General features: G+C 42.9%; 4 protein-coding genes across 4 annotated transcripts; 1 reads left to right on the forward strand and 3 right to left on the reverse strand.

Moving 5' to 3' along the window:
* Positions 1-644: 644 nt before the first annotated feature.
* Positions 645-15,405, reverse strand: CMTM3 (CKLF like MARVEL transmembrane domain containing 3; the record flags this gene model as incomplete). Its single annotated transcript, XM_082489165.1, has 5 exons — positions 645-953; positions 2,636-2,753; positions 3,966-4,061; positions 5,879-6,034; positions 15,301-15,405. The coding sequence occupies 5 exons, from the start codon at positions 15,403-15,405 to the stop codon at positions 925-927; spliced, it is 504 nt and encodes a 167-aa protein (XP_082345291.1). The 3' UTR covers positions 645-924.
* A 475-nt stretch (positions 15,406-15,880) lies between these two features.
* CKLF (chemokine like factor) lies at positions 15,881-19,267 on the reverse strand. Its single transcript, XM_082489166.1, has 4 exons — positions 19,156-19,267; positions 18,914-19,072; positions 18,332-18,427; positions 15,881-16,245 (listed from the first exon to the last, which is right to left on the reverse strand). The coding sequence occupies exons 1-4, from the start codon at positions 19,216-19,218 to the stop codon at positions 16,141-16,143; spliced, it is 423 nt and encodes a 140-aa protein (XP_082345292.1). The 5' UTR covers positions 19,219-19,267; the 3' UTR covers positions 15,881-16,140.
* TK2 (thymidine kinase 2) lies at positions 17,967-34,380 on the forward strand. The gene is made up of 10 exons (XM_082489164.1): positions 17,967-18,260; positions 20,238-20,275; positions 21,151-21,225; positions 22,626-22,679; positions 24,241-24,330; positions 25,848-25,921; positions 29,729-29,817; positions 30,125-30,204; positions 31,526-31,606; positions 31,998-34,380. Exons 1-10 carry the CDS (start codon positions 18,245-18,247, stop codon positions 32,094-32,096), a joined length of 696 nt encoding a protein of 231 aa, XP_082345290.1. The 5' UTR covers positions 17,967-18,244; the 3' UTR covers positions 32,097-34,380.
* A 17,377-nt stretch (positions 34,381-51,757) lies between these two features.
* Positions 51,758-112,220, reverse strand: BEAN1 (brain expressed associated with NEDD4 1; the record flags this gene model as incomplete). Its single annotated transcript, XM_082489319.1, has 6 exons — positions 51,758-52,109; positions 66,464-66,605; positions 69,252-69,461; positions 99,375-99,509; positions 111,155-111,229; positions 112,190-112,220. The coding sequence occupies 6 exons, from the start codon at positions 112,218-112,220 to the stop codon at positions 51,758-51,760; spliced, it is 945 nt and encodes a 314-aa protein (XP_082345445.1).
* Between the last annotated feature and the right edge of the window lie 23,523 nt (positions 112,221-135,743).

Below are 135,743 nucleotides of genomic sequence, written 5' to 3' on the forward strand. Positions count from 1 at the left end.
CGCTGCTTCTCATGGGAGGACCAGCGTTTGCAACACAGAGCAGGAGAACACACTGTGATCTCTTGCGCACAGCTACTTGCAGGCTTCGCTCTTGGATGGTGTTTGCCGTGCCTTACCCATGCGTGCAACCGCGTACGAGGGCTTCGCGCACATGGTAGGAAGGGGGCTGGTCAGACGATGCCTCATCTGTTCTACCTCAGAGCTGTGGTGGAATCGCAGAAGATGGGATGTGACCCCATCCGAGCAGCTCAACAAAGCGGTGCGGAATGTCTGATGAGCCAACGACCCTGCGGCACAATTATACTTTGAGGTTTGTTCTTGCTGCAGATTTCCAGTTGCCACTTCTTCTTGTCGCAGATAGGCAGTAGATATAAACGTGTTGAAACCAACATCTTAACTGTAATCTATGCCTTCAGTGCTTGAGATAGTGGAATATTCAGACTTCAGATAAAGAAATACTGTTAGTTAATCAAGAAAAATACAAATAAAGTAGAGGCCTACTCTGAGCCTCTCTTCTTTGGCACAGCAAGAAGTATAAAAGCTATAAGTATTAAAGATTTGGAGTTAAGCATATTAAAAGCTCCGCTTACACGTTTGAAATACTATGTTCCCGGTTACTCAGTACATTGTATTGCTGAGTAAGGAGGCGCGACGGAGAATTGAGATGTGCTGGTTGGATGCAGACCTCTCTGGCAGGTTGAACTACTGTAAAATCCGTAGTTCTGAAGGAGCGTCTAATGGCATTGGGAACAGTCTCCTTTTCCACATCCCTGCCCTGTCTATGCTTTGGTGATTCCATAAATGGTGAGGTGGGAAGAGGCTACCGAGGCTGAAATAAGGGAGCATACTTCAATTGGCAGTGCTTGCAGCAAAGAGGAAAGTGCTTGATCGTCTTCCCTTCATGCTTGGTTGGTGTTCGGCTTTTCAGTCCGAGTCGGAATCTGAGTCCTCATCTGGAATTTAAAAGAAGGAAGAATAGTGAAAATGAAAACTGGCAATCTCCACACCAGCTTTAGCTCTTGCTGGGAGAGAGCCGCTGCTCTTCGGTGGGGGTCTGCTTCAAAGGATGCGGCGTAGTTAGCAAAAGGCTTGTAAAATGACAGTTCTTGCTAATGTGACGGAGCTCTACATGGTGTTTCAAAGGACTTGAGAAACGCTGCCGGGAGGCACTTAGACCACTACAAGGTAGATAACAGTTCAGAGGAAAGAAGTTGCAGGTATTATGGTTAGCATGACCACCAAGGGGAAGTCTGCTGCAGACAGGCTTCCTGAACTAGAACGTTGCCGCTTGCTGTGGGACACTGTTACACACTGCCCGTTCAACGTATCGGAAAGGCAGAAGCTTTAAGGCTTTCAGACGTTAAGAAATGCCGATAGGCCTATAGAGGTATGTCTTGCCCAAGCTCGAGACGCGGCTTGCAGGGAAGCAAGGGATTTCTGGCCCCGGCAGTCGAGAGCTACAGCACCACTGCGAGTTTGGTGCTGGAGGAACAGGACCGCAGGGCAGAGCCCTTCTGGCATGGTCAAATCATCAACACAGAGCTGCGTGGCTGCATATTTGTAAATTTATATCTTTCTCTCTCCATCTCCAGGGAAACGGGATCTAATCTTTAGCCTGATTTTGTACCCGTGTGACTTGGTCTTCTTCTGAGGTCAGTTCAGTTTGTGGGGACAGTTTTCAGTCTAACAGTCTGTTTCCTACGATCTGTTCCTTTGATTCTTCTTTTCCTTGTGTCTCTTTCTGGCCTAAACCTTGCAAAACAGTCTACCAAAATACCTAGAAAAGACTGTTAGCGTTACTATATACCTTCTAGGATTCTGTATGCGTGTCCTGGGTGTTTGTTTTTGAGGGTTTTTGTGGGTTTGGGGTTTGTGTGGGGTGTATTTTGGGGTTTGTGGATTTTTTGTTTGTTTGTTTATAGGTGTGGAGCAGTCTTTCTCATCTGTGTGGGTGCCACGAGTAGTATCCCAGGGGCACGATGCCTGATTTGGGGTACTGCAAAAGAGCTACCTGTGTCCTGACTTGACTTGAAATGGGTTTGGACCCCCAGCAGCGGGTCCCTCTCTTTATCTTTGCCTGCGTGGATCTGTCTGATTTGAGGTAGACTGTACCTCCTGTATGAGAAAGAGATTTGATAGCAATCGTTAATTTTATGCTGTGTGGCCCTTGGATTTCAAGGCCGTTTGCCCACAGATGCTCAAAGCTTGACCCTGAATAAGAGGCAATCATGATAAAGAGATGATAAAGAGAAAAGCACTACTGGACATAAAAGACTGTGGACTAAAGGATGTTAATTATTAAGTTATCAGAAGAAAATCAGATGGTTATGATGGGAGGAAGAAAGTCTGTGATGCACAATAATTTCTGTAATTGGATTCGGGGCCTTTCAAAAGTTAGATGGTGCAAAACTCAGAAACTTCACGTTCCTGGCTTGCTACTTATCTTTAGAAATCACTTGTTGTATTTTAAGACTAAGCAGCTTCATAATTCAGCATAGTTGTGTCATACAAAACCAAGGTAGCCGAGAATAGAAGCTATTACTAAGTGAGTGTATTGCTTCCCTGTGAAGGGTGAAATGGAGAAGAAAATCTCACGTTACACGCTCGTTTAATCAAAACAGGGAGTTCTACCTACCTTCTGACTTGCGCTCTTCAGGGGCATCAGAACTGCCTTGCTTGAGAAAAGTAACCAGGTCATTAAAGGTGATGTAGAAATCAATGGCATACACTATTGTGGCTACAAATCCAAACACCTAAAATGGCAAAATAATACTCTCTTTGACAACAGTTCACGTCCGTCAATGACAAACCAAAATAAGCCTCAGTGACACCAAACAAATTCTTAACGAAAACTTGGGCTTGATTTTTTGTCTTTTTTTTTGGCCTGTGCCGTTCTAAAAAGCCAGGGGAGGGAAATGTCTTGTGACCCATCGGCAGTCGCTCTGTCAGATGTGCCCTCAGCCCTTGCCCAGGCTACATCCCCCTCTGGCTCTGGGCTCGTTCGGAGCTCGTCCTGCACCTCCAGCAGCCCAGGCATCTCTTTGCCGCCAAGAAATCACCTCCATTTCTCTGGAAGTAATTTTTGTACTGGTTTGCAAGGAGCCATGCCTATTGCAGAGTGAACTAGATCGAAATAAAATGATTCTGGCGTTACCTATTTAGTGTCAAAGCAGCCGCAGCGTGGCGAGACCAGGCTGGTTTTCAGGCTGAGAAGCTTGGCTAAATGCTATGTTGCATTGCTCCACGTCTAAACCAAGCGAGGAAGTTTAAAACAAGATCTTTCTTTGGAAATTGTGCGTGACTTGGGATGGTTTGGTAAGGGTTGCTGGCTAACACTACTGGGGGTTGTTCTTCCCAATCTTTTAAAAATTATTATGCAAATTTTATTTATGTTGCATACATTATTGATGCTTAGAGTCAAGTGGCAGATGGAGAGGCTGTATTTTATTTCTGAACACAAAATGCTGATGACGAAGGCTCTCTCCTGGGCAGTCCCTATACTGGAGGGTAAAATGACACTGCTCTTGTTTCAGCTCATCCGAGTAAAATTAAGCAGGAGAGGCAGGAGGTTGAAATTACTTAATTTAGACTGTCCTTAGTAGTTACAGGTTTGATAACTTTATTATTATTATTCCTTCCATTCAAGGATCTTGATGTTCTTTGCAGGAACAGAGAAGGTTCTTCCCTGTACAGCTGGTGAAATTGCAAAGCAGAACAGATGCCTTCCCTAGGTAGTACAGTTAACACTGAGCAGCGCTGTTAGGATGAAAAAACTATTCATTGATTCAAAACCTGTTTTTCTAAATAACCGACCATTTCTTCCTGGCTTTGGGCAAATCTAATTCTCAGTTAGTTAACTGAAGAAGCTTCTCCTACTTGCAATGGCGTCAAAATTGAATTGTTTCTAAACTACGTCCGTAGGCGGTTCACCAAAATGCCAAAGTGGAAAGCTCATGTCTACTTACTCCTCCTGCTTTCGATGCGCCGTCGTTATATCTTGAGACAGCAGCAATTGAAATGGCAAAGTAAATAATGGCAGCAGTGACGCACCGTAAGAAATCCTGTAATATAAGCAATGTTGCGTTCTCAGATTAGTCATGTAATTGCAACATAAAAAATTCTCTAAACAACGGTTAAAACCCTCTGTTGTTGCGTCAGCGGACTCGCCTGATGCTGGAGTGTGACTCTGGCCTGGTATTTGGTAGCGGATGTTCATCTGGGAAGTATTTTTAAATCAGAGATGACCAGAGTCTCGGCATTAGCTTCTGCTCTCACAGGTGTGGGTATAAATCTGACTTTTAACATGCTGGTGTTGGGCAGACCTGTCTGCAGGCTGAGGAGGGCCATCTTTCTGTGGCATTTAGCCTGGAGCGCAGCAAGGGCTCTAATAGAAGGGTCATTGGAACGGCCTTAGAAAGTCTCATCTCTAAGCAGAACTCCTGTGGTACCAAAGGCTCCGGAGGAGCGTACCAGTTCCCGTGGGGAACCGGCGTGTGCTCGTTTCTATATAAGAGTGGGGCTGTCTTTAGGAACTCCTCACTTAGGAACTAAACACTTTGTTTAGTGTTCAAAACTGTGATTTGTACTTAGTATGTACACCTGTAACTCCCAACAGCAACCCTCACGCGACCATACCCCTTGCTGTCATGGGAATATGTGCTTCCGCGGCTGAGACGGCAGCGCTGCAGCGCAGGGGCCGTGCCCTACAGCCCCAGCAGCGAGGGGCTGGAGCGAGAGCGTCCCTGAACTGTGTGTTAAATAAAGAGCCGTGATCCCCCGGGCACGTGTAAATCATGTGAGCTGCACTAAGGGTATCTTCACCTCTGCTCACAATTAAGTCTTCTGCCTTTTCAGAACAGATGGATGAATGAGATACTGTCTCAAAACACAAACCCTACAAGAAAATGGACTCTCCTGAAGTCAGGACGAGGCCAATGATCTACGTTCTGTGGCTGGAGTGTATTATGGTGATGGACATACTAAACATACAAGTACTTTTGTTGGTCTTAGTTCTAGAATCAGATGCATGTAGAAAATGGGAAAAGGACGGAACTGAGATTGCCATCTGAAACCCACGCACACTGCCATAGAGTCACTGCTGTAGTTTCATCCACCAGTGGCCTTGCTAATGTTATTTTCATACATTGAGAGCTCTAATTCAAGTCTCGCTATGATGAACTGTCGCTAGACTGTACCAAAAGAGAATCCAAATCCAGTAGATTGGCTTTTTTTTAAGAAAAAGTATTAGAACTGTGAGAGAAACGCTCCCTTTGCCATGTATGGCTGAAGCGAGAGAGACCTCCAGTGGCCACTGTGCAGCGATCACCTGCGGCCACGGCCCTGAGCACCCCCAGCGCCCAGCCAGGGGTCTCCGTGCTGCCCGGGAGCATCGGCCGCCAGGAGCCGCAGGGCTCCCCCGCAACAAAAGCAGCTGCCAGTTTGGCGGCGCGTGAGTACGACTCTGCATCTCAACAGCACTTACCTGAGAATTCCAAAACATTTCAGTATATGCATCGCTGTACAGCATGCCTCAGTTTCCCCATTTGTAAGGGCGGTGATACTAAGGAGACCCCAGCAGTGGTCAGAGCTGATGTTGCCCGCTCCTGAAGATCCAGCCCCAAGGCATTTGCCAGGAATCGGGCAGAAATTCTGTGCTTTAATAAAACCAGGCTTTGTGTCGGCACCAAGAAAGCGACAGTGCGTAGTACAGCACAGTTTAAGGAGCGCTTTGGGACCTTTTGAATGAGAGGCAAGACGGACGAGTTTCTAGTGAGGAGGTGGAGTTGTTAACAGTCAGCCTAAACTCCCGTACAGTCCCTTTTACTCGTATTATACTGTACAATGAAATCTGTGGTTTTATATTGCGCATTTCACTTACCGTCAAAGGCCAGTAGAGCCCTTTAAACTTCTCATTAAGTTTGGAGGCGTAGGCAAAAAAAAGAAACAGTGCCAGCAGAAACTCGAGGAGTGGGGCCATCATGAAAGGGGCAGCTAGCGATGCAATATAGCAGATAAAGATGATAAATGACAGCACCTAGAATAAAGGGAAAACCCGAGTTATTCGCATGGCATAGCAGAGCCTCAGGCAGCTCAGCAGCTTTATTCTCCCTGCGCGTTCCTGTCGGTGCTGCTGGGGATGGCATATCTTGCTTCCTACTCTTTTTTTTTTTCCTTGGGCTAAATGAATTTTCTTGTTTAGCATGGAATAAATCTAAAGTAATGGCATTTATTTCAATGCGTGTGAAATCGACTTTCCAGAGAGCTCGGTGGATTTGCTGCTCTCCGAGTCAGTAATTTGCTCTGGATTGTAAACAGTTCTGACAACATAATTCTGAGAGTAGAGTGAGGCATTGCCGAGCGAGCAGAGCTTTAAGCTTTCAACCGTGACAGCTCTCATTTGAAATCCAAATCATCGCTCAGATAGCCCAAAGTAACTCGGCATTTGTAATCTTCTTAGAGTTGAAAGAAAAACGTCTGCTCTCGATGGATAGAAAAGAGCTGAGAATGAATCCTGTGATTTCTGGAAGTCTCTGGTTCTACTTTCCCAGTGTAGACAGCTGTTTCGAAGAGCAATAGGATCGATAACTCCCACAGGTTTGTTCTATCTCCATGATGTTTCCTAACTCTACAAAACAAGAAAAATGGCATTTGGTTTCCCATTCAATTAAAGTACCTTTGGAATATAGTTTATGGCTCAAAATAGAAAGTTTCATAATGGGAAAATAGCTAAAGAACATGCATTTTCACCTAAACTGGACAGTACCAAAGTGCTGTGCTACACTTCTGGACGTCCGGCTGCTGTATTTGCATGTGAAAGGGGGAGAAACCCTGGAGAAACTTCGTAAAATTGTCAAATGCCGTACTGGGAGTTGGTCACCTCCGAGAAGAGGCTCCAGCCCTACTGCTCTACTGCCTCACCGGTAACTGGTTGCCATTTTCTTCAAATTAGCTTAAAATCAAAAAAGCAGCTAGCATACTGAATAAAACCTGTTCTGCAAGTGTGAGTATTATGCGCTCGCTCACGCGGAGCTGCTCCGCTCAGCCTCTCCTGGGGACAAATCTCTGCCTTCGCAGTGCTCAGCGATGCTCCTGCTCAGCGCAGCGGTAGCCGCTGTTTGAGCAGCAGATTACAAGGATTTTTCAAACTTCTAAATTGGGACAGTGACGTTCTCACTCATATAAATACAGAAAATAGCTGTATTATCTTCCCCCAGATGGCACGTCTGAAGGCAGATGTGGCTTCTTGAAAAGCGTTAAAGTTTTTGACTGCGGTGATCAATGCATTGGCCTCATTAAATTTCAGATCTATGGCTTTCTCTGCTTGCTGCTACCGTGTGTTCCTGGGAACCACCTGTACCTCAAAAAAAAAAAAAATCATTATTATACTTGAAAGATAAGGCTCCTGTAATTAATTATTAATTAATAATTGCTCCTCCTAGAGGTCAGTCAACCCTCAAATACGCATATCAAGTGAACCCATTTAGGGGGCAACTAAGCAGTTCAATCCTGCTGAAATAACGTCTTAATTGAATTAATTAAAACCTTATTCTAAGCCTGGTTTCAGGGGGAAAGCAGTCAGTTCTTGACCAGGACGCTAATAACTGGAGTGTATTGTTTTCATCCATTAGGACTTGGCGGTAACGTTTGAGAGGATGTGACATTTTTAGTAAGATACTATATTTATCTTAAAATGCCTATGCATTGTTCGTGTTTCATCGGGTTGTAAGAAACTGATCTGGTACAATAAGAGTTCACTACTGTGTTGAGGCCTGTTACCTGTTAATACTCACCCTATTTGCTGTTATTTACCCTCTTATTATTTGCCTATTGCTTACATGGCCTCTTTGCGGGTTTTTCTAGAGTTTTCATATAGTGGAGGGAACTCATTCAATGTATCTTATCCTTAATGGGGTATTTTGTTTCTGTGAATGAAGAGTGATACGCACTGTTTGACGAGAGGCGGATATAACAGTGCTTAAAACTGCCGAGAAGAGAGAGGACTGTTTCCTCCTTCCTCTTGCACTGCCTGTTCCCTTCCCACCCCCACGGAATAGGAACAGAAAGGAGTGGACTTCAGCTTTGTGAATCTGCTTCACTCGCATTTCTGGAACATAATTTAGACGTCATTTCATGTTTTCTTGGTTTAAACAGAAATCACTGTCACCAGGACGTTTTTCCTTACTTGTTCTGGGGTTAAAAAAAATAAAAATCTCTTCCTTTTAGTGGCTAAAGGGATGTGTGTGACAGCTGAGCTGTAGAGACAGCCAAGTCCACGGGGACGAGCAGCGGCAGGGAGGGGACGTGTTCAGGATGGGTCCCACCAACCAGCAGCAGAACATTAGACCTGAACTAAACTCGGTAGATCTCTTCTGAAAGAATTAAACGCGGTGTTAAATAATGCATCGTACTACAGCAGCGAGGGGAGGTAGAGAGGCAAATTCCAGGCACAGCAGAGATCACTTTGATCTCAATTCTGTTCGATGCGGTCACTGCCTCTATACAGAGAAAAAGCTTTTTTCTGTCAGAAGCGCCAACTGTTGGGTGAAACGAAGAGCCTTTGTGTTCTCTTGAGCTCAGCCTTATGGTGATTTGTGTAACTCGGGGTTCCCGCTGTCTGCCCCGATGGCCCTGGGCAGGTCCGTGTGGTGGACCTGCCGGTCTAACGGCTCCGCACCCAAACAGAAGCGTGTTTTGGGGCAGGAGCAGCCGAGGAGCTCTGCTGAGTGTGCCGGCGGGATTGTGGCCGGGGCGCAGGGTATGCACCGAACAGGCAAAAAAGGATCAGTCTGAGCATTTCAGGTTTCCAATGCGCTCCGACCCGGAGAAGCTGGCATTGGGGAAATACTAGTTGTCCGTGTTTAACTCTAGCGAACAGGCCAGGTACCCGCTCCAAGCAGCCCCTCGGATATTGGTGGGGCGGCAGCAGTCCCTGCTGCCTGTTCCCCAGCCCTGGTGGACTGTCGTTGTGCGTTGGCCGTCCCCACCGTGAGCGGTGGGCTCATGCCTGGCCCAGCGCCCCGCTCCTGACCCTCCTCGGCAGCACCCGTTGTGCAGCAAAAGAGCACGTCGAGGCCACGTTAAGAAAAAAAGAAACAACACCAAAACACCTTTGATTTGCAAGAAGTGCCTTGATTTCAATGGATTATTGATGATAATAGTAACAGGGAAAGAATCCGGAGTGTGAGAATTGCTCTCCAATTAAGCATCGTTCCTCATTTTGGAGACATTCGGAGCCTGAAATGGCCCGAGGAATGTTTTATGTGAAATACGCATCTAAAAAATAGCGGACCAGATTTTGAGAATGAAGGCTTGAAACACGGTATTTTTAGATGCTCTGGTCTTCACTGAGGCAAGGCTGGAAGGTGCTGGAAGGGCGGTCAGGCAGGTTTTGGAAAGAACAAGAGAAACAAAAGGCAGGAGGAGCCTGAAGGCTCCGTTGGGCGACAGCTACGGTGCTACAGCTTGTTCTTCGCGTTTCTATTTTTGTCTGCGAGTGGCTGCATCACAGCCTTATCAGTAACTTGGGGGTAGCCCTGTGTCATACAGGAGCCCACAAAGCTGTCGGCATTTCTCTTCCTTTAGAGCTCATTTCTCCTTCTGACAGGTGGAGCGCGTGGACTCCCTGAGCAATACTGGATATTATCGCTTACTATCTCTTCTGAATTATAAAAGTGAGTAGGTTTCCTGTTACCTTGTCTGACCACTTAATTGCAGGGCTACTAACTGAAGCATTTGATGTCATCTAAATATTTGGTAATTTTAAAAATATACCTCTCCCCCCACAACACAGACTGATGTGCCAGTCTGTACCCAGAAACAATGAACACCGACCTACTCACTTTTCCAGACTTCAAGTCTTTGGGACAAGCATGTGGCAAACTGAACGTTGCTCTAAAAATGACAGACTCAAAGTCAACCTTCAGCTTATGGCCTGACCCCTCTGTAGACCATCAAGCGAACCACTGTACATCACACTTGTTCCATGCCTTTTATCCTGAAGCTGTGTGTTTAAAAGCGATTTCAGAGAAAGGTCCAGCAATGGGATATCATCATTTTTCTAACAGCTCCATGTCTATGCTGAAAAAAAACCCCAAACCCCAAACCACCAGCTAGAGAGGAAGTTCGTGAGGCTTATTTGCTGCGAGTTCATTATTTCCAGCATGTTCAGACTCAGAAAGCACTGCTGCTTCTGGGAGGGGGGGAAAAAACTAGTAGTGTTTTATCAGTTTTGCCCATTTGTATTTACAGAGGGGGTTTCTGTCTCCTTTGGGATTACGTCCTCGGCACTGAGAGCAGCTTAGGCGTCCGAGTAGCCCCTGCGCTGCTGCTGAACGGTCGGTGTGATTGCTGCCAGCTTCACTCAGGGGGGATATTTGGATGCAGAAAGCTCTAGTGCAGCAAAGAGCAGAGCAGCCTCCTTTCATAGTCTGGCAGTGGTAACATTTTAAACAATCCTGGCAAAAAAAGAGGCGCGATTCTTCATTCAGCACCTTTTTTTTTTTTTTTTTTTGTGGGAATGGGCACGTATGTAACAGAGAAAACTATTACATATTACTTTTTTTTTTAAAGGAACTTCTTTGGTATTGTGTTTCAAAAAGTAATTGTCTCCTATGTAATTATTACTTAATATTGTGTTCCTGGGCTTTTTAAACTGGCCAGGCATGATGGAGTTAGATTTTATCATATAACCAGCTCGCAATAAGCTATAAGCCGCAGAAAAGGTTTGCTTCAACAGGTTTACAAGCGGCTCGCGGTGATCTCTTTTGGGCAAGGGTGCATTTTGTTATTGTTTATTGGCAGAGAGAGAAAGTAGATCACTTAGTGGTCTCTGCCAGTCAGTTACATCTTCTCCATCGTTACTTGCCATGAAGTTCTTGGTTCCCCCAGAATTAGCTGTAAGGGTCACCGTCTGCTACAGACCCAGAGGAAGGCACAGGGCTTGTCCTGGAAGGAGCCTTTACACAGAGCAGCTGGAAGTTCCAGTTATGAAGGTCAGTTCAGAGAAGACTGAAAAGAGAGAAGAAAGACAGGAAAAGCAGAGAAAACCAGCCACAGTGATTTCTTTGCCCTTTGTGTCACCACAAAGGTGACAACCTTGTACAGGACAACCTTACATATTCATAGGTAAAACATTCTATGATTCTATGACACAGTATAGAATAATAGAATGGCTTGGGTTGGAAGGGACCTTGAAGACCATCTGGTTCCAAACCCCCTGCCCTGGGCAGGGACACCTCCCCCCCGCCCAGGTTGCTCCCAGCCCCGTCCAACCTGGCCTTGAACACGTCCGGGGATGGGGCAGCCACAGCTTCTCGGGGCACCCTGCGCCAGGGGCTCACCACCCACACAGGAGAGAATTTCTTCCTAATATCTCATGTAAATCTCCCCTCTTCAGGTTTGAAGCCATTCCCCCTTGTCCCATGGCTCCCCTCCCTGATCAAGAGTCTCTTCCCAGCTCTCCTGGAGCCCCTTTAGGGACTGGAAGGGGCTCTAAGGTCTCTGTGGACCCTTCTCTTCTCCAGGCTGAACCCCCCCAACTCCCTCAGCCTGTCCTCCCAGCAGAGGGGCTCCAGCCCTATTTTTTATTAAAAAAAAAATAAAAATGTAGTGCCACTGCATACTGGCTTCAGGGGACTAAGGAAATGCCAATTAAAGTAGACACCAGAAGAAACACAAAAGCTTGACTGAAATAGCCAGGGTGAGCGGCAGAATGTGTAGATGTGGAACTTGCCCGGACACGCTCTGGTGGCAGGTATGAGCGTAGCTGTGAAATGGTTCCGACACAGCACAGACAGAACTGAAAAATGCATCTCTTAAGGGGGAAAAGAGTGTGGATGGGATACTGACCTTCAAGACAGAAACTTGAGTATTTAGGAAAAATTAGTAGCTTAAGAGGAGTGTTAAAATATATAGGAGAAATAATGTTATGGGGAGAAAATAGATTGGAAAAAAGAAAGAAAACCAAAATTAACTTGGCAGGTAAAGAATGGTGATTGGGAAGTGGAGGAGCAAGACAGAATACTTGGGATCAAGAGAGACCGCAAAGCTTATGCATGTACGCGTGTTACTGCTTCTTGGTGGCTGCGTAGCTATCCCAGGTGGAATGAAAAATTAATATGGCAGAAAGATCAAAAGGAAAAGGAGTGTGTGTGGGGGGGAAACTTCCTTCTCTGAAAAAAAAAATTGAGATTCTAATTAAGCTTCTAGCAGTAATCAGCTTCATCACCAGCCTAACTGGTTCCGGAGGCAGCACCGGAATGGCCAGACCTGCTCGCCCACGGAGCAGTTTACATCCCGCCATGAAAATTACACCTGAGCATTGCAAAGACCCAGAGTCGGTACGTGTGAAAACGTGTGTAAACGGTGGTTTTACAAAGTGGGTACAGCAGTTCCCTTCAACCTGAAGAAAGCGCTCCCCACCGGCAGCGCTGCGCGCCCTTCCCTGGGACAGAGCCACAGTGTTCCCAGTCACCCCCGGCAGCACGGGAGAGGGGAAGGGGCCGGCGCGAGCGTGGCACTTGTCCTCATTTACACAGTCGGAGTCGGTCCGCCATAATTTATGACAGCTGAACTGACTGTTTGCCACCCACTTCTGCTGGGCGAAACGAGACTTTTTAACGAGGTTACTTCCACCGAGTACACAACCCACGGGGTCACTGGGCTGCGGGGAGCTGCTGACGCCAACTCCCGTTCCCTTTCTGCCACAGACCCAAAAGGAGAAGTACCACCATCTACCCCAGGCAGGGCAGGTTTGCACAGTGCTGCTTTGCTTCGTTGGCGATACATTTTTCAGTATGTGGCGGTTTGCTTTGCGAATGTTGAAGAAACTGCCTTGGCGTCTCCTGCGGCTGAACGGGGAACCTCTGATCCGCCTGCAGAGATGCCGGGATCAGCATGACGTTAAGGACGGGGAAATAAAGTGCATTTCTCGCAACTTGCCAAGCTGCCCAATAATAAGGTGACAGAGATATTGGCAAAAATAATGAGAACCCCATTTTGTTTCTGAACGAAAGACACCATTCAAAATCTGTCCCGACCCCACCCCGCACTAGGGCTGTGTCAAAGAGGGAAAATCAAACATTCAAGACAAGAAATACAAAGCTAAAGATGAAACACGGCTTTAAGCTATGGTAGATTCAGCTGGGACTCATCCTCAATTATTTGGCACCGCGCTTCTCTGATGTATACAGACTGGATTTATTCTGGGGCCTGTGTTGTCCGCGAGGATTTCTGATGGTAAAGCCGAGAGAATGGGAGAGAAACTACTGCTGCCTCCCCTCTGCCAGCAATGGACAGCCTGAGCCCGCGGGCGGCCGCCGCGGGGCACGCAGAAAGCTTCGGCCGAGGGGATTTCAGCGCTGCTTTCTGCCAGCCGAGCCCGGAGCGGCCTTACGAAGGATAAATCCCTGTTTTGTCAAGACAGTGCAGTTTTTATTACTCCAAGGAGGCATAATCAGTACTTCTCTATGACAACAGAAGGGTGAGTCTGATCCCGTGACCGAAACAGTATTCCTCAAATATGTCATCGGTCAGAGATGTTAAAAAGCCAGGCGCTCCGACAGCCAGCGCTCGCGGGCTGTATGCTTGTATGGGAAATTCCAGTGTGTGTGATAGTACATAACAAAAACACGGGCCAAAGGAGCAAAGGTAGTTGACCTTTGGCATCTTCTAAATGTGTTTTTTTGTCCTCTCCAGATGCTGTATGAGTGGTGGTGGGTACCTGGGATTTTTACAGCATTTCTGGTGGAGCTAAGGCAGTCCAAGCCCCGTGCTCTCCACCACTGAAGTTGTCCTCATCTTCCTCTCAGAGCCAGCCTGGCCACCCCCATGGCCGTCCCCATTGCCCCCTGCTGGCACTGCCGGCTTCTGCCCGTTCCTTCCCTCTCTCCTGCTGGAATGTCCCCATTTCCCTCTCTGAGCTGGCACGGGGGACAGCCAGAGACGCCATACACATCTCAACAGTGCTCCATGTACGTGACTACTAGTTTGGGCCGTCCCGGTGTTTGACTACCTGCTGTCAAAACTCCAGCTAAAATTACAGAGAACTTGTGTTAAAATTTCTCATTATTTCTAGTAAAAATGATGTTGAAAGTCTAATTTCAATCATGTAACTTCCTCTTAAAATGTAACTTTTGAGGGTCAAATACCCCTGGGGTAAATTTTCTTGTTCCCTGCCAGGTAGGTGCTGGTTCAGCCAACAGGCTTTAAGCCTTCGCAAGTGAAATACCAGAAAGCATTACACCAAAAATCAAACCCCTGTAATTACCACCAGTCCGGGTCTCAGAACTGGGACCTGAAGGGAAAACCAGTGTGTATTTCTGGGGGAGCGGTGCTTCCCTGGCCAGACTGAGCCTGTTCCTAATGATGATTACCTGATGCTGGCTGATGGGCTCTATCGCAGCGAGGAAGTATGCCCCTCCGTGAGGTCACAGAATCATAGAACGGTTTAGGTTGGAAGGGACCTTGAAGACCATCCAGTTCCACCCCCCTGCCCTGGGCAGGGACACCTCCCCCCAGCCCACGTTGCCCCAAGCCCCGTCCAACCCGGCCTTGAACACCCCCAGGGATGGGGCAGCCACAGCTTCTCGGGGCACCCTGCGCCGGGGGCTCACCGCCCCCACAGGAGAGAATTTCTTCTCAATATCTAATCTAAATCTCCCCTCTTCCAGTTTGAAGCCATTCCCCCTGGGCCTATCACTCCATGCCCTTGTAAAAAGTCCCTCCCCAGCTCTCCTGGAGCCCCTTTAGGCACTGGAAGGGGCTCTGAGGTCTCCCCGGAGACCTCTCTTCTCCAGGCTGAACCCCCCAACTCCCTCAGCCTGTCCTCCCAGCAGAGGGGCTCCAGCCCTATTTTTTATTAAAAAAAAAAATAATGTAGTGCCACTGCATCGTCAGGGACAAACCCAGCTTTGGGAGCGCTGGGGACAACGGCTGAGCGATCGTCACCCCCTGTATGATGCCGCACATGGTAAATTAATGAGTTACATCTTTCCCGAGGCGCTCGGGACGAGGGGACATGGCCGAGCTGCTGCGCGGTGGCCGCGGGGCTCACGCCGCGAAGGGGGTAAATGGCAATCACAGCCGGTTTAAGGGAAAAGATGTTCCTGCGGAAGGGGGGGACAACACACACATTTGGGGCACTGGAAGCTCAACGAGACGAGTACCGCGGTCCGGGCCCGTGTCGGTGGGCTCTGCCCCCGCCCCCCCCCCGCTCCCATCCCGCCCGGCACCGCGGGGGAAGGGGGGGGGGGATGCTCGGAGCCCCCCCCAAAGCCCTGCGAGCCCCCCCCCGGCCCTTACCGACTCGGCGGCGAGGAGCTGGCCCTTGCGGGAGCGGAGGAAGTCCCGGGGGGGCAGGAGGGAGCGCGGCCCGGGCGGCGGCGCGGCGGCCCCCGGCTCCTCCATGGCGGCGGGATGGCGGGGAGGGAGGGAGGGAGGGAGGGAGGGAGGCGGGGGGGGGGAAGGGGGAGTCGTTCTTTTTTTTTCTTTTTTGAAGGAGGGAAGCGGAAATCGTGACACTGCGGAAACGTGAAAAAAAAAAAAGTTTCAGCATCCCCAAATCCGGGGGGACGGACACCGCCCTCCCAGGCACCGATGGGGCTTACAGTACTCCTTTATCTGCCCGCTGTGCCGCCCCGGGGGTGGGGTTATTTTCGTATATTCTGAACATGAAAATAAAATAAATAATAAAAAAAACCACCCGAACCGAAAATTCAGAGATCAAACTGCCTCGGCAGTAAATCCCGGAGGCCACTCTATGGCACCGGGAACGCGCCAAAGGGGGAAAAAATCTGTTCCCAAAAGGTGGTCACTGCTACATTACGTTTTTACTTTAAGTACACTTAATAAATAGCGTTAAATAATGCACTTAGGCTCATTTTTATTTTCTTTTTATTACAGAAACTTGAAGCTAATTTTGATACAGGTAAAAAATGGAATTCAGTTTAGAAAACCGGGACAATCCTCTGAGAAGCAACGCTGAAACTACAGTTGTAGAGAAAACTGAGGAATGACACTTGCAAAAATATACATAGATGCACGGGAAATTCAAAGGTGAACACATGAAAATAGAAATTCTTTAAAAGAGAACAGTAAAACAGCCATCAACAGAGAAATCGTTCTCTTCCTAAAATTGTAATCTTATTTTGCAGGAGTAGTCCTTCCTCTTGGTCCACCAAGGCTAATCTTCCGACAAAGAAGAACCGCGTCAACAACACAGAGAACAAGCAACACAAGACCAAACACCTATGAAAATAACGATAATGTTAGCTTCCCCGCAGAATCTCTTTTACTGCAGTGACCCATCTACCATTTCTCAAAGCAGCAGTAAATGCATCTTCCTAACTTGCTCCTGGCCTTCTAAATATATGTGTGATGTGAGACAGCCGATTAATTAAATAACATGCACATTTAAATCCCATCAGCCTTTCAGACAGCAGTCTATGCCCTGGCTTTGTTTGATGTTTGTGTGAAGCCTTGGAGCTGATGTGTTCTCCTTGAAATCTAAGCTAATGCTGCATTATGCCAGACAATGCTTTTATCCTAAATGACAACCCTTCTGTCTCCTTGTTAAGGACTGCCTAATTAATGGGATTGGCCCGGAGAAAAGTCAACATTTGTAGAAACAAGCCTATCAGGGAAAAAAAATAGCACTCCTCTCCTCTGAAGCTCTGAACGGGAAACATATTCCAAAATGAAGAAAATGTATGTAAGTATTTAAAAAATATACAACTTCAGTCAGGCAACTGGAAAAATGTGTTTGCCAAATGGCCACTGAGGGGATTTGCTCAGCTCCTGCCCCTCAGCCCGATCCCACATGCACGTAATTTTTTTGATGCGTGTTTTAAAATGGAATGATCTGATCAGTGGGAGCAATGTTTGGGCAAGCTCTTTCGGGAGCGCAGAGTTCCAGGCAGTTTGTGCCCCAGGAGCTCGGGCCTCACAGCAATTCTCTTTCTCCCCCCCACTGAAGATGTCATATGTTCTGCCCAAACTTGTTTTTCCAAGCTACCCGCTTAGCCTCCTGCATCTAACCTAACTTTAATTTCTGTTAACTTCACAGCTGAGAATATAAATTACACTCTACCATAGCCAGTCACTATCAGAAAGTCTCCTTTTAGCTCAGGATGTCACTGCCAGCAAAGACGTCAGCTTTCCACCTCCTCGTCGCTTAACCTGATCTTGAAAAACTCATGTGGCAAGTTCTGGGTTTCTTTTGGTTGCTTGTCACATTTTAGCTTGTCTTGTATTTCAGGAGACTTAAAACACTTTCAAAACTGAGGTTTTTTTCCCCCCCTTGCTGTTCATTAATGTTAATTAGTTTTCATATGAATTAAAAATACCAGTTGCTTAAACTGTTAAACTGGTTTGATCTTAAGTACACAAAAATCTTACAATCACAGTATGAAAGAACCTCTTCAACTACCATAATTTCTCAGTTTGTCTCAGAAAAAATAACATACGCATTAGGAGGGAGGTACCAGCATGTCCGTTATAGTTTCAACTCTTTTTAGCAGGATTGCAGGCATTTCTTCTGAAATAGTGTAACCAAACTGGATAGTCCTAGAAGAGCTACGGATTCTCCCACCTAGAATTTCAAGCTCTGGAAGCAAATGCAGGTTACTCAAATTAATTAAACTCTAGGAGTTTTCAGTGTTAGCACGAAGATGCTGGGAGGGCTGGAGCACCTCTGCTGGGAGGACAGGCTGAGGGAGTTGGGGGCATTCAGCCCGGAGAAGAGAAGGCTCCGGGGAGACCTCAGAGCCCCTTCCAGTCCCTGAAGGGGCTCCAGGAGAGCTGGGGAGGGACTCTGGATCAGGGAAGGGAGCCATGGGACAAGGGGGAATGGTTTTAAACTGGAAGAGGGGAGATTAAGACTAGATATTAGGAAGAAATTTTTCCCTGTGAGGGCGATGAGCCCCTGGTGCAGGTTGCCCCGAGAAGCTGTGGCTGCCCCATCCCTGGGGGTGCTCAAGGCCAGGTTGGACGGGGCTGGGAGCAACCTGGGCTGGTGGGAGGTGTCCCTGCCCAGGGCAGGGGGGTGGCACTGGATGGTCTTCAAGGTCCCTTCCAACCCAAACCATTCTGTGATTTGACTTCTCTGTAGTAATCCCTAAGCCTAGTAATATCTTTCAATTATTTGTCATTTGAGGATTATTTTTTTTTTTTAGTGAGATAAAAGTGAATACATATTCACTTTTGTTTGCAACTTCTGTGTACGTTCTTCCACGATGGAGTTATTTTCATGGTCTTACCACAATGTAAGTACACCACGAGGCTCACGTCATGTCTACCGTAAGAACTGAAATTGGTTCACCACCTTCCTACTTACTCCTCCGGCCAGTGTCCCGTTGTTGGTCTTGACTATTACCGCAAACAGGCACACGACGAGGAGGAACAACGCCGCCACCACCGAGTTGAAAACATCCTGGAAGAGGCCGCGGAAGCAGAGTGTTTATTCTGAAATACGCGCCCGACGAAGAACGTGAATAGCTCCCAATGTTGTATGAATCGCTAAAAAGCTGCTGCTTTGCTATCACAGTAGAAATACAGTAATATCTATGCGAGGTCGATAGTGACACCCAGCGGTGCCACGTTAAAAAGAGCGTCTGTGATACAACTTCCTCATTTACAGTTAAATTTATGCAACTTGGCCACTAAAGCAGCAAAGAAATTTAAAAAAAAAAAGGGAGGTGGGAGGAGAACTCGTTAACATCTTGGTGCAAGCGCACGTTTAATTGATGTTAAAGACGAGAAGCGCAGTATTCCCAAGTTAAGCAGACGGAGGGGCCGTTAACGGACGTCACCGAGAAAGCGGTGCAAAAGAAGGTCTCCGTGAGGAAGAAACTGGCGCAAACGCGGCGTTTCCCGTTAACGGCCCCGACGGGAGAGGCCGCGGGGCGGCCGTACTCACCGCCAAGGGCCAGAACAGCCCGCTCAGCCGCTGGTCCAGCCGCAGCAGGTACAGCAGGAAGAAGAGGGCGGTGATGGCCGCCTCCATGACGGCCAGGGCGGTGTAGGCCCCGGGGGCGCGGGAAGCGGCGAAGCAGAGGAAGGCGACGCCCGCCACCAGCTGAGGGGACAAAGGGGTATGGGGGGTGTCAGCGGAGGGACCCGCGGGGGGGCCCCGTCCCGCCGCGCTCCCCTCAGGCCTACCCCGCGGGCCAGCTTCACGGCGCCCCGCGGCGAGCGCGGGAACCCGCTGTCCACCGCCACCATGGCTGCGCCGCGGGACGGGAGCCGGACCGGTGCCGGGGCTCCGCCGGCGGCGGAAGGGAGGGAGCAGCGGCCGGAAGCGGGCGGTGCCGGCGGTGTCCTGCGGCGGCGGGGATGGGCGATGTGGCGGCTGGGCGCGGCCTGGGCGCGGCCCGCCGCGCTGCGAGGGGCCCGGGGTCGGTGGGACCCCGGGAGCGGAGCGGCGGGGGCGGCCGGGGCGGCCTGGGCGGGCGGAGCGGCGGCGGGTTCCTCGGCGGGCGGCCTGGCACTGCGCTGCCGGCCCGGCCCCGGCGGCGCTGGCGGCTGTGAGTCGGCGGGGGGCGGCGGCGGTGGTGGTGCCGGGGGGAGGGAAGGGAGTGAGGGATGGAGGAAGGAGCCTTGCTCGGTTCTCGTTTAAATTCTGCCCCGGGGGCTCCACCGGGGTGAGGCGGCACCGAGCCCCACGGCCCCTCTGTCTGTGCAAACCTGCCGCGCCCTCATGGGCCGGGCCGGGCCAGGTACCCAAACGGCCTTTTTTAAGGTGTTTTGTTAAGGGTCTGGCGATCCTGGCGTTGCTTGGAGAAGCTTTGCGTCGGTGGTTTTGAGATGTAAAGCATCTAAATCGCTTGTCCTGGAGGTGTCCAAAACTCTCCATCCTTGCCCAGCTCTGGCTGGGCCTGGGGTCGGTGGGCGGCGCACCCGGACTGGCCTTTCCAAAATTCAGCTTTTTGCCCTATGGAAACTCGCTGAGGAGCAGTAAGGGCGACAGAAACCTGCTGAAGGAGCATAGGTACCATTGGGCTCTTGGTAGTGTCAAGGACAGTGGAGAATTTGAGCTAAAACTGTGTCAGTGTGTGCTAAAATGTGCCTGTCACGTGACCCAGTAATTAGCGAAAACCTGGAAGATTGGTAATTTGGCAAATACTAGTATTAAGCAATGGAGAACCAAAAAACTTAATGGAAGGGCTCACGTTAAGAGGCTCAGTATAACTGTAGGTTACAAAAACCTTCTTGGTTGTAACTCCTGTTCATTTCCATTCTAGATAAACATCTGATAAAAGAAGAGGATAGGAAGACAGTTGTAAGTATTTGCATTTTGTTCAGAAATCTGGGTAAAACGTGCAACCTCTTACTTTAGTACAATCTGAGCGTGTGTGTATTGGCGACCATCGGACGTGGCCGTTTTACTGAGCGGTGTCCAGGTGGTGGGTCTGTCACTGGGTCTTACTGGGTGCAAACCTACGCTTATCTGTGAATTCTGTTCTGTAAATTGCAATAAAGTCGTGAGGGATTTGTGCAAACGCATGGTACTGTGTAGGGACAGGTGTCACTCGGGTCAGTGTGTAGCATTGCAGTTGCCCTATACAACCCCGCCTGGGAGGTTTTTTTTTTTTGTATTTGGCATCTCATTCATTTAAGCTATAAATTATTTTAAGACAGCCGAAACAAAATTCTCTTATTTTATTTTAATTGTGCAACTTTCTGAAAAGAAAAATTTAATGCATCTGAAGGTTTAAGCTATCTATTTAATGGCTACTGAAATTGTTACTTCAGTTGGTGTTTATTTTAAGTTGGAAGTGAAGCTGAAGTCTGGGAGGTGAGCTGGGGGGGAGCAGTGGCCCAGCAGTGACCCTCTGCCACTCTTGGGACGGTGGGAAGGGGACGGGGTGTGGAAGCAGGGGCAGGCAGCTGGCTCTGCCGGGGCACCGGAGACCGAGGCTGCCCCTCGCCTGCGAAAGACACAAGTTGGTGCAGGTATGTCAGGGAGAGAAAGAGCAGTGCTCTGCAGGGAGGCGCAATGTCCAAACTTCATCCAAACCCAATGTCTTCCTATAAAATAATCTATTTACATAACAAGGAAATAGTGTGCTTGATATGGAAAGGGTTTATTTTTACATATGGTGTTTAATACTATGTGATAGCACGTTTTTTAAAGGTGATACTGTTTTTCATCAGATATGTATCGAGGGGAACATTGCAAGTGGAAAAACAACGTGTCTGGATTATTTTGCCCAAACTACCAGCATTGAGGTACTGGATGTACATTTCTTTGTCTTTATTTACATCATTAAGCAGTCGCTTGTCTCAACAGAATTGACAGTTAACTTAGAAGTGTTATCCTTTCTTAGGCTGATGAGGAAGGAGCAGCAGGTTGTGAGCCACTGCACTTATTGGGTCACCTCCCCCAACTACCTACAGTCAAACTGTAGAAGAGAACTTGAGGTCATAGGTAATATAGTACCGGATGCCAAAATATCAGTAAAACCTGTGGATTAGAGTTATAGCTCTGTAAAGTAAGAGCAACCCACACGGGCTGGGCATGTTCGGGCATGCTCATTTGCTGTTTCCTGTCACATTTTAGATGTATCTTCTAACAAGTAAAGGCAAAGAAGTGACGATGTAAAAATACTGATGTCATATAACTGAGATCCCAGTAAATGGAGGGCTTTTAAAAAAAAAAAATATCTGTTAGAATTATTTCTGGGGGTTTCTTAAGACTGTTGTGGTATTTGATTTCTTATCGCTTAGAACAAGATTAGGGGAAGGGCCGGCTTACTGTATTTTAAACAACATTGAGATCAAACCTCTGTGAGGAATTGCTTTTGTGTACATCAGATATTAATACTTTTCCTGACAGACCTGGGAGCACGTTTGGTAATAAGTCTTAGAATTCCTCATAGAAATGCTGGGCTGCCAGATGTTACTTGGTGATTCAACAGGAATGATCCTTATGGAATAAATAATTACTAACCCAAAGGATAGCAGACTTTAATTTGCATATAGTGCAACAGTTTTTAACAAAGCTAGTTAACTTCTCAGGCTTAATCAGATTCTCTTAGGCCTGGCTCTACAGTATCCTTGGAGTTTTAGACCCTGTTTGAACCAGATAAGTCTCTTGTTATTTACCTATTCGGGTTAGAAGCTTTTCTGATTAATTTCGTAGAACTTATGTATACATTTTTTTTGTTAGATCACAAAAATAAAATGAAAAGTAATGTGATAACATTCTGATCCTCTCTTCCTTTGCTGACAAGTGTGACTCTGAGAAATTAATTTGTGAGGGAATGAGCAGTTCAGTGACATGCAATTGGTACTTGGCTAAGCCATAGCGTACTGATTTTGACTCAAAAAAGGGAAATTATATCGAGGCTCGCTAGGTAATCAATCCAGTGTTTTATTTTGGTGGTTTAAAAATGCTATAAAGATGTTGTATAGTGATATTTCCCTATTTTTTAGCAGTGTTCATTATTACCGTTTGTATTGCAGGATTCAGTGCTGTTTTTTGAAGAGGGAGAAGCTTTCCAATATGAGTCCTGAATACTCTGACTTACTGAATGAGTGCTCATCAAAAATAGTTGTAGACTTGTAGGGTCAAATTACGCATTTAGAATCTAAAACCTGTTTAATGCTGAGTAATTCTTTTTCCCAAGGTTTTGACAGAACCGGTGACTAAGTGGAGGAATGTTCGTGGTCATAATATCCTGGTAAGTGGCAGAAATTAATTTTGCAATTAGAATTACTGTTCTTTTAGAAAGACGTGCATGAGGACTTCTTGCCGATCAGCAAAACTGTTACGAAAGGTGTGGTCATGATCTCATGCAGTAAAAAATAAAGCTCTGTGGTGCCAAAGATCTTTTAATATGATTAAGACACGCATGTAAAAGAAACATTGCGTATAAAATGTGGTTTTGGCAAGGACTGGGTATGAGCTAAAGAAACTCACAGAAAGGTAAGCCCTGAGTGTGACAGTTGTTTCTAAATCTACTTATGCCTATTTCAAAGCAGGGAAGAATGTCTTTGCTATTAAATTACCTCAGAAAGCGAGAGGTGGATCTGATCGGTTAGTATTGTTTGATGGCTGAAGGTAAGGAAAAGGAAAGTTCAGTCTTGTGAGGTGTGGAGAGTTGTCTGTTGTCCTTTGGGTAGTCGTCGCTTCCTGGAACCATTCCCCATAAGGATGTCCCTTTGTCACAGCTGTGCTCGGAGACAGCAGTCGGGGCTCTGGCTGCATCTGCAGATACGCTTTTGCTGGGATGGTGGAAGTGGTTTCTGACATCAGTCTTCCCTGCTCGTATGATCACCTCCATTGCAAAAATCTCATTGCTGGCTGAGATGGGTATCTATGCTCAAGCTCATGTGGAATTTGCTGTCAACACAGCAGTGTGGATGCACTCCAAACCACATGTGCCCAAACGTGTATTTGATGCAATTACTGCTAGCATAGGTCATCTGGAAAAGTAAATTCTCCCAACTAGGAGTCGCTGATGCTTTACTTTCTTATTATTAGTAAAGGGATAGGGCATGCTTGGCTCTGTCGCACATCATCGCAGCAATCTGTGCACTTCAGAATGCTTTTGTATTCTGATCTTGGGCAAGGAGAAAAGAAAGAGGTCAGATCTATGCTGCTGACTTAAAGCTTGTCACCTCAGCAAATAGACACTGGATGGGGTCTTATTTTGAGGCAGATCTTTTCTCTGCTTTACAGGTTAGACTGTTGCTTGTAAGTGTGTGTGTGTGGAATTGCAGCAATCAGAGGGAGTGGAAGGTCTGAGAACTGCTTGGAGGATCCTTTGGGAAAAACAATTGTCTGTGTTAAAAGGCACCTTTTCTGGGGCTTGGACCATGCTTACTGGAACCATGTTTGCATTCCTGGAGGGACTGAGTATACCGAGAGTCTGTCAGTGCACAAAAATAAGAGTAGCAGATATGTTTTTTTTTAATTACTAAACATATTTGAACTGTCTCATGAGCAATGCCTGGTCCTGACTGTTCCACGTGCAGAGTAACTAATTCCTGTTGACTTCAGTGAACATTCCAAGTGTCCCAGTTAGTGTCTCTAAGGACCAGGACTGTAATTCTTCCATCTGCCTTGCAGAGAGCCAACGATCACTTAATTTTTGTCAAACCTGGTGTTAGCTGGTTTAGTGCACTCCTTTTAGCAATTCTGTTGTAATGCAAAAGCTTATGAAATACACGACTTCTCTTTTTTTTGCTGTTTGGCCAAACCAAAATGTCTCTCTGTCTCGCTTCCATCTCTAACCCCAGGGCTTAATGTACCAGGATGCATCAAGATGGGGGATAACATTACAGACTTACATACAGCTTACAATGTTGGAGCAGCATACCAGACCAATGGTAAATAAACATACTTTTCTTTTGATTTTAAAAAAAGAGTTAGATGTGGTTATGAGTAATACATATTTTTAACCTTGTATCCAAAAGTTAAGATGCTGTCTGCCTTCTTCCTTTGGTCCTGAAGTGAGTATGAATTTTTATGGTGCAAAGACATTGTTGATATGCTCAACACCTGCTCCAGGGGCAAAACATCTCCCTCCTACCTGCTCAGAACTTTTACTTTCCCAAACTAATGCTGCTTTTTTTGCACCACCCTTATGTGCTAGAATTGCACAGGTCTCTTCATCATCGCTTGTCAGTGACTTGTCTGTAATTGGTCTCTATATAAATTTAGCTATTTCAAATCTTTGGCAAACATTAGGCAATTTTGAAGATAGTGTTAGTATTCGTTTTGCTGCTTCATGCTGTCTAGGACAAATTTGTCCTTTGCTTCTTGTGTTTATCCAAAATACTTCCACTAAAATTTTCTATTGCTTTTTTCAGATGGCTTGCATCCCTTTTTCTTGTAATTTTTCTGTATCAATTCACACGCTCTACTTTTTTTATCAAGATCTGTTCATTTCTCTTTCCTTCAAACACGTTTTATTACATTCTGCTCTAAGTCTTCCATTCCCTGATTACAAGGTCCGTTCTTATGTGGCACACTTATATCTTAATGATTGTTCTTAGATTATGTTTTCTGAGTTTGTGTCAGGGCAAACTTTCAGAAGTACCACGTGTAATAGTGATACTGCATGTGTAATCAATCATTAGCTTTTTGGAAGAGGTGTTTTTTTCAAGATAATAGAATTCTCATTCTGTTGCAGAAGACATTCATTCAAAAATTCCTGAGGATCGCCCTGCATTGTAATCTGTGCTTTGCTGTCGTTTGCCATTTGAGCCTTGCTGGAGCTATTGTTGCTTCCGTGGTCATTGACGTGCGGAATACTTGGTTGGAAGGAGTTCTGCCAGGGTTGCCTTCCTCCGCAGGGGCCTCAGAGAGCCTCGGAGAATCCCTCCTCTCCAAAATGAAGTGCTGTTGGAACACGTGCATGACTGGATAAGGCAGCAGTACTTTGTCAGTTGTAGTTACTTCTTGGAAAAGTTCTGTTTTCTTACAGTTTTTCTGAGGTTAGGCCTGTGCTGTTGGCCCAGTAACACACCTGAAGGTGGCAGCAATTCAGGTAGCAATTGTTGCTGTTGCTCTTCAAATCCTGAGTGGAGTGCTGCTTTTTTGTCCCCATAGTTCACTTCAGCTGCTCAGTTTAACACTTCTGCAATTACCTTTGAAACTTGCGTATGAATAAAAGATTAGCTATGTAGGTGTTTAATAATGCAGTGACCATAATTAAGATTAAGAATACTTGTTTTTTGTGGTTCCCACCCTCCCAATATTTTTTTTATTGCAAGATCTGGAAGAGCTGAAAATGTTATGTATTTCATAATGTAAAGGACGTGATGTTCAATATAAGCTTGGAAAGAAACAAACATGCTGAAAAATGTAAACAGGTCAGTGACTGTCAAGTTTTATTTTGTAGATTTCCCCCATACGAATGATGGAGCGATCGATTCACAGCGCAAAATACATTTTTGTAGAAAATTTGTATCGAAGGTATGGTGTATGGTTTTCTACTTTACTCTCTTGGCTTAGATTAAAAAAATAAATATAATCGCCTGATAATTTCTCTGGTAATTTGCAGCTAAGTGGTCTGTGGAATCTGTCAGTTCTTTGTTGGTGTGGCAGTGTGTTTTGTACAGGACGTGGTGCCCACTGGTAGAATAAAACCTGTGGGACATGGGCCAGATGAGAGTCTTTCTCAGAAGTGCTCTCCTGTATTTAGAGCATCTTATTATTTAGAACACCATTTATTGAAGTTATCTGCTCTCCAGCTGAATACAAAAGTCTTGCTTAAGTCAAAGCAAACGCATACTGAACAGATCAAAACCCATGAGGATGTCAAGAATAACGCTGTAGGAGGGAGAGAGCTAGGTAGCATTATCCAACCTAGAGCCCAGGATTGGTATTTCTTCCAAGCAGGAACTCGAGTGACAAGCATTCCAGTCCTCACGTGCTATTGCTTGGAATCAGGGGTCATAGGATCAAAAATAGCCTGAAAACCTCGGCAGGCTAGTGAGTAAGGAAAGAGCAAGACCTGTTTGTCTCTAAATGTCACTTTCTGAATCGGGTTCCTACCCCAAGGTGTCCTTGGGCCAGAGGTAGAAGCAATCGGGCTGAACCTGGGTTATTATGTTCTGAGGGATAAGATTGTGGCCTGAGATAGAAAAAGCATTTATTACCAGGCCGGTGTATAACTCATCCATCCCGTGCTCACTAAAGTAGTGCAGTAATCAGCACTGACTTTTTGTTTTGTTCAGAATGCCGACTTTCTATTGCCAAGTGTATGTGACAGATTGTTGTTTTAATGGATTTTTCAGTGGTCTTCAGGGACAAAACCAGTTTCTTGCCCCTGTCTGCAAGGAGAGCGGCTGCATGCCACCAGATGGCATCCATGCTACATAAGCGCCTACTCTGATAGTGGGACTGCTTTGAAAGTTGAGAGACACGCAGCAAGATGTGAGGCAAACAGAAACAGACGTTATTTATCCCAGTCTGTATGCAGTGGAAATGTACTGGAATGCCTTCCTCGTTTTTAATTACTGACTTTTTTTTTTTTTCCATTTTTGACAAGGTCCTTTTGTCCCAAAGACTGAGAACTTTGTTGCTGTGAGGCTAGGTCTGCTTGTGTCAACTCTATATATTAATTTTGTAATATTTTTAAGGGCATTAAGATGTTTCATGGCTTCAGCACTGTTTAATGCTGGCCAGAAGGCACTTGCGTTGTTTTGTTACAGCAAGCTAGAAGCCAGCTGATGCTATCAATAGGAAACCAAAATACGATATAAGGGTGTGTAAAAGGATTGTAAATTAAAACAAGGAAAAATTTGGGCTACATGAAAGTAGCCATTTTGAGTCACATGAAAAAAATCACTAAATCTGCCCTCCCTCATCCTTTCTCCAGTGGTGGCCAGAAGTACTTGAAAAGAGTGTAAGAACAGGGTCAGCGTTTATGATAATTTCTGAGTCTATCCAGTAACCTACAATTTAGGGACTTCCTTATTCTGCAGTGTATTTAGTGACAGACAGGGAATTTCTTTTCCATGAACGTATGCAGTTTCCTCCTAAGCTCGTGTAAACCTTTAGTTTCCAGAACGTCCTGTGGTGAGCAGCTCTGTAGCTTTACTCCATGTTGTTTGCTCGCTGCCCTATCCTTATGTGTCGTAGTTCTTTAAAGGTCATCTAGACTCATCTCAAAAACTGCGTTACTTACAGGAATCTCCTGTCTCTGTAGGGGAGTGACTAATTCTTGTGTAGGTTAGTTGACATGCAAAAACCATGCAGATAACACAGGAGAGGTTGCCCATTGTAGAAATTGAATTATGCCTGTCTGATGGAAGGTCTGGAAAACAAAACTGACCTGACATATCTTTAAATTTTCCTGAAAATATTATCAAAAAACCCCTCAGGCTCAAGCTGTTCCAAGAGGTGCCTTTAGCAAAGGGATTGTTAAATGGCTGTATGGAAGGCATTTTCCCATTAAAAGTACGTAAAAATGAAATAGAACTTTTTTATTCAAGATAAAACTCAGACTGAATGGGGCAAGCTTGCTGCAAAAAGCAGAGGTTATTTTCTGCTTTCTTTTCTGTAAGAGAAGGTATCGTTTAGGGTCCCAGTCTAAAAGATGGAGGAAAATCCCTTGTTATCTCCAGTCTACACAAACTCTTCTCCTTTAGGAGAATAATTAGTTTAAGCAAGGGATGAGGAGCTGTGGAATATCAGGAACACCAGGTCTTCTTTGGTCCCATGTCACTCAGCCTTTGTGTTTTGGCTTTGCAGGCTTTTTCCCAGAGAGAGAAATAGAATAAGATTTATGACGATGATGGAAGGTTTATATTGTGAGCAATTGCTGTGAGCTTCTCCGGCATGCACAGCTATGCAGTGAGCGTCCCAGTTGTTACCGCGATTGCACAGCTGAGTTCAGCACTGAAAGACACACTCGCGTTAGGTGTAAAACTGTAGAAGAATTTTAGATGTGTGCACGTAAGTATGCGGGGTACGTTACAGGGTAAGCACTAGCAATTCCCATTTGAATTCAGAGTAGGTTACGCTATAAAGCTTGTTCCATTTGCGCTTAACTTCACTTGGTAGGAGTCAAATGTCAGCAAACTTTGGAGATGAAAACACCCTTTAGTGCCTTTTACAGCACATCTACTGGTTGATACGTTAGAAGAACAGCAGTGAGTTATGTCATCCCATTTCTTGGGTGTTTTGTGAGGCAAGATATTCAGCTGGATGGCAGATAAAGAAGGGAGGTGGTATGAATACTGTTTTCACTTTCTTGCCTACTTAAGTGGAAATGTCTTTCTGGATTATCTTCGTTCAGTTTTGCCAGTGATCAAAGCGTTTTGCCAGGAGAATGGTTGAGAAATCTGTGGAATCGTTTTCTTCAGCACTATTTAAAATGTTGCAGCTGGTCTTAATGATTCAGCTGGAGAGGACAGGAGTCTCTTAACCCCATCTCTTTTTTATATTGGTATTGCAGAGGCATTTAGGAAAGAGTGTGCAGTATGTGTTACTGTCGCCAGTTTTGAAGACAGAATAATGTAGAACTAGTAATATTTGACTGCTTAGGAATATAGTAATAAGTGAAAATTCCGATACTAGTAAAAACAAAATACGTGATTCTTATATATCATCTGTAGACTCCCTTTTACATGAGTTCTTTGATATTTTGTTATTCTTACTGAGATAACTTTGGGACAGTTGTCTCCAATATTGTCTATAATCTCTGAATACAGAGTTCAAATTGAGCATGTTGAATATTTCAGTACTCTTTCCATAAATATTTTTTACAGTAGTAGTAAATTTTATTTACATGCTGTCATTGTTTTTTCCACCGCTTCTGTACTATGGCTTCTGTAATGAATTGTCAGTGCTGATTAGTAAATCAAGCCTTTCTGGTGACATGCACTGCAGTATATATTTGAAATGATCCTTAAGCAATAAATACCATTGACACTAATTTGTTGTTATTGTATAAATGTCAATGTGGTAATGTTTTTCTTCTTAGTCACTAAGTAATTATTTCTTAACTGTATTGGGGAAAATAATTAATGTTTGTAACTTAATAATAGAAACTTTGTGTTAGTACTTTTTTAAAAAAAAGATAATTTGGTCTTTCTGTTGTATAAACAGTGCTTTATGAAGACTTGAACTTGGGTGGGCATATTATTAGTCTTGTTTTCATTTCACATGTGCTGAAGTAAATTGGGAGTAATTCTAGTCAAGTGAAAAAAAATATGAGTTTAGAATTGATCTGTGCACGCTGTTCAGTGAGTGATGACTTTTATGTTTATTCAGTGGAAAAATGCCAGAGGTGGATTATGTTGTCCTAAGTGAATGGTTTGACTGGATCCAGAACAACACTGATGTTTCGGTTGATTTGATAGGTAAAATTTTGATGGGATCTGGAGGGGTATGTTTGTGTGGGGGTTTCCTTACGGGGAGAAAAAATAATGCTTGTTTCTTGGGTCATAAATAGTCACACTATTTAATATGATAGTGGTTGCAATGTGTAACATCAGACAGCATGAATTCACACCTGGTTTGTGGATTGATTAACCGTAACGCCCAAGGGGAGGTTCAGTGGTGGTACCCGAGTCAGGATTCTTTCCTTCTACACTTTGTGAAGTAAGTTTCTGCTTTGCTTTTAAAGCTTATCCTTGAACTTAACTGTTACAATTTTTGTTATGGCAGTTTATCTGCAGACTTCTCCTGAAGTTTGCTATGAGAGATTAAAGAGAAGATGCAGAGAAGAGGAAAAGATCATTCCTCTGGTAAGGACTTCCTTCAATATATGTGGTTACAATGAGCTTTAAAAACGTGATGATTCCAATTCAACTACTAAAATCAGATCCTGAGTCTGTTGCCAAAATGTGGTGCAGCTGTTTCCATTGCAAACTAAAACTTCAGTATTTAATTTTGATTTATTTTATAAAAGTCATCTATCATGCACACTGACTTTCCCAAGTGTTATGTTTTGGTAATCAGTGTACTATAGCTGACTATTTAGGTGAAGTATTAATTAGCTGTTAATCTTCTTCAAGATGTAAAAAGGCAATTGCTTTTGTATCATTAAATGGCATAAAGGCACCCAGTTGAAGCACAAATACCTGTGCATGCAGGTGCTGAAGATTTATGTGGGCACTTTCTGTTGTCTGCTGTTACCAGGATGTTTGTGCATGGAAAGTGTCTCTGCTTGTGTCTGAGAACAAGCAACTATTTGAAAATTGTTAGCATGGGAATCTGCTTAAAAATAAACCGTCGTAATTGACTGATCACTTTCTGTGTCACAGTTTACAGAATGGCCCTTCATTAAATAAATTTTCTCCTAAAGAAAGCCTAACTAGAAATAAATGCAGTTACAGAAGATATACTGTATGCTACAAAGGTGTACACTCTATAGTGTTATATATATAGTATATACCCAGATAGCGTTGGGTAGTTCGGTAGGAGCAATTGTCAGTTGAAGATATGTGCAAAGAGCTATATATTGGGCCATGTGAAATTTTGCCTTGGAGAATAAATCCTCGCTATAATGGTTTTGGAGAGACATTGTGTTACTTCGCAGCTCTACTGAAGGGTGGGGGCAGCAATTATGAATGAAAAATGGTAAGTGGGCTCCATGAAAAAAACCCTTCATAGTTGTTGATAGGCAGAAGTGCGTTTAGAGGAAATTGAGTCACAGTTAGGAGAAAGTGAACTGCGAATTTTGGGAAAAATGCTGACGCAGAAAGTGCCTTCAATATGTATTCTTTGCAGTCTTGCCCTTTTTGTCCTTACTTCTCTTTGTTGTATTTTTCTCTGCAAAATCTTGAGCCACATTATACCTGTGGGAGAGAAACATGGTTCTTGATCTTAAAAGGAGCTGAGAGTCCTGTGCTCCCGTAAGCTGTGTCTTTGAGGTTCTTCGTGGAGTAAAACTTTATACTGGGAGTTACTTTTTCCCAGAAACCTTCTGATGCTTTTTATTTTTGTTAGTGGAAATGCTCAGTGCTGGCTTTTATATGTAGTTCCTAACTACTTATCAAGTATATAAAAATTGCAATGTGTGTTTCATCCCTGGGCATATGTTTTATTTGAACACCTGTTTTCTAGGAATATTTAGAAGCTATTCATCAGCTCTACGAAGAATGGCTCGTTAAACATACACTGTTTAAAGTTTCCTGCCCAGTGCTTGTGAGTATTATTTTAGTTATAATCAATTAAGCATATGGAGGATTGTATTCTTCAAATATGAGGAGTGTTATTTAGTGGGAAAAGTAAATAAATCTGGTTTTCTGATATGCTTTGGAGAAGGAAAACCTCAGAAAAATGTTTACAGCTATCCATAGCGTATCGCATAAGAGGCTAGTCTTCCATCAGTTTGGTGGAATTTGAGGGTCTGTTCACTGTGATTGCAGGATCAGACATTGAGCTTTTCACTGAATGCCAAATTCTGAACAGAAAGCTGATTGGACAGATCTCTAGGAGTATGTCAGTTTGGCTTCGGTGCTAGTCCTGTTTTGCTCAAAAGCAACCGTGTTTTATGGTGTCAATTATTTCTAATGTTCATGTTCTTTTTTTCAAGGTTATTGGAGCTGACCACGACATGCAGAAAATGATAGAAAAATATGAAGAAAACCGGGACCAAATACTAAATCCGTATAACATGCAACACCATTTATAGAAGTCTGCAGTTGCTGTATTTTAAAAAACATGTTTATGAAGTCTGATTTGGCGGCAATTTTGAGTATTTTTAATATTTCTACATAGAATGTTTTTTTTTTGCTTTTGAGTTATGCTTTGTAGAATGTTGTGCTATGAAACGTTCAGATACAAGTCATAAACAGAATATAAGCCAATTCCCTTTCATGTTTTTAGGTTCTCCATCAGCTTTACCGTGTCAGCTCTATTCAGCTAAAATACGGGTATTTCTCCCATTTCCCACTTCACTGCTGCCTCCTATAAGTAATGCAATTTTCTTCCTTTTTTCCCCCCAAAGACAACCCTGTTATTCTAATTTGAAAGAAATAGTTCCATACAAGAGGTGGGATGTCCTTTTTTATTATTAGAGGCAACAAATGAAGTGCATCAAGTTAAAGTAGCTTCATTAAATAGGTCTTATCAGGTTGAAATAGGGGGTCTTACTCTAACCCTACCTACACTGGTGCAGTTTCATTGAATTCAGTGTCTCCTGCTTTACATGAAATCACGATATAGCTGTAGTTCTGAAGATAACTATGCACTAGTATAGTCCCATTGGAATTCAGCGGCAAAAAGAGAGGAACAGTTTCCGTAAGTGATGGCAGAATAGCTCCGAGGCTATTTTTTAAGCTAGGTTTTTAAAAGGACTTATTCCTCTAGTGTTCATGAAATCACCAGCCCTGCTGTGGCTGAGTTGAGGACTGGTGAAAATACAGGGTACACAGAACTGTATTTGTTGTTCCTTTCAAATGGTTGTAAAAAACCCTAGAATTAATTGTTTTAACTACTTTTGATTCTTCAATTGTACTTTTTTTTTTTTATAAAGAAAAATATAGATGGTTCTTTGGGTTTATATTTTGATCAGTTTATTGTGACTTATAGGTACTTGGAGAGTAGAGAAAAATAGCGGGGGTTTTGTTCTTGCACTTCTTAGCTAACCTGTTGAGTTGCCCTTAATTTCTGATTTACCTCTGAGTGTTGTCCTCAAGATAATCCTTTTAATACAGCAGTTCTGACAGTTTTCACATTACTTTTTCTGTTTAATTTGAGGGGGATAATTCCTGAGGTACTTTATTTATATTTTTTTTTTTCTGTAATAGTTTTGGTTGGTTTAACTGGAGCAAACAAGGCTAACAGTGCTTTAAAACACACTTGTATTAATATAGTTGAGCATCTGTCACAGCTTTGTAGTGAATGCTGCTAAAAACGGCTGATGTCCAAGACTTGTTAGTACTCTGATCACTTAATACAGACATTTTTCTGTAACTTGTTGGAGGATATAATTTTTTCAGTTACTTGGCTTTTCCATGTTCCGCCTGATTTTGAACAATATCTGACGGTATTACTTTTGGAGATCACTTCACTGCTTTTCTTTTGTAGTTTTGTAGTAGCTGTTTTTGTGGTATGCTTAAAAATCATTGTACTGAAATGACCGTGCTGTTTTCCAGGTCAGGAAATGCAGTTTATTTCTTGTTATTTCCATCTGGTGGGATATTTTTTTTTCCCCAAATCATTACAACTGAATAATGATCAGGGTACTGAGAGAGCATTTCCTCATGAAGTACTAAATTAGTATGCTAGAGCTTGTGAACCCAGTATTGCCATTCTATTGTTCTGTTGTAAAGCTGTAGAATTCTAGCTTAAAAATAAGATTTTGCATGTTAAGTAATTGTCTTACTTATGGAAGCTTATTTGTAGGTGGATAGTAGTGATTTGAAGCCTTCCGTTAAACTTTCAAAATTTTTTCTTCTGTAAGAGACCAGACGAACTACTTCTTTGGAAATAGTTCTATACATTTGAAGTTCAGTCATCTGCAGTTTGTTCTTAATTATAATTTCATTGTGGGTTGTAGAAGCCAAGGATGTATATTTTGCACACAGTCCAGAAAATATCACTCAATTGTTTTGTACAGAGAATCTTACAGTACAAAGAATCTCACTGTTATCTTTCAGCTTTTGAAAGACTTTATGCTTTTTGGTCAGATTTCCCCTCCCCTATATTATATCAAAACAGTAGTTTGGATGGAGGTTACATATATTCATCATTATAATGGAATACAAAGAAATAATTTATATAAATTATTTATTAAAAGTTACAGATGTGATGTTTATTTTACGTTTTGCTATCTATTCATTTTCATGTATAGATTTTTCATATACAGGAAGGTTGGGTATTTAATGAAAACTGGGAACAAACCCAAACAGGTTGCTTGTTATGTGTCATAAATGTAAAATGTTTGCAGCCTGCTGTAGATGTGTAGATAAAAATACTGCAGTAATCATAAATAGCTGTTTTTAAGCCTTGAATTTATTTGCTTGTTTCTTGAGATCTGTCAGTTGATGAGGAGAGGGGAAAAAAGGGCAGTCAACATTACTCTCATACATCTTTTGTTTCCTTTATGCCTGTGTAAGAAGCAGTGATTGCGTAGCGAGTTGCAGAATGCCATAGAAAGTACTGTGTTTCTGCCCGCAGGCTGAACTTCGGCACCAGCAGCACTCGCAATAGAAACAAGCTGCCGCTTCTGTTGGCTTTTAAGGCTTGGCCCATAAGTTGGATGTAGCCTATACTTGTAGACTGGACCATACATAACTGTTCTTGCATACATTTTGGCTATTCTGCAATATATTGTAGGAATACACGAGATGAGTAAAACTTGTGGGGTTTAATTACTTCTTTCACAATGAGTTCCACCTGTAAACTGCAGAATGTGTGAAAAGGGATTACCTCCTCCTGTACTGCCTTTTCTTTACTACATACGTAGTCTGCACAAATGATGTCTTCTTCAGACTTTGCTATTTGCTTTGTCCTGGTCAAGGTGTCTTAGCAAACCAGTAACATCTGGGAGCAGCATATAAATTAATTTGAAGTAAGATAGAGACACTGGCAAAAACGAAATCATTTTACAGTTGCCTTCCCTTAGCCTGGCCTTTCTTGGAGCATGGGAAGTGTGTTCAGGAGATCTTCCTTGTGTACTTCACTCCAGTCCTTCCTGTTGTGTGTGGAGGTTTAAGTAAATATTGTGCATTTCTGAAGCACTATAAAGTCAGGTGAGAATTGATGGTGGTGGCTTTTTTCCACCCAAGTGTTTTAGGGGCTGACAGAAAGTTGCGAGCTTTTTTTGAAAAGTTTAGTTTCAGAACAAAAACTAGCAGTTGGTAGATTAATGCCTGCATAAGAGAAATGTAGTCTTCTGTATAGTTCAGATCAATTCTTTTAATTGCTCATTTGCCATTTTTTTAAGAGGCGAGTATGTAAGAATTATTTATGCTGTATCAGGATTGGGCACAATTTTGCTAAGTGTTGTGTGGACACGCACCTACAAGAGTGATCTCTGCCTGAACAGATACAGAGCTTCGCTAAGGAGAGTGACACAATAGAGGAGCTGTGTTACCTGTGTATTGCACGCTTACTACTTGGTTTTACTTACTTTTATGCCAGAAGGCTTTGAGTTGCCTCTGCTCCACCCTAGAGCCCTCTGCCTGGTACCAGGGATAGATTCCTCCCTTGCGTACACCGCAGTAAGTATGGAGCTGTTGGGACATCCACTGCAACTGTGCTGCTCTGCAGATGTCACTATATTCCATCCCAATCCTAATTTCAGTTTTTTCTTATTTAAGGCTGTGAAAAGCAGCCTTTGGGACTCAGTCGTCTGTCTCGCTTAGAGAGCTGTGCTGGTTCATTTCCAGTGGGTGGGACCTCTAGCTGTGGTGGTGTGTTACTGGTGGTTATTCTCCCAGTGTTTAGGTACAAGTGAAGTAAAAAATGATAAAGCAGTGTTTCAGAAATTGTCTTTTTGCAGTGAGACAGCTCTAAATGATGTTTATCTTCATCAGTGCTTTGCAAGCCCAAGCCAGTCCCTCTCAGGTATGCTTTGTGTCTCAGGGAATTGTTTTTAAGACAATTCTGAAGCAAATTGTAATTTTTAAAATTCATTTAGTGTTTGCATGCTTTCCAGTTGTGTGGTGTTTGGTTGGGTTTTTTTGTTTTAACACTGAAATTTGGTTTTCATTCTTGGCTTTAAAAACAACAGAGTTTGTTCTAAACCCAAGCTGTGCTTCTTGAGCACCTAAACTCCAGACAGGGCAAGGGCGTATGTGTGCTACAGATGTTAAGGGGGGAACGGACTGTTGCAGGAGCCCCAGCGGGGAGAGGGTGTGCGAGTGAGTATCACCTGGTGACCAGCTCTGCCGCCCGAGCTCCGTGTCTGTGCTCATCAAAGGAGAATTTCTCCAGTCCAAGGCTTGGGAGAGCTGAGCCGTTCAGAGCGGTTGTGCGTAGCATACCAATTTGGGAACAGAATTGGCCTTCTGTCTTTCTGACAGAAAGACAGCCAATCGCTCAGTAAATCCCCATTCAGTTCACAGACAATCAGGACCAGCTGTAGCACAATTAAAGTTGACGGCTCACCAGAGGGTAGGCACACATTTTACAAACACAAATCACCTTCCTTTAGAAAGGGGTCCAGGCAGCCCTCTTGCTGGCTAGCAGCGCTGCTTGAGTGGGTGCTCTTACTTAAGTTAATTAGCCGAAGAGAGGTGCAGTAGTTACAACCAATGGGGCAGGAGAGCACTGGCAGATGGGGTCAGAAGTCTTATGGTCCCTTTTGTCTGTCCCTCTTCTCAGGTCTTGACTGTATTTACAACCAGGATTTTAAATCCAGTTCTGCCTTACTCATGTGCAAGCAGCTGCACAAAGGACTGCTGCCTATTAAATATGACTTACCTTTTATTTCAGCTGTTTCTCAAACCATGTCTCTTCACAAGCATCTTGTGAAGCACTGTAAAGCAGTTGTCTCTTGAGACCCCAGAAATTTGCAAATACAAAAGTAGTTTCTAGCACAAGACCTCAATCCCCTACAATTTATACAGGAAGAGACGTTAAAGATGTTCTTGCAGCAGTAAGAAACTCAGAGAAAAATATCCAGAAGACTTTGAGTGCATAGTAGCTCTGCCTGCAAAGACGGAGCACTTACCAGTCCTGGCCCATCTGCTGTGAAGAGGAGATTCTTCCTCAATCCAGGTACTCAAACATTAACAAAAAGTAGATTGTCAGAACATGGCCATTTTATATTTAATAGTTTTTATGCAGTTTAACTGTTTGTTTGGTGGGCATTGTTCATCATTACGATCTCCACCAGCATTCCTGTGACTTGGTGAAGCTGTGGGGCAGTTAGCAAGGCAGGGCTATGCTTCTTCTCTTCCCAAAGACCCTCTGTATGTTTTGTTTTCCCCGTTTTCCCCATGCGAGGTTGTTCGTAAACTCCTGGACATGGATGATGCTGGTCCAAAACTCTGCTCGCTACGGGGCAAAGTGAAGATCTATGTCTCCTGTGTGCCAGGTACCATGAAGACAAACAATTGTGCCTAGGCCCATCACGGGATGTTTAGTAAAGACAGAAGAGCGTTTCACACAGTAGATGATAAGGAAACAAGTTTAATGAAGGCCAGCAGTATGGATTTAGGTGCCCAAGATGGTGTCTTTTCAAGTGGTAAGTCTTTAGTTTGTTGTTTAATACTTTTCCTTGTATGGCTACAGTAAAGATAAAAATGGGATATTAGGCATATGAATCCTGTATTACTAGTGGTCATCTGAATACTTGGGAGACATCTTAATTTGTGATGAGAAGGGGTTTTCACGGTTTTAAACTAAGAATTAATGAATAACTGACACAATGCAAGATTTAAAACACATCATTTTAATAACCCCCACAGGGGGAAAATATAGCTTATAAAACCCAAAATGGTTAGGAAGGCCAGCTGGGTACTTGAAAGAAGAGCAGGGAGGTTGTGGTGGGTCGACTCAGGCTGCAGGTAGGCACCGACACGGCTGCTCGCTCCCCCTTCCCCAGCAGGACAGGGGAGAAGAGCAAGAGCAAAATCAAGAGAGCTTTTAGGTTGAGATAGAGGTTTAATAAGGGAAGGAAAGAGGCAGGGAAGAAACCCCAAGTGATGCAATGACAGTGACTCATCACCACAAGCAGACCCAGCCAGTCTCTGAGCAATGGCCACCTTGGTAGAACCTCCCCCCTTCCTTCTGCTACCCCAGATTTATTGCCAAGTGTGATGTTACCTGGTACGGAATATCCCTTTGCCCAGTTCAGGCCAGCTGTGTCCTCTCCCAGTTACTCATTGAGGGGTAGTTAGAAAAAGAGAAAGCTGTGACACTGTGCAAGCACTGCTCAGCAATAGGCGAAACACTGGTGTATTATCAACAATTTTAGCCACGCAGCCCAAACACACCACCCCCGGGGCTGCTATTAAGAAAGTTCTCTCAGTCCTAGCCAGACCCAGTACGGAAGTATTAATTTGTGTGCATGTTTACAGTATCTGTTTCTCCACCCCCACCCAAAGCTGAGGGCAGTGCTGTCACTTGATGTTCGCTTGATCAAAGTTTTATTCCTCCTGCCCTGCTGGGATCAGGATGTGACAGGACTTCAACAAATACTTGTTCACAAAACGGATCTTTACATTTTAGCTTCTGAGGTTTTTCTAGTGTAATCCATGCACCCCTCTTGGAATTTTGGGGGGATGAAAGTCAATTATAAACAATTTATATTAAATTAATGTCAGCTAATATTTTAACTATACGTGAAACAACAAAAAATTCTCAGCATTGAAGTGCTACTGGAGAAGTTACTTGAAGCAGTATTAAAGTAAACTGTCCTTTTAGGTAACAAGTGTATAGAGAAGCATTGAAGACTGTGCTGGAATACAGTACCAGTGACTGTGTGCTTTTCTAAATGCCATTCAGTGTTGCGTATGACAGGTTCTCACCACTGGGACTCCACCTTGCAGCTGAGCTGAGCTAAGCTAACAATCCTGCTCCTTCTTCTCAGCACAAAGCTTGTCACACAGCGCTCCCACCTGTAGGACAGCCCTTAACCTGGCTCTGACGCTCACCGGGACCCTCCTCTGATCTGCCCCTAAAATGGCAGCGAACGGCAGTTTTGTCCCTTCATGGCAGCGCGATGCACTGGCTGACAGAAAAGTCCAGTGAACTCCAGAGCTGGTGCAGAGTCAAGTGGCAGAACAGGGGCAAGGGAAATGGCAGCACTAGCTGGATCTCCCTCTTCTGGTCGCAGTGAATGATTACAATGCTCACTGCTTCGCTTGAAACTTGTGGTGGTAGCCACAAAAAATTTTGGTAACAAGTGGAGACAGGTATAAAACCTGTAATACAGGTTATTGCCTCTATAAGATATAAACTGTTACTCCTAATACAAAAATAGAACTAAAAGTGTTCACAGGGCTGTTTCCTTCTTTAAACCTAAAGGAAGGTTATCAAACTTTCTAAACTTATTTTCAACTGAAAGCAAGAGCGAGATTAGTTCAGAGCAGAGCTTCATAGGAATGCAACGAGTTAACAGAAGTACACTCCAGTATAGCATTTGGATAAAGCTATCAAGTTGGGTCTTCCAGCTGAGAAACACTGACCTGTTTCTATTATTGTACAGCACGCTATACTCGAAGAATACTCCATGAATAGGTCTGTAGAGGAAAAAAAAAAAGGGAAAAAAGAGGAAAAAAGTAGAAGTATGCTTAACTGAATAAACCTGTCTGGCATTAAGTAGAGCCAGAAGGAATCTGGCTAATTAATTAAATGTATTTAAATTTATAGAAGTTTTCTGTGCTTTAGAAAGGTGATCACTCTGGTTTCAGTGCCAAAGGTTCCAGATGAGAAGCGGCCATTAAGAATTTTCTCAACTACTCCCCTTTTTCACTGTCCAAAAGCAGTGGTGTTTTTTCTTTTTTTCTTTTCAAACTGTTTTGACAAAGCTAATAATCTTGAAAAGGTGATCAAGGCCACAAGTGAGAGGAAAAAACCCAGGCAGATTACAAATAAAGCACCGGTGGAATCAAGTGTGATGGCATAACATTCCTTGGTCGGTTTTGTCAATAATGACATAAGGCTCCTGGATTTCATTTACTTTTGAATTATAGTTCTCCATCTTTACTTCACTGGATTCAGGAGAGTCACGTTCAGGCTGCAAGAGGTTCCTTCTGCCTCGCGCGCTGGTCCTTCTCACATGTGAAGACCGAATGTCAATACTTTGTGGTGGGATGTAGGTGAGGTTAGGGGGCTCCCTGATGTGCCTGAAGCACTCAGGACCTGTATGTGCATTTGGAGTATCCATTAACAGTCTCCTGCTGTCAGAACCAGCAGTGGAATCCTCCGTGTTCCCAGCAGTGCAGCACAGATCTGAAGATGGCTCAACGTGTGCAGCTGCTCTGTTCTGCGTCTGAGCATTAGTCAGATATGTATGTTTTATTTTGGAGTGATTAAACTCTCTTGCATGCCTGTCACTTGTACTCGCATATGATACTGACTCGGGTTGGCCAGTTTCCTCTACTGGATACATAAGGTCTTCCTCAGCGTCCTTGATTTGTAGTTTTGTGAAGGTTAAAGACAGCTCACAAACTTCCTCTTCCCTAGGGACGCCGCAGTTTTGGACAGATGCAGTGTCCTCGTACGGCAGAGACTTCAGCTCAGTGGGTTCATCCGCAGGGTCCGGGTCTATGCAATTCATGGCATCGTTAATTTCTGCTTCAATTGATTCTTCGGGGACTTCTTGAGCTTTGTACTCCAAAGCGGTTGTGCTGTCACAAGAGCTGTCAGCAAATATTGCAAAGGCTGGCGGGCCGCTCGCTCCTGGTGAGAGTGGCACAGGCCTGATCTCATTTGCAGTTGACTCTGCAGTAACTGCCAAAACACATTCTTCACTGAGACTGGCTCTTGGCTTTCTTTCAAAAGCTTTTGGAGAAGGATTTTCACTGAAAATAGGTGTTTGTCTTATGACAATGTCACTATATTTGATCAAGAAGTCCTCGCTGTCTGAGCGTTTGCCTGGGCAATGTGCAGTGTTAATGACTTGCCTTTGGTGTTCCTGAAGCCTGTTAGTGGATGGAGTAACTGCTAACTGAGGCACGTCATCTTTGATCTTCAGATTCCCACCAGCTTCAAAGGCTGTATCGCTATTAGTTGAAGACTTCTGTTGAGTAGCAAGGCACAAAGATGTCTCACTGCTTTCTTTATTTTCTAGATTTTCAGCGTCTTCTCTCTGGGGCGTCTGATCCTCTTTGTCCTTATTTCCATGGTGCTGGTGCATTTGTGTTCTCTTCTGTAGGGTCTTCTCCAAATTGCCATGTTTTTCTTCATTTGTCATTTCGAGGATGGTTTCACACTCAATTCTTGCCAGGAATATTTCAAATGCAGTCTGCTTTGTTTCCTCATTGTTTCTCTTTTTGACAAGTGAAAACTCTGTTGCTGTTGTTGCAATGTAACCTATTTTCTCCAGTACTGTTTTTACAATGTCATCTGGGAGCACAGATTGAATATAGTAGACAAAATTACCGGTGAATGTCTGAAACAGAATGCAACATTGAAAAACAGATGAACACTTGGGGGGGTGGGGGAGTGGAGGGGAGCGTCAAAGACTGCCTAAAAATCAAAAGTACTTAAAAAATTACTTAAATCTTTAAAAAAACCCTATGTTCCTAAAAGTCTTAATTTTGAATCGGAGTGAGGCTTTTCTATCAGCATTATTTTGTCAGCCTCTTCAGCATTATAACTTTGCTATAGCACATTGATTTCAGTGAAGTTATGCCAGTTTAAGCCTGCTGAGATACTGGCTAACAGCATAAATATTCAAAAAGGAAGAGAGAAAGAAAATAATTTTAGTCCAACTAGAGAAACTCAGCAATAAGTCTTATGTGTTCTACTGAAGAACGGAAGCTTTTTAAACAAACGATAGTTCATAGAATAAAACGCTGAGGTCTAATCTTTTCCTAAAGTAACAGACATTACGTGCTCACCGTTAATTGTATTTAACTGGTGACAAGACTGTAACATTTTCTTTTTCCACAGTTCAGACTCCTGCTGTAACTCTACTACCCCCAAATTAAGTTGCCATTTCTTTGAAAGCACCTTTTTGAAGGGAGGCTATTCTAGCAGAAATATTGCCAAAACACGCTGTCTTTGCACAAGCTGTCTGCAAAACGTGACTTCAATAAAATGCTGCTGTGGAACAACTAAAAAAATTGTTCAACATTTGCTGGGTTTTGGAGCTACCCCAGGCATGAGGGTTAGTTTGTAAACTGGAACTGGGTTTTGGTTTTGCCTGAAATGCTGTGGTAGGAGAGACTGTGCTGACCTAACCACGACCAACTCCAGGCAAGTCAGAACAGAAGGGAGGTAGGAACGCAAAGTCAAGACTTCCAGAACGGGAGTACCTTATTTTCAGGCTGCCCAGCTTGAGACTGACTTGCCTACTTCCAATGGCTGAGACCGAAGCATTGGTCTCACAAGCACAAACGTGGGGGACAACAGAACTGACCCCAAAAAGGCCATTAACCTAAAAGGCCATAGTATAATGTAGGACTGCACCTCAGCCTGTTCTCAGATAAAGCTGTCAACAGCACCTTTTGCTCCCCAGCTTCTGTTCCCTCTAGAGGGGAAGGAAGGGGGGGACATCAGAGCGGGTGAGAGGCAGGAAATATGTCAAGTGGTATTCCACATGTGACCAGTAACGTTTTAGGAAACCTGTATGTACACAAGATACTGGTTGTTCTCCAACTTGTGCCTTGTAGTGGAATTGTTCCAGGCAGCGTCTGATTGTCTTGCACTTAAGGTTACCCATGGTGGTCTTCAAAGTTTGATTTTACTGAAGCCTAGGATTCTTGTGTTACGAAAAGCTGAGCCCACTAGCTGTAGACCTGACTATCTTATGTTTTGCCCTGTTTTAGGGAGATGAATGAGGAGAATAGGAATCTACAGCTGTTTGAGAATCCACAAATGAGACCTAAGGGCAGGCAGAAGGAAAGAAATGGCCTTTCCTCAGCAGCACCTGCTGCTGTGGGATGGGAAGTAAGTTTGCATTTTGGGCATTCAGGGAATTTGTTTAAATAACAGTAGATTTTGCATGTGTTGAAGACTGCTGTCTCTTCTGGGTGATGAGAGGTGTTCAGTGTGCTAGGGACAATGGGTAACCTTGACCACCTTGCTGCGAAAAGTGACAGTGTTTCCTCCTCCAAACGGGGTTTTCCTGCCCGCTGCAGGTGGAGAAATCACTGGACCAGGCAGACAGCGGCCCACCCGGCCCGTGGCATCCACCTTCAGCTAAAGCAGCAACTAATGCTAAAGAGCATCCTCTCCTTAAAGGCAAATTGTGGTTAAAACTCAGAGTAATGACAGTCTAAGCCTTTTGCTGTACCTTTTTACTTCTCTACTGCCTCACAATAACGGAGGGCTCTGTTCCCGAATCCGCACAGCGCTCCTGGAGTGGCCCTGAAGGCCTGGCCAAGGCCGAGGAGCACCTGGCACGGCCCGGGGCACCTCTAACCCGCTCCACACGGGCTCCTAAACGCTGCACCTGCCTCCCCGGGCCTCCTGCGCCCCATAGGCCCGGGAAAGAGGCCTGGAAGCCCCGCGGCCACCAGGCCCCCGACCCCCTCCTCCCCACTTCCTCCCTCCCCTCCCTCCCCCCCCCCCCCCCCCCGGGCTACCCGGGCCCCCCGCTGCCTCCCTACCTTCAGCGACCTGATCTCCTTCCGCCACGGGGAGAGGAGCAGATTGACGCAGAGCAGCTCCAGCACCTCCAACGCCTTAAGCAGGTCGGGGAGGACGCTGCCGCCCCGCTCGCCCCGGGCCCGCCGGCACCGCTCCGCCACGCTGCGCACGTCCAGGGCGCCGCGCCGCCGCGGGCCCAGCAGCCGTCGCGCCCTCGCCTTCAGGGACGCCTCGTCGCACGCTGCCAACTCCCCCTCCGCCCCTCGGGCCGCGTAGTAAGCCAGGTAGTCCCGCAGCACCTCCTCTTCGCCCGCCGGCTCCTTCATGGCGGCGGCGCCGGCTCGCAGGCGCTGTCCCCGCCGGGCCGCAGCGAGGCTCGTCCCGCCATTGGCCGCTGCGCTGGCGCGCCGGGCGGTGAGTGGTGCCCCTTCGTGTCAATCAGGGTGGGGGGGACGGGCGCCCCGGCGAACTGAAAGCGAAAGGCGGGAGGGCGGAGGGGGCGGTGCTGCGCGTGCGAGTGTGCGCGAGTGTGCGCGGGCGGGCGTCGCCTCGCCTCGCCTCGCCTCACCACGGGCGCGTGGCGGCGTCGCGTGAGGGCGGTGCCGCCATCTTCGCCGCGCTGAGGTGAATCGCTCATTTCCCGCCCCGCGGCTCCGGCAGCGCGGCGTTACCGGCCTCCCCGAGCCCCTGCCTCGCCTCCTGTCTCCGCCGTGGCCCCGGTGCATCCGGGAGGGAGGGAGGTGTGTGCTGTGGGCCCGGGCCTGGGCAGGTGAGGCCTTATGCAGAAGGGCTGGTGTGAGGGTGGGAGCTGCCCTGATGGTAGTTGTGGTGGGGGGTGAAGCGCGACTCTCTGTAACAGAGCAGGCACGAGGAATGCGCTGTGTTATTCTTTTTATTGTACGCTGCCTCAGAGTTCCTGGTCTAGGTTTGGGTAACGATCAGCCGAAAAAGTCTTGTGTTTTCTGCTGTGGGGGCTGAAAAGCTTCACCTGGGATGGGTTTGAAATGGAGGCTGGGTCCACCACCTGGAAGACAAGCCTGTCTTTGATCCATGTAATTTTGCTAATCTGGGTTTTTGGAATCTGAATTTTAGAGTGCCTTCCCGTGGCTGCCATGATGCTGTGCACCTGTGTGACTTCAGAAATTAATGCTGGCATTGGCCTCCCATGGCTTTAATTTTTGTTGTAGACCAGCTGGGCTGGTGTCTTCAGCAGTGTCTCCACTGACTTGACTTGCTGCAAGTGTGAATTTGAGTTGATGGTTTTTTAATGGCTCATCTTATTATAGATCGTCTTTGTTACATGATAGATTTTAAAATGAGTGTCTGTCTCCCTGTTAACCGCTGGGAATGTATGGCTGCTTCTGATTAAGGGAAATCGCAGACTTGCTCTTGACCGCAGTCTTATTTCTTTCTTTACGAAAGTGGCTGTGTAGTGTTGCAAAGAGACTGGTTTTCTGTCTGACTTTCCAGGCGAGAGGGCTTTCCAAAAACATATGCTTTTGATCGTCATTCCAAGTGGAATGTCATTAGGAAATACTTTTGTAGAATTTGTGTATGGATAATTGCTTTATAAAAATTGCTGATCTAGCCAAGAGAGAAGGGGGCACGAGTCCCCATACTACCACCACATGTTAAAATGAGGCCATCTGGCCATCTGCTGCAACGTCTGAGTTTCCTCCCTGACCATATGTGCGTGCACGCATAGACAAGCTTGGCTGTGCCCTTAGTAGGTGCCTGTGGGCAGCTCTGCTCTCTCCCCGCCATATGCAAGACTTTATTGACCCAAATGGGAGGGCTGGATTTCATGTTTCTGCACACCCGCTCCCACGGGGAGGCGATTGGATTCTTTAACCTTTGCTGTTCTCGTTAACATATAGAATAGCTGCATTTTGTTAAAGCCTGGTGCATTTTAGTAGAATGATACAGGGAATCTTGCTTTGTTGCTGGTTCTTTTGAGTGTTATGCTTTTCAGTACGGCATGATATAGTTAACACTGAGTTGTCTCATCAATCTAGCTACTACTGCGTTTTTATTAGTTTCCTAGCACAGCCTGTAAGGATGGGATTTATGTTGTTTTGAAGGTCCCAATACTTCAAAAGCCTGCTCTCCAAAAGGGAAGCTTCATCACTTCCCCAGTGTGTGTGCGGTACCAGTCCCATCACTGCCAACAGGGCAGAGTACTTGCACATGACAGTCCAATCACAGTTCCCTGAGCTGTGAGGTCTCCCATCTTGCTCCTTCTTCTTCAATGGATTCTGAAATGTTTTGCAAAGAAGTTTAGCTCTTTTCTGAATGTATTAGTTTTGTTCATTACTGATTTCTGTCTCTTGCAGAAATATGAAATCTTGCTAGGAGCAAAGCTGTGACAAAATAATTTTTACAGGGTTCTTTCACTGCTTCATTGTCATTTCAATTTAAATAAAATGTCTCTCCTTTGTGAATGTATTAGGTTCATTTGGAGTGTAACAGAAGACAGAATCTATCAAAAAGTGTTTGGCTGGTTTTTTTTGAAGACTACAGGGCTTGCTTGTTTGTTTTTTTAAGACTACAGGAAGGCAAAAGCCTGGTCATTAGTCCTAAGAGAGAAGAAGAATTCCATAGAAAGGCATAGCCACTTCCAGCCGTGCATGCAAACTTGCTATTTCCCTGGAGTTCTAAAGACACAATGCCAGTATCTGGTGAATTGCAGCGGGCTGTGTACCTGATTCTTTTTTTTCATTGCAGTTGGGCTGATTTAGGCAGAGGAGGGTTATTCAAACAATATTGGTAGGAGATGTAGGAGAACAGATAAGAGAATTGAGTCATTGGACCCAAAACATGAATGGACCACCATGGATACTTCTAGGTTCCTTAAAGCTTTAAATTTGTTTGTTCCTTTGCTGGACATGGAAGCTATTTTGCTTGTTACTTTTGCTTGCTTTAACGGAAGTGAGAATATATATCCTATATGGACCTGTCTGAGATCTGAGCTGTGAATATATGGTATGCTTATGAGTTAAGTAGCCAGTATTCAAGTCTACATTACTGTGAGCTGAGGAAAAGGGAAATGAATATGAGCTTTGCTAGTTGAGAGGAAGTTTTAATGCATGAGGTGCTGTTGGGGATTCAGAAAATATGGATTTAGTTTCTGATCTATCTACAATTCCCACTTCACGTGTAGCACATCAGCGGAGTTAGAGCTGGAGGTGCTTCAATATAATTGTGGTGATGAGTATTTTCGCTGAAAGCTTTTTGCTGTGACAACAATATGGTGTTAGAAATCATGTAGTTCTCAGTAGGTAACTAATGTGGTCTGGGCTAAGAGAATCCTCTTTTCCCAGAGGGTATTGGCAGAACGTCTAGGGTTTGGAAAGCTGCTAATACTAAGTGACAAATGTACAAATGCCAATTCCCAGGCTGTGAAGCGGTGTCAGATGCTGTGAGACAGTGATAAAGAGGGGACATGAGAAGTTCCACTAGATGGAGAGGACGGAAACTTGGCTTTTCCATTCCCGGTAACATGTGGAACTTTCTTTCTCTACAGCGTATAAAAGACTAACTCTCCATTTTCCCGCAATTCTGGTATCTCATTTATATATGGCAATGGAGAGCAGCTTTCTATTCTCTGTCATGCAAAACTAAGAAAACGAATAGCCAGGCCTTTTGACTTTCTTCTTCCTTCTCTCTAGACAGCCAGGTTTGTCAGCCTCCTTGACTTGCAGAGCCTCAGCCTGGACTTGGTTTCCCAACAGAGCGGTGGTGAGTGGAGAGCTATTTTGAATTTTTTAAGAATAATAGCACTGTTTGTATTTACAGGCCTTTGTTCACTTTTCTTCTTTTTTTCCTGGTAGTATGACATTATTGGCTCATAGTTAGCCCAGTCTAATTCTCAGACATCGTCCTGCAGTCTAACAGGTCACTCTGTGTTGTGTGTTTGTGAATTTGAGCCTACATTTCTCTAGTGCCAAACTGCATTTGTGTTCACTTAATTGCATCTTGTTCTTTCCAGACTGTTTGTCTGTCCAAATTCTAGTCCAGTTCTCCTACATATTCCTGCCTCTCCTAGTTTAATGCAATTTGCTTGTTTAATAGGTTCATTCTCTCAAAGCTCTGAAATCCAGCAACACTTAGTATTTTCATTAGGACGTAGGTGATCCCACCTGACGCGTCCTTTCAAACGAACACAGAGCAATTGATAAATACTCTTTTGTATGGTGATTATTATTTTAATTTACATAAGTCTGTGGTTATAATTTTGCATAGAGAGTATTTCTGTAGTTTAAGGAGGGGAATGATTTGTCGGACTGAACCATGACCAATTAATTGGTTTGATGTGGTTTCCATTTAGGAAATAGACTGTTACCTTGCTGTGCTGAGAAATTATCTGTTTGACTATTTCTGGGAAGACTGGCCTGTAATTTCCTGGCTTTTCCTCTTTTTCCGTGGTGATATGTTGCCATTTTCCAATCTCCTCACCTTAGTAATTTTCAGAGCTACCTGAATGTGTTTGTGAGGGTTTCTGATGCTTCTTGAAATGCCTGAGAGTATTACATTTTTCACTGCAGTCTCTTCCCTTCCTGCTCTTGCTGAGCTGGGCTGATCCTGGCTGGGCGCACACTGACTTGCACCCCTGAGCAGGAGGGACCTGACTGCTTCGATGGCTGCTTATTCCTGTGATCTCTGACAAACGTAGAATCCAAATGTAAGTGGCTGAAGCACGATGTTGCTTAGTCAACAATTGCTTAGTTGTCTGATTAACAGGAGGCTAAAGGCTGTGGGTAGTCCCAAAGTGATACCGATGCAATAAAAAGCACAGAAACTATATCGAATATGTGTATATTCTTTACTAAAAGTTGTGTGTAAAGATCAGTATACTAAAAATCAAAGCAAAAGAGATGGCTACAGAAACACAGTATTGTTATCACATAGCAAGAAACAGCATGTCCAAACAATTTTCTTTCTGATATTAATCATGTAATAAATGAAGGCCTATGTTAAGCCTGTTTTAGGACTGGCATTAAAATTATGTGAGAGTTTAGGATAAAATCTGGTAGGAGGATATGAATTTCTTAAGAGGAGCATCAGGAGACACTGACAACTTGGCTGAGATTTATCTGGGATCTTAAATATTCTTCAAGAAATGAAAACACGTTCTTATTGCATCATTACAAGAAATTTCAACACTGTTCCAGTAGTAGCAGCGGAAGCTGTTAGAGCAGCTTCAGAGCTATAAACTTCTCTTTTTAGTATTGTCTGTTTGCAGAGGTATATGGGTTGGATTTATAAGCTTTATTCCCCACAGCAGTGTTGGATATCACCTACTTAAAAAGGTTAACAAGAGTAGAAAATTCTAAGCCACTCTTGCAAGTGATTGTGGTAAGGTATCACTGAAGGTAGCATATTCCGCTTTTAATTCACAGTTTGTTTTCTAAAGTTTATAACAAATGACATAACCTATACACTTAGTGGTAACTTAGAAAAACGCTACAGTATGGAAGTGTATGTTTTGGTTGTTTTCTATATCTGTGAGACGGAGAAGCTGGGATGATTTTGATAGTCGAGTCCCTGATTGTGAACTCTGTGTAGCATGATAACTAGATGACTTGACTTTATAAAGTGGTATACCACAAGAGGGAGTAGACAGCTATTTGTAAGTAGTGCTGCTACATACAATCCAGGTCACAATGCTCAGGATGTGTAGCTGTTATCAAATGAAGAAAGACTGATTAGTTTTCTGTGATTTTAGTAAAGCATTTCTATCATGAGGTAAAATAAAAATCTCCCATTTTCATCAGAAATTGAAATTAGTATGTTTTGGTAAACCACAGATAGAAAGTTAGTATAAGGCCATGAAATCCCCGTCGGGTCAAAAGCTGAGCAGGTTGAAAGGATTTCCCCAAATGCACAGGAGCTGTAAGCATCTGTAATAGAGTAGAGGCTTGTCTGCCAGATGTGAAAACCCTTTGTGCTTGCCTTCAGAAGAACTTTCAGGTTTGCCATGTTACAGGTAAGAGTGACTTACTTTCAGGAAAAAAAAAATCACATTTGCCTTCTAATATTTATTACATTTCCCCCTCCACCTCCCCAACAGCAGCCTGAAGTAAGCAGGGTCAGCTCCCAGTGCCCTGCCCTTCTCTAGGCAGGTCTCCCAAGAACTGCAGGAAGACACAGCTATGAAAGCATGTGCTATTCTGCATAAATAAACATCTGTGCTTTCCTTCACTTTTTATTTTCCTGCCAATAAAACTGACTGGTACGTTTCTATATTGGTTTTAATTTCTGGTCCCTAAGAGATGGTGTCGAGTTTTGCTTCTTTTATTGCAGGATAGTTTGCATACCACAAAACTGTTTACATTGGTACTTTAAAGAGGAACAGTTCTGTCTGTTAAAAATACAAATGTGAAATATAGCCTATGTTCTGGCAATGCCTGCCTGCAGTTTTGCAATGAATTTTTGTTGTTTTGGGTATAGTGTACTGAGAATATTGGAAATCTTGCAGAACTGCAAACGAATTCTGTTATTTTAGCGAAATACATGTTTACTCTCATCTACTTAGTAAAAAATGCATACTTACCTTATCTCATCATGTGCATATGACTCAGTAATAGTATAATTTATACAGCAGTAAGAACCATATAATTACTTCCCATCTAAGTATTAATTATAATTGTGTCAATCTTTGGAGTGTTGAATGATGATTACAGTTGAAAATTATTTAGTATTTACAGAAAATCGAAGTGCAATTTTAATAATTTGGATGATGCTTCCTTTTAAACATGATTATATATTTACTACATTCATTTTTACATATCCTTCAGTGGGGGCAGTAAACTGAAGTCCATTTTATCAGTGTAAATTTTTTTTTTTTTTTTCAGTGAAAATACCTCTAAGAGATTTAGTGGTGATGAGCCTCTGATAACTCTGCTAACTAGTACTGGTTGAAGATGTAGCTTAGTCCGTATGTGGAGATAGGGTGCTTGTATACCATGTCAGATTAAACTCTCACATCTGGAGTTTACCTGTGCTGTTCCTGCTAGTGTGCATGTCCAACTTGTATGCTTTTATCTTAGGAATGTGTGAGAAGCCCAGGTCCATGAACAAAGGCTAGATTTGTGGGTAGCAAAATTTCGGTGAAAAGGATCATGCCTAATAGAAGAGGTTTGTTTCTGCACAAAGTGAGGTTCTCTGTTACTGTGCATGCCGAGTCCAGCATCTATTATTTACATCACACTAACGCAGCTACTAGAGGTCAAGGTCCTTTGTAACACTACTGGCTCCTTACTGAAGAAGGAGACCAGTTAGTGCCTGAAAACTCAGTCATGCATGGGAATCGGCATGAAGCATCTTCTGGGATTCTAGACATTGCCCTTCCCTTGGCTCTACCAAGTCCCCGTGAAGGGCGTGCTGCTCCCAGGCCTGCGCACAGCTGTGGTACAGCTTCCGTAGGTAAAGCCAATTGGTGTTTGGGGATGCACTGCCACCTCGCCATCATTTGCCACTGCTTTCTTTTGAGGAAGACTTACAGAAGGCTTTGCAGTGGTCTGGAAAGCCTGGTACTGGCCAGGATTTCCAAAGGAACAAGGCAACTATCAAAATATTATAATATTATCCTAGTGTTTTGTGGTTTTTTTTTTTTTTTTTGTTCTCCTATATGGTACTGATAGTCATGTTTTGCAGGCAGCTGTCTGTCTTTGTCTTTGGAAATACATATTTAGACAAAGAACTATTTAAAAATGCTTTGTTGCCACGACACTGAATGAAATGTACTAGTGACACCTACAAAGACAACAAAACGCTCTTCTTTTTCCTTCTGCTCTAAAACATGCAAAGTATCATAAAATCAACAAGTAGGCTTGACTGGATAACACGTATCTACATTAAGAGTGGCTGATTGCGATGTATTTTGGAATGCTTCAAAAAGGTCAGATGTACTGCTTGTCACTGCTGCTCTTTTATGCTGTGTGACGTCATGGAACACTTTGAAGCACAAAGAGGGAAGTTTAGGTAAACTTTCAAAATTCACTGTAAAAAACAAAATCCCATTGCACCCCTGTTTAAAGATATAAAATAGGTAAAACTTTCAGAGGTTTTATTCATCCATTTAAATGTTTTTGTTGGTCTGAGTTCTTCAGAAGAATTGAAGGAAAGAGCCACTTCTATTCACATGATTCGGTTCAGAAGGGTCTGATAATCAGTGGAAGAATTCTTCAGTACTTCCATTGGAACAAGTGGGATGGGGATATTCTGTTCACACACCACTGTCTCGTACAGGGGTGCAGCCTCCAGAGCAAGAGACGACAGAGAGATGGATGAAATGGGCTGCTGCTGTAAGTCCTGCAGCCTGACTGCGTAATTTGCAGCCTGTCCTGTAGTCCCAGATGCTGCTTCCTCTTCCACGCTAATGTTTATAGATATTTCATTTCTTTGACAAGGGTCCGTAAGAGAATATGGGGGGGGATCATCTGTGGGAATGTATACTTGTGTTGCTCCTGGCCCCACGCATTCATCGTAGCTGAAAGAAAAAAAAGAATTTTCCATTAGATTCCTGTGAAAAATGTCACAGTAGATTATTTTCAGCATAACAGGGGCAGGTAAAGTGAGAAGAAAAGGATTGGCTAGTGTTTTATTCCTCAGTCCACATTCACAGAATCCCAGACTGGTCAGGGTCGGAAGGGCCCTCTGGAGGTCCCCCAGTGCCACCCCCCGCCAGAGCAGGGGCACCTCCAGCAGTGGCACAGGACACGTCCAGGCGGGTTTGGGATGGCTCCAGAGTGGGAGACTCCCCCCCTCTCTGGGCAGCTGTGCCACTGCTCTGCCGCCTGCACAGGGAAGAAGTCCCTCCTCATGCTTAGATGGAATTTCCTATGTTCAAGTGTGTGCCTGTTCCCGCATGTCCTGTCACTGGGCACCACTGGAACAAGACTGTTCCCATCCCCCGGCACCCTCCCTTTAAGGATTTATAAGCATTGATAAGATTCCCCCCTCAGTCTTCTCTTCTCCAGACTAAAAAACCCCAAAGTCCCTCAGCCTCTTCTCATAAGAAAGATGCTCCAGTCCCCTCATCATCTTTGTTCCCCTTTGCTGGGTAGAAAGCGGCAGTTTTCCAGCAGATCCCTGTCTTTCTTGGACCGGGGAGCCCAGAACTGGACACAGTACTCCAAATGTGGCCTCCCCAGGGCAGAGTAGAGGGTGAGGATGACCTCCCTCCACCTGCTGGTCACACTCTTCTTGATGCCCCCCCGGATGCCATTGGCCTTCTTGGCCACCAGGGCACATTGCTGGCTCATGGGCATCTTGTTGTCCACCAGGACTCCCAGGTCCCTTTCCACAGAGCTGCTCTCCAGGAGGTCAGTACTGACCCCTGGGGAACACAACTTGTTACAAACACCCTTGCTTACCCTGCCATGTGAGACACTCAAGGGCATAATACTTATAAAGCGCATCTCCAAATACCTGACGATAATCCCAGTGGTCTGGGTGAAAGTTCAGACCCCGTTCTCCTGCATGAAAGTAAGACCTGTGGCAGCTCCGTTCAGCTGAGGCGCCCGGGGATAAGCCCAGCTCCTTGCAGCCGGTTAGGTGGGAGCGGGAGGACTAATGCTGCTGGCTCGCACAAAGCTGTAGGTGCCAGAGTGAGTTCCTGCTCTCAACTGATGGTGAATAGCTACCTTAGAAAATGGCTGGGGAAAAGGAAGTGGTGTTGCCATTTTATAGTTACAAAATAAAGTATAGAGAACTTTAGATGGAGTCTCAAGTAGTGTATCACATCAAATGGTGCCCTCCCGACTCGCAGGTCTCTGGTGCTCAGCCAGCAGTTGTCTGGGTTGCAGATCTGTGCTGGCAGAGGCAGCAGGATTTCTTGCTGAGGTGCAGAGCCGCGATGAATAATCTTGACAGACTCATGCCGGTCATTCTGAGACTCGGCAGACTCCCTGTCATGTTCCTCCCAAAAAGAAGGAACACAAAACAGACCAATTTGTGGGATTTCTATGAGGAGCCAGCTCAGATCTATCCAGGCTTCACAGTTCTGGCTGTGCCACCAAGCTAGAGCCAGGGGAGACTATTACGTCCTCATTCCACAACTGTGCTCAGCGCTTGCTGTCCTGGTGGGAATGCAGACAGGCACCTTAGATTGGAGCTTGGACTGCACACCTTGGAAAGGCCCTTGGGGGGTAAATAATGAGCCTGGATAGACCAGCGTGTGTTTGTCCTTGTGTTTTCCCCTGTTGCATGTTGCAGGAAGGGGATGGGAACGGACGGTGGATATGAGTAGGCTCCGTGTGTTTGGACCGTGCCGTGCTGGCGCTGCGCAGCCCTCTGAGCCGGGGGCCTCTGCAGAGCTTGCACTGCGGCCCCAAGGAGCCAAGCGGGGGACTGGCAGGCTTGGCGCTGCACCATACTGGGGGAATCTGGTCTGTTAGCTGGGTGGCCTGATGTCTGGCTGTCCTAGTGTCACCGGTTTGTCCACAAACTAAAGCTGGCTCCACTTCTGCTATCAAACCAGCCCAGGTCTAGTGGTCTGAAGGAAGGTCCTGTTTTCCTGGCTCGCTGGATGCAGACAAAAGTGTCATAACATCATGATCTTAAATGTCAGACCTGCTTTGTTTGTGCCTGCCTTGTTTAACTGTCTCAGGATCATTTTTAAATCCAATTCTGAAGGGGGGGAAAGTTTCTTGTAAAAACCTTTGCCTACTCAGTTAACCTGAAAAGCAATTCTGCTGGAGCCAGACAAATTAAGAACCCATTTCCTCAACCACACTAACTGCAGAGCTATTAAGATCTAGGATACTTCCTGAAACTTAGGATATTTAGCATATGTCTTCCCAGTAGACTGCAGGCAGTGATTCTGCCCCCTGTGATTGCATTACTGCCAGGCTAAACCCAAGCTAATAAACCCTGTGTGTAGGTTATAAGCGGTGTGCAGCTGGGCAGCTTGCTTTGGTTAGGGTGAGCTCAAATCTACTGCAATCGACCATGGAGGCCCTGCCTTAGAAAAATACTTGGTTCTGCTGCGCTCGTTCATACCTTTCCTTCAGACTGCTCCTGTGGATTTTGATGGTACTGTTCCTAGTCTAGGTGATGGAAGTGGTTTTTGGGAAAGGGAAAGGTAAGAAAGTGAAATCTTTGTAATAGGTTATTAAATAACTCAAATATCTACAGGTGGTTTTATTTTTACCTCCCTCTTATTTTTATATTCATGAGGACAATGGTTTTAAATTCAGACTAGAAAATTTCAATTTCCTATCAAAGAATGGTATGTTAATCACAACTCTGTTCTGAAAATCTTGTCTAGGGCTGCTAGATACGTCAGAAACAAGTCCCAGCACGTAGGAGGTCAAATTGTTTTTGGATAGCATGTAGAAAAGATTTCACTCCAGCTTCTACTAAGCCCACTGAAGCTTTCAAGCATACCTGATATTATTTTAAAAGGTCTCGGACCTCAGTCAGAGATTGAGGACCTGATGCCCTCAAGTCTTCATGAGCTCAGTGAGAGTAAAGGAAGAGCTACTCTTGGCAGGATTACTTTCTAGGAGCTGCATCTTTACTTTATTTACGTTTTGCTGACCCCAAAGCCCAGTGAATTTATTTAAAATCTTTCTGCAGATTTTGACTGACTTAATCAGGCTAATGAAGAGCACCTAATGGGTCCTGTTACCATAGTAAAAGAATTTCAGTTTTGAAAAGCCCACAGTAATGCTAGTTTCAGGGTGGAAAATTTTGAATCCTTTTGCTGAGACACAAAAGGGAAGAATCTTCTCTGTCTCCTGATTCTGGAACCGGGCCCAGCACAAGGGAAATCTGCCACTGACCTAAAGGAGAAATGGGCACAGTATGAACCTTCTACTTACTGTTGTTATCTGATCAGCTGCATTTCTTTCCCTTGGATTTAATTTAGTATCTTTTGTGGACCATAGCTCAGCTCTGTAGAACTAAAATGCTCGGTAGGCTAAATGGCAAAATGATTGTTTGCGAAGGTGACTTCTAAGCATCAAGACAAATAGGTAGCCAATTATGATATTCAAGACCTGGCATTTTAGTGTTTAGTTCCAATTATCAATATATTAGTGTTAGGGCACTTTTTCTTGCTATATATAATGGATAAAAAAGAATTCTGTCTTTTTATCCAAACTCGAATGCGAGTAATGTTCCCCCCCTCGTTTTTGGCAATTAAGTTTGCATTTTAAAAATTGAATAGGTCAGGAAGGAACACATGCCAGATTTTCAATTAAGTAACTTTTGGCACCTTCACAGCTGTACCTACAGATCGTTGTGGCCAAGGAGGCAATTACAAATCAGTCAGCTTTTTTTTTTCTCTCTTAAAAAAAAAAAACAACTTCTTGTATTTCATTAGCAATTTATGATCTTGATAATCAGCTTCCTGTATTCTTTTCTAAGCGTGGTATCTTTGCTTGTCATGCTAACATTACAAACTGCTCTTGCTATGATACTGGTAGTGGAGGCTACAGATAAGGTTCCTAGCATTTTCTGTTGAGGATAGAAAGGAGATGAATTAAGGTCATACAAGCAACTTTAACTTTGTATTTTTTCCCTAGCTTCTAAGTGTTTTGTGGTTAGAGTTTTTTTAAATTTGTTTGTTTTTCTACCCACTCTGTTCAAGAGCCTCAGTAATTTGGTTGTGCTTTCAGAGTGCTGTTGTAGAGATATTCCTGTAGTATAACTAGTGAATTATCAACACTACAAGCATGAATTTTATTTTGCAGACAGGAAAGCACAGTCTCTCCTTCAAGGAGACCATAATACGTAAAGTTATGCAACTAGCCTTTACCAGATATTTTTTTTATTACATGATTCTAAGCAAGTATTACAAGTAATACATAGTTCAGCAGGCACCCACTGTCCATGTATGCTGGCGATTGGAAAAGCATTCCTCAAAAGATTTAAAGGATTACTTATAAAAAATTGTAATAGCACTCACTTCTTGCAGTTGATTACCATGTACTAATTTGAGTGATACTGGACCAAATCCTTACTGTTCTCTTAAAATAAAGCTTCATGTCTGGGGAGAAGAGGTGAATGGACTCTTGCGTTTTACTGCAGTGAGGTGTGCATCACAAATAAATGGTACTGCAAAGCTATCCTGCAGTGTGAGGTCTGCACCTTTGACACAGCTTTTAGGTTTCTTTCTTTTTACTCGTAAACAGCGCAAACTAGAATAGAATGAAGGAGATAGTTTCTCATCGGCTGGTATGGAGACCTCGATACCAGAGGGGCCAAGAGGTGCTGTGTAATGATGGCAAGCACTAAAAAGAACCAGTGCATCCGTAACAATCAGTAACGATGATTCCTAATATTAAAATTATACTGTTATGTGCAAGTCACTTAAGTATGGTAACTAATGCTGTTGATTTCAGCTGAGTGGTGGCAGGTGTAAAGCTCAGTGATGTGTAAAGCTGTGGTTTCAACATGAGCCAATGTCCACGTCACTGAAAGGAATGCCCTGTTGCATACTCCTGCTGTTTTCCTTACACGCCTTCCTCCCAACTGTGATCCCTGATCTGGAGATAAATTGGCAAAAAATTTCTGTGTGTGTGTGTTTTTGGGGTTTTGTTGGTGTGGGGTTTTCTTTTTTTTTTTGTTTGTTTTGTGTATGTGTTTTTTCTGGGCTGGCTTTCTACTGATGTAGCTACCTGAGTTGGAAGCTCACAGCGTAGTCAGATGGGCATCAATGCAACACAAGGGAAGCAGAAGAAGTGTGAGATGGGGGAAGTGGGGTAGGTCTTAGACCACAGCTCACAGGCAGAACTTCTTAGCCATATCATAAAAGTGCAGCCTCCGTAACTGCTAAGGGAATGACACCTACATAGATACATGTGTGTGTATCTTATGTTTTGCAACTGAAAATGCAAAAGCATGGAGCTTGCGTGACTTAAGTGGAAAAACAAAATACTTGTTAGTCTCTTGCAAAAAATAGTTGTGTTTTATCTGAGAGATTTAGTTCTGTGAAGTTATTGTACATGTAAAAAATAGCTGATGCTTGAAGTTCAGTACAGCAGTCACAGGAAAAGCCTTCTAGATGGGAAAGCAAATGCTTTTGAAAAGTATTATGTTACCATAACTTAATAATGGACCACAAGAACTCATTATACTTCATCTCATGAATATCATGCATCTCTTACTCGGCCCTAAAAAAAAATTCCTTGATAACAGTACTGGTGGTGAATTCACTTTAATCCTTTTTTTTTTTTTTTTTATTATATTATCTTAAGGTTCAGTGTATCATACATGCAGTCATGAGAAGGAAGGTGTTACTGACCAGTTGTCTACACTTACTTTTTCTTTTGGCCTTGTTTCTTGTCAGAATAACTTCATTGTCATTGTAGACTATGCTATGGAGTTTTTAAGGGGTGATTATAGTAGGAAAGGCAAGGAGGGCTGATGTCTGTTAACATCATCTTACCGCATGTAAATGTGATCTGCAAAGAGAAGACTGTTGCTTAAAAAATATGGCAGGTCTTCAAGCTGACCTTGTTGACTCAGAATGTTGGGGGGGGGGTAACTTCATGAATTTGTCAGGTCTTATTGCAATAAGTATTAGGATAGTTTTGTTGCTAAGGAAACCCAAAAGAGCTTATTTAATTAGCTGTCATTCATAAATGATGACCTACTCTCTGGGGACAGAAGAAGGTTCTACTTACGCAATTTTTAAGATGCAAGTAACAGTGAAAAAAGGCAGATCTGGGGAATGAAGAATTCTTCCTTGTGAAATAGATGTCTTTTTATTTGCTTCGTTCATTTGTTACATGTTATGACTCTACCAAAATTGCTCCCGTTGCATTGTTTCCATTTTGCTGATAACCTACTGTCTTCTTTTAATAATGGTAAACAGAATCACTAAATCTGGAAAATACATGTGCTGACAGGTTTAAGCTATAACGAAAACAACACAAAGGATGTTTATATGATGTTGTTACCTAATAAAGAAAAGCTGATATTAGTACAAATATACTGTAACTCTCTCAAAGGAGGATCAAAGGAAAAAAATGATGTGTTTGACCATGAAAGTAGTTCAACTGATGATGCTATCTCTGATCGTGCAGTCTGCTAACAGCTGGGTTTGTAAGACAGCAGCTTGGAAATCTGTCAGTGTTTCCTTTGTCATGTTTTTTTCTTAGATTACACATAGTCTTTGCTGATGTGTAACTACCATGAGGAAATGTATCATTTTTGACAGAACTGCTCTTATAGTGACATATGTCACGAGACAGGATGTTTTTCTAGGTTTACTTTTGATAATGACAGTTTCCATTTGAGATACTAGGTGCATTTACTAACTGTATTTTGACTTTTGCATGCTTTGTCAGTGATTTATTAAGCATTAGTTTAATATTTTCATATAATAGCAAGCCATTCCATGTTGTTATAGTCTCAGTCATTCACTTAGTTTAATTCTTCAACAGTGACTTAGTAAGAGCCAAAACATCTTTCTTGATTGAAAAAAAACCAGCCCAAACTGTTGGGGCTTTGTAATAAGGAGGATGATACTGCAAGAATAAGCAAATGTAGTTAAAGTGGCACCTCCTCCTTTGCCATTTCAGTCTTCCCAGTTAGTGTGTTTGTATGAAACCAAAATCCATCTCTCTCTGGGCCTGGGTAATATTACATGAGAATTTTTTACCATGACTGATCCCAAATTACAGTGGGAGAGTGGGTGAGTAACAAACATGGAACACTCGGAGATCAGCCTGGAACATGGGAAATTCCATCTCAACATGAGGAAAAACTTTCCTGTGCGGGCGGCAGAGGAGTGGCACAGCTGCCCAGAGGGGGGGGGGAGTCTCCCACTCTGGAGCCATCCCAAACCCGCCTGGACGTGTCCTGTGCCACTGCTGGAGATGCCCCTGCTCTGGCGGGGGGTGGCACTGGGGGAGCTCCAGAGGGCCCTTCCCACCCTGACCAGTCTGGGATAACAGCCGGCAGTGCCAGCCAAACCAGCGCCCAGGAGGAACAATCCAATGCGCTGTAAAAATCAGTGGAGTGTTGCTGGGAATGTTCTGTCACGTAAGTTTGAAATGCGGCTGTTTAAACAAGGGGGAGACTCCTCTTAAGGTACTCTGGAGGAGCCTCTCTCTTTGTATTAGCTGTAGAGCGACGCTGATCTCCTAACTTAATTGAGTTTTAAGCTCCCAGAGGTGTGGTAAATGCACCTCCAAGGTGCCTCTCTGATTTTCAAGTAGGCAACCATGAACAGATAACACTGTTCTTTTCTATTTTCATGTTTCTAAATACTAAAAAATGTAACCCAGGGTATTGTTTAAGGACACATCTAAGGCTTAAGTAACTTAACCCTTGAAGAGACAGGAACCCTGGAATTAATTTTTTTTGCCTTTTTTCTGTTTGTAGTTATTTCTGGAATTTCCCATTCCCTGCAACTACAATAGGACTATTTGTGTTGATAAGCACTAAAAGTATGGATCTCTGTTCTGCACTATGTGTCAAGATAATCTTGAGGAAGTTGTGATTCTGAAAAAATATTCCAGATGAAAAATGAAATTGAATGTAAACAGTGTTTTCATGAGAACATAGAGCAGATAGCATTTGAAACTGATATAATACAGTTTCAGTGTAACTGTGCAGCTTTAAAAAATTAAATAAAACAAGTCATTCTGTGATGATGATTTTATATGATATGTTTCAGCCTGGCATTAATTTTTTATATAATAAGAACCACTTGATCATAAGCAGTATTTAATCTCTGGATTCCTGTAACCATTATCCAGTAAATGACAGTGAAGCTATGGGCACTGGTTGAGTAATAATAATCAGTTAAGATGAATTTATTTCAAAATAATCTCTTGTAGCCTCCCAAGACATGGAGCTAATCCACAAACAAAGTTATAAACAACAGTACCAATTTTTGCATGTCAGTAGGAATCCTTCTATGCTAATATTTGAGGAAGTTTGCCATGTGACATGTTTTTGGATCATATTCCTAGAACGGGTGTTTCTTTAATTATTCTGGGAATGAAATCTGAGCAGGTGAAGGAAATACTAGCTGCAGTATGCAACAGAAAGTCTAACTACTGCAAAATTAGAGAAAAATACTCCATTTTTTGTTACTATAATCAATGACTTAACAGTTTTAAGTTGTGATTGTTCTGCATGGCACAATAATTTTCTGGTTGGAAATGCTTCGTGCCTCTCTTTCATCAGGTTTTTCTGCTTTCACTGCTGCAGGAGTTTTCACATGCAGCGATAGTTTGCACTTCTAGAGTGAAACTGGGACAGGTGTAGAGATGATACAGCATCCCACCAGCTATTTTTTGATGCCAGAAAGCTAAGGGAACTTTGTGGCTTAGCTTCACAACGTGCAGGCTGAGGTGTGAGAAGATTTTTGACTACAAGTACAAGAAGCAAGTAAAGAGAAAAGCATCGGTATTTAAGAGGAATGGAAATGCCACAAAAAGGAACTATCATAAAATGACTGTAAACAAATTTAAGCTGGAAATAAGAAGGCTGCCATAATAATTGGGAAATAGGTCTGTCCTTGGGTATTCTGGAATGAGTATCATGGGGACAAAAGATCCTTGCAAAGTCTGTTATGGAATAGGTAAATTTCTCTTAAGAATAATTGCTTGCATGAGCAGGGGTGGGATGGGGTAACTGCAGAAGATCCTTTCAAGCCTATGTTCCTCTGACTAAAACGGCTCCTTGAAGGATGCTTTGTTAGTAGAAAATAGCAAGATGAAGGCAGCTTGAGGGAAACCCTGTCCAGAGAGCAGGTAGAACTCGATGGTGCTGCCACGGGTGTGGTGGCATTCACATCAACTGAGAACCTCGCTAGGGCAGAGCTCTGTTTAGAGGTACCCCAGAGACACCTGAGATACCAGTCCAGGTACGCTTGTTGGGGTCTTGCTTGCGGACTCTGACCTCTCAAGGGCTGGCTTGATGCCGGGCACTCAGGCAATTTCCTTGTGCTCACTAGATGGGCTGGGAAATGTGGGTGTCATGTAAAAGTCCCTTCATAGCAGGCAGCAACTAACGAATCATAAATCAATTAGCTTGTTTCTATATCTAATATTAACTAGGAATAGCACTAGGATGTGAAGGCTTTGAGGGTCTAGTTGCTCAGAATTTTGAGTTGAAAGAATTGACAGTTTTATCTCATGTCTTGATTTCCACATGAATTAAAACTGTCGCATTTCCAGTGGTATTTTTTACTTTACTGACTGAAAATCTCAATGAGTGTATTGAAGTGAGATCTGAACTTAAGCACAAATGTCCATCTCATGCTTTGCCAACTGTCATTGTAATGTGCCAAAAGCTACTTACCTTGTAAGCTTGCAGGAGAAGTGGCCTTGGCAAAGGAATACAGCCAACATAGCAAGTTACTATGTTAGTTTCCTGCAAGCCTAATTCTGTCTTTCAAGAGAATCTAGGAAGCTGGTTCAAGCCCTCTTCCCTCTGCTGTAGCTAACTTGCTTCCTCAGAAGTGGGGGATGGAAAAGAATGTCTTAAAAAAGAAAATAGCTTAAGTAGTTTGTTTTTTATTGGTTTTCATATTTAGAGGGAAATCAGGGTCTGTCTTTAAGACAGGAGCATTTCCTTTTGCCCCTTTAAAGTAATTTTTAAATGGATTTGGCTGTTTAAACAATTTAAACAATGCAGACTGAACATGGGTATTAAGAGTAGTGGAATTTATCCAGCCTAAACAAGACAATTTTCTCTAGAATTGATTGTGTATAGATTAGGCAAGATGACCAGATGAGGTAGAGTGAACCACTTAAACAGGCAAAAAAATCCCCAATGTGTTCTAATGTGAATAGTAGAATAATGGGTGACTAACAGGTTTTTATCATTGTGTGCCCTGCAGGACACATTTCAATGTGAAGTACAGAGAGGACTTCTGTGGCTTCCATTAAAACTCTTCCTGAAGCTAAATCCCTCCATTGTGCTCCAGAGTGATTCTTCGGTGATGTTCTGTATTAGATAGTCATGAGTCACAGATGAAAAAGGCGATAACCTTGGTTGCCTAAAGCTCTGTACATACCATTATATCTTATCGCTAAGGAGTGAAAAAGCACTTAGTTGAGTAGGGTAAAATGCATTTCCTCTGGCCAAAAGGTGAAAAATTGATAAAATTCCGTTCATGCAGGGAACCTCAAATCTCCTCATTGTTAGGATCTTAGAGACTCTCATAAGAAAATGCAATCATTTTTTATTTACTTGGTCCTTGATTGGTACTGTACCTCAAGCCATTTAAAACATGTAAGCTCAAATTATTTTTAAACAACTTTCTTATTACCTATATATAGAAAGATAATTAGGAAAGCTTACTGTAAGTGTGTGTGTTACAATGAACTCTGGGCATAGTAAGCAGGAGCTTGTGATTTCTATCTATAAAGATATTATCCACATAGCGTGAACAGCATGTGTTCAGGATATATAAAATAACAACTACAACCATCTTGATCAAACTCCAGAAGACTTTTTTGATTAAAGGTCTGCTGCCTGCCATATAATTCTGAATAATACTCTTGATTTTTCTTTTTCTTTGGGTCTTCTTAAATGTTTAAAAGCTTAAAAATTCAATTAGATGATTTTACTCATACCATCACAGTGAATGTTGAAAAAATTGGCAAATATTGGATTTACAGGCTTTCCAGTATTTCTTTCAAAGTCATGTTTACTGTGATGATAAGCTGTGGCAGGGAGTTTGTTCTTGTATTTTGTCCTGGTTGAATTTGTTCAAGTTTCCTAATCTGGTGGGAGAAGAATTCTGTGGCTTAGAACTGTTGCTAGATCATCTGGATCGTCTTTCTCAGATGCCTGAAGTTTCTTAGAAACAAATACTTTGCCATCTCTGGTTACACAGACTATGAAACATTAACTTAACTTCCAGCACTGCTACAAGTATCTGTACGTGTTAGAAACAGGCTCTAAAATACAACCCCCAGTATCTTGAAACTGCGTAGTTCATACCCACTGCGTTTTGTTTTTATATTCCCTTCTACATCTTGTGTAAAATCAATCTGACAGATGCTAACACATATCTGAGATTCATTAGAAAGTCATTAATTATCCTAAAGGGATGTTTATGGGTAGGAGCACGGTATATTTTGGGCTGTCAAGACAAATTGACCAAATTGCTTCTGTGTAACCACCCTGCAACTATGTCAGGGTAATGGCAAAACTCAGTGCATGGTATTCCTCTAAATCTAACGTAAAATCTAATGTAAGAAAGTGGTTAGTGGAAGTGTCTAAGGTGGTAATCAAATTGAACCTCAAATGGAATTTGTGATTTAGATATCAAAGCAACTAAATTATTAATACCCAAGGCATTTTCCATAAATTAATTTCCCAGTTAAAGTTTTTATAGAAATATTATTTTGTATTGGACATTCGATTGGAGCATCGAGAGCGGGCAGTCCTGGGCAGTTAGCTCTCCCTCAGCCATAGGAATGGGTACTTGGACTCTTTGTTTCATCAGCCTTCCCCTAAAATTCCTCTTCCACTCATTTCATTGTTTAAAGCACAACTGTAAAACCTAATGAGAACATTCTAGACTGATTATAATCACCCCCTTGGCCCAACAGAGGTGGTGTGCTTTCTGCTGAAATCGTTTCAGGAAGTATGGTTGTAGCAAAAACGGGAGGTTCAAGAATACTTAGCCCCGCAGCCCCTGCTAGGCAGGGCTGTAATGCTCTTGCCTCTTGCAGGCTGTATTAGAAAAACACGGTTAAATGAAGCCTTGGTGTCTCTGCTCGTGGCAGCTGGGCACTAGTTTTCACTCACTGAGCTCTTTCACTTCAAATACCTGTTGGGAGCTACTTGCCAACACAGTTGCTTTCCTCGCTGCTCTTCATTTCTGTTCTGTTTATGCTACAGTTGCATTATGAGCTTTTGGGCATGCTAGTTTAGCTTTAAATTACATCTTGCACTGCATGAATTAGAAGGAGGAATTGCATTAATTTAGCCAGTGCCACATTTCAGTAAACCTGCTTTTCAAAACATTGTATGTAGCAAGACTGATGCCAGTCAGTTAATATTTTAAATGCACAAGGTCAAGCATGTCTTGTTTACGCTTGCGGGCCGTGTCTGACAGTCAGTTTCCTGCTGTTAGCACCCATCAGTCCAAATAATCTCCATACTCTACTAATTAGAAAAAAATACACTTCAGTGCTATGCCCTGGAGGAGAGCGTAAAGGTAGCTATACAGAAATTTTTCAGGCTCTTACATAATGCAATGCATTCGTATAATGCTTCTCAGCCAATGCTTTTCTGAACAGCAAGTTACAATGGAATCTATAATGTATTAATAGTAAGTTTAAATGTCTCTCTACGTAGCTTTGCTTTCAGCCATCTGCTAAGCTGTAGTCTTCCTGAAGTTTTCTCCAAGCTGTGTTGCTAAAATGTAAAACTTAATAAGATTTTGATAATTTGCCAAAGCTACTTTTCCTAAAATATTTAACTATGTAGCAGTGAGAAAACAGCAAAACCATTGGCAACAATCTTTACTTTTGACCTGGGATGCAGAACTGGCAATTAACGGGATGAGCAGTGTTTGCGTGTGTATGCAGTGTCAGGTCTTGGGCCCCTCGGGGACGCAGTCCACTCAGCCGAGAAGTTTGAGGAGCAGTGGCTGGACACCTTTATGTCTCTCTGATCCTCATACTGATGCCCAGAATAGCTTCTTAGAAGAAGGCAGGACACAAGATAGTTAACTTGTGCCAGGCTTATTACAGAAATTGCTGGAGAATATACAGGAAAGCCCAGATCATCTAGTGCTGTCCTGTATCTGCTTCCAAACAGGGAACTCCATGGAGGTGGAAAATCCTTCTCTGGGCCTGTTTCAAACTGGAACTGGAAGCAACCTTTGGTATAATCTTAGGAGACCTGTCTGCTAAAGAAATATGTTCTCAGAGCTTGTTCACAGGAGTCTGAGCTTGTTCTCAGAAATCTGGCCAGCTGCCCACTCAAGTTGTTGCTTGGGTGTCAGCTGGCAGGCTTTTATTAGTAAAGACTTGTGGGTGTGGGTCCAAAAACCAGTCTACATTTTTGAGTGGATTTATATGAAGTTCTACAAATTTAGATGCCAGGCTCAGAATAATTTTTCTCACGTGAGCTTTCTGCTAAAATATTTACACTGTCTCTAAAAGTCCATTTATTATATGGTATGACTTTGTAATACATAAAGGGTTGCTTGTAAAACACGCATAGAATAAAAAAAGCAAAGACCTGTATATTGTATGTTCATACTACTGACTCTGTCTACGCTGCATATGTACGCGAGCAATCAGAGAAGGACTGGCCTTGTGAGTATACAAGTTTAACTCTAACCAATCTGCTTAAAAGGAAGAAAAGGAGAGGAAGGAAAAAAGAGGAGAGGGGCACGGCTGCTCAACCTCAACCATTATTTGCTGTTTGTAAGGTACACCACTACAGAAAGCCCGAAGCGATACTCTGTTTTAAAACAATTTCTATTGGGTCATTGGAGGGAGTAACTGAATTCCTTGATTTATTAACCTCAAGGTGCATGAGGCACACAGAGGAGATAAAGACAGCCTAAAGCATGACACTTGTCACTCACGATGGCTGTTCTTGTATACTCGTGTGTTTCATCAATATGATAAATTTTAACGTGACTATTAGTAAATGAGAATTGGCTGTACACATGCCTTTATTTAGTACAGATATATTCTGTTAAGGAAGGCTTGAACTTATACTCAAACTAAACAAGGTCTGGCTGTGTTTAGTGTGACCTGCATGTTTGTAGTGGGTATAGGTCTAGCAGTTTTATTTTCTTCTTTGCAAGCGCAGGACTATACAGGCTGCATAGTATGGGCTATAATGGGCTATATACACTATAATGGACTATAACACTCAGAATCTTAGAAAAGTGCTTACCGTGGAGGTGAATCGGGATACATGACGTTGACCTGAGAAAGCGTATCCAGATAGGAACCAAAATCGAAAGCTGGGGGAAACTCCTCCATGCAGGTGGATCTCAGCTCTCCAAAAGAGCCACCATAAGAGAAGCCATCTGGAGCTGGAAAAGAAGCCATTAATACTTGCTGCTCTCTTCCTCCATGGTGGATTCTCTTAGACAATATCACTGTTTAAAACACTGCCATAAATCAGAAAATAAAACCTATCTGAGGTAGAGGAATTATTGGTGTTCTGGAACAATCGGGTTTCACAGGACATTTCTATTCTTTTAAGAGCGAGTTAGCCTCATCTGTAGATGAACTGTGGTCTTTCAAGCTATGGCACAGGGACTATATATTTAGTGCTGCCCTACAAGATGCAAGTGCCTAAAGCTTTTCTTGTGCCTCAGAGGTTGAAAAGGAGTGTCAGTTCTGCTGCATGCAGCTTCAAACGTTAGCAGGATAGCTGAAGTTCCCAGGAGTCGCACAGATTGAAACTTTGCCAATTCTGTGAAGGTTTTTAAAAGGAGGCTTAGGTGTTTGATTGTAGGTATGTGTCTTGAGAAAATGCTGTTCTCAATAAAAACACTCACAAAAAGGGGAAAAACTGGATAATAGTAGAGAAAATCACCTGCTGCCTGCTTCACGGCTTTCTTAATGCTTTCACACAGGAGCCTCATAGCTCCAGAAATACCAAGAACTTCATGCTGTCTTCTGTCCTTGAGGATAGTTAGTTAATGCTCAGTATTTTGGGGTAGATTTCCATAAGAATGTCCCAAATTGTGGAAATGCAGCAATCTCCACTGCCCTGCCCCCCCCGCAGTTGTCTTAAAAATAAAGTGGTCTCTCCGTTTCACTCGGTGCATTAAGATAGTACCTGAAGAGAAGGGCCAGCTTCTAAAGTGACATTAAAGTAGCATCTCTCTCAACAAAGGGTGAAGGGCAGGACTCAATAGAACTGCCTGTTCCGCCTTCTGGCAGTTTTCACCTCTGCCAATTTATTCTCGAGGAATTTACTGGGACTAATCCAGTCTATCATGCGCTGTGCTTCCCTTTCACTTGAGAAGTGAAGGAAGCCAATTTCCCAGTGACTCCTGCTGCGCCCCTGCTGGCCGGTGGAAGCATGCTGAGAGATTAGGATGGCGTGTGCTAATGTAAAATTCTCACTTGGGTAGACTAGCACAATTTAGTTTCAGATTATTCTTTTGAATTTCTCTGAAAATATCACCGTGCTTTTCTTTTTCCATTTCTCTAGCATTGTTATTTCTAACAAGCAGTTTGAAAATTGTCCTTTATGTTTTCGCCTGGCTGCAGGGTTTTTTAAAAAATGTAGCAGTAGATTTAAATGTAGTGGTTGAATCTTAATGGTCAGTATTTTACCATGCCAAAATATTGTTGTTCATGGGTAAAACAGTAACTCCAATTTGGGTTTAACTATTTAATCCCAAATTTAGCTGCTGAAAAGTAGGAAAAATAGATGTTACCATAATAGTAGACATTAGTTTTTTTTGTATTCTTTTTTCCCCTTTTCCCTTTGTAGGTTGCCATGGGAATTTGCCTGTCACTTGGTGTCTAAAATTTATTCCCAAAACATAGACATTATTCACTTATTTGGATAAAAGTTTCTGGAAAAGCCAAAAATAATTGTTCCTGGTTCCAGGTGGACAAACTGATCCTAGGAAATGTGTTTCCTCTAGACATGAAAATTCCTGGTCCAAATAATTAAATGAAGTCAAATTGACTTCAGTGGATACTTGATTTACTTCAGTGAAATCAAGATTTGAGCCAATGCATTTTTATGAGGCTCACTATTATTATCTTTTCTATATAAAGAGAAAAAGCTCAACAATACACGAAGAACTGTACTCTCATAACAAACAGCAGATAGAGGAGCCGAACCACAGCTGACAAAAATTGTTGATGCTCCACTCAATTCGTTAATCTGCTTATCATTGGAATTTTTACTAGCTGAAGACTTGCAAACTAACTTGTAACTCTTTTTTTCCTTAAATATAGGAAATAATCAGATTCTGTCATTTCCTTGACAAGGTGGCTTTTAACTTCTGGTCAGCAACCCCCAAATTGGCCAAAAATATGATTCTACAATTAACTCCTTCATATTCCAAAATCCTTTTAAAGTATGGGGGATTTTTGTCGGGGGTAGGGGGATAGGAATTGGCACTTTTTTGATAGCAAACCAGTCTCTTTAATGATGATGACAGTTGTAATGACATTGATGTCATTAATGATATAATTAATGATGATGACGGTTGTCATGACATTTTGATGCCCTGTTTTTCTGTATATATCTAGTTATGAACTTTTGTGCTCAGAAAAGAAGGGATTGCCCACTCATTCATTGTTGCGGGTCAGTGCACACTGCAGAGCTGAAAAGATGCCTGGCTTTCCAACACATAGAAATTGTTATATGCTGTACCAAGGCTATAATGGCATATGAAAATAAACTATCAGGAGTCTAGCGATGGAGAAGAAATCTTATACTGTACCAAGGGAAAATAAGCTCTTTAAGAAATGCTGTTGGCATTGGTCTTGTTTACATTAACCATTAACTATGGAGCTTGTACTATGGGAATTCAGTGCCAGCACAAAGATGTTATTAAACTACAAAGCCGCCTGTGACCTACTCATCCATTTTTTAATTATTTTATTTTTTTTATCCCTTGCACAGCGGCCAGATGCTTTTTGTTGCCTGTAGCACCAGATATTAATAAAGTTAAACATTCTCTTGCTGTAACTAGCTATCTTACCATAAACAGCATCTCTCCTCAGATGTGGGTGTCTTAACCGTCCGTCCTTGCGCAGACTGCCAACGATGATTGTAACGCAGGACAGAAATAGCACAAGTCCGATCACTACTCCAGCCACCAGAAGGGGTGAAACAAGTAAACTGGTATCATTGCCGTTTTCACCGTAGCTGGGGAATTCACTGGTTGGGCTGCTCTGGTTCAAGTGAACTTCTGTACAGCAGAGAGAGAAAGAACGTGTGAGTCGTGAAAAGAGACATTTACAAAGTGTGGTTATAGGGATGCCAAAACTAAGGGCTTTCAAAGCCCTAAGAGACAGCCTGAAGCAGAACCATTGTAGAAATTCATGCTCTTAAGGACAACCTATTTATTACACCGATTTCTGGAGCTGTTAGTAACAGACTCTGGGGGAGTCACTCGGCAGTTGTTTCCCTGTTTTTGGCGAATATCCTGCTGGAGTCAATGATGTCTGTTGCATAATGGCAATTTTGATTACTTATTCCTGGAAAGATTCTTTGTATCATGAATTGATGCTGAAAGAAGTTCCATGCACAAGGAGGAATCTGGAAACTCAAAAATGTGGGCTCTGAGCAGAACAGGAATTGCATGTTGTTACTAGGTGTAAAAAGACTCCAAGGTTTTGCAGAGAAAGTTTTGGGTGAGAGTGAAACAGCGGAGCATGCTTTTGTAGCAGAGGGGATGCTTTAGATTGGGGGAGCAGTCGGCATCCCAAGAAACTGATTTGGAGCAGAGGGGGCAAGAGACTCATTCAGAGTGGGATTCTTAGCGTGGCACTGGATTTTCACCAAAAAATCTGCCTTTTTAGTAGGCAGAAGCTTGGGCAATATGGTGGTGCTGTTGGTCCTTAACATCTAATAAGTTGTTGAAATAGAAAACCATCCCAATGAGCCCTTAAAATTTGCTCATTAAAAACCTGAAAATGACTAAACCTAATTTATTGCCCTTTGGGCTCCCCCATATATTTAAACAGTAACCCAAGGATGGTGCCAAACCAGCGCTTTAGTTCGGGCTTTCCTAGTGTTCAAACTGGCTACACACCTTGCGGAGAGTTAGGTTTGGTGCAGTTCTTCTTTCATCCTCCCTCGTTTGGCCTGATACTATGCAAGGAAGGGGCTGTGCGGGCAGACAGACCTGGCCTTAAAACAGCGTGGAAGGACTGTGGTGCAGCGGGCAACCGCAGACTGAGCTGAGCCTAAACCACAACGCTCGTGCGCCTCTGTTCCGGGCAAGCAGATCTACACAGCAACATCACTACTCTTACTTCCACCCCATTTTGATTTTTCAGTTGAAACGCACTCATGTTGTACGTGGCAAAAACTGTAACTGCTTTCCTCTGTTAAAAAAAAAGTATATCCCTAGATGCATTATTTAAGATCAATAATAAATCTGCTTAAGGGAGAAAAATGGAAAATGCAAGATTATCCCAAACTATGAAAAGTCAGAATAACTCCAGTAATTTATTCGCGAGTCAAATATCCTTTTGAGACAAGCTAAAGAGAGAGCATCAGAAGTTAAACAGTGTTTCCTCTAGAGAATCAACCGGTGACAGACGATTATCCATGTGAATTAATTGCCCATAGAGGTATTTATGGGGGATTGCACTGCTAATGGAGGGGAGGTAAATGTCAGAAGTGATGGGAAAAATGATTCAGGATTTAAACAGGGATTCTATCTGCTGAAGTAAAAGGTTCCATATGTTTATTTGTGGACAAAAGTTTGGGCATGCAAATTTGGGCTCAGGTCTTGAAAACAAGTTGCAGTAAGCACCCATTTCCTATCCTTAATCCACAGTTTATAAAAAAACAACCAACAAACACCCACCCATCCACCCACCCCCAAATCAAAAAGAAATCTCCTATTACCTGCTCAGTATCAGACTATGTACCAAGAAAACCAGAATTTTATTGATGCAAGAAATTATTGGAGATGCACATATACCAAGACTAGCTTTCAGATATGGCATGGATATATGTTTATACCTGGCTATATGCCAGTTGAACAGATAAATAATTTGTTTCCTACAGAAACCAAGGCTAACAAAATTTTGCTCTTTTGAATGTTCTGTGAAGTGAATATGTGCTTTTGGAAGTGCAAGTGCTTTTTACGTGGATAGATGTTAGCAGATACTGTTCAGCAACGTCTTCCCCACTCTCTTCCTTTGGGATATACCACTCGGTGTCTTGCAGTCACACTAAGCTTAAGAAGAAGACGATGGCTTCAAGCCAATGTATATTATCATTGGCCAACACTTGACACTGAGAGAACTGACTAGAAATATAAAAAACCTGGGGAATTAGCATGTAGTAGGGTTTTTGTTAATTTTTTTGGAAGCACTTGACTGTTGGCTGAGAATCTTTATGAGCAATTAAGATAGACAGCCAAGAAATGTGCTGAGCTTTTACAAAGCGTTTTATGCCAAAAGAGAAAACTGAATTTTCTGAAAATTAAACTGATTCTGTAGCATTAAATCTAAAGGGTATGGAAACTGTCCTACTTAATACTCTTAGTACACAGAGGTTTCGGGTGTGGGATATGTTTGAGGGGTAGATTCCGCTGATCTTACAGCCCTTGCACTACAACTAAACTTCCTCAAAGTTTACAATTCTAATCGCTTTTCTCACTTGCGCAGTTTTTTTAACTATCTCTGTTGGTAATGTGTCCAGTGTGTACTCCCGCTGGCTTTCCACAGCCTTGCTTTTTCAGATTTTTGCGAAGTCTCTCCTTGAAAGATGCAAGTATCACAGGAGTGCCAGGTAGTTTAAATCATCATTGCTGGGAATTGACACCTGAACTGAGAGTACTGGCGGTAATTTATTGGTAATGTTGGCTGACTTGTAAAGATAGACAGATGGGAAGAATCAACTTTGTTGCCATCGTGACCAGACCGTGAGCCTGGGGTGTGAGGCTGCTCTAAGCGCTGTCAGGCTTGTGGTCTTCAAACTGAAGTCAAGCAGTACTGAAACTGGAGTTGGTGATGAACTTCCTGTCAAGTTCAGTGGGACAGAAAAGAGGCCGCAGCAAGTGCTTTTGGATCTTTTGAAACTCGGACAGCTTCTAACTGATCCTCTTAACAGGAAGGGACTGTCTAAATAAAAGATGACTAGATTTTGGGTTTTTTTTTTTAGTTGTATGTGGAGGCCAGCTGGTATCTTAACACATTGACTATTTTGTAGATTCCTGCGCTGCCACCCAATGTGAGCACTAATATTTGGTCCTATTTGGCTTTATAGGAATTTAACAGGTTAGCAGTGACTTCAAATAGAAAGTACTCTCTCTTATACTCTCCACTTGTACTTGAGGTGTTATTTTTTATTTCAAGACAGCCCATATATCTAGCACATTCTCAGGGCTTCCTTAGCTGTTCCAAATCTTGTCTGTTTTATCTCTTGCTTCTCACCATCATGAATCTTCCTCTTTTTTTATGCTCTTAATCTAATTGAACCCAGTCTCTGGTAAAGATCGCAATATTGCTCTTATTAGAAAGAATGAATAGCTCAGCCTAGTTCCTAAAACAATATGCAGTTGCTAAGCTTCTCTTACGGTATTATTTTCAATTTGACACTGTGAGTGTAGTCCTCCGGACTTTACAGACTGACTTACTACTATGGGAATTGCTCCGGTGACTAACAACTATAGGATGAGACACGATGTTGGTATAAATTCTTTGGGTTTGAATTTTTGGGGGCAAAAGATGTTTATATTACTTTTGGCAAAGGAATGTCTTATAAATATTTCTCCTCTTATCCAAATATGTTGTCTTTTGATAAACTGTACATTTCTGTATATAAAAATGCTACTTTGTTTCCATTCAGAATAGAAGTATCTGGAAATTTATGTAAAGCCCATAAATATAACAGCAATAGCAGAGTGCTAACTTTCTTCTTTTTTTTTTTGAGGTAAGTTGTATTTTTTCCATGAAACTGAAAACTGTAAAGAATACATGCATAAAAATGAATACTTTATATCTAATCCTCTAAGTATGAATTATATTGGATGCACAAATCATTGCTTTTATCCAGTGATGGGAGTTGTGTGACTAACCAGACGCAGCACAAACGGAACGCGCTGGCTGTTTCAGCTGTGAATACAATGCAAGGGACACATATGGCTGAGGGAACACTTCATTTAGAATGAGAGTACTAGTGGAAAATTGCCTACGCTATCCATTCAGTGTTAGACAATAAATTATCCATCTGCAAAATCCCTTAAATGTCACATTATATTATTTTACACAGTGCTCCTGTATCTCAACAGACCGACTTGTAAAGTGACAGACGTAACTGATGAAGGCATAGTACAACTCAACATTTTTGGTGTACATTGTGCTATTTCTCATTCTCATTCACCTGTCTTTGAAGGGACACTTCTTACTCCTTTCTAACTTGGCAGTAACGAATGTTGAAGTTTCAGTTGGGTCAGATCCTGCCAGAGTGGAATGTCTTGGTGTGCAGATGCCTCATGGGAGATTGGTTCATCCAAGATATAGCTTCTCCACTGCTTTTGTGTGCTTGTATCCCAGATGAGACAGAAGGGAAGCACTACATGTAAATGAAAATCAATTCTCTCCAAACTGAAATAGTTGTGGTTTTTTTTTTCTTTTTTTTTTCTGAAGACACATCAGCACTAGTGAAGCTGCAACCGTCTCTGTAATTGATGGGGTTTTCTTTGTTCCCTTTAAAAACTGGAGATGATTTTAAGGCTGGATCTTACTAAGATAACCAAATCTCTTCCCCTGGTTTAAAATCTGTCATTCTAATAAAGATGGTAATTCATGTTATCACTGGTGGAGAGGATGAGACATGGAGTGGTTTTTTTTTCCCAGCCTGAAATGTCCGTGGACAGCTCATGAAGAATTGCTGATGTGTTGTACTGGGAGGATCTTGTGTGCAGAATCCTGCACCTCTGCATCTCTGCCAGCCTCCGTTAAGCCTTGCCCGAGGAGGGAACGGGCTCAGTGATGACTTGCTGAACTAGAGCTGAAGCACGCTGACAGAACAATGTTGTATTACATGTACGCTCTGGGTTAGTACAAGTTGTTTGGGGTTGATGATGTAGCACCTCCTGCTACCTTTAAATTAACAAAGTGTACAGGACTGGAAATGAGTAGGAGGAAGCTCAGTATAGGATAGTGCACAGTATGCTTTGATTTTTAAATAATCACAACAAAGTCTCTCAAACACCAAAGCAATTTAAAGCATTTTTTTAATCGCTGGTTGGAACGGTGTTGGAATATACAGTCTCTTTATCAAGGGGAGGAGATTGACAGATGGCAAGAAGGAGTTGAGATGTCTCACTGAGGCACACAGATAAGCTAAATTAGTGGAATTGATGAAGATTTTGTTGATACTGCCTTTATGAACAGTTCCTATTCAAAGATGATTTAGTCTGGCCAAGAGTGACCAATTGGATTCTGCACTTGCTGCTGTACTGTGAAATAAGGCCCTGCCTGCAGCTGCTACCTGGCTGCTATCACACTGCTTATTTCTGTAGCTCCCAGGCAGGAGTTCACAGAATGAGTAAGGCGGGTGCATTACAAAACAAGCTGAAAAAGGTTTTGGATCACAGGTGATGGCTTTGCACAGAGCATCACTGTAGCAAGGGAGAGAGAGATATTATTCAAGTCATTGAATGCAAAGGCCCCATAGGACATAGGAGCTAAATATTTTTTTTTTTTTTTTTTTTTTTTTTTTTAAAAAAAGTCTCCATTGGATTCAAAGCTGTTCCATCCGGATCCTGAGGAAGGTTGGAACCTCCCACTTTGGCTAGGTAAATGCTAGGATGTCATCTCCTTATGGGACTTAAGTTGGTTATCCCAAGTATACATCAGGAGCCGCTTCACATCGAAATCCAGCTTGTATTTGATTTACATTTATACTTTGTTCAGCTCTTATTTTTGTCCAAACAATCTTGCCAGTTTTAAACGGAACGGCAATTTAACAAGTTATGATTTTTTTTTAACCTTTCCAATCCCTAAGTGTAGTGAATATATTAAAAAAAGTCAGTAATTCCATAAAAGGAAAAGCTTATGAAAACAGCTCAGCTGAAAATTGAAATCAGCACATTTTCCATGGAACACTTTTGATGGATTTATGATTTCTTCTGACTCCCTGGTTAAGAGTCCCACTTAATGACAAAACTGGAACTGAATGCTCCCTCCCCATTATAAAAAAGAGGAAAATACAGTGCATTTGACTAATTCTGACCAGTTGGATAGGGAAGAAACTAGGTATGTTCTCCTCAAATAGCTTCTTGCAACCTGCTTTTTGTCTTCCTGCAAGACTACCTTCTGTGCCTCTGGTGAAAGAGTAACCTTGGCACACCTACTGCTGAGTGCTCCATCGCATAAGATCTACAGCAGCTGTGATGGCAACTTATTAAGGCAGGAATAACTAGGGACCCAGAAGGACTTAAAAACTGAGTAAGTACAGGGAGTTTATAGGTAGCATTGAAGTTTGGAAGTTGGAAAATTGGTCACTAAAGACAGGGTACGGCAGTGGCTTGTGTCGAGTGCAATGAATTAGGTGGTACTGCCTTAACATCTGAATGCATTGAATGTTTGGGTTCTTGCCCTGTAAAGCAGCTGTACAGTTGTGCAGACTGTCATGCTACAATGCAAACTCACATCTGCATGTTTTTAACGCCAAAAGAATAAAACCACGCAGCTCCCCAGTTATACTCACTGTGCAGCACATTGTTCCTATACTCTGGAGAGACACAGCAAGCAGATAGGAACTGCTGCCTTAGTACGTGTAATAGTTAAATAGTGTTTAAAAGGAACTGGTGATGATGCTAAGAACAGGCAAGGCTGTTGGTCCTTTGCATTTATCTTATTATCTTGTAGCAAAGTTGAGCAAAGGAGTGGAAGAGTGGAATAACTTGGGAAACGTCCTCTCTGTAAATCAGTTTTACAGGAGTCATACGAATAGTATGGGGAAAGGAATTTTCCGTTTAGGAGGCCCAGGAGCATATTATCCTCTCACACTGTGCCCCTGCTACCAGCAGCCCAGGGGCCGCTCAGGCGCCGTCCTCCTGTGCGGTATGCTTTTCTGGTTCGCGCACAGAAATTTCAGCTGCCTCTTAAGCTGCAATTGATATTCAGTAACAACCCTACAGGGATTGCTTCAAACTTCTACCTTAATGTGGCTTGTAAAAGGCATCGCATGGTGTATGTATTCATAGATTAAAGATGGGTTGATCTAGTTTAGCTCATGTATGTTGCAGCTCAAACTTCATCCGCTTACTGCCTGTGAGAGCCCATTAACCTGTGCTTGATGGTAGCTTCTCTTCTGGAATGGTACTTAGTAGTGATTTGACAGTCGAAGAATAAATACGTTTTTGCTGCCAGTTGCTGCAACTGTGACATTTAAACAGTTCCCAAAACCAGACGATACTCATTATCATTTTTAAATTTGAGGTAAAAGTCTTTCTATACAAATGGTTAACTAGTCTTGCCTGATTATTGCTACTGTGGGAGATACTTCAGCGTAATCCCAACCCATATGAATGCCATTAACCAGGCAGGACCCATAAATTTAGACTAAGTTTCTCTGCAGCTCGCATTGCCTCTTTGATCTTTCTTGTTGCATAGTATGTTCTACTCATAATTAAAACCTTTCACTGATTAATAGTAAAAAATCAAAACCTTATTCAGACATGAGACTGTGATAGGCACATTTCAGTTTTATCTGATGCCCTCAGCTTAAAGTGAATTTGGAGCATACTTACAGGTACAAAAGCCGCCCATGACCTTGAGAAGCTCATCCAAGGCAGAAAGGGTGGCCTTTCCTCTGAGATATCTAACTCTGCCTTTTTATCATGTCTGCCGGCTATCAGATAATGACTTTTCTCTTCTTGCATTGACATCCTTATTATAGAGCCAGAATGAATAAGATTGGATCACCAGCAGCCTGCAAATTGAGAATGTCAGAAGCAAAGAGAATGTGGCTGCATAAGGGCTCAGAAAATAAATCTTTTCAGATGCTGTGGCTTTAGGGTATTATGTTGATGTCACAGCAGCATGTATGGGTGCTGTTTCAAATTAACAGGAAAAATCTTCCAATTTTCAGATCCACGGTCTATTTTATCAACATGATAAATACCACTGCAGTGAAACAAATCACTCTGGAAGTATAACAGCCCGCTTTTGTGATGGACAATATATTTCTTCCCCTATTTTCTCATACACAAACAACTTTGAACTAATACAATTTTATAAGTGGGACCCGAACCTATTACTTTTTTCAGAAACTCTGTATTAGGGCTTGGAAATAAGTATGATGAGAATCCTATTTTACCCATTAAAGTAAAGTTACCTTCACAAGCTCAGATCCAAGTTAGGTTGGTAGTGACTTGACTGGAGCAAAAGCAGTAATTTTTTTTTTATTGTGAGAAACTCTGGTATTTTGGCACGTAAGCTTCTCATAGAATTTGGGCAAAAATGTAGCAATACAATAATTTTTCTTTTTATTCTGAGAGGGAAAGGTTTGAAAAAATGTAATTGGCAATAATTCTATATTTTTCCCTCAGCAGTCTGTCTGCTTGAAGTGTGATCGAGATGTCTCATGTCTCCTCTTTAGGAGGTTGAGCTCTGTCTGAACGATATCTGATGTGACCTAAAGAGGTAGCTATAGGGCAGATTACAGCTCATGGAAGATGTACCCCAGGCAGAAAACCTAATATATATTGGGAGAAAAAAACCCCAAAGCCAAAACATTTCACAGAAAAGTTCCATTCTTTACAAACTTTACTTTCCACTTCCACAGAGCAAATGAGAAGGCAGGGATGAAATGCTTGCTAGCTCGAACAGTATCAGTTGGTGAGCAGCTGACTTGTGTTCTGTTGCCTGCTATATGCGTTTATGAATCTGTAAATCAGCTATCCACTCCTGATTGTTATTAAATTGGCTCAAATTGTGAAACTTTTTGAATGATGAAGTTTGGTATTTTCCTTCTGTTGCACTGCACTGTTCAATTGGCTCTGTTAACCAGCATCTTCAGCAAACATTAACCTGCTCACATGATTTGGAACTCTGGAAAAGAGCTAATAAAGGATGATACCTGCAACAAAATTCAGAGATTGAACTACTAACTGAGCTTCAGGAATCATATCCACCTTTTATATACCTTGAACACTCCTTCTAGAGTACTTGTGGCTATGTGCTGCTTCTTATTTAGACTTTTCCTATTGAAATAAACCTATTTATTTTTCCATCCTCATCTCCAGTCTTTTTTAGTGGTAATTACTAAAAAAAATAATATAGAGGAATGATTGGCATTTACTGCTTAGGAAATAATGACAACTGCAATACTGATCCAGCCAGTTATGTAAGGAGCTGGGTGCTAAGATAGAAACCTGCTAAAAAATGCTGGAATCCAAAGATCTTTTTTTAAGAGGTGATAGCATATGTGATATATCTCGGTCTTTCTTTCAAGGTGACTTGAGTTTTTTTTAAATAATTAAAATGGTTTTGCAGTGTTGTTGTGCACTTCCATATGAATTATGGTGTGTATGTCACAAAGTATACAAAACCTATAGCATGACTTACATTATCATTTGTATCTGTAAAAGCTACAGCAGTATCTGCTTTCATAAATCAAGGAGTTTTCTCATACCATTAAGAAGCGATTTCATTCTCTTGGATTTTGTCTGAATAAGATGAGGACTTCTGCTTAGACAGCTGCAGGAATGTCAATAATAGCAAAACAGATATTGATTCTTGGGATGATTTCAATCACCTAGTTTCTTTGTTGCTGAAGGAGCCACCAAAATTCAAGGACACTGGAAATCTACGGAAATTAAATTATTCAAACATTACTGTTTGAAAAACCAGGTGGGGGGAAATCCTGTCTTTAAAATCCCTATTGCTTACCATAGGAGACCTGTTTGGTTAGAGAATTGGTAAACCGGAGTACAGGACTTGCCATACAGCCAGACATCATTCCATATGTATTCTGTGCAGTGTGTAAGGGCTCCCTGGTACACACTGCGTATTCTGTGCTGTCCCGTGTGTACCTTGGGCCGGCAGAGCTGAGTCTGGCTGAAGAGAAGACTCACTCCACGAGGGACTGGGAACAGTAACTTTCCCCAGCTGTTAGGCAGTGGTGGTTCTCCTGGAGTAGCGTAACATTCTGCTGCCTTACCTATCCAGCTTATTTTATAGGTTCCACGTAGTTCCTTCTTATAAATAATATGATGTTGGTTGTTCTTCCCTTTGAGATGGCAGAGGAAGGACTTTAAAAGCAACCCCCCCTCCCCCAAACAAGTGTAGCCTTTAGGAAAGTACATTTACTCACTTTTCTGTATAAAGTGCAGCATGTATATGTGTGTATCTTAAATATAACATATACTTTCCCCTTCAAGTGTAGTTTCAGCAGAGGGTAAACATCGATAGCTGCTAGAGATGAGGTAGTTACACCTTCCTACCTGCTGGGAAGTCAGAAGAGGTCCTGGGTTCTTCCCCAAACAGAAGACACAGGCTGAGAGGGACTGATATTTACAGATGCCATGAGAAGCATCTGTGTGCACTGCACCAGTTTCTCTCCAGGCAAATAGAAGTCTAGGCTGTGGGTATTCCTCCCTGTACTTAAAATGAAGCTATTTACTATTTTCAAAGAGGATTAAAAAAAAAAGAATATATTTCTAAAGGAAATGGAAATGGCCACGTGCATTGTTCTGCATTGCTACTGAATGAGATAGAGTGAGAATAATAACAGAAAGATGCAGAGTAAGGCTAGAACAAGAACTTTGGCTTTTTCTGTGAGCGCGCTGTTTCTTAGATTAGACTCCATTTAAATAATTATATGTTATGGGAAAGTTGATTAAATTTTGAGTTACAAAGGTTTTATAAGTCCCTTTGTAATGAACGGTGTTGCATGTGGGTTAGAACCTCTGCGGTGCCCAGAGTGCCCTTGACAGCGTCTTAACTGGGAATACCAACTGCTTTTAAGGCCAGCTAGTATTTCTGGCCTTTTGAACAAAACGGACCAGAAAATGGTTCAGTCCCAGAAAATGTGTGCCCTGCAGGGGTGGTTCTAATAAGACTACCTAAATGAAAGCTCTTTTAGGGATACTGCCTGGAACAACAGGGAGAGAGAAATACCATCCAGCTTCCACCTTCCTGCAGTAGCAGTGTTCACATCAGAGATGTGCTTTGTGTGTTTAGTCTGATGTTAAAGGTCGCTAACTGTTGTTCTTGCAGTTTATCCCGTAACTGCGATTTTATCTCTGGACACAATTTACTATTTTGGATGAGGCAGAATGACCTTCCTTTGACTGTTAACCCACCATTGCAGAGCAAATTGACCCTCCATTGTTTCCTGAGCCCTGTCTGCATGCAAACCATCCTATATCTCTTTTATTAATATTCATAGTGGAAATGTGCCTGTTAAATTGTTCCCATTTACCCATTAGAGAAAAAAAAAAGAATTTTTGAAAAAAAAGCTATGAGATTCTTGGTGGAGAAACTATAGGTGCTAGTTTCTCCACTAAGAATCTCATAGCTTTTTTCAAAAATTCTTTTGAAATGTAAAATTCTCTTCTATCACCTTTCAAGTGCATGGGCAAATATATGGAGAAAGATATAAACAACTTTGTAGCAGAAAAGGAAGTTATTTCTGTCCCTGGTTATCCTGATCAGACATTGACTGCAAAGCGATTTTCATCTACCTACTTGCTAACAGCAAGGACTCTTACAATTGTTGATTAACAAAAAAGAATCAAACACACACAAAAGAAGAACCCATTCTTCAGTTTCCTCTTATCTACCTTAATTATTCATTTTAACTATGTGCAGGCAGATAAGAGTTACATTGTTAGGCTCATAAGGAGGCCAAGAGGATTCACGTGGTGTGGCCAGTTAAGGTGCTTCTATTCAAATTAGCTGAACATACTTCTTCCCTACCAAAAAGGTATATATTACGTTATAGTCTTGCAATACAGGAGAACTCAGAATGTCCTTCATTATGAGGGCAATGTAAAGAGTTCTCATTAGAGAATTTATCACAATCTCAAAGAGATTGCTAAACTTAGATATGTAAATTGTATGCACCTGCTCTTATGTGGACTAATATTTGCATAAGGGATACTGCTCCTTCAATTCTGGTGCAAATATATGAACATCTTCAGTTTCTTATGCATAAAAAATGAGATTAAAAGACATTCAAAGATTAAAAGCAAGTTGAAATTTTATATTCTTTGCATTAGTAGACAATGGCTTTTTTTGTGAAGAAACTGACAGCATGAAAATAGTTCCTATTTTGTACGACACAGTAGAAATATGGTGTGTGAGCTGGAGAAAAGTGAATGCTATTCTGGAAAAGGCTTATTCACGAAAGTGATATAACACTGAAAGTAATAAAAGGGGAAAAATGGTGTTCCAGAGTTACTAGAGAAGTATCGAATCCTAGCAAAAATACAATGGGATATGTGTTGTCTGTGCTGGACACTATCTTAGTAAAGACCTTGCAGTTAAAGACTTGGGGAAAATCCCTTCCAACAGCAGTAGAGTCACAGAGCTTTGAACAGTAGTAAAATCTCGGTCCTCTCCTGTGCAAATGTGCTGTGGCTCTTGGAGCGGACCAAGTAACGACAACTATGATGGAACCCCAGGGCTGGAATTCATGTTTTACCCCGGTGATCTCCACGGGTCACCTGTGCAAGGTCTGGTGAGACACACGGCTGAAGTGTGAGGCCTCCACCAAAGCTCACCTGCCTGCGGGAGTGTTGGCTGAATGAGGACCAAGTGAATGCTAAGACAATATGGAAGCCTCAAACTTCAACTGCTTAAAGCAAGAGCAGTGCAATGACTGATTAATCTGCTGAAATGGAACAAGAATAACCTTAGAAAAGGCATCTGTTTCCTCTTTAAAGCACTTGTGCTTTAACGTAAGAATGAACTCCTCATGGGTATCGTAACTGGAAAGTGAAATATGTAAAAAGCTGAGATGCGCCTCATATTAATTATTAAAAAGCTAACAGTAAGTTTTTGATCTGCTGTGGAGACAAGATGTAAACTCAGAATTACCCTATTGCCTCAAAGCGATTTTGCAATATTACATTACCTTGGAGTAGCAGGTGAACAGCTATTTCTCAGAGTTTGTAAAACCATGGACTTCACAGCATATCCTAAATATAATTGTGCTGGAAAAATGCCCAGCTAGAGGGGAAATGGAAAGTGGATACTTTTTTGATTGTTTTAATTTTTTTTTTGGATCTGAAGTGCCCACTGTCCTGAAGCTTATGGAAAAACATTCAGTAGAAAAGGTTTGAAATTTCTGCATGTATCAACTAGTTCCTTTAACTCCTCATTCTTGTCTTGTACATCACAAGGTATTTGTTGAGGGGTCTGAATCAAGAGTGGTGGGGGTGTCTAGAGACTGTACTACAGTGATTTGTTGTTCAGGACTTCGAGAAGGGAGACATCCTGCTGTCCACTGTAAGTCAGCGAGGGGATGCAGGTTTTTGGATTTGGTGATTTGTGTGGGTTGTTTTTTGTGTGTGTGTGTGTATTTGGTTTGTGGGTTTTGTTGTTTGGGTTTGTTCGTTTTAACTACTGGATATACAGGATTTTATTTTCTGTCCCTTTTTGAACCCCTGCCTTCTTCTAGATAGCTTCTGCAGTGGTGTTACTTGGAGAAATGTGCTAGAAGTGTTAACAAGGATAACCACTATGTTTTCTGGAGCTACACCTACAGCTTTGTCATGTTTAGCCCGTGCATGTTGTCCTACTACAATTTTTTCTAAAAGCCGCACTGAATATCATTCAGTGGTGGGACTTTCACTTTAGATCCTCATGTCTCTTTTGCTGACAGCATATGATACATCATGCTGTTTGGTTTATTAAAATAATTGATGTCTTCATATTTACTGTGTCACTTGTTAATGCTATCTTGTTAAGTCCTTCTGGGGATGAGATCACAGATTTTTCTAACTAACAGCTGCTGCATAGTTTCCTAAAATACCAGATTTTAGGGTTGGGCCAAGGAAGACGGGGCTGATGATAAAACAGATGGCCTCATTGCTAACAATATAGCTGAGCTTGCAGGCACTGAATGGCTGTGAAGGAGGGGACAACCCTGTTGACTGAGGAAGCGTTAAGACTGTTCAGTGAGCTTGTTGGTTCTGAAAGGAAAGTCGCTGCTCCTGTTCATCTCCTGTGTTACTTGGAGAGAAACCCTGTCTGTGAAGAAAGATTAGAGATAGCCTACTAATGCGTATGTTTATTCCTCGTGTTGCCCTTTATCAGTGTTTGATTACCCAAAAGTTCCGCTAAGAGAAACATAGACATATCAACCTTAGAAAATTACTGTGACTGAGATAGAAAGTAATGAACAATGTATAATGCATTAATTTACGATATTTTTCAAGATGATTACTGACTGTATGAATTACGGTCCCGTTTACTCTGATTAATTTAGCACAAGATTTCTTCTTTTACTCTCTCACTGACTATGAGGTAGATATCACTGATGAAGCACGGGTACCCTGTAATTTCTTTTGCACTACTGTTACTCTATCCGAACAATCTTCCATCACCAGCAGTTCCTGAATTGTTAGAGGAGGAATCAATACAGCATGCAGTCAAATTATCTTGTGCACTGGCTCAGTTATCTGCTCATCTCTCAATTATTCCCAAACATGAAATTACAAAGAAGCAGACACTTCACTGAGGCAGGATTCCAAACGAGCAGGGTGTCAGTGAGATGTGCTGGGGGAACCCTGTCTTTTTCAAAACAACATTCATAGCAGTTTTACATGTGCAGGTTTAATGTACATGCATAACGATCATGGTATGAGATCAGATTAATTATCCGTCCATGCAAGTTTCTGTAAGTTAGGAACATAACTATAATCATTATTTGCAAGCTTATTGAATTAGTTTTGAAATATAATTTTTTTGTTATGGTTGTATCTTTTCAATGAAGTGTTTATCTTCACTGGAATTTTGGCAAATTGCTTTTGATCTTAGCACTTTTTATTTTTTTTTCTTTTTGGTAAACACTAAAAGCAATTTTAAGCAGAGACATCTAACTTCGAGGTTTTGTATTGTCTTGAAGTAACAATTTTTAATTCTAATTAATATGTTCCTGTAAAGACAGTATACTTAATCTTCATTGTTGGTATTGAATTACCAGAATGAATGTGGGAGAAGGGTGCTTGAATCTTGGAATAACATGTAGTTGGTCTGTCACCTTTGCTTTAGATGTGGCTTCTTTAGGGTGACAATACCTTCCTGAGTGGGAGGAGGAAATCGTAGAGGAGATGGTAAGGAAACCCTCATCTGTGAGAATGGGATCTTTCTGTTTAGAGACCATTTGTACCAGATGTTTCATTAAGCTTTGTCTAAATAAAAATACAGTCAACTTATTTGCCCAAGTAGTTAACACTGAAGAGCCAATGAAAGCAGTAACACCTCTTCCTTCTGCTCCAGCACCTTGTCTCTGCTTCTTGCATACAACAGCTTGTTTAGGGTGGACAGGAAAAAGCTATAGCAAGTTCAGTCACTAGCCTGGTCAGTCAGGTCAAAGGCTGGGTTAAAAGGATCTTGCCTTACCACAAAAAGCAGTCCTGGCTGCGGGGTGCAATCTGGGGCTCAGGGACGTGGGGAGAGAGGACCGGGCTGCAGCCATGGGCCCCATCAGTATGGACGTAACATTTGCATGGAATCTCCTTCTCTGGTGGGGATGTGGTGACATTTGTGATGAATGTCTTTGAATTAATGGAATATTTCACTAGTCTTATTTACTCTATGAACACTATCCTTTGGATTCTTACTCGAGTAATTTAATATGAATACATCAAACCCATAGAACCCCTGTCTGCCTCCTACAAATGTGTATGTACATATATTATCACAAATAGTTGCTGTGCTATGATCCCAAATCAAGATTAATCTGAAATCAGTTTGCCTAATGTCAGCCTTAATATTAACTTTCACTTATCATCCTTGAATAAAGAGCTCTTCTCATTCTTGTTGGCAATTTCTACTGATAAAAGTAGGCTTTTTTCACTGCAGCTTAGCAGACTGAAGCAAGGTTTTCATGTTTCCATAAAGTGGGAGAGATGCTGACTTCAGGGCATGTTTTGTTTCTGTTTGATGAATGCCAGTTTGCCTGTCCTTCATAACTGCGGAGGAGACAGAGGAGGCAGGCTTCTCGCCCACCTCTTCCCTTCTGATGTGGATGAAACAGTGGCTCAAGGGAGTGGACCGAGAGCAGAACTATCCCCATGTAACTCTGATCCTGCAGGTGCCCCAATTTTCTGAGCAACCTGTGGCAGGGCATTGTGGTTCTCTGTATAGCAGGGCACAGGGCTTTTGGTGGGTTACAGAAGGAAAATCTGTGGACTCCCTTTGCATTGTCTTAGCTCCCCGTTAGGATAAAACAGTGTCCTACGCAGTGGGGAGGAAGGGGTGTTGCTGGACTTTGCCGTGCAATGGACAGCTACACGACTGGACATCTACTGCTTATATAGCCACCATAGTTTTTTCTGTCCTGGTAGAAAAGATGGTGTATCAGGAACTTGGCATCCCATGTCTAAATGCTTGCTCCCTTTTCCAAGGGAAGGCATGGTATTAGTGCTAAAGAGTAGCATGTTACCCAACACCAAATCATTAGGGTGTTCGCATCTCCCATGAGACAAGTCAGTTGCTCAAGCACCGAACAATGAACTGAATGTGCACAATTTTAGAACATCGAGACCATGACCCCTTTCTTTGGCTTTTTCAGTCATGAAATCCCATGCTGACCTCTGTTAGTACAAGTACGATCCAATTTTGTCAGAAGAACGCTTTATTGGGTGCCTACTGCACAGCCCGGCAGTGTTCAAATCGCGTTGCAGTCATGTGCGGACAGATGGTTGCACCAAGGCTGTCAACTGACACACCAATGCGTTTGAGCAGAGTGGAGCTTTAACAGAATGTGTTTCGTAAGTCAGCAACCAAAAGGGCAATACCTTAACTCTGCTCTTCCTTGGACTGACTTGTGATTTAAATTAAACCAAACCGACACTTTCTGCAGCACATGCTCTATGTCGTATGCTCTGTGTTAAGTCATGCTTTAATTCTGCATATTTTTCCTGCACTTTCCATGGCCTGTGGAAGAAGGATGAATTACCAGCACACTGTTTCCTTAAGCTGAGCAATTACTTCTAATGAATATTACATGGGTTATGTGAAGACAGAAAATAGGAAAAAAGACTTGCTATGGAAACGCAGTTTGGTTTTTGTGTTTTTTCTTTCTTGATGCTTTCATGTCTTCTGCAGTTGGGATTACCGTGCTATTTATTCTTTATGATGAAAGTATGGCACTTATGCCTATTAGATTTTTCATATTTTGCTTTATATTCCTTAAAAATTGGGAAATACGAGTAACATTCCTGTACTGTCTTTCTTTTTATGCTGATGATGCTTCCTTTCTGCAGACAATACAAAAATAAGATGTTGCATTATACCTGTCTCGTTCCTGTGTTTTTATCATCACGTAAACCTTCTGTCCTTCTTGTTAACTCATGTCCCATGGAGTTTTTCCAGAATGAGGTTCCTGTAGTGCTTTGCAAAGCCCGTGCTGACTGGTGTCTCCAGCATAGTACTTGGAGCAAGAAAATGTTTAGAGCCCAGCAAAAGCTTGTGGACTGACCTCACTGTATCTTATTGAATTGATGAATCTGCCGTGTATTTTCATTGACTGACCTCTTTGTTTCTGTACCAGTTATGTACTTCTACATGTTTCTGCTGTACTATATCATATACTGCATTCCTAGTATTGAGAATCAGGATTCCTGCAGCAAAGTATGCGTGAAGAAGAGCTAGCTGGCAAGCACAGGGATACACACTTTATTCTCTTGGTATTAAACTAGTTTCAAGAAAGAGAAATGCATCTCTGCACTGCTGACACTGAGCCAACAGTTTCAGTCTGAGAGAAGGAGAGAGAACAATGATATTTGTAATCCCCTGCTAAATGCAAATAAGTTGTGTCTCTCTCTTCTGGAGACTGCTTCCCTGAGTCAGTGGAGTTCATTTACATTTTGGTGACATCTACAAGAATTTTGCCAACGCAGCTTATTACTGCAAACATTATGTCAGTTCTGACATTTCTCTTTCCTGGGAGAATCCCCAGACTGGCTGATTTTGTTCTTAGTAGCAGACTTGCGGCTTCACTAGCGGAGGCACACAGACAGCAATGCCAGCCTCAACCGTTCCTGTCCCTCAGCTGGTAGAGCACCGTTCCCTCAGTTATACCGCCACAACTTGTTATAGCCGTGGTGTGAAGCGCACTGTGTGAATAAACACCTTCGCCACGATTACGCTATTCTGGAAGCAGAACCGGCCCCCTGACCTTGCTCCTAGAGCAGACACAGGAATGGTCCCCAGGCCGTGTGTCCAGAGCAGATGCACAAAGAACTATGTTGACACAACTCAGGAGAGCCACACAGCAGTAGCGGGGCTCACCTGCGAACACCAAGCACATCCGACTCCCAAACACGCACATAATTCAAATTAATCCAGCACTCCTGGGGCCAGACAACTGAATCCACGGAAAACAAAGGCCATCCCTGTAATTGCACTAAAGGTTGTTATAAGGTTGTTATAAAAGGATGTTTAATCTCCAGCAAAGAATCTTTTTTCCTATGTAACTGTTACGGCCAGTGCAGCATTACAAAGATGGTGAAGGACTTATTAGCGCTTAAGCCATGAGCATCATCTAAATTAGACTCTGAACTCTTTAGTCTCCCTTTTCCATAGCACTGGTTTATGCATTCCTCTGGCTCTCCCACGCAGAAGGGTTGAGGGGATTACTTCTACTTCTCTCCTCAGAGAAGGATGTCATCAGGGTTTCATTCATTTATAAACATCATTTACTACTTCTGTGAATTACTGTTGTTTATGAGAATCTCCAGTGATGCTTAGTAAGACAGATCAGGAGAATAGTTTGTTGTCTACCATTACATTTTTTGTTTCTACCCTGCTTATGTATTTCTATATAATATGCAATTATTTGCCACTTTTCTCTCTGGAAAAAAGCCTGGCAGCTATAAACGCTTCTCTTGCAATGTAATGATGTGAACAAGCCTCTTCTGTTAGCTGCTCAGATGAAACCAACCAAATTTTTTCAGTCATGACTTAAGGCATATTTGAATTTAGGATTTCAGGGAGGCTTTATACCCCCTGGCCCTGCAGACTGTTTTCTGTTTGCTCTGTATTTTTCATCTTATTCTCAATTCTACCGCATATAGTGTTTCCCGCTAACTCATGTTTCGTAAAGCTAATGTGCCAAAAAGCTGGGTTCTGCTATGTATTTATAAAGAGACTGTGGACAAAGAAGTTAGGCCGCAGTTCAGGAAAGTGCTTATGTGCATACTTTACGCACTGTAAATGCATTCTTGATTTTATTCATACAAAATTTTCCAATTCAGGGAGCACTGAGATGCATGTTCAAAAACTGTCACTGTTCTACCTATTTCCACTGCGGGAACAGTGTTTGCCTACCTGATGGGCTCTTTTTCTTGTCTTGTCATTTTGAAAGTTTGTGTTATAGAAGTGTTGTTATAGGCATTACTGAAATGTTTTAAAATGGCTTTTTCTGAAATTCATAGACTTCATATTACAGATGAAGGAAAAGGCGTAACAAGATGAGTCTTCAACTAGATTAGTTTCTTGTCTGTGCGTGCGGGTTTAGGGAGCAGCCTTTGGCAGGCTGCCTGCACAGAAACTCCCTTTTAAACCTTAGCTCCTCTTCCTGAAAAAATGCAACCATACAAAGAAATATTTTAATGTATTTCAAAATACAACAATAACACTGATCACTTCTCACTGTGAAATTGAACTAGTAATTTTTTATATCCTATGAAATAATTCAGTATTATTATCTCTGCCTTCAAAAAAGCTGTATTTAGCAGAATGGGGCATTTTCTAAGTTCGTGGGGCAAGGAGGGTCATCGTCAGAACGACTGGCCCATTTCAGGAAGACCTGGCACTGGCATCTTTGCTTGATAGTCCCGGATGATACTCCTTTCTTAAGGCTACTGATTCCCATTAGCCGTTGCTAATTTCTCTAGCCAGGGGACACAGGCTGCCAGAGCCACACAGCCTTGCGTTTTAGGTTTCCTGTGGGCCACAATTCTATGCTTAGTTGTTATTTTCTAAACCCTCTATTCTTTTTAGCTATGTCCTTATGAAAAGATAAATTTTCAAATTAAAGATGCATAATACAGTTAAGAGTTCTGCTCTAATTAACTGTTACTTGAGGGCTATTTCAATTATGTCCATTGTTCATTTCTGCTTACAAAACTTGGTAGTATGTGAGTAGGATTTTTAGTGATGTGGCAAGATTAACAAATACCGACCCTTAGCAGGCAGTACAATATGCATTAAATAAAGCTTAATGTCAGCAAATAAAAGAGAAAAATATGGTGAATAAATATAACAGCACAGGAAGCAGCAGTCTTTTAAATTAATCCTTAGAAAGGGTAAATAAAAGTTGAGAGAAGAGGATATTGCTGTCATTAGTTTTGATAATCCAGACTAAGGTAGTGCATGCCATTTATAAACAAGTCCAGCACCAGCATTTTGGTATGCAAAATTGTTGTAACAGGGAAAAAGTAGATAGTAATTTCCACAGCAATCTACAATCTCCTAATGAAACAGAAATAAATTTCATGAATGCTCCAAAGAACTGAAATCTAACTGGGGGCCAAAGCATCTTCTTGGGACTAAACAAGCAAAAGTAGCAGTGAGTTCAGAACTTAACTGCCTGATAAAGACTGTTTAAACTATTGTTACAACAAACAATTTGATGTCTTAAGAAGCCTGAATTAGTCAGCAAGATTGTAAGAACTGAATTACTAACGTGCGCCCAGATCAGATGCAGACAGGTTATTTTGCCTTTCCCCCCTCCCTTTATCTTCTTTTGGGGATGCTGAAGTCTTTTCTCCTGATAGAGAAGCTTGAATTATAAAGATATTCCTGAATATAGGGAATATCATTCTGTTGCTTCAAGAGAGTGCTAGGATGCCTATAATAAAGCAGTTTTCAAAGTTGACAAGTAGAGTTATGTACATTTGCTAGGTGAAGAAGTTAAAGGAAGATGAAATGACTTCTCAGGAAGAAATGGGCAGACACAGGACAGACTGGGTCTCCTGAGGTTGGAGTTCTTTCCTCTATGATAGTGCCTCCAACACGCCTTCCATTTGTGTTTCCTTCGGTGATCCCCCAAACCAGGTTTTCCTTTCTATTTCAGTGGTGCATAACAGTTTCACACAGATTAAGAGCAAGTATTCACCCTCTTTTGGAACTTCACTTTGGACCTTATTTTAGGAATCAATACTTTCTCGGTCTCCCATTTGGGCAGTAAGAAGAGACTGGGTGCACGTACAGGGCAGCCTGAACCTCTGTGAAATCACCTCCCTGAGTACCTGTCTGTCTCCGTGGCCAATCTAGAGTAAGCAAACTTGTACTCAGAGGGTCTCTGTACCTTCCCTGAAACGGTTTGCAAGGACTAGGAGAAGACTGGATACACATCTGTGAGGAAATTGTGAAATGACAAATTTCTTTTCTTCAGTTGGAATAACTTTAAAAGGACATCTAACGGACTTAACTTGGAATGAATGGAAACAAAAGAATGCATTCATTAGGATAAAGTTTAATATTTTCAGTGACTGCTGCCACTCTATTGTCTCAAGCGCTGTTATGTTCATTTAATAGTTGTTTAAATAACAGTACTGTGCCTCCCTTGGAATCTGCTTTTCTGACAAAAACGTCCAAAATCAAAGTCTGGATAATATTCAGACATACTTTCCTCAACAGTCTCAGGACACGATTACGTTAACCATCCTGGCAGACTCTAGGCAGGATTATCTAGAGAGAACTTTCCACAGGCAGGATTACCTATGTGACTTCAAATGAAGCTGCGCAGAGAGCGGTGGAGATTATTAACCCCACTGGCCTCTGGTACTTAACAGACAGGCAGTCTGGGGGATTATCTGTGTGGATGCAGCTTTCGGAACAAACAGAAACCTGGGTCCTGTTAATGTGAGCCTTAAGTAAAGTCTTCATGACAGAGTTATTTTAAGTTTTTGTGCAACACTGAAATACTTTAATAATAAAAAGAGAATTACTAAGTGACATAAAAGACACTTAAATTTCTTTGGTACAAAAGACTCCAGTCACGTACCCCTTAGAAGTGGGAGCAATGACTGCACAAATTATGACCGTCTTTGGCTTCAGCGGGGCAAATTCTTTGGTTCCCATCAGAATGTACGTTTAAATCTGAAGTAGAATTTTAGCCTTTAATCCTGCTTTCTCATGGCTTCAGGAAAGTCTCTAGATAGAGAATACAGTCTTAAAAAAAGCAAGCAGATAGGTAATTCGAGACACTAAAAGCTAGCTGAAATCTTGTATGCGTGTAAGCCTCTATGCTAAATGGTTGGCAGGAGGACTGGCTAAGAGTAGGTGAAGGCAAGTACGTCTTCAGTGCTACAGGTCAACGCTGCTTTGCTGAGTGCATTTTCTGAGAAATGTATGGTTAACCCTTGAACAAAGATGATACATTTGATTTCCTCTTACGGCAAGGGAAATATTAGCTTGTTTTCTCAACTGGAACAAATCCATGCGTTGCCTCTCGGGGCAGCTTCCCTTGAGTACACGCAGTACAGTGCTTTTGTTAGGACTTAGCAGTGGTTCTGATTCAAGAGGATTTAACAGCGAAAAATCACCGTCAGTCAAGTTAAGAAACAAGCACAGGAAAGAGAAAGGGGGAGAAAGAGAGGAAGAAAGATATAAGAATGCCTTTTTTTCATGCAGCGATTCTGGTTGACTGATACAGGAAGGAATAGGCAAATATATTCATACTTGAAATACACTTTAAATAGTTCATGTTCTTTCCCATTAGGCTGAATTTCATGGTAGCTGCACTTTAAATGAAATACTTTTATGTCAGTGTTTTGCTTCTTAAAGGCTAAAATTAAGCTTTCAGAGTAAGCTAAGGAAGTCACTATTTTGTCTCTGGAAGCCAAGATAACTATGGATGGTAAAAATTAACTGAGTTGTGGGGATTTATAATCCTGCAATATGAAACTTATTCCTGTTTTATTTTTTCTTTCCACGTTTAAAGGACCTCTTTTACAGAGCTGTGTTTATATATGTGTATGCACACATCACCTGTTAAGCATGTACTGTTGGTTGTGTAAGAATCATCTCTGTGAATGCACACACAGAGCTTTTCAAGATGTTGTTGATTACTGTGATGCCACAAACGGCCTTCTAGGAATATCAGAGCTATGGCTCAACACACCGACTGGTACTGCTATTCTTTACTTACATTACCACAATGCCTAGAAGCCACGGTTAGGAAACTGGATGTGTGAGGTACTACAAAAAGAACAAAGATTCCCTCCTCTCAAAAGAACTTATCCCGCATTCTTCTTGTTCAATCTACCGCTTGTTGAGGCTCTTCCTGCCAGAACTACGCTGTGGTTTGAAGCAATAGCACGGACAGTTTCCATCTTGTAGCAATACCCTAAACGTATGATGGTAATCTCCTGGAATACAGCCTCACTGGAAAGTCCACTCTTACTGTCAGTACATAACTATGGATGTTGGTTTTGAGGACTCAGGATTTTTCTGATTCCCTTCCCTTCCCTGAAAATCCCCTTTACCGTTGCTAGCTGCAAAGCTTTTCCCGAACATGCCTAGGTCTGAAAGGATGTGTAAAATACTGTCGCCTGTCTTTCCTTTATAACCACCAGTTTGTGTGTAAGCCCTCTGGAATCTTTCTCACTGTCTCAAATAGGAAACGTTGAACGTCTCTGCCATTTGCTCATAACTGGACAAGTAATAATGTCAAGAATTCCAGTGTGACTGGACTGCCCACAATAGTGGTGGATATCCTCAAAATACCGTGGCCTCATTCTTGTCTTACAGCGGTGGGCCACAAGAGATTTCAGTGAGCTACACCATAGTACAACTGGTGTAATATGGTTGAGAAAGAGCTGTCAGTGTTGTTTTTCCACTTTCCTAGGTATTTATTTCTGAACTACTCTCTTAGCATCTCTTTTTCCTTTGCCCTTCCCATTTCTGAGATCCTGCTTACCTGCATAGCTGACACAAAGCAATCTCTTATTGTAAATGAGTACTGAGACCACGTTAGTGGTCACTGGTAGGGGAAGCCCCCATTATAGGCACTATTGTATCTGATTTTATAAATACTAGAACAGAAGGTTCTCATTTTAGTGCCTCTCAATGCCTAAGTATGTGAATCCAGAATATTAGGTTAGGCATTAATGACGCAGTGGGCAGGAGGTGATTTGAAAGTCATTTCCCTTTCACTCTATCATTAGCCTGCTTCCGTGGCTGATGTGCTGCCAGTGTTTTAAGTAGCAGATCTCACGCATTCCCCTTGGCTACTGACAAATCCAAAATCCCCTGGCGTGGATGTACACCCATAGTGAGCACATATAACAGACTGAGGAGCTTGGCCGTTGATTCCTCTGTTTAAAGAAAAAAGGCTTTCTCAGAGCAAAGAAGAAAACTGTTGGACAGATAAACTTCTAATGGGTATACTATGGAAAAGCTTCTTGTTTTTAAACCTGCACAAAGCACAACCTTCCATGCTTTTGGGTTCTATACTCTGAAGTTGCGTGTGTGGTTAAAGGCCTGAATACTCACACCAGAGCTGCCTGTGTAAACCTAAGTACCATCAGAGAGGATCTAGTCCAGGCCCGAGCAAAAAAACACCGTGCTTCTGTGATGCATTTTAAGAACTGCAGCATTGTTAGGAATGATTGATCGGTTTTCAGATTGACAGGATAATTCTCTTGGGGCAATAGAGAAGATGTCTCTTCCTTTTACTTGGGAGGCTGTATTTATCCCGGTTCTTCTGGGTGACTGTTCTGTTACATTAATCGGCAGCTGAGACTGAATTGCTGTTTTATTCCAGCTTTGCCAAATGAAGTTGTGTGTGATCAGCTGCCCCAGGAATCCCTGTATAGCTGTAGTCCACCAAAAATCTCATCGACTCAAAAGCTGATGACAGACTTGCCTGTGAGTAGAAACAACTGAGTACCTAAGTCCTGACTGTCAGTATTTACTGGGGAGTGAACTGTAGTGCTTTTCAGAGGCACCCGAAAAGGCTCTCATTTTCCAGTTTGATGCATGTTGATGTAAAGTAAAAGTTTGAAAGTAAAATTATTGTACAGATTTTTCAGTGTGCTTCCGAAAAGATAATGTGCGTTCTTTATGGTATATGTGCTGCGTAACCACTAGTTGTCATACAGAAACAGTACTATTACTGCTGTTTCAGCCTTACTAAAAGGTATCTCGGGCTTCTAGAAAGCCAGAGGTGGGGGGAAGGAAGCGGAACAAAATAAAAATGCAAAGAGCGAACCAAAATAACACAGTAAAGCATGTTATCGGCATTGAAAGTCTTTTTGGAATTTGATAAACATTCCATATAATGAATTTAAGAAACAGACCTCTGCATGCTATGTGACAGTGTCACCAGCTGCTTGGAAATGTAATTAATTGATCCTATCACAAAAGTGCTTTGCTAATTACATGGAAAACAGTCTTGTGAGTAGTACTCAGAGGGTTCATTTGCTGTCCTGTTGAGTGCTGTGCAATATGCTTGTATGTTCAGTTCTTCCTTTAGAAGTAGGGATTGTGAACCAAACAGCTTTTATGGACGCTTCACTCTCTATACAGTACAACGTGGGGACCTCCGGGACTCAGGCATTTTTAGGCTCGGCAAGTAATCTCAAGCCAACTTTCTCAGGGTCAAGCTTTCAACATGTTACGCTTCAACCAAAACAGACACTTGTGAAGATACCACCATCTTCTCTATGATATTTCTCCTTTTGCCAGGGGTTGCTCTCCCCGTAATGTTTGAGATTCACAGAAAAATTCCTAATAAGCTGCTGGCAAAATCCGAGGCGCTGATTCAACCCCCTTATTTAAATATAAATCTATCCTTCCTAGCTGGTGGTGTCTTGAGCACTGATTAGGGAGCGCTAATTGTAAGCACTCCATTAACTGGTTTATGAGGATGACTCCTTCTAGTTAGTGGATGGAGGTGAGCAACTGTGATGGCACGATCTTTAACTGACAGACTTGGTCTGCAGAAAAGAGCTGAACTACAGCTGCAGGACACAAATGCCAGATGAAGTACCATACACCATGGAAGATCCTCTCAAATATTCATAAGATTTAATGCTAAGTGCTGCTTAAGCTTTTCACTGCCCTCTGCATAATTTCAGGCTGTAAGCATAAAATCGTTGATGATAAAAACACTACTCCAGCAACAACTTACTTAAAGCAAAAGAAAGGGATTTAAATTCCAGCACGTCATGATTTTCAGTTTCTGTAACAAAGAATAACTTTGACAAGGGCTGTTTTCACAGACAACTCAAAAGGTAGAATATAGCTTTATTTGGTTATTTTTTTTATGTTGAAATTATTCATTTGTAACATGATAAAAATGGAAATTTTAACCTGTTTGTATACTGGTTTTACATTATGACTTATGATGAGAATTATAAACTTCCACCCCAGTGGAAGCTCATTTCAAAACATCTGCTTAGCATCCATTGAGGCATTTTTAGTCAAGGAATACCATATTGCATGGCAGAAATTTGGACTATAGCTTTTGTTTGGGTTTAAAAAAAGCCCAGAAAACAGCTGTCTTTTTCCTTCTCCTTTCCAGTTAATTCATCATAACTACAGGTAGCAATAGGCTCTGTTGCACGCTGGTTGATGTGCATTCATAAATACACACACCAGCGATGCACTGCTGACTACCAGCCTTTTGACTCGGAAAATATTATATCAGCTTTTGTCATTGAAGAAAGAGAAATTTAACAGGTCAAAGTTTTCACTGGGAACTTGTGTGTGTGTGTGAGTGCAGATGTGGCCTCTAAACACATGTGGGGAGATGATGGCCATATGTTTTTTACTAGTGGTAGTTTGATAGCTGTAGCTCTATATTACACTACACTTGCCTGTTGTTAAAAAGCTTAAATGACTTAATGCCAGTTATCGAAAGGTTTTTACCTTGTTGAAATGACCATATGAAAGTAAATTTCTACTATTTTTATATATATATAATCCTTTTCAATTAAAAAGTAACAATCCCTGTGTCTCCAAAACCATCAAAATTAGAAAATGGCATTTTTATGTGATAGATCTATTTGCATTTTTAAATCAGTTTCCTTAAACAGCATGACAAATTGTCCAAGGACACACAAAGTAAGGAATGGATAGGTTATGCGATTGAGACAAGCTTTAAAGATGTCTAGTATTACTGTGTTAACACAAAAACATGCCATAAGGGAACTACGCTTCCTTCTTGGTACCTGTTTTTTTATTATGTATGGATTTCATGAGAAGTAGATGAAGTTTTTCTTGGCCAAAATAAAAGGAAAATTAAACTTCTGAATGGAGATGGAATTAACTGTGAAGTAAATGTAACAAATTGAAGATAAGAAAGAATAATGGTAACTAATATGTAAAAGCCTGATATTTTTATTCATGCTGAATGGCTCAAGTGTGTAGTACTTTAAATGACTGTTGCCTTCAGTGGGCATCACAGGTTCTGGGATCCTGCCAGGGAATTCTAAAATGTATTAGGATGAAAGAGAATGAAAGAACAAAAGTATTTTCTAACCTATGAACTAAACGTTTAGATGTTAGTATTACAAAAGCAGAACATTAGAAATAAGAACAACATAATTCAAGTGGAGTGCCTCTGTCTTGCATATATGTAGAAAAAAAAAGAATAAAGATCATATATATTTATATATATACACACAGTCTTATATACATAATAGATAATATTACCTATAGATTAGTCACAAAGGGATTTTTTTTATACACAAGTACTTTTTTCATGTGCTCATTTAGGCACAAGTTGAGACATGACTTCCCGATGCAAATGCTAACTGCGTATGGAAATCTACCTGTCAGCTTTTGAATTCCGTCTAGCTCTGTCACTGCCCTGTCCTTCACTGCTAGCCAGTGGTGCGTCTCTGGACAGTATGAGACTGAAGGAAATGGTACACCAGATTAATTGCGTGGTTGTTCTGTGTAGATTTTCTGTTGGTGCTGATCTTCTAACAGGTCTCGCTGTTATTCAGCAAAACCAACACATGGTAGAGGTGCTTTGGCACTCGTCAGAGACATTTCTGTCTGTGAAGTATACATGAAGTGACGGATGTTGGTGCCTTGCTGGATGACGCTCTGCTCTCAGGTTCATCTGCGAACAGCTAATCAGTCTTTCCATTGAAAAATACTGAATTTCTCCTCTGAGCAATTTCTGATTTGTGTGTGCTTCTGTGACCATTGCAAATGATCTGTTGGTTTTGTGTTTTGGCGCTCTTAACTACTGTAATGTGTTCAGAGCAAACCTGTGACTGTGACTCTATTTTGTCAGCTGTCATTGTCGTAGTTTTTTCTTATTAGCATTGAATTGACAGCTTTGCATTTAGAAAAGAAATTATTTATATATACTAAAAAGAGTTGGTTGCCACTCACTACTTCCTTTATGCACATCTTTATAGAAGGGCAGAAAATAATGCATAATCATGTGCAACGTAAGCTGCTGAAAGGTTTTCACGTGATCCAGGCAAGATACAAGATCATCAAAACCGATGTGTTGCCATTAAATCTTCCATGACCACACCCAATATTTTTTCTCAGAGAAAAAACCAAACCACGTCCAGCTGTAATCTCTGCTGATTCGAATAGGAATTAAGAGCATAAGAACCCAAGGTCTTGCCTAAATTCAGGTCCTGTGTGTCCTCCCATGCATGTTATCTGTAGCCCTTCTGAATTCTGAATTATAAACTTATAATCTTTTGTGTTCCGTGGATCTGACCTGAGTCCTGCTCTTCTTAATGGACTATGATCAATCCTACAGAGTGCCTGAACTCCCCCGTGAAGTCAGGCAGTGGGTTGTGACGAGCGCGGACCTGCAGACTGAACAGCGGTGCTGAGGACCTGCTGCCTGCACTGTGCACCTGAGAGGGCTCTCTCTTGCCGCCGTGCATCTGAGTGCCCGGTAGGGGACGGAGTGTAGGAGGCTCACCCCTGAAACTCATTTTTTGGTTTACTTTCATCTGAAGTGTATTGCCAGTAGCTGTCAATCTGCTCTCCCTGTTGTAACTCCTGGTCTTTTTGCAAACTTATGGCTATGTTCTTCTGCGTTCAATGTTGTCTTAACTAAAAACCCCAAGTCTGCAAATATTTCTGGCAAGTAATTAGTGACAGCAGTATGTGATCTGTCCTATTTGTACCGTGTAGAATAGAGCTCTAAAAGTAATTTGCCCTTTAAGATGTTGCGAATTACGAATTGGGTATGTTAAAGGAAGGTTTCAGAGTTAAAACTAGCTTGAAATTAACAATTAAGCATAACAAGCAAAAATAGGAGCAGAGAAAGCTGAGCTGGTTCCATCACAGTTTGTTAGTAAACAGCAGTCGCTGAGATTACAACACTTTTGTTCATCGGAAATCCTCCAACTCATCTTTCAACTTATTTGCAACAAATCTGGTTCTAAAACAAATGACTAAAACTATCTGCACTATTTACAAAAGTTACACTACAACTCCATTAAATACACTGGATATCTCTGACTTGACAGTAATTCTTACCTCTCCCCTGCCCAAGTATTATTTTAATCAGCTTGCAGTTGGTTTGTTTATTGCCATTAACATTCCCAGTTGCAGAGGGCCCGGCCAGCGTTCGCTGCTCTGCATTGCTGCCAGTGCCTCATTGTTTCTGGCGATGCTGACTGCCTTTTTTTTTCCTCCTTCTCCCCCCTCACCGGGCATTTCAGAGCAGCAGCCTTCACAATACATTAGCTTAATGCGTTTTGAGCTCAACCAAATCTTCCATTCCCGCTGCTGCTGCTACTTGTCTACTATTCTACTTGAAATCAGCACGCAGTATAAATGATTTAGACATATGAATAAATAAACAAACTTCTAAATATCCATATCCTTGCAACAGCAAAACCAGATCAAAGCTAATACAGTATATTGCTACAAACACCGATTTGGGGAGCAAATGGATTCACATTCGTAGGATGCAGTGTCATGATTTAGGAAAGCGAAGGGTAACTCACTTGAGCATGTTAGTTTGATGGACATGTAGTCTCTGCCACAGTCCTTCTTATAGTGACAGCGCAGCCAGTTTAAGAGGCAGAGTCCGTCACCACACTGTAGTTCTTCTTTTTTACACGGCAGAATGCTCTGTTCATCTGAAAGGAGGAGAAACAATTGATGACTTCGTGGAACAAGCAACTCCTTCCTGAGCAACAAAGCCACATGTCTACTGAAAGTCAATCTTCTGCTTTTGGAAGCCCCGGGCAGATGGAAACGCTCTCTGCTCTTTGTCAGATGTGAAAAGGGTCTCACACTCAAACAAGTATTTCCTATGCTGTTGTTGCTGATCACTTAAATAGTGTTCCAGACAGATGGGGTCTAGGTGAAGCATACCAAAGAAATCACAAGGCGCTGTGTCTCTGAGGCACTCAGCCTTCTGACTGACCTACATGCTTTAACATCCAAAAGAAAACCACCCATCTTTGCCCCAGCTTAACATACACAGCGGACAAATGAGAGGAAAAAAAAGAGAGCTGTTATTTTGCATAAACCTGAAGGACTGGATTAAGGGCTTCTTAGCTGTAAGTGTAACTTTCACAATCCCTTTCCAGTTTGACAATTAAGGGTAGGAACTCAGTCTGATAGAGTGGGGAAGGACTTTTTGAATAATCTTAATAAACATTTGGGTAAATTTATGGAGACATAAACTCAGGTTTGGTTTGCAGAGACATTAAATCTTATACGGCAGGGTCTGCAGCTCTGCATGAAGCCGAATCTTTGACTGGCTCCTCAGTTGAAAGATTGAAGCCACTTTGAGGACTGCTGTTGATTCTTGGGGGCTGAGTAGAAAACGGAATCATCTCTGCCTAGAGGGGGGGGAAAGAGTAATTTCATCTTGTCCTTTGATAGTGAGCTGTGGTTGCTTTTATCTTTATGCGTATGCACATGCATGAACAGGAATTTCCTGCTCTCAAAGGAGAAATGATAGCAGCCTAAGCCCTGTAAATTCAGAAAAGCAGGGTCTCAGGCCGTGCTAATGTTCACCTATGCAAAACACATTTGCACAAGAAATGGGAGTGCTGGAGGGAGTGTCATCACTTGTCTGTAGGAACGGGATCACCCAGAAGTTCTGAGGGTATGCCTGAGGGCCCGAGAGTGGTCGCTGCAAAAGCAGTGCCAGCAAGCAGCAGGCGCTCAGCTTTCACTGGCTACTCGAAATAGCTGTTTGGTGTCATGTCCACAAACATTCAAACAGCCACTGCATGATACACAATTTAAAAAGGAGCTGGGGAATCTCTATGCAAGGAAGAGTATGTCTTTTTTATTTTTTTTTTTGGACACATTAACTACACAACACAAAGTATCCCATGGGAGGCCAGTGACCAGCCATACCATCTAAAACACGCTGAGCAAATAATTGAAAAAAGAACTTGTTAACCTAAGTGTATTCCAGTTTGTTAGGTTAAAAATCTGTTAGTGTACTATAAGGAACAAACACATTCACAGAGATCAAGAGGTCAGAAAATTATCTGGGAAAAGAGGGGAAAAAACCTCCTACGTTATTCAAAGACGGTATTATTATTATTATTTTCCACATTTCACCAGCAGTGCTATTGAAAGTGGTCTTGTTTTGATGGTAGATGAAAGGAAACTATTTTCTGACAAGTGTATCTGAATGCGCAAATGGATACACGGACATCCTTTAGTTGCATGGTTTTGTAGGGCCTTCCAATAGTGAAAAAGAGAAGTAAACTAGACAGAAAATAGTTCATTAATGACAGAATAAAAAGTTTTTAAGTTTGGCAAGGAAGATCTTTGCACAGACAGACTCTTTGGAAATCAGCTTTAAGTTTCATTAGAGTACGAGAGCTGCATTCATGTTATTTTATGTGACCAATCTAAAACATTCCAAATACATGCAAATAAAAGTTCAAGCCCAACTTAAAAGCCACTAGCTCTTGAAAGTAAAGGCACAGAGGGCTAATGCGCAAATCCGTACCCAACAGAAGACAGGCAGTTCTGCTACATCACCATTTTGTTTGCTCTCCAGTATTTTTAATTTGGACCCTTTTTGTCATCCTTTGTAGCTGCAAAATCATGCAGTTTGGAGTAATCGTTCATGATTTCCAGTTCTCCACACAGCTGCGGCACTGGAAGATGTCAGTACCCCCAAATGCATTTATAAACATCACCAGCATTGACAACATACTGTGATAGTAAATCTTAGATTGTGTGCTTGTACCTGGCAGCTCTGCAGTCTGGCGGTCAAAAATCAGATCTGATTGGTTTATATGTTCAGAACATCTTGCAGTACATTTCCCAAATGGCTATTGTATTTCTGGCAGGCATCTTGGACAATTTGAGGGTAAAATGGCATAGGAATCCCAGCAATTAAAGTTGTGGGGATTCCTGTCTGGGTTTTGGGGGTTTTGTTTGCTCTTTTTCTTTTTTTTTTTTTTTTCCCCCTAAGAGTTAAAATATTATGGAATTAGCAGTTAAGCAAGAATTAATTTGCTACCAAAAGTAGTAGTACCAAACGTAATCATTGTGTAGATGGCAACAACTACAACTTCTGTTAATTTTAGACTGGTTACACAGTCATCGCAAATATCGAAAAGGAACTCACCTGCAAGAAAGTGATGCAAAAGGAAAAAATAATATATTAGCAAGTTTATTAGAGTAATGCTAGTCCTGGTATGCATCTCACGTATTTATATCTTCCATAAAGTCTGTTCAGTTTGTCATCTAGTTTGAAGTTGCCATAATTATTTTAAACTTTTTGAACTTGCTCCAGTCTACACCCCTTCCTATCTTTCTTGTTCACTGTTCCAGTTTTTACCAGTTCAACACAATTCCCCTCTATCACTGGCTACTATTCCACCACTTTTTTGGATGTGAGAAAGTTTTCTACAGTTCCTGCAACATAAAATTCCTGTTCTACTTTTCACCACTTTACTGGCTCTACTTTGAAGGTCACTTAAAGATAAACGCCTCTTCCCTCTCATCCAGAAAGTAATACTGTGCTTTCTGTTTCTGCTAGTTGTTGTTGAACTGCGTATGCCACTTCGGGATACGGTCTTTATGAAAATGCTAGAAAACCACTATGATTTTTATTATCTTCAGGGAGAACCATTAAGATTGTAAGCTATAAGAAATTATGTGGGCAGATCCAATTTTTTTGGACTGAAAGGCAGTGGGGGACAATGATGGTTTTTAAAAAAAAGGGCATGCAAACCTATCCCATAAAACTGCATTTCCCAGATGCAGCAAGAGCAAATTACGTCTTTTGTGAATCCAGATGATACCAATCTTCCGTCTGTTCTCAAGGGGAGCTGCAAAATAACCGAAAAAAACATGGAGACTACAAATATGTAAATGCTTTTTGAGGAAGAAACTGAGGCACGGGCCTATAGTCATGCAGCCGGCAGGGACGGAGGTCAGCATCGCGTTCCATGTAGTACTGATGGAGCAAAAACCAGTGTTTAAGTTCTACGCAACAACAGTTCTTCTGAGACAGTTTCATTTGTGAGAAAACACATTACTTCCCAAGATGATGTTTCTATCTCAGTAGAGGCTAGCACAAAGGATTTTGTTTTTATCGTTTTACCCTGAGGTAAAACTGATTCGAAGACAATTTTTACTACAGGAGACGGAGCTAACAAAGTCTCTTTTGGAGAAGCCCTTCCCAGTTCTAAGCCCACCTGTTCCCACCCGGAGTGTGCCGGGCAGTGGGGTGCTGATGGTTTTCAGGGTTGTATTCTAAGTCTGCAGGCATTTGAATGAATTGATGAAGTGAAAATTAGTAATTTAAGAACATTAAAATGATCATATCTGATTTAGGTTAAGGTGCAATATTATATAAATGTGATGCATAAAATCAATCCACAAGTTGAAAAGTAACCCGCACCATTAAAATACACATAAGAGTTTACAGCTATTGTACATGATCCAAATTTGTATTTTCCTATGTTAGTAATGCCGCATTTTTTTTTTTTATTCAAATGACCATTGAATGATATATCTGCTGAAGTGGGTACGCACTTCTCACATCAGCCGCTGAGTCTGATAGTGCCCTGATCATCCACCAGCAGGAACCATTCTCTGCAAGGTAACCCTTTGCACTATCTAAAAATCATAGTCCTGGTCTGTGCGTGCAGCCGGGCCTTGAAACCTTTTCCGCCAGCTGCAGGAAGATGGTGCTGGTGAAGAAGGAGCCTCCAGTGACACAGAGATGAATTAACAACTCTTGGGCTTGGCGAGAGGATGAGAGAATAAACAACACATGGCACATGTTAGTTTGATGCTTAATGCTCAGCTGTGCTTGTATGATTTAGATGAGCACGACAGAGAAACCTGCACAAAACACAATATAAGGAAGAGAGATTCTTCTCTCTCTGGTGACTTCTTGTGCCCCTCAATTCCTTAGTATTTTTGCACCGATGGCAACTGAAGAAATTTATAATAACCTTAAATCAGAGGACAGACACGAGATGTCATTTCTGTACTACTAAGATACCTTCATACTACATTTAGCCCTGCATTTTACAGTGTTGTCCTTGGCTGTATTTGGGAACTGTAGTTTTACGTTTGAAAATCTGGGAGAAAGTTCTTATTTCTATGTCTATAGACGTTCCAGAACTCCTGAAGCATGATCTTATGCCTCCCACTTTGGGAAAATTTCCAATTTATGGCCTGCTTCATTCAGTAGAAACATTTTTTTAATCTAGAAGCACAGCAATGTAGCTCTGAACGTAGCTCTTTTTTTCCTCTTTTTTGTTTTAGACTTCTCTTGGGTTTTTAGACATGGCTAATAGGATCAAGTTGCAAAAGTAAAGTTTCCACTTGTTTCTGTTTAGAATTGTGCTGTTCTAAAAGCACAGTCTTTTCTAAAAGTGACTGTGTACATGCAAAATCTTTGTTGGTGGTATTCTGATTTTGTGCTCATCCCTGCGCCTATAGAGGCAAGTTTCAGGGCAATACATTAAGATGACAACAAGGAAAAATGGTGTACAAATTTCTAAAAACTCTGGTCTCTTCTCTTCTGCTTTGGACTTTCTATGACCTGCTTTATTAAAAAAGTCTTGCACTTCTTGCCAGTTGTTGGGGCCAATGACTTGCATACTGTGTGCGTTTGGAGAGTGAAAATGGCCATTGCGTACCTCAGTACTTTGACTTATAAATAATCATAAAGTGGGGATCATTTAGCCCAAAATATTAAACTCTGCTAATAAGAGAAGATGGTTAAGTGTGGCTTAGAAGCAAAGTTCAATCTGAGGTTGTCCCAGTAAGAACTAGTCTTCCAACTGGAACTAAATCGCTCGCAGTTGGTGTCTTCTGCCAGGTACTGTATTACTGCCTCCCCGAGAGGATCTGGGATCTATTTTGTAAAGCTCATCTCTTTAAGATGTTGAGTTCTTGCTGTAGAAATCCCTGATTTAACCCATTCTGCAAGTTGGGGCCTGTTCTCAATGTTTAAAAATTGGAAGCGGCCTATTAAATAATTTAGAGTGACTCAGAAAGCTGTTCTACGGACTGAAGTGTTTAACTTTCTGATGTAAAATATGTCATTTCTGTGTATCTCTTGCATTCCCCAGTGGAAGGGAGATGCACCTGTATTTGTGATCTAACTAGAAAAACTTTACAGGCCAGCTGTAGTTACTTTTCTGTCCTAAGTGGGAACTGAAAGTTGAGGTTAAGTGCAACTTCAGAATTTCTGTCAGGTCTGACTGAGCCTTATGGACGACAGGTTGTCTGTGGACAATTAGTTCAGCTACAGAAAATAAGCATATGAAAAAGTAAAAGCAGAATAACCGTTCCAGAAATTGCCTTGCAGCAAGTCTGTTCCTTCAGCCCCAAGAACAGAGACAGATACGGGATTGGACAAAGATGGACAAAAAGATACTACAAGAGCGAATAGCTAGTGCAGTATCTTGTTAGCAAGAGTCAGTGCCAAGTAACGGACAGACACCAATCCAGGAGCCAGCAGAGCCCTGCGTTCTCCTTAAATTGCTATGTAATCTCAAGCAATTAATTTTTCTGCCAACCTCTTTTTCTCTTCCCACCTTTTGTGTTATCTAGACACTGGCAATCTGGAAGGACAAGGCCAGTTATTTAGCGCAGGACCTAGCGCGATAAAGCTTCAGGCTTAGTTGGGTCTTTTAAGTAGCAGTAATCCTGTACCAGTTTTGCAGCTAATTCAAAATAAAGCTAGGATGATGAAAACCTGCAAAGATCAGATGGTTACAGAGCTGCTTCTCTTAAACCATGAAACTAAACAAGATTATTTGCAAACAGGAGAGATTCAACAGTAAAAAAATTTAAAACCTGAATGTATTTCACTATTTCTTTTTATAATGCTTCTAATGAAGAAAGAAAACAATTGCTTAAAGGAAAATCCTCATTTTAATGATAGAAGTAAAGGGATTAACATGCTTGCAACTAAAAACAGCAATTAAAAGATAAGAAACTTAGAATTAAAGAGGTCAAAGAAAGAAAGTGTCATAGAAGCCTTTTTTGCATTAAGAATAGACAGCGATCAAGTGGCTTTGGCTGGAACGTCCTCCAGTGGATTACCTTCACACAGGCCCTTGAAGACTGTAGGTGTCTCCGTGTCATGTAATGTTATTATTTTTAAAAAACAGTCTGAGGTATTTCACGAAGTTCTAGCAAGATACGTATTAAGTCTTGGAGCTAAAATCACTGTTGGCATAAATGCTGTGAAAGCCAGCTGAATTGCTTGCTTCTGCCAGCTCTGAATTTGAGGCCAAATTTTCAAAGCATCTGAGGATAGAGACTCTAAGTAGGCTTTACAAAAGCTCATAATCAATTAGCTGTCCACCTCTCCTTGGAAGATGCTTGGTATAAAGGCATCTGGGCTTCTACTGCATTTTTAGGTGCTTGAACATACAGCTCAAATACAATCATTATATAATAATGAAATGTCAGACTGCAAGAGTTAATAGCGCTCAGCGCCTCTAAAACATACCCCCCTTACTCTTCCCTGAGAGGGTTCTTGGTATGGCTGCTTGTACTGGTTTGATGAGATCCTCTTCAAAAACTAAGGACGCATTTCTCTTTCTTTGATAGGGAGCAGGGTTGGACTCTAAGCTGGATTTTTGTGTAGTAGTTGCATAGGAACAAATTCTAATCTATTACTCTCTCTACTGGGAAAAAAAATAAGTCAGGAAGGGGAGGTAGGAGTTGGGAGAAGCTGCTGAAACTAAAGCATTAAGTCAGCAGTTACAGTGGAAATGAACGATTTGGAGTTGTCAGGCTACATCCTCATAAATGAGGATGAGAAATTGTCAGGCTTGGAGAGAAATTGCTACCTTCCTAGTGCAGATTCCAGTCTAATAAATGAAAAGGTGAAAAAATCATTCTTGATGTAACGGATGGTTTCAAGCCATCATAAAATAAATTGATGGCAGAAAGATATTGAGCAGGATATGACTTATTAAGGAAGAAGAACAAAGAATTCTGAGGTGTGGTTCTGGAGGCGTGTGAGCATCCTTCCCTTCACAGCTGGAGTCATCAAAGCCTGCAGTGCAATGTGAAAAACTGTAGAGAGATATGGGGTACACCTTTACGGAAAGGGAGATAGGAGCCTATTTGGTACCTTCAGAAAACATCCACGCTTTGAGTAAAAAAAAAAAATCAGTGAAGGAAAATAAAGAGCAGATTATTCTGGGGATTAAATTTTGTTGTGCACTTAGAGAAGAAGGGCAACCACAGCATGCGTTTCCCTCCCCACCCGGCATCACACACCTACATGGTTTCCGGCATTCTCCTTTAGAGAAGAGTAATGGGTGGTAAATGTTGGGGCTTTGATCACTGATGCTTCTCAAGGCATCCCACAAGTGCAAGGGAACATACTGCTGTGGGGTGCAGGTCCGTCAGTCTGTCTCTTCAATTTCCCCGCATAACATACTCTCTGCAGGATACCATCTCACAGCAAAGCTGTCGCGCACGGGCTTGAAGCAATCGTTTGTCTTTCTGTATGTCTCAAATCAGGTGCAGCCAATAGAACTACTGTAAGATACCTGCACAGACCCAAAATCACCCATTTTCTTCACCTGTTTGAACTGAGGCCCCCGGCTCTGCCTCTGCACGTGAATGTGAAGTAAAGTTCATTGAGCACTGGCCTCAAGTGCTAAGACACCCGCTAAACGGGCTGAGTTTGGAGACTGTTCTGGGAAAAATACAGGATTTGCCATCAAGAACAAGAGCTACAGTCTCCCTGGTCTGCAGCAGCGGAAAGGGCCTTTTATTCTTGCTGTGTACAGAAAGATCTCCTTGTTTATGAGCAGAAGTTTATTCAACCTTCCACCATCGTCCTGGGGTCTCGGAGCAGAGCTAGCAGTGCTGTAGCCAGTGACCGCACAGCTGGCAGCCAGCTGTGCTGCTGCTGCGCGCGAGCCGAATGCGGAGGGACAGCATCCAGCGTGGCCACTCCAGGGCCTGCTGGCTTCAGGTCAGCATTTTCTGCACTTTCCCTTTGTAGCCAGTACGGCCCTGTGCCTGGCTTAGGTGGGTTTTCACACAGAAGGAGGAAAGCCACGGGATAAACGCTTTTGTTCCTTCGTGATTTTGTGAGATAATTCTGCTTAGTAAGAGTGAGTTTGTAGGATCTATAAAGGTTATAACACAGGAATCTTAATGCTGGATTTTAAAATGCTGCTTGCATATTTTATAGTTTTGTTTTTCCCGATTCGTGCATCCAAATGAACATTTTGCATATCTCTGGCCATTCCTTCTGCTCTTAGATGTAACAGCAGAGACATAGTTCAGTACAGTTATCGTAAAGATTTACTAATATTTAAATACATAACTACATAGTCACTTAATAGTTGTACAATAAATATCTTTTTGTAATAGCCGATACGTATTGGCAATCTGGATAATTGATTGAAAAATGAGTGGATTGGTTTGTTTTCACCTGTGCTTACAATCCGTTTCTTCAGCGATGAATCTCGGAACTGCAGGGGAGGAGGTGGAGGAGGCAGCGGCATGCAGGGAGGGAAGGCAGTCTGGGACACCTTTTGTCTGCCTTTTTGCTTCTCTGACGGTTTTCGGCCCCCTTCATTTAAGTATCAGAAACAGCGACTGAGGTTCATGACTGCTGATTAATAATGATATATACTCATTTTCATCAGTATTTTCTAGAGATAATTTTGACTTTTTACTTTAAAAAAGCCAAACAAACGTACCTGGCCAAAAGCTAAAAACACTTTGCAAAAACAATCCAATGTTTCTCTCTGAAAGAAACATCTAAAGCAACAAAGCTAATAGCAAATTTTATTTCTGATCAGAAAGTTCCACTAAATGCTGAAACTGTCAACCAGCCTCGGTACTGCGTGGCTGAAGTCGCGTAGCTCCGTTCCCGGGTATTAGCTAGCCTGGACATCGCCTATCTGCCTTTACCCCTTTGTCCTGTACAAGAGCAGTACTCTTGAGGCACAGCCGACGCGGTACGAGAAGAGCTGCAGCGCTGCTCCTGGGCCTTTGCACTTGCTTAGGAGATTCAGCGTGGGGAGAGCGAACAGGTCTGTACCCGGCACATGTGAATTCTCTATAGCTGAAGAATCCACTATGTCATCTCCTTCCTGTAGCACATAGCACCAGCCTGGGATAATCATGGAATGGTTTGGGTTGGAAGGGACCTTAAAGACCATCTCGTTCCAACCCCCCTGCCCTGGGCAGGGACACCTCCCATACTATAAAAGTGTAATACAAGCTACAGTTTTGGTTTGGCGTTTTGATTTTTTTTTTGGTTGTGGTTTTGTTTTTTTTTTTTTGGCTAATGCCCACCTGGTATTGTGTTATTATCTGTTAAGTGTCAGTAGAACATTTCACAGTCTGAGCATTACAGTAATCAAACATGATCGCTCTTGCGTAGAAGGCCAGGACGTTGGGGCTGGCTGAACTGTACTGGGATAAGGCCAAGGTAAAACAAAAATATTGTCTGAAGAACACTGAATTTTGAAGAGACGTAGGCACCCATTTGGAAATTAGGGCAATGCTCAGACCAGTCTGAACCGTTTGCTGCAAGAGTTCTGTTACAAAACTCCATGAACCTAAAGTTAATGCAATACCAAGCTGTCCTGCCACGAAGAAGTGGTCTCTCTGGGAGGGGCAGTGGCAGGGAAAAATCCCAGCGTAAGGGTCAAGGAACAGGAAAGCGAAGAATGGATAAAAAATGATGTAGTTCTAATAGGAATCCCAAATGAAACATATACTGGCTACATACACAATAAAGTGCTATGAAATGTCATTTCATCAGTCATGTAAAACCAATAGTTCTGAGGAAGAATAACATAAACAGTAGTTTTGCAATATTAAGCTGCAACAACATAAGCATGTTACAAGTATTTTTTGCCAAGTCTACAGGCAATTAACCGATAAGTGAGTAGACTGCCACATGTAGCTATACTAACGGAAGCATTTACAATTTCCTGTCATTTTTGTACTGTTATTACGTATTTTCTCAGACTTTGGTGATGCCAGTTGGTCGTCTATGAAGTAACCAGAGGGTGAACCATTTTAATGAGCAGCTACCAATTTTGCACTTACTTTTGAGCCCAACTTTAACATGTTTTTTCTGGGAGTTTAAGGGGTTACCAGGCAATCTGAAAGACAACACTTTGCATTTACTTGGTTTCGGACTGTCTTCAGTTTTACCTCTGCTCCTGGTTACCAAAGTTATCTCGGGGTTAAATCCTGGTTAAAACCTTCAGTTTTACTCTGCTCCTGGTTACCAAAGTTATCTCGGGGTTAGATCCTACAAGCGCCTCCTCGTGTTGGCAGGAGCTGGTCGTGACGCTATGAATAACTTCTCCAAGTTGGTAGGTTGTTGCAGCAGACATTAAGCTTGATAATATTTCTAGTCTGTGAATGGTAGTGGCTGCCTTTGTTGTTCCTTTATGTTCCAAAGTAAATAAGATAACTTTTTGCCTGTTCTTCCTTTAAAATTTAGGTTTAATAATACAATTTCTCACCCATGATGGGCATCTTAGCTTGAAAGTTGTTACCGGAGTCATAACCTAGTTACAAAATTTCAGCGTGGCTTTTCTTGCACTTGCTCTGAGATATCTGGGTTGTTTTAAGTGTTATACGTATATTTTTATCATTATGCATTCTTTCATCTACGAGATGGGACATGCTACTCTGCTTCCCCGCATGCGTGTGGTTTTCTGCCAAAATCGGACCTGTGACATGGGCAGAATTGGCTCCTATAATGTTATATTTCCTTTTCAAAAAACTTAAATGTAATAACTACAAAAGTCAGTCACAAAAGGAGAGTAGAAGGAAGTCAAATGTCAGGAATTGTTTATTGCAATGACTGGAAGTAATTTTTAGCCACATTTGTTTCACGAGCGAGTGCCAAAATTATATAAATTTTGACTGATGTCAGTGTGCTCAATTTGTAAATCAGTTTTAGCAGCTATGTGCTAATTTGTTGTTGTGGGAGAAAATGCTGAAAAGGAGTTTTTTTTTTTTTTAAGAAAATATTGAAATACTTGTAGCTGACACTAAATTTTATGGCCCTCTATTTCAGATAATTCTCTCACTCGTTTCCATGAGTTTTGTCTGTACAGAGATCACAAGGTTAAGTCCATTTGTCCATTTCTGTTAACACAGTTGTTTTTGTAGTCAGGAAGCTATTTGCTTTTTAATGGATTGATGTTTATCTGCTAGAGGGCTTTAAATATAATATACCTACAGCTGTACATGACTGCAAGGCATGCCATTAATGCAGTTTAAACAAAAAAAAAAAAAAGAGGAAAAAAAAAAGACTACTTACAGAGATTGGAATAATTGCTGCCTATTCCAATACGGATGGAACTTCCAGAGATGAGAGGAAGATGGAAGAAAAGAACTAAGGAGGGAAAAATGGAAAAAAAGGTCCTTAATTGCAGTTTGGTTTTGTTTTGCAGCCAGCTGTCAGTTGAAGACACATTGTGGTGTTACGGTGCACCCGCTCTCTCTGGGGCAGGAGGACAAGTTTTAGGTACAGATGGAGCATGAATGGGGTGAAAAAACCAAACAAGTCGTTGCTCCATACTTCCAGGAATCACTCCTGGAAGTGATAGATGACTTTAATGCCTCTTAGATTGAAACCCCCATGTATAAACAACAATGTGTTATATAAATATGCTAATTATTGTCGTTAAGTCATTCAGCAGTCAGTGAAACGGGCACCTACCATTGTAAACCGAAGTAACTGCTTCCCGGTTTGTTTCAGTGCACCCTGAAGGCATCGGGCGTGCGCGTGTCAAACTGGGCTGGCATGAATTTATTCTAAAATTTGATAGCCGGTACTCCCCCTATGCATTTAAGCTTTAATATTCATAACTTGCACTTCAAAGATTTATACTCGCGGGCAACGGAAACGCACACGAGTCAAACGCGTCCTAAATCACAAAACGTTTAGATTTCCTAACAGCGGGGCTCGTTCGCTCCGGCCGGTGGGTGTCGGACCGGAGCGGCTGCCGGGCGGCGGGTGCGATGGCGGCTTCGGCGGGGTTTGGCTGGATGTCCACCCCGGCGAAGCATCCCGGTGCCCCGGGGATGCTCCCGGCTCTGCCCAGCCCCCGCACCGCGGCGGCTTTTCCCGCTGCTTGCCGCCGGCACCGCCCGGGAGGGGAGGGGAAGGAGAAGGGGGGAGATGCCTGTTCTCTTTCGGGAGGGGGTTCCCGGGTAGCGCAAAGTTTCCGCGCCTCCCCCCCCCCCCGGCCGTGTCCCCCCGCCCCGCCGGGCCCCGCAGCCTCCCGCGCCGGGGGGTGGGGGTGTACCGGGGGGTGCCCGGCGCGGCTCCCGCCGCCTCAGCCCGCCTTACCCCAGCACGCCGCGGCGGCCGTTCTCTCCATGCGCCTCCGCCGCGGCTCCCCGGCGGCAGGCGGGCGGCGAGGCGGGCGCAGCCGCCGCCGGGAGACGCGTCCCGCCGCCTCCTCCTGCGTGCGGGGCCGCAGCGGCGGCTGGACGGAGCCGGCGGCCGTGGGCGGAGGGCGGGGGGAGGCGGGTGACCTCCGCCCCGCGGGGGCCGGCCGGAGCTCCCCCTCCCCTGCCCGGCCTCCAGCCGCGGCGGGGGCGGGTGGCGGCCCCCGGGGGCGCGGGGAGGGGGGCGGCCGCGGGGTGATCGGGGCTGCACATGGAGGGGGGGGGGCGCTGCTGGGCTCCCGGGGCCCGGAGCGTCCCCGGCCCCGCGCCCTCCCCGCTCGCTGCGGGCCCCGGGGAAGGGGAGGGCCGCGTTCGGGGCGCCGCGGGGATTTGGTGCTGGGTTAAGGAGCTGCAGGCGGATAACGGCTCCGGGAAGGCGAGAGCGGCCCCGCACTCGGGCTGCGCGGGAGGGATGGAGGGATGAAGGCAGGGAGGAGGGGACTGCCTGGGAATAAACCCGCGGGGATGGACGGGATTATCGGAGCAGCGCCGGGGAGATAATGCGCTGCGGCTGGATGGGGGCCAGGAGGAGAATGTAGTCCGAGTAAGAGCTAAAACCACTTTACAACAGTCAGATCTGCTGGTTACCAGGGATCTTGGAAGCGTTTCTCATTGGGAATGATAAATGCTGTAGTGCAAGAGACAGGAAGTAGGGTTGCAGGGGGTACTAAAGCACAGCATAGAATGTTGGAGCGGGGCCAGAGGAGGGCAACAAAGGTGTTCCGAGGACTGGAGCATCTCTCCTATGAGGACAGGCTGAGAGAGTTGGGGGGGTTCAGCCTGGAGAAGAGAAGGCTCCGGGGACACCTTAGAGCCCCTTCCAGTGCCTAAAGGGGCTCCAGGAGAGCTGGGGAGGGACTTTTTACAAGTGATAGGACGAGGGGGAAGGGCTTCAAACTGGAAGAGGGGAGATTGAGATTAGATATTGAGAAGAAATTCTTTCCTGTGCGGGTGGTGAGCCCCTGGCGCAGGGTGCCCCGAGAAGCTGTGGCTGCCCCATCCCTGGGGGTGTTCAAGGCCAGGTTGGATGGGGTTTGGGCCAACCTGGGCTGGGGGGAGGTGTCCCTGCCCAGGGCAGGGGGTGGCACTGGGTGGGCTTTAGTGTCCCTTCCAACCTAAACCATTCCATGATTCTGTGTTCCACAGCTTCTCTGGGCAACCTGTTCAGAGTTGTGATGATAATCGAGGTGGACGTAAAGCTTGTGAACTGTCTGGTCTTCCTGTAAAAAGTTTTCTGCTGTCTTTGATCACCTTTTTTCTTTTTAAACCCAGGCAAGCAGTAGGCAAGTCTAAGGCAGCTGGTTTGCTGGAAATTCATAAGTACATTTCATTATGGCTTTCACCATAACTATAGTCCCTTGATTCTTAATTAACACATCCCTACCCTAAAATCTCTCAAGACGCTGCTGCAAAAGTTATCTTGTGATTAATTTCTTCAACCCCTTAGAATATTTGACTCCTTGAAGGACTCCTTCTCTACCGTTTCAATAAATGGAAACTGTATGGCATCATTTTAGGGGTTATGGCGTGAAGGTTTGAATCTATAGACACATCAGAAAAGCTGTTTTTCTGTGTGTTGTTTTTCTGGGTGTGGGCTCCCTTGGCCTTAGTCTGCATGAAGAGTCATGTACACATGTAACGTTATACTTAAGGGTGTTGAAATATTTTCTCCGCTTTAAATTTCAGGAATTTCTAATGCTTAGTACTTTTGCAAATTTTGGTGATGGCACTTTTCCCAAATGGCACCTTACGTTTAGCCATAGTATCAGTATTAACTTCAATCCTGACAGCCTTGGAGTCTCATGTGTGACTCAAAAATCTGCGCTTAGACTATTACATCAGCTGTCAAACTGTGGAAAATATGGAGGCCTTAGGAACTGACTTTGAGTGCAGGGGAATTGCTTAGTGTTTGGTAATGCTGAAAAACATCCCTATCTCAGCCTGGCTTTAGACCCTGATCTGTGACAGTCTTGTCCTGTATCTCCAGTAGGTATTGCTACTACTTCTGAGGTAGAACATTTGTTTCTGGGTCAGACAACACAATGTGCAGCATATTCAAAGCCTGCAGAAGCATTGTCATGGTCAACGATAACTTTCTTGGTACTTAGTGGTACTCAGCGTGCTCATCTTGAATCTTCTTGAATCACAGAATTAGAGAATCCCAGAATCCCAGACTGGTCAGGGCTGGAAGGGCCCTCTGGAGCTCCCCCAGTGCCACCCCCCGCCAGAGCAGGGGCACCTCCAGCAGTGGCACAGGACACCTCCAGGCGGGTTTGGGATGGCTCCAGAGTGGGAGACTCCCCCCCCTCTCTGGGCAGCTGTGCCACTGCTCTGCCGCCCCCACACGGAAGAAGTCCCTCCTCAGGTTGAGATGGAACCTCCTATGGTCACGTTTGTGCCCATTCCCTCTTGTCCTGTCACTGGACACCGCTGAACAAAGACTGTTCCCATCCCCCCGGCACCCTCCCTTTAAGGATTTGTAAGCATTAATAAGATCCCCCCTCAATCTTTTTTTTTTCTCTAGACTAAAAAGCCCCAAGTCCCTCAGTCTTTCCTCATAAGAGAGATGTTCTAATCCCCTCATCACCTTTGTGGCCCTTTGCTGGACCCTCTCCAGCAGTTCCTGTCTTTCTTGAACTGGGGAGCCCAGAACTGGACACAGTACTCCACATGTGGCCTCCCCAGGGCAGAGTAGAGGGTGAGGATGACCTCCCTCCACCTGCTGGCCACATTCTTCTTGATGCCCTCCCGGATGCCATTGGCCTTCTTGGCCACCAGGGCACATTGCTGGCTCATGGGCATCCTGTTGTCCACCAGGTCTCCCAGGTCCCTTTCCACAGAGCTGCTCTCCAGGAGGTCAGCCCCTGACCTGTACTGGTGCGTGGGGTTATTCCTGCCCAGGTGCAGCACCCTACACTTGCCCCTCTTGAATTTCATAAGGTTTCTCTCTGCCCAACTCTCCAGCCTGTCCAGGTCACACTGAATGGCAGCACAGCCTTCCAGCATGTCAGCCACTCCTCCCAGTTGTGTGTCATCTGCAAACTTGCTGATGGTACACTCTATCCCTTCATCCCTGTCATTGATGAATATATTGAACAGGACTGGACCCAGTACTGACCCCTAAATGTTGTAGGTTTTACTCACCCCACTGATCTACAAATCTGCATCACGTGCGTATGTAGATGGGGCAGTTTTTTACCTTTCTATTCTGTGTGTTTTTCAGCTTCTAGGAGTTCCTGTTTTTCTAATTCACAGTTGTGCACCTGAATGAAACCTGGATGTGTTGGGGAGCTCAGGCCAGACTCTCATTTGCACCCTCAGTGCAGTACCTCGGCAGTGATGTGTTGTGTCAGGGTGCTACTCTGTATAGTTTGCACTGTTGTTTGTTTATTTTTGTTGCATCTCCTTTTCTGTTTTGGTAAAATAGATTTTTATTACAGATTTTTTTTTCCATAAATAAATGATTTATTACATAGGAGATTACAGACTGTATTTGGGAGAGCTGGAACAAAGATAAAAAATATTCAGAATTTGTGCTGCTCATATCTATTTACATGGGTTAGCTCCTTTTCCTCCTAACATCACAGAACATGGAGGACCAAAGCAGCATCCGTCTCTGGTGCTTTAGGGCCTGTGTGTCCAGTCTGAATGCTGTCACTTTCTCAAGGAAGTTTTTTCCCAGCCTTTAGAATCAGGGAGCTGACTGACGAGGAGCTGAAGGACATTTAGGTGAGGTTCGGAATGGCATTCCTTATGGATGGATCTGTACAAAGTTGCCACCCTCAGTGGGTGTTTCCCAATTTACTGATCAGGGGAAATCAATGAGAAACCCTTGCTGGAAACAGATAATTTTATTCTTGGATGATTTTACATTTTCTTCAATCTGGGGACTTCATTATAGAACCATACCGCTAGTGCTGCCTGCTGACGTGACAGACCTCCTCCACTCAGCTCACCGTCTCCCGGGGTTTCGTTTGAGGTTCCTGGAACTCAGTGCTGAACTGATGCCTAAGTGTGGTAGCTGCTGTGCTACCCGCGTGGACTTCTTGTGACAGCCAATTTTTGTAAGGCGAAATAAATTTGATTGCTATAATGAGATCTCTTTTTGACTGAGAATTTTTATGTATTAGTAACAAGACATTTGGGGGATAGTATTCATCACATCTTTTTTTTTTTTATGGAAAAGGTGGTAATGAAATAAATGTCAGTTGGATTATACAATTAGTCTTAGATAAAATGCCTCAGGATGAGCAGAATTGATTAATCGTTGTTTATGGGAAGAGGAAAGTCTTTTCTGTGTAGAAAATTTTGTGCCCTGTCGGTGGTAATAGCATTGATCTAGTGGCAGCGAGATTTCATCAGTGCTCGCTGCCGTAGGAGACTCATCACCAAATGTGTGCAGATACATGTGCCTTCGCGTTGCTTGGGCAGGCCCTGCGCCAGCTCAGCTAGCCCTGCACCGGTGCCAGGCCAGCAGTGCCAGGACGCTGGGCATCCCCAGCCTTTGCTGGGCAAGCCAGTGCCGCAGGCCTGGGGCTAAGGGGGGACCTTGCTGGGAGTTTCCACTGTGGGGTGGACCAGGCACAATAAATCCGTGCTTGCTGCTGAAATAAAAAGAGGTCAGGAAAAGAGGGACTGGAGTTTGATAGGAAGCAGCATCTCATGCTTTCACAGCTCACTGTGTTCTGAAGTGTAATAAAAAGAATCCTTTGAAAGAAAAATTTTCAAATTATTTGCTTTTGAAAAAAAAAACCCAGATGTTCCTTCTGCTTTCTCAAAAATGTACAAAATATGAAAAAAGACAGTCATTTTTGCATGGAGAGTCTTAATGCCCAACTTTTATTTTCAACTTAATTTTTGTGAAAAACCTCAGAATTTTTGAAAGTGTTTTTCAGATATTTTTAACATCATTTTTCATTAAAGAATTGATATTTGTGGGCATAAACTTGTGCACTAATTATTTTTTACTGTCCTTGCTCCCATCATTCAATTGAAGACCTTTCCTATTGATCTCACAGCGCTGTGGAACAATGTAGGTTGGAAGGGGCTCCTGGAGGTCTCCTTGTTCATCCTCTGACTGAAAGCAGATCCAGTTAGAGGAGGCTGTCCCGACCCTTGTCGAGTTGAGTTGTGGATATCTCCAAGGTGGGAAACTCAAATCTCTCTGGCCCTTACTTCCATGATAACTGTCCTCATTTTTTCCTTATATCTAATCCGTGTTGTCTGTGTAACATATATCCATTGCCTCTTATCATTGTCTCTTCAGAGAGTGTCTGTCTTCATCTTATAGAATGGTTTAGGTTGGAAGGGAGCTTAAAGATCATCTAGTTCCAACCCCCTGCCCTGGGCAGGGACACATCCCACCAGCCCAGGTTGCTCCAAGCCCCTTCCAGCCTGGCCTTGAACACCTCCAGGGATGGGGCATCCAAAACTTCTCTGGGAAGTTCTCTGTATCTTCTCTATGTACCTGATGTGTAGCTGAAGGCAGCAATGGGATCCCCCCGAGCCTTCTCCAGGTTGAAAAATCCAACGTGCTCAGTCTCTCCTTGTACAGAGATGCTCCAGTCCCCTCATTGTCTTGGTTACTCTCCGCTGGGCTCACTCCAGTGCATCCGTGTCTGTCTTGTACTGGGGAGCACAAAGGTGCTCACAATGCTCCAGATGTGGTCTTTCAAGTGCTGGGTTGAGGGGAATAATCACTCCAGTAGAAGGCGTCAGGAATCCGGATAGGTACTTTCTGCATATCACTTTTCTTAATTTTTTGTTTTGATTCAGCTCCAGTTTCTTATTCTCACAGGAGCGGCACATTGTGTTTGTATTGGAACCTGCTTAGATGACCTGAGCCCCTCCTGAAGAGTGCTTTGGAAAGTCTTTTTTTCTGTTAAATCACCAGTTTCACACTGAGCTCCTTTCTGGAAGTAAAGACCCTTTTAAATTTCAGTATAATGACTATAAGCAATATATATTTTTGATGTTGTTGCAGTATGTACTGTTTGATGCTAAGTACTGTACCTACAATTGCTGAGCCCGCTTGCTGCAGAATTTTAATGGGACAGGAGCGGTTCTGGCTGATTTGGGGTTCAAGGCAGCTCCTCTTTGCCTTACGCAAGAGATCGTTTCACCGCCTATGGAGCTGCTTGCATGAGAGTAGTGAGTAGGATTAGCCTCTCGTGCGCAAGGATTTTACTTTATTTCAGATGGGAGAGTCTGAGATATTACACGTATATTGTATCTTGGATTTTAGTGCAGCTGCTGTGTAATTCCCTTTGTTCGGGCCAGTCTGCAGGTGATACTTTTGCATGTCTTGTACCAGTGCCCACATTTTACTTTCCTCATTTTCATTGTGTTTTTTTTTTTTTTTTCCATTTTTATGCTGTCTTTCAAGCAGGGGTGATGGGAAGCACTGAAATTGGTTATGGTTCTGAAATCCGTTGTGAGTGGAATTCCTGAAGGGTTAGGGTGGGTGGTTAGATTTTTAAATTCATTTGTTTACTTAATAGTCACTAAATCACATTTCTAAGAAATCTTAGGGTAAAGATAGTTTTCAGTTTTCAGGCCAGCAATTTCAAGCAATGGATTTTAATATGATCAAAGTAAAATGAATTCCCAGCAAGATCCTGAAGATTTTTTGAGTTCAGACACATTGTAGAATTAGTAACAAAAGGAAATTCCTCTGTGCTAAAAGCTATTTTAATGAAAAGTATGGAAACTCAAATATATAAAGTTACTGTGTAGCATTTTTCAGCTAGCATTTATAGGACAGGTAAATTTATTTTGAAAAATATTTTCTCGAGGTTTAAATCAAGTGATTTAGTTCTTTAGGCATAAAATCTGTCAGGAGGAAAAATAATGTTAAATTATTAATACAGATGAAATATCTCAATAAAAAATATTTTACAGTAGCACCAAGGCCCAAAGGCTGAAGTCATGTTCTTTTACATGCCACGTAAAGAAATAAGGTCTAGAATGAAGAGGCTCTTCGTTCTGTTTCTATGGTTGCTATGTCAGGAAAGTATTCTGTAGGAATTTTATGTCATGCCCAAATTCTCAGAGGTTATTTTTTGGATTTCTTAAAGCTACCAACAGTCTTTTTCTGTGGAACAAAGGCTGCTCTTAAGCTTTGGAATGGAGCCAGATTTAGTTTTTTATTTATTCACCTGCATGCAAACTTTTGAGGAAGATGGTGAATTATGCTGTCGTTACCTTCTGTACATATATATATATTTTAATATGTATGTACATGCTAGGAAATAATTTGGTCCAAGATTGTTATTGAAAAGCCAATAAGATTTCCCCTAACAGTCTGTTTGTGATTTCAATCTTCCTGATGCCAACTGAGTTAACGTTTAAGGATGTAGAATGGAAAATTTGATCTCAGTGTTCTTTTCCCTCTCATTCTGTGACTCCTTAATTAAATTTGTAGTTAATTATGCAATTTATTTTGTGTTGACCTTTCAAGGACCTTAAAACATCTGACAGAGATGACAGTGAATGCAGAGTCTCAGGGTTTACTGCCATGAGTCCTTGGATGAATTTATCATGAATTCTAATGGCACTTTCGGAATTGAAGATAGCCAGTGGATTACTAACAAACAATAATGTATGTGTCCCTGGAGATACGTAACTACAAATATACACAAATATATAAAAAGAAATACTGAATTATGTCATACACAGCATTTAAAATTAGGTAACACCACTGCCACCAGTAATAACAGTAATTCTGCAAGTCAATATTACAAAACATTTTATGTGTTGTAGGGCCACTCTTTGACATAGGTGTCGCACTCGATGCTAACAATAGTGCCTTCGGATGATCAGATCCACGTGTAGACCCATAAAACACTGATCCCTGTTCCTGAGGCGAGGGGTGTCTCTGGTCTGGGGGGGTCCGTGCTGGAGAGCTGGTTCCTCGCCGGGGACCCTGTGCCCCGGGCAGGCAGCACTGGGCTGCGGCACAGCGCCCCGCTGGCGTGCCTCAGAGCGCGCGGGCAAGGGGGGAAGAGAAGTGACGGGAAAGAAAGCTTCATGCTACAGGCTAGCTTCTCGACTGTTTAAGAGATTGTTGGTCAGTGTAACCCTTGTGGAGGTTAGGAGTTTCATCATTTATTTCTTCTGTTATACAGTTGGGCACTAAAGCAAAGTATTTGTCATTTACTATCAGTAGTCTTTTTAAAAGAGGCTTTTGATAGAGAGCTCTTGGGGGAAAAAAGCATACCCTGCAGTATTATTAGTGTAGGCAAGCATGTGAATGTAGCAATGCGTTTGTTAACCTAAAAGAAAAGTACAAATGAGAAAAAGCCAGTATGGCAGTGAAAGAAAAAATACATGTGATCCAAAACTGGTGTTCTCTTTCTGAAATGGCTGTGTACTAGCGAGAAATACCTAGTGCACCTTGCTGAAGTATAAAGCCTGAAATTCATTGTCTTTTGGTTTTTACCAATGAATACACAAGCCAGTATCTCTACATTTTATTACTGTTGTATTTATGAAGTGTTTGTGAATCTGCAGGATCTCTGGAAGAGAGTAAAAAATTTATAAAGACACAAAAGTGCAAAATTCCTCACTGGAACTGTGAATATTTTTTTGTAACAGTAAGGAAGAGATGCAGACGGGAGATGAACCTGCTTGGGGCCATGCCCTCAGGCTCACGAAACCCTTGTGCAGCTGAAACCCGGTGTCGCTGGCGTTGTGCATGCAGAAGTGGGGCTCCAGTAAGGCTCTGGCAGTGATGCTCGGGCTTATGTAAAGGTAGGGCTGCTGCCTGAGAGGAATTGCTGTGAGACGCAGAAACCAGGGACAGAGAAGAACTTGCACAGAGGGTGATTCAAATGCAGCCAAATTTTATATGATACGGATTAATAAAAATATATCAGCTACCTCCGGGGTGTGTTTCTCCCTGTATCCTGACAGACTGGCACCACTTATGAAGTGAGGCATATTTTTTCATAAACTATTAATGTTTAAAGTAAGGATGTAATATATTCTCTTGTTTAATAGTTCTAACCTGTAGAAATAAATGTGCAGTAGGATAAGCAAACTGGCGATTAACTTAAAACCTCAAGAGCAGAGAAGTTCACTTGCTAGGAAAGAGGAGCACGGCGAGAAATGGTTGGGAGAGGTGGGAAGCCAGGGCAGCTAAGTGGCTTATGCAATTCCTCTGCAGAGAAAGGTAAGGCGGGCTGGGGGACGAAAGGAACAGAGCAAAGCAAAGCAAAAGGAATGGCCCCCGAGGGTTTTACAATACAAAAAGATTGTACTGGGGTTTAGGATAAAACTTTGTCTGACAGCTTGGGCATGGTGTTTAATGCAGTAGAAAGAGCAAACAACAGGGTGGCACAAATGAGTAAAAAGATCGCAAAAAGAAATGGAGTGACCTGGGTTGCTGCAGCACTTGAAAGGTTGTTGAGTGAGACCACATTTAAGACATCAGCTGCATCAATTTCTAGTCAGCCTTTGTGTATCCTTTTGACAAAACAAGATATTCTCAAAATTGTGGATAAAATGCTAAAGGAGCAGTTGTGAATGACCACTCCAGGGCATAGGTGAGCAAAAGCCAGTACAGCTGACGAGGGAAATTATGATTAAGTATCAGTGGAGAAAACAGAAAGGAATTGAAGGGGAAGGAAGCCAGGGGCTGCTTGAGTTAGTGACTTGTCATCACGAAGGACACTTTTGCGTTCCTTAATATTGAAAGGACAATTGGCTTTTATCAAAAGCCCGATAGAAGAAAGGAAACGGTAAGAACACATGCGCCCGAGTTGTGTCGCTGCCACTCTTGCTCTCCTTACTTCACATTACAAGCTGGACAGATGAGCGTGGCTTTGTTAGTAATCCAAATTTGCTCCATGTTTAACTGCAAATGTACTGACTGTCAAACAGAGGCCAAAGCAAGCAAAGGGCAAGTAGGCTTTACTGGGTTTTTTGGGGATTTTTTTTTTTTGGTTATTAGTGTGAAAATTGACTTTTTTTTTTTTTTTAGTTCCAGTATATGCTTTGTACTTTATTATTTGGAATGTGTTAGTACTTTAGGGACTCCTTTATTCAGATTGTTGAAAGTTCTTTTCCGTAACTATCTGTTATTAAAGTATACCGATGATCATAGTGTGCAGATTCTGACCTTAGTGTCAGTTAGCTGCAGTCCTACTTTGTTTCAGAGGTCTAACAAAAAAACAGGTCCCAAGGTAGCCCAGGTCTACAAGATGAGCATCTGGTAAATCCTGTAAATGAAGTATTCAGTTTACCCTAACAGGCTTCAGAATTGAGCCTTGTTGTCATGATTTGTTAAAAGATTACTTCATTTCTGGGATTTTTGGCTACATAAATCTTTTTTTTTCTTTATGATCCAGCAGTTAGCCTTTCAGACCTGCTACACAACAATGTAAGCAAGTGCACTAGGAAAAAAAAGCTGCTGTCCCAGACGCCTGTATTTTATCTTTTGGATCATCCAGCGTCAGAAAAAAGGCTGGATTGTTGATACCACCCAAGTAAGTGTAAGGTTTTTTACAGTGACGCACCAAGAACTACTGCATTTTACCAAATGAGGTTCCAAAAGTTAAGCTAGTACGTTCATCTGCGTATCCTCTGTTGATTGTTTCTTTGTATCCCTGCTCACTATGGATGCTGTAAAACTCCAGGTTCAACTCCCATTCGAAGTTGGGCTTGTACCATACTGTGGCAGTGTTTAGGGGAAATCGACAACGGGAATGTCAATAGTAAACTGATTTTGGGGCCATCTGCTGTATTTTAGCTGCAACTGCCACTATGTGGTGTGTGAACAAAGATCGAGTTTAGCTGGTGCACAAGGAAATGTAAATCCTGTTGTGTTCAGAAGTTATTTATGCAACAGTAGACTTCGGTATTTTATATGTAATAAATTCATTGCGTGTTAATCTCCTAAGTAATATCTATGGCCGGAATGAAGATAGCACATTTATTTTGCCACTAAAGAAAGAGTCATGACCCAAACCAAATAGCTATTTAATCTTACCATTGAAAAGATTTATTTATTTATTTATTTATTTATTTATATAAAATATAATGATTCTGTATGCTCTCTACTACAAGATTTTGAGATAATCGCTATGGAGCAATTGTAGCAGATTCTATCGCCAGAAAGATTGATTGCAAACTCCCAAGGTTTAAGGAGAGGGAACATGCGGATTTTGAAGTTCCAGATGCATTTGCTGTCCCGAAAAGGAAAATGCTTTTCTTGTCTTGTAAATGCAACAAACATTAATAACAGAGAAAGAATAAACCCAGAGAGTGCAATGTCAATTTATCTAGCCGATTTCCAGCGACCACACTTTAAAATGGAAGAATGTGTCTCCACTCTGCTCTGAAATGTCATACTAAATTGACAAAGATATTCCCATGATAACCGTCCAGAAAATAGCTGGTATCACCACTCTAACTGCTGCCTTTTGTTGATTTACTGTTATTTGGGCGACATGAAAGCCAATGCCAGCTGACACACGTGCATCTGGCAGGGAAAATGCTGATAAAAATTTCAGTGGTGGGGCTCGATATTCAAGTCAAAATGAAAAAAAAAAATCTGTGAATATATAGAGAGACTGTCTCTGAGAAAGAAGAAAGGTATGAAGTGAGGTGGTGCATGCTCTAAAAAGATAGGAAGCCCTCGTTTATGTTTTCTATGTGTTGGGATAACATTCCTCGCAGTGACAGTGAGAGCAGAGTGACCATAGTTGTTGTTGCTCCCTCTTCTCATGCATCCACCTGAGGAGTACGCGTGTGGAATACAACACGGTCATTGCCCAGAGTCCAGCGGGGAAACCTGCTCGAATTGTAGAGTCTGGGAGACTGTGGTGTTGGTGGAGGCTGGAGGCCCTCGTTTCCCTGAATACTGCCGTTCTTTGGGGTTTAGTTCAGATCCCAGGTGAAGCAGGGAGAGCGCAGCCCAAACACGGTGAAATTCCCATGTGTTGGTGAGTGCTTCTTGGGGTGTGCTTACCTCCTGCTCCACTAAATCTTCAAAAAGTGTATGCACATTGGCTGTGAAGCTACTAGAATATATTATCAAAACAATACATGTAATGTATAAAATGATCACATATTCCCTAAAAAGCACTAGGGAAATGCATTATTTAACACAGTGGCTCATGATGGTGTTTAGTCCGGAGCTAAATGCAGCTTCAGTTGTAATTATATATGTGCTTCACCGGTGGGGCCCCCATAAATGGATTTCAAAGCCGTGCTGAGGACAGTGTTATTACACCGATTTTCTATTACTTTCAAAATCATTTTGTTTCTGACAATGTGAACTGACAACAAAATGAATATATGTCCCACCCACTTAGGGTTTTTGTACATGCTCTTTCTTTCTTTTCCCTTTAGTTGCCCCATGTGAGGGACTTGATGCAGAAGTTACACTTACCCGAAACCAATATCCAGGCGCGTTTACATTCCTGCAGATGTAAGCCTGTGGGGCAGGAGCTCCGAGATGAGGGAAAGTAAAGAAGAGCACTCCTTTTATTGATGGAAAGGGATTAGTGTTGCTGTGAAGATATTTATTTACAGTCTGTCTATCCTGAAGCGGCTCTTAGGCAGACTGTAAAAACGCTGGATTTGGGAACGGTGCGGTGCTTGCCTAGAAGGTCTTGTAATCTGCATGGATGAAATGGGCACGAGAGACAGGGAAACCCAGCGAAACTGGGCAGCTCACTGCCATTATTGATGTGGGCTCGCATGGGAGTTTAGAAGCTTGTGCAAAGTGCAGTAAAAGTATACCTTTATATCTGACATTTAGTATTTAGTTTTATTACGTAAAGACAGCCAAGCTTGGTAATTCACTCAGAAATTCTTAGTGAGGTGATCAGTTTACGAAGATTATCTTCCTGCCATTCAATGGGATTAATTGATAATGCAAAAAAAAGGGTGTAACAATACACAAAACCATATAAAGCCGTCATGTGAATAATGTATTTTTACTGGGTTTTGTTAAGAAAAATTAAAGTGATCCGATCTTACCTATTCCTTTGAGAAATGTAGGCCTGCAGTCATTACCTATGTTTTAGAATGCCTCATTGAAAAATAAACAATCAGTTGAGCAAATAATCTACCATTATTTGACAGATCTTTAGGCTGTTACATGAAAAACAGGATTACTCAAGAAAAATCAGAGTCCTAGGAACACTGTAGCTAGAGACGGGATTAAGCAACGTGTCTTATTATTTGAATATGGTGTTAGAGGGTGAGGATAAATGAGGACAGTTGATAATAATGTCCGGATACAAATTGGCTTAGATCATGTCTTGCCATTGAAGATGAGTCAATCTGAACCTGAAAGCTGATTGACACTGAATAGATCATGTCTCTGCAGCTCAAATTTGTGCTGTGATGCTCTGTTCTTTTACAGTGGGTACTGCTGTCACTCGCCTTTGTGAATTTTATGTAGACAAAGTGGGCTTGATTTCCCTCTAGGCGCTGTTGCCCTGTCTTCAGTTGTAGAAAGTGTCTCTTTCTTGAGTTAGGTGACATGAAGTTGGATTGTAGAAAAACGAGGCAGATAGACAGGATTTGATGACTTTACATAGGAACCTCACATTAACATTTGTAAAGACGTGGGGAAGCGTGCGTGAGGGAATTGTTTGGGTGGGTAAGAAGATGGATTTGGGACCTTGTTTGGAAACGGTGGGGGTGTAAGGGAGGAAAAATGTGTGTGGGAGCGTGGGTGGAGGGAACAGCTCCTAGTTTGGGAAAGCAGGGTGAAGGGAAAACAAACTTGAAGCTGAGCAAGTCCACACTGTGTTCTCAGAGGATAATTCCGTAGAAATATCTGGTGGGTATTTCATTTCCTCAGGCTTCTTGGTGGGGTGAGTGTTGCAGCTCTTTATTACCTAGCAGAAAAGCCTTACTTGGGTGCAGCACAATCGCATGCTCAGCGTTCAATAAGAACCCTTCAGTTTCCGCAAATAAAGGAGATATGTGAAAAAGATACGCTGATTTTAGATTCAGTGGAGCTCCTCTAAGCTGAATCTGAAAACCATAACTAAATGCAAATGACAGAAGAAAGACAATTGTGCTCTCTGGAGATAAGGGCAACTGATAGGTGGAGCAGCAGAAAAACCCCTATTAAAATGAGCACATTGGAAGGAATAAGATCAACCGCTATAATGTTTTCTGTGTCGCCAACCTGCTATTGCAGCTTGAACTGTTCCCATTACAGCAAAACATTATTGAAAGGACTTAAATAGCTTGCCTAGCAGAGCAGCACATAGTAGTATCACTGTAATTAAGCTTCCACCAGCATTTCTGTGATAAACATATCTTCAGGGTCCTATAACCCAGCTTTCAAATCTTTATTTGGTGCTTGCAGTATACGGTGCTTTGATTTACCATTTGTCCAAAGATTATAACGTGAAAGCGTGCTCTCATCGTGGTGGAGCCTGGTTCAGATCAGAGGCGCTTAGAGCAGTATGAGTGTTCCAGAGCCCTCTGGACAGCGTTGGCTCTTTGGGGACTGTCCTGCCTGTGGGGAAGCAGGCAGCTGAGCACGTGGGTACAGTGGAATCACGGTGTTTGTGTTCAGTAGAGCCTCATCCCTGCAGGGTTCGGTAGTTGTGCAGTGCTCGGGAGGGGGCAGGAAAATCACAGTGGACTGACAGTCACGGTTTGATTCCCATTTCATCTCCTCTGCTTGGGCAGGAACGTAATCAGCGCCGGCTCCTTTCTCTGCATAGGCAGTACGGGAAAGGCTCTTGGGGTTAAGAGAATCCAGCAGCCACTGAACTTGTATTAGCACATGTGGGTGGGCAGAAGTTTGGATCTGTACTCAAAATACTTCCTCTGATAAGGGACCTAGAGAAGATTGCTAGTTCATTGCAGTGAGAAGAAAGAGACTCAGTAAACTTCAATTTCTGCACACTCTGGGTGTTTAACAATGACTCAGGCAGGCATCCTTCTATGAACGCCCTGTCTTTTTTCAGAAAGCAAGGAAGCCTCAGGAAGACTTTAGCTTCTAAAGGCAGCACATTAACAATACTCTCATATCCAGCGTGTGAATGCAAGGATGCTTTCCCAGGCCATTGAAGGTGCTTAGCATTTTGTGCTCTTTCTGAGAATCAGTGGATGTACATACAGTTCAGTTTTCCTTCAGGAACTTGGTGCTGTCAGCTTCGCTGCCCTAGAGCTCAGTCTCTCCCATCTCCTTTGGGATTAATATAGATATTTCAGAGTATAATAAGGTATAATGTTCATTAAGGGGTTTTGCTAGCTACAAGTCCAGAGACTTAAACGAAAGTCTGTAGCAATTCTGGACTAAAATTTGCTCGTTACTGTGCTTCATATGGTGGTGTGTGGAGGCCTCTCCGTTCCTAGCAAAAACCAAAAGGTTTGAGACATTGCCTCATTAATACTGACTGCTGTAAGCAAGTCTCTGAGCCCTAAGCAAGGTCCGCTGTGAACAGTGCCTGTGTTACTGCGCCTTAGAGGGGATGTCATGGGGATTCTTCGTAGTGTGGCTTACGCAGCCACAGCTGCTGTCGCTTCAGTGCCCACTAGAAGTAGGTGCTGTTTATTGTGATGCAATTCTGGGCACCTCTGAGAAGCATCAAAATAAAATACACTGCATAAACACATACAGCGTAGAACCTTGGTTGTGCATGTTACTTTTTCTCCTCTACCTAAGTAGAGTCCAGTTCAGCCCCATTTATAGTGCGTCAGCTCTTAAGTTTAAATTCTACATGTGAATGCTTCCAAGGCTGATCCCTTGAACGTTGGCCCAAGCAGCGGCTGTCATGGAAATGAAAGCTTGTCCAGCTGTTTAGCTGTTCTTTGGGGTCTTCAGAGCTGTCCTGGGATGAGCGTTCTGTGGTCAAAGGAAATGCTAACTGGAAGTGAGTGTGTTTCGTGGGTCCTTTGCTGTGCTGTAAAGGGTTTGAACAACAGGGGCCTCTGAACCTGGAGACTAAAAACATCAGAGGTGGGTAGAAATTAAAAAAGCTAATCGTAGAGCTGTGCAAGAAAAAGAGATGAGTGTTGATTATTTGTTGTGGTCTAGAATGGATAATTTGGGCAGCTGCAATAAAGGTCTGGTGTAAGTAGTATGAATGGCTAAAATAAACATGTTTCTTAGAGGCAGAATTGAAGTAATGAAAAGGCACTGAAACTTGAGTCCCATGACTAAATGTAAGTCTTTTTCCATCCCATATGGAGCCACGTGAGGTATGTTGGTCATATGTTTAGCATCTCATAAAAATAAAATCTGTGCTTTATTTCTCACCAGTGTTTTCTGCATGCAATAAATACTCTTTATGGCTATGCCACAGATTTTAAATGTCTAACATGGTAATTTTAACTTCCAGATGTGTACTTGACAGCCTTGCTGTAACTCTCCCTCATATTAACTGTGTTACCCATCACTCTTACTCACAGCAACCTGTGAACTGCAGGTTCTACTCATGCCTTATGCTACAGGTCCTCTGTTAATTGCAGTCTGAATAATACTATATACACCATGCAGAGGTGTTTTAATTATAAGTCTTTGTAGATCTTTTGCAAAAATCTCTTGTGCCTGGAAGTGTGCTGTAAAATAATGAATAGTATTGCAGCTTCCATCCTTAAAATGCGTAAGCATTAGAGAGTGTTACTTATTCAGAATGGTTTTATGCATATTAACTAACCCTTGCAATGATGTGGGGACGTGTGTGTGTACGGTTGCTATGGCACATGAAGAGGAAGAGAATGGCCAAATAACCTTTCCAAAGGGAATCGCGTAAAAGCGAGAATCTGGGGCTGCATGACATACCTGAGGTGGAAAGGGAAGCCTGTGTCACAGCTGGGGTACGAGCCCGGGGTTCTGCTCTTGCACACAGGCTTCATTAGTGCATATTGTTAATAAGTCACAAATTTCCTCCTGAAATATGTCTACATCGAAGGCAGTCAGCTTTGCATAGGTCTGTTTGGTGACCACGTCGCGTTCTGCCAGGTAGCCTTCTCTTGGAGGGCCGTGTGCTGCTTCCAGTTCACTCAGAGGTGGTGTGTGTGCCAGCAGACAGGTCATACACAGCTGTGCCCGCAGAACGCCTTGTCTGCTTGCCAAGTGCTTGCATCAGCATCCAAAAAAATCCAGATGTTGTGGCAAAATCCAAGAAACTCAGTTCTGATTAGGGTTGATGCTTAATCATCTATTTACAAGAAGGAATCAATTGCGGTGTTTGTTTTACTAGGATTGAAGAGAATCACCTAATTTTTCTAGCTAACTCAAAGCTCTTTTAGTAGAGGAAGAAGAGGAGGTTGGCTGTGTTCTAACACTCTTTCACGGCTCTTCAGTAAGGGTATAACCCTTTCACTTGCTCAAAGCGGTCGTTCAGCCTGGCTTGATGAGCAGTTTTGCCAGAGCCCTGCAGGTACGGAGGGACAGATCTGAGTCTGTTCAAGATGTGATTGCTCAGTCAGGTGACAAGTAGTCACTGCCAAACTGACAGAACGAGCTAATGATTTTGTGTCAGCATGAGCCATAGCTCTGCTGCCTGGTATTTCTGACTCCCCTGCGTCTAGCCCTCTGCTAGCTTTCTAGGTGTATTCCTTGATGCCAGCTCTTTTGCATGCTTGACTTTCTTGGTGGGTCCCTGCTAGCCTTGCCTTCTGCTCCTGCTGGCGGTTGCTGTTGAGTATTAGAAGGCAGCACAACCGGGCACGGCCATCGGGTGTTTCTGCCCCTGTCTGAGCTGCGCTGGTCACAAAGGTTGTGGGTTTTGCTGCTCGGGATCATTACCTGGATGCAATTGCAGAGCTCATGTCATTCTCAAGCGCTGGTCTCTTCTCCCACGGAACAGGCGATAGAACAAGAGGAAATGGCCTGAAGCTGCGCCAGGGGAGGTTTACACTGGATGTTAGGAAAAATTTCTTCACTGAAAGGGTTGTCAAACATTGGAAGAGGCTGCCCAGGGAAGGGATTGAATCACCATCCCTGGAGGGATTTAAAAGATATGTAGACGTGGCTCTGAGCGACATGGTCTAGTGGTGGGCTGGGCAGTGCTGGGTTAACAGTTGGACTTGATGATCTTAAAGGTCCCTTCCAACCAAAATGATTCCATGATTCTGTGATTCTGTGTACTGTTAGGAGGGCAGTGCACTGCTTGCATCTCCTTGCCCCCCATGTTTGCAGTGGCAAAACACTTCAGGTTTGGGAAATCGTCAAACACTCCGTGCTGGAGTAGTTAGCACTGACATTCGGGAAGTTTCAGGATCCATGTGGAGGGCTTTCACCCTCCTGAGTGATTCAGAGGAGAGCTTCATGGTCTCCCCAGCTGTGTTACATACCCGTATGATCTCTATCCATCCTCCTGCCTCTCAAACAGTAATTCCTCAACCAGGCAGCTGCCTACTCTGCTGTACGCCCAGGCACGGTAAACCACAGCGGCACCTTCACGGAGCCTCCCGCGGCTGCCCGCGGGGCTGGCCGGGGCCGTGCAAGCGGGGCTGCCTGCAAGAGGTGCAGGACCCGCTGAGCTGGGTGGTGATTGACCTCTGCTCGGCAATCTGCCAGGACTGCCGTTTTTGGAAGAAATCCTCAGCTATTGCCAGCTGCACGTGTTGGTGAAACGTGCTCTGGCTCTAACGGAGAAGGAGCGCTGGCGGGGCGGGAGCTGCCGTCCCGTGGGGTTTGCTCGCAGAGCCCTGGTTGTACCCGGCATCTGCGGGAGGAGAGAGGAGGATGGCGGCAGGATGGGACCTGTGCGCGTCAGGGGACCAGATGTGAGAGCGGGGCGGGCTGAGGCAGCTCAGCTGCTGCTGAGGAATGAGGGGGCCCTGTCCCTCGGGCTAGTCTCTGCTTACACAGAATTTGCTACTTGTATACAAGATAACTTTTTGAATCAGAGGGAGAAATAACTTTTTTTTTTCCTCTCCTCTTTTTGACCTAAAAATCCATGTGCTGCTATATTTCTCTCTCCTCCTCTCTCCCCATCCTAGCAGGATTTGCTTGCTATCAAGGAGCTGTTTTGGGGCATATTCTTATGCCAGGCGTCACAAAGTCAGCAGGCATCCAAGGGGGGGTGGCAGTGGGGGTGAGCGCAGAGGGGGTGCTGGGGCTCCCAACGCTCCTGCTGGTGGGGTATTGCAGACTGGCACTGGCCATGGCGGAGGATTGGGCCGGGCGTTGTGTTTGGGAGTTGAGTATGACATGGATGTGAGAGCTCCGTCTGCAGCATGGAAAAATAATAATTAAGGAGTGGCTGAGGTGGGATTGGAGAGGTGGTGGCTGCTCTCAAGTCCTTTGTCACAGTGCTGCCAATACGGGTTGTACAGGTGCTCAAAGAGGCCCATGCATGTCATTCTGCCTGTTCAAAGGGAGGATGGCTCTGCTGAGGCTCAGTCCTTGTGGTGTTGGTGCCATCTAGCACAGCTTGTCTGTGGTTATGTGGCGCTGGGAGTGACCTGAACTAAGGAGCATTGGGCTTTTTGTGGGGCTGGTTCTGGCTCTGGATGTTTGCCTTGAGGACGGGAACAGGGGCCATGGCGGCTGCCAGCGTGCAGAGCGGGAGCCGTCTGGGAGAGGAGAGAGGAGCGACCAGGAGAGGCGGTGGGCTGAGAAGCGGCTGCTGAAGGCGCTGTGGGAGGTGCAGCAGATTGCCAGTGCGCACAGTCCCTTACGCTGCCACGAACTTTTATTGTAACTGTAGCCCAGTAAAACATTATAAAGAGACTTTAAACTGGCAGAGGTGTTTGCTCCTATTGCTTCGTGTCTGAGCAGCTTGAGCTGATCCTGAAGACCTGCAGGCAGAGACTGCCTCTCCTGCCACGCTGCGCTCTGCAGGGCCGTGGGTCACTGGTTGCAGTCATCTGTCTGGAGGAGCGTACTAGGAGAGAGGATGAAAGTTGATTAAATTATGGATTACAAATACGGAATTAAGTCCACTTGCAAGGAGTCTTTGACTTCCATGAAGCCATTAATCTGTAATTGTGTGACAAGTGATTCTGTGAATACTTTCAACTTTTAGGTGGTCACTGAAGGGTTCCTGGTATTTTTTTTCCCTGGTTTGTTTGTGTGACTACTTGGGAAAGTTTTGCTGCATGGTTATAATGTAAAAATAATGAAAAGGTAATGACTAGTGGAGAATACATGTGTTCAAACACAAACCCACTCATTCAATGCAAACCCCAACTGCATTACAGGAGTCACTGAAAATAAAAATTATTTGGTATTGCTTGAGAAAATCCTGATTAGTAATTGCAGTTTGGCTTGGAAGGAAAAGTACTTTTAAGTAGGGTTGGGCAAGACCTTTATCGTCAAAACCAGATTTCAGTGTCATATGACAAATGAGCGGGAGTTAGTGTTTGACTCCTTCTGGCAAAGAGGCCGACGTGCCCCAGGCCGGGTGATCTGGACTGACGTTGGAACCCAGGAGACATCTGGAGCTCTCATCCTTTCCCACAGCGATTTCCCTGCCCTTTATGCCCTTCAAAACTCCTGCCTGAACCAAGATCACCGCTTTTTCCTTTACCAGTCCAGCTGTTGTCACCTTTCGGGCTCCCGGAAAGGTCTCGGTATTTTTGTGAAATCAGCGTTAAAGCCTGAAAGCGACGGCGTTAACGTTCCGGCGCGGGCGGTTGTGCGGAGCAGGGGTAGGAGCCGGGCGGCAGCGGAGCGGAGCGGAGCGGGGCCGCAGCGCTGCCGTGCAGTGCCACCAGGCGTCGGCTACCGGCCACGGCACCCGCTCGCCCGCCCGCCTCCGGCCCCGGCCCCCGCCCCGGCCCCGGCCCCGGCCCGCCCGCCGGCCGGCCCCTGGGAGGGTCTATGGCACTCGCGGGGGTGTTACACAGCTGCGGTGTGGGCTGTTCTGCCTGCAGTAAGGGCAGCGGTAAAATCCGTGCTTCAGGTGCCCTTCGGGTTTTTGGCATTTTTGGGTTCCTCAGGTTTGCTCTTGAAATGGGGCGAGTAAAAGCACAGACAGCCGTCCGGAAAAGACATTTTAGAATGATGGAATCTGGACTCACATTTCAGTGTGTTTTCTCTGTACTGGCCAAGTTACATAAAAGGAGTTTGTAGTGGCCAGATGTTGTCCCAAGAAATCCCGGTGACAGAGGAGGTTCTCTGCGGGCCAGAGCAGTGGGTGGCTCCGTGGTGGCTCACAGAATCCCAGAATCCCAGGCTGTTGAGGGTCGGAAGGGCCCTCTGGAGCTCCCCCAGTGCCACCCCCCGCCAGAGCAGGGGCACCTCCAGCAGAGGCCCAGGACACGTCCAGGCGGGTTTGGGATGGCTCCAGAGTGGGAGACTCCCCCCCCTCTCTGGGCAGCTGTGCCACTGCTCTGCCGCCTGCACAGGGAAGAAGTCCCTCCTCAGGTTGAGATGGAACTTCCTATGGTCAAGTTTGTGCCCATTCCCTCTTGTCCTTGCTCCTTTGGAACCTCTCCATTTGCAAATGTCCTGCTTTGTAGAGGGCATGGCAGGTCAGGCCTCGAGTTCCAGAGGGGCTGCTAGAAGAGCTCCTTGGGCCACTTGCAGTCCATCTCTTACTGACTCTCTAAAAAACCTTATTTGGTTTATTTTTCGGATGTGTTTGCCTGCTGAACTCTGCCTTGCTGCGTTCTGCTCGTTTCGGTAGCTTCGTTCAGAGCACTGGCTTTCAAGGAGAGGTTCCTTTTTCATGAGGAATGAAAGAATTGCAGAGATTTATGATTGATTGTGGCATTGCTGAAGGGGTTAACGGGAATGGATTAGGAGAGTGTTGTGGGAAAGCAGGTGGGACAGCCCCTGGCTGGCGATAAGCGGAAGGAAACGCTGTTTTTCCCTTTTCTTTCAGGTCAGGAAGAAACAAAGTCAGGAAGCTGAGAGAGGTCAGCAAAGATCCAGGGGCTTTTATCGCTCATGAAAGAGTTTTGCTGGTTTTGTTGTCCTTTTTCTGATGCAGGCTGAAAGGGTGTTTTTGCTGTTTTGTTTTCTATCCTGCTTTTTCTAAGGACTAGATTTAGGCTAAGCCATCCTATGATCTGATCAGACTCTTACTCAGTTCCTGGTAAGACTTGACTTGTGCTACAGTAAAATTGTGATAGCTTCTTTAATGGGAAAGATATCGCCTTGCTGATTTCTTTCATTCCGGGAAGCATGTGAAGGTACAACCGTAAGAGTTTCATTTCTTACTCCCTCAAATTTGAAAAATTTATTAAAAAAAAGTAGGAAGGGAGAATATGTCAGGAAAGATGGTGATTGTTCTTTTTTTGTGTCCTAGCCTCACCTGAAATACAGTGGAAGGATGTGTAACTATTATTTCTAACCAAACAGCATAGTATAGCTGTGTGTTTACCCCTACCACGAGCATTTCCCCTGCATGTGACATATGGATAGGAGAGAAAACATATAAAATAAATGTATTTAGGTGGATCCGTACTGGAAACTCTAAGCTCAGAAAACCCAGCATGGCTTTACGTGGCTTGGTCCCGACAGTTAGTCCTGGCTGGCTGGCAATACCTGTGCTCGGGCAGGTCTGACCGCCAGCTTGGCTGGTCCCTCCTGGGGCGGCTCTAAGCCTTTGTTGCTGAAAGCAGAGAAGGGAAGAACCCACTAACTGAAGAACAAGAACTCACAAAATACTGTTTTTTCCCTTTTATAATTAGTCCTTCTGTTTTCACTGGATTTCCTGTTCTATTCTTCCTGACAGTGTATCAGCAGTACTGGACTGTAATCGCATAATACCCGATACAGTTGTTCTTTCTTTCTCTGAACAGTGGAAATTTGTTTTGATAATGGGACCTTCGCTCACCTGAGCTGTCTGGGAAGCGCGGCCGTGTGCCAGGTGTTAGAATTCAAACAGCTTTTCGGCGCTGCTTTGATGCTTATCAAGGATACTGATCACAAGTCATTATTTCATAGAAATTTCTAATGGGGTGGGAGTGAAAAACCTTTATTAAATGGCGTGAACTGCTGCATCTGAATGTAATAAAATAATAATTTATGATATATTTTTAGGGATAAGATATTAAAATGCATATTAATTAAATGAATAATGAAAACTTTTATGAGAATCTCTGCTACAAGTTGCAAGTAGCTGTTTAATCAAATTCTCTCTATGGAAAAATGCATTTCATTATAACATAATTAGCACATCTATTGTGTTTTTAATACAACTTGTGCTAAAGTGTGTTTGATCTGGAGTTTGCTTGTGGCAATTAGCAGTGAAGGAATTGAACTTTTTTGCTTTATTCCGGGCTTTGTAAATTCTAAGTGCCATATCTGGGGAAAATTGACGTGATTTTTTTAAAGTGCTAGGATAATCTTGGGATTATATAGGGATAGTCATTATTAGCAGCAAAAAGAAATGGTAAGGAACTGTGCTGTCTAAAGCTACAAATTTAGGGGTCTTTTTTTTTTTTTTTTTTTCTGTTACTGGTGGGTGCTGTTCTGTTGTGTCCTAACTAACTCCTGGACTGTGAGAAGGCTGGAGCTTTTTGCAAGCAGCCGAGTGACCGTGCTCTGGTCCATCAGTGGGAGCAGG

Source organism: Vanellus vanellus, assembly GCF_965231255.1.
Source record: "Vanellus vanellus genome assembly, chromosome: 12".
Taxonomy (NCBI): domain Eukaryota; kingdom Metazoa; phylum Chordata; class Aves; order Charadriiformes; family Charadriidae; genus Vanellus; species Vanellus vanellus.

Coding starts and splice junctions, on each gene's coding strand:
- TK2 (XM_082489164.1), top strand. Junction 21,226..22,625: donor CCCAAACTACCAGCATTGAG/GTACTGGATGTA, acceptor CTTTTTCCCAAG/GTTTTGACAGAACCGGTGAC. Junction 31,607..31,997: donor AAGTTTCCTGCCCAGTGCTT/GTGAGTATTATT, acceptor CTTTTTTTCAAG/GTTATTGGAGCTGACCACGA.
- CKLF (XM_082489166.1), bottom strand. CDS start 19,218: ATGGTGGCGGTGGACAGCGGGTTCCCGCGCTCGCCGCGGGGCGCCGTG. Junction 18,428..18,913: donor GGCTGTTCTGGCCCTTGGCG/GTGAGTACGGCC, acceptor GGCCTCTTCCAG/GATGTTTTCAACTCGGTGGT. Junction 16,246..18,331: donor ACGGGACACTGGCCGGAGGA/GTAAGTAGGAAG, acceptor TTATTTTCATAG/GTGTTTGGTCTTGTGTTGCT.